This window comes from Phascolarctos cinereus, unplaced genomic scaffold, assembly GCF_003287225.1.
Source record: "Phascolarctos cinereus isolate Bilbo 61053 unplaced genomic scaffold, phaCin_HiC Scaffold_726;HRSCAF=1367, whole genome shotgun sequence".
Lineage (NCBI taxonomy): Eukaryota > Metazoa > Chordata > Mammalia > Diprotodontia > Phascolarctidae > Phascolarctos > Phascolarctos cinereus.
This window is the reverse complement of record NW_027556098.1, coordinates 387,969,438-388,113,616: the sequence shown is the minus strand read 5'-3', so window position 1 is coordinate 388,113,616 and position 144,179 is coordinate 387,969,438. Positions and strand designations below refer to the sequence as shown.

The 144,179-nt window shown below is 43.2% G+C and overlaps 1 protein-coding gene across 1 annotated transcript; it reads right to left on the bottom strand.

Annotated features, from left to right (window-relative positions):
• Positions 1 to 48,524: 48,524 nt before the first annotated feature.
• Positions 48,525 to 95,761, bottom strand: LRRC38 (leucine rich repeat containing 38). Its single transcript, XM_020971992.2, has 2 exons — positions 95,115 to 95,761; positions 48,525 to 50,398 (listed from the first exon to the last, which is right to left on the bottom strand). Exons 1-2 carry the CDS (start codon positions 95,755 to 95,757, stop codon positions 50,145 to 50,147), a joined length of 897 nt encoding a protein of 298 aa, XP_020827651.1. The 5' UTR covers positions 95,758 to 95,761; the 3' UTR covers positions 48,525 to 50,144.
• Between the last annotated feature and the right edge of the window lie 48,418 nt (positions 95,762 to 144,179).

Here is a 144,179-nt window from a genome sequence, read left to right as displayed (position 1 = left end):
GGGTTAGAAAGACCACGATATAAGGGGCAAGGCTGCAGGTCTTTCCTCTCTGAGGTCAACCTGTGGTCTCCTTTGCCTCATGTGTTTGGGGTTTTTTCCCTGTTTTAGCTGAAGAAGATTGAAAATGGCCAAATGAGCCTTGAAAGGTCATTAGAATGGTCCACCCATCCTGGGATTTCTCAGAATCCAGATAATGAAGAAGGAAGTCCTGAGTGACTTGCTTGACTTAATTAACCAGTAGCAAACATGCAGGCTGAGCTATCCAGTGGTCATGTCACTTTTGGAAGTGAACTTGGTGGACCTAATGCTATGTAGAAACCACATTAAATTGAGCCCACTCTCTCCATGGAGTGAGGTGGATTAGAGGGAAATATGTGTGGAACCCAAGTGTCAGGGAATGTTTAAGACTTTGTTCTTGCTATATCTTTGAAATAAACAAACCTTTGTAAAAGCTAGTCAATGTTAACTGATTGAATGAAACTGGAATGTTAATCACTGGTACTTGGGGCAGAAAGGGGGAAGTACACCAGAACAGGAGCTTGAGCTGATATGATTAGGAAAAACTCATGACCCCTAAGGGGTAACTCTAGAATCCTAAATGTAACCACATTTGCTCAGGAAAAATAAGTCCAGAGCATTGTTACAATGGGCTAGAGTATAAGGATCATAGGACCAAATTTTGAGGCTAGAAGGAAACTTAGAGATCATTTTGCTCACCATCTCATTCTACAGATGAAAAATAAGACTCAGAGAAACTTTTATTTCCTTCAAAGCTCAACTTCTGTGCCATTTTCTATAGAAAGCTTTTTTTGGATTTCCCTAGTAGCCTAAGTCCTCATATCATATACAGGGCATTCCCAAAATCTTAGTGCAGTTTTAAGCTTTAATATAACTATCAATGAAGTTTTAATAGTTTAAAACTGCACTAAGACTTTTGGGACAAACTGTTCATATGTTGTATCCCCATACCTACAATTCCATCCAATTACATTACCACCAACCTTTCCCCACCCCCGGAGAATGTAAGCACCTCAAGGGCATAAACTGCTCAATTTTCATCTCTTTCTCCAGTGCCTAGCACATAGTAAGTACTTATAAATGCTTGTTGGATTTGACTTTATTGGCTTTTATCCAAGGTCATAATGGTAGTAAATAGAAGAATTGGAACTCTCTGAGACCCTAACTCCTTGTCTCTTTTCACTATATCTAGAAAAGCAAGGAATCTGACACACTCTTGCCCAGGGATAGTGGTTTTTTTGTAATGCAGGGTTGATACCAACTTAGAGCAGAGATATAAAAGCAGTCTAGAATGAAACAAAAACCTGGAGGCAAATGAATTTGTAGGAATGTATCCCTAGTGCCTCATTTTATGCTTAGTAACTTTTTACTGAATTGAATGAGGATCTATGGAAAGAACTGGCCACATTCAGTCTTTCCAGATAAGGCAGAACATTATAGTTGTTTTAAGTATTTTAAGTCAGTCATATGAAGAATGGATTTGGCTCAATCTGCTTCGGCCTAGAGGGGAAGTACTAGGATTAATGCATTGAAGAGATAAATTGCAGTCCCTTGCAAAAAACAAAACAAAACAAAAAACTCAACTTCCTAAAAATAAGACCTATATAAAAGTGTAATACGTGGGTAGGCAGTGACAAGAAGTCTTTAGGTAAAGTTTGGTTGACTCCTTTTCAGTTACATTGCAAGAGTGGTTTCTTCTTCACATACAGGTTGGATTAAATGTTCTCTAAGGTCCCTTCCAATTCAATATTCTGTGATATTGCAAAATGATTTCTCAACCCATATTGGAAAAGAATACTGTACCGTGGATTAAACAAGTCTGACATCTAGTGGTACACTTGAAATTAGCAGACTGCCCCATCAGGTTTCAACGTACAGTCAAAGGATCACAGGGATTCCACCTGGAAGGGACCTTAGAGACCTAGTCTAGCCTTCATTCTGGGGATGAGGAAGCTGAGGTACAGATGATCCAAACAGAAGAAATGTAATGCTGTGGAATGAATCCTGTATTTGGAGTCAGCAGTTAGAACCATAGGTCTGCTACTTACTACTTATGTCAGTCAAGAAACATCTTATTTATAAAGTGCATACTATGTGCCAGGTATCAGACAACATGATTTCTAAGTACCCTTCCAACTCTAGATCCTATCTTGAAAAAAAATATTTATTTTGTTATGTAATGCATTTTAGAGCTTATGTGGGAATTTCAATTTCAATTAAATCTCACAATCTTCAACTCTTACTTTTCTCTCCCAAGAGAATGACAATTTGTTTGTTTGTTTGTTTGTTTGTTTTTTAAAGGAAAGCTCCAGACATGTTTCACTTTATTCTTCCCTGGACCAGTCATCCCATAACACTCTAGGCAACCTCTCTGGCCTCCTACAGCTTTACATTAGTTACTTCATCTCCCTCCCCTCCACCAACACCCTCACAGATACCCTCACCTATACACTGTTGCCTGATGCCCTTGGAGGACTCCACTCTGAAACCAGACCCTTAGGGATGTTGATAAACTTCAACTCATTACTCAATGATTCACTTACTCCTGCTCTATCATACCCTGGACACCCCAGGGACTAAATCCCATTCTTCATCACCCCATTCCCTTATATCCCTCTCCTCAAATGAACCCCTTTCCCATCCAGTGTCCCACTCTAAACCTTTCAACTTGTATCTTTTTTTTTTCATTCTTATTATCTTTTAGCCACTAAGATCTGACTGCCTAGTAAAGAAATAGTTTCCTTGGCTACCCATTCTAGCACTGACTATACTTTCATTCATATTCCTCAACCCACCTACTAGTTTTGGTGGGAGAGTTTCCTTACTCCCCATTGTTACATCTGGGCTCTCCTTCCACCATCTTTATTCACCAACATCTCCTCCCTTGAGGTTTATTCAATCCATATTTATCACTCAATTAAGTTTCTGGTGCCTATTATCTACTAAATCTTCAGGACACACTTCTTCCTTCCTCAATGAGTTAAGTGCTTGGTTCACAGTCTTCTCTGCTCCTTCCAACACCTTCCCTCACAGTAGGGGAATTAGCATACATACTGACACTCCCTCAAACATCCGAACCTCACAGTTCCTCAGCTTACTCGTTTCCCATGACTTACTCTTCCATCCCATGTCAGCTATACATGGACATGGTTCTAACTTTGATCTTGTTCGCTATCTATATTTATAAATTTCAGTATACCTTTATCTAAATGATGAGGTTTAGGGGTGCTGGGACCCCAATATCACAACATGCAGAACCTGCTCGAAAGATTTTGATCCAAGCCTTCTTTCAGCCTAAGACAAGGTTTATTAGAACATCTGTCATATTGGGCAGACTCTTAAGGAGTCTGAACGTTAGTGAGCTATTGGCTAGATTGTAAGAATCTGAGCCTATGGCTAGATTATGCGAACCTAAGCAGTGGCTAGATTATAAGAATCAGAGCATCTTAATGGAGATAAGATGGACTTTATATACAGAAAGACTATGGGAGGGATCTAGGAGTGGCCAAGTAGTCTATGAGGTAATAGAACTCCAGGGACCTGGACCAAGGGTGGGAAGTAGCCAGGGGCCATAGGGATGCAAAACAATGCAGAGCTAGGCTAGGTTAAGGGTAACAGAATTGGGAGATTGAGTGTAGCCACAATGAAAGGCCAGTTGTTGGGATTATAGCCTCAGGCAAACGCCAGAGATTTGGCCATGTGGGCTTTTTGGGGTCTAGATCCCATACTCATCATGATCATAACCTTTTATCATTCCATCTTTCCCTCTGCCTTATGACCCCTAACGCTGTTATTCATCCTATCTTCTCCATTCTCAAAAAAACCTCAAAAAATTTAAACCCCTGCTATTGTCCAATATCTTTTCTAACTTTCACAGCTAAACTCTTTGGGAAGGACATCTACAATTGACACTACCACTTCCTTTCATATCTCTCTCTCTCTCTCTCTCTCTCTCTCTCTCTCTCTCTCTCTCTCTCTCTCTCTCTCTCTCTTCTTTTTGATGAGGCAACTGGAGTTAAGTGACTTGCTCAGGGTCACGCAGCTAGTGTCAAGTGTCTGAGTCCAGATTTAACTCAGGTCCTCCTGCCTACAAAGCTGGAGCTCTATTCACTGCTCTATCCACCTAGCTGACCCTTTTCACTTTCTTCTTAACCTCTTTGCTGTCTGGCTTCCAACCTCATCATTCAACTGAAACTGCTCTTTCCAAAGTTGCCAATGATCTTTTAATTGCCAGGTCTAATGGTCATTTCTCAATCCTCATTATTCTTGACCTCTGAGCAGACTTTGGCACAATCACCCTCTTTTTATTTTTTCTTTTTTGGTGAGGCAATCGGGGTTAAGTGACTTGCCCAGGGTCACACTGCTAGTGTCATGTGTCTGAGACTGGATTTGAACTCATGTCCTCCTGACTCCAAGGCCGGAGCTCTATCCACTGCACCACCAGGTTGCCCCTACCCTCTTCTTTTTGATATTCTCTTCTGTAGGTTTTGTGACACTGCTCTCTCCAGGTTCTCTTCCTATCTGTCTGACTACTCCTCCCCTCTCTCCTTTGTTGGATCTTCATTCAGGTCCCCTATGGCCCCCCCAACTGTAAATGTCCCCTCTACCTCTCCCTCCTGGGCCCTTTTCTCTTCTCCTACAATACTGATTCATTTAATGATCTTACCAGCTTCTATGGGTTCAGTTATCATCCCTATGCAGATGATTCTCGGATTTGTTTAGCCAGTCCTGACCTCTGGTTTTGCACCTCCAACTACCTGTTGGACATCTTGGACTAGATGTCTTGTAGACATCTTTAGCTCAATATGTCTAAAGCTAAACTCATTATCTTTCTTACCCTCTTCCTAGCTTCCCTATTACTGTCGAGGGCACCACCATCCTGGTAAACCTAGGTGTCATCCTTAAGTACTCACTCCTTCTCACCCCCATATCCAATTATTTGCCCACTCCTTCGGCGTCTACCTTTGCAACATCTCTTACATATGCCTCCTCTCCTCTGACATTGCCACTACATTAGTGTGGGCCCTCATGACCTCATATCTAGCTTTTACAATATCTTGCCGGTTGATTTCCATTCCACAAGTCTATGCCCACTCCTGTCCATCCTCCACTCAACTGTCAGATTGGTCTTCCTAAAGTACAGACCTGGCTATGTCACCTCTTTATTCAATAAATTCTAAGGGCTCCATCAAATATACAGTTATCTGGCCTTCAAAGCCCTTCATAACCTGGTCCTTTCCAATCTTACCAGTCTTCTACCTCCAAAGGGTGGTAGAGTACTCCTCCCTCAACTCTATGATCTAGTGACACTGGCCTCCTTACTGTTCTATGAGCAAGACAATTTATCTCCCGGCTGGTCATTTTCTCTGCCTGTCTGCCATGCCTGGAATTCTGTCCCTCCTTATCTCTACCTCCTGGCTTCCCTGGCTTCTTTCAGGTCCCAACTAAAATCCTATCTTCTGCAAGAAGCCATTTTTGATACTCCTCCATGCTAGTGCTTTTCCCCTGTTGATTATCTCCAATTTATCCTGTATATATATTGATTGCATATAGTTATTTCCATGTTGTCTATGTCATTAAACTGTATAGCCATAAGCTCCTTGAGAGTAGGGACTGTTTTCTGTTCATCTGTTTATTCTCAGTGCTTAGCCCAGTGCCTGGCACACAGTAGTTACTTAATAAATGTTTTCTGACACATCCTGACTTGACTTCATTGCCTACCTAGAGTGGAGATACGCTAGTAATTTCTTAACAACAGACTCTCCAGGGAAAGTGAAGAATCTCTGAATACACTTTTCCATTTAATTATTTAAATTTTTCCTATCACTTTCTTAACGTTAAACAATCAACAAAATAATCAAACCCTGCAGTTAGGATTTGCTGATTTCCAAGATACAAACTGCCAACAATGAAATTTAACAACTCCTATTTTGTCGCCCTCCAGCTCTACCCACGACCTGGAGAAAATTCTTCCCTGGGGCCCCACTCTACCAATTGGTGGCTGCCCCTCCCAGAAGACAATTTAAGGAAAATCTAGTCTTAATTCAACTCCTCAAAGACATCTTCTCACTCCACTTGGTTGTTTCTTCTCTTCCCTTTTCCCCCCTCATCCTTTACTGGAGCCAGGATCAAGCCAACTCTACCATTGTTCCTGGCTGAGCATTGTCAATCACCCACAGGGCTCCATTCACCATCCCTGTAGCTTTCTGGTCCAAAGTTCCCTCCTGACCACCACTCCTCTATGAGTGTGATTAACCTCATTAGTGGACAGCAAGTGGCACCATAATGCATAGAGTGCTAGCCATGGAGTCAGGAAGACTCTCCTGAATTCAAATATAGCCTCAACACATACTAGCTGTGTGACACTGGGCAAGTCACTTAACCCTGTTTGCCTCAATTTCATCTGGAAATGGCAAACTCCTCCAGTATCCTTGCCAAGAAAACCTCAAATGGGGTCACAAAGAGTGAGACATGACTGAAAAATGACCGAACACTCTGACTACATAGCATTTTAAAAAAAAATATTTCCCCCCCCCCACTCATTCATCCATTCATATAGTATAATATAATTTATATAATACAGATAGAACAAGATTTCTGGGTCATATGACCAACAAGATGGAGAATTAAACATTTTCTCCAGATCTTATCTCTCAAAAACTCCCTTACACCCACCCCCCAAAAAAGAGAAATTAAGAGCCAGAGGAAAATCAATTAGTCTCACATCATCCAAAGGTCCGAATGAGAAACCAGCTATCCTAAGGGAAACTTTCAAGAGAAACCTGCTATTAAATGATTCAATTAGTGCAACTGATGGTGCTATGGATAGAGCACTGAGCCTGGAGTCAGGATGACCTGAGTTCAAATATAGCCTTAGACTCTTACTAGATGTGTGACCCTGGGCAAATCACTTAACCTCTGTTTGCCTCAACATCCTCAGATACAAAATAGGGATAACAATTACACCAACCTCTTAAGGTTGTTATGAGGATTAAACGAGATAATATTTGCAAAAATCACTTAGCCCAGTGCCTGGCACTTAGCAGATGCTATGTAAAGGCTTATTCCTTCCTTCTTATTTGGTCCCTATGTCCAGGTCAGATCATGATTTGCATGTCAGGACTTTTATGGCCCTCCACCAAAATTTCCTTTGAATTTTCCTTGTTAGAATAATTCGCCAACTTTAATGTTCTAACATGGACATTTATGATCCACCTCTCTGGCATGGCATCCAATAGTGTGCCCTTGGCAGATGAAAAAACAAACAAACATGATCTTGGCATTCTACCTTGGCCATTATCTATTGGCCTTTACCTCCATTGTACCATTAGTAGTTTTTATGAGTCCCTGATTCATCGGCATGTTAGGGATGGGGTTACATAGGGGGCTTCTCTCTGGACAGGGGGCAGTATGTCAAGCATTCCCTAAGCCCAGAGGTACAAGGTGGTCAGGGTACACAGGCTAATCCCTAACTTGCTCACACAGCATCCCCAGCCCCTACACTAAGGTAGTATCCACAACCAGATGCCATGGCTTGTGCTCTAGAATCCCTTCAGCAATTTCCCAGCTACTGCTACAGTCTCTGTTGGAATACCTAACCCTCCTCCTTAGCCCATTCTCTGTCCACCCCCATGCAGAAGAAGGGGAGGATAGGAAAGCAGAAGCACACTCTGAAGCAGCATAACACTCAAAAAACTAAAGACCAGAGGAAAATGGCAGTACACCAGTATCTATGGGTGTCTGCACCAAGCTTGAAAGAATGGAGACTGGTATTTAGCTAAGATTAGTCTTGTCCCTCACAAAAGACTGAGGACAGTGTAATTAATTCCCTTACGTGAGAGGAGGCTAAGACAGCTTTGAAGTCCAACCCCCAGAGACCTGGAATGAAGGTATAAAGAAGTCAGAAAATGAGCACAGGGGAATATAAGGTAAGAACCGTACGTAACACTACAAAAGATCTCAGGAGGGAGAATAGTTTATAACCCAGAGCACAAGCAGATAAATCACCAGGAAAGATACTAAAATAAAAGGAAGGTGGTCACTAAAACATCTAAAGGAGTACAAACATCTCTAAGTAAATATGGTAAGAAAAAATTGAAACAATACCTAATAAGACAGAAAACCCTATGGATTCCCAAGAAAGCATGGAATAGAAGATTTTCCTGAATCAGGAGAGAAGTTAAAAAGGAGCAAATGACAGAATTTATGCCCTGCACAGTAGACATAAGTAGTGAAATAGAAAAACTATGGTGGTTATTCTTCCTAAAAAAGCAAAAGAGACATCAAATGATTGGGAACAAAAATATATTGAAGAAAAGGAAAATCTAGAAGAAGAGAAGCAAAAAGCAATGAGATTAAAAGAACACATTAAAGCTATATAAGCAAAACACATTGATCTTGAAAACAAGATGTGTAGAGAGAATTTAAGGATCATGGGCCTTCTAGAAGAACACAGCAAGTCAAAACACCTAAACACCATAAGAAAAAAAAATACAAGAAAATTCACTAGAGTTTCCCTTTACATTTCAATGTGCGTCTTTTACCCCTTCCAACCTTAAGATCCAAATGAGACATTTCATATGTGTATAAAGAGCTTTGAAAACTTTAAAGTAAAAATGCAAGTATCAATTATTATTATCTTAGGCTAATAATTTAATAATAAGTTAACTTCCTTGTTTGGCAGTCTGGTTGCAAACCAGACTAAACTGAGAGTCAGCTTTTCTGATTAATTAAAAAAGCCTCCTCATACTCCTACAGTCATGTCTGACTCCTCATGACCCTATGTGGGGTTTTCTTGGCAAAGATACCAAAGTGGTTTGCCATTTCCTTCTCCAACTCATTTAACCGAGGAGGAAACTAAGGAAAACAGAGTTAATCGACTTGCCCAGGGTCACACAGGTAGTAAGTATCTGAGGCAATTTTAGAACTCAGGAAGGTTAGTCTTCCAGACTTCAGCACTCTGTCCACTGTGCCACCTAGCTGCAGTATTTCAAACATAAGTCATTGCTTCCAAACACCTTTCTTTCAATATGGTCAATGGCCCATTACATTCCCTTCTAGACTCTAGCTCCCTTGATTCTTCTGTCTTACTATGATACTACATTAACAATGGCAGAGACACAGAATAATGAAATGCAATGCAAAGAGTGATAGATTTAGAGATGGATCCAGAATCAGAGGACTTGGGTTCACATCCCAGACTCAGGCTCTTTCTATTTGTGTGACCTTAGGGAAGTCACTTTATGACTCTATACACAGTCACTCTGTATGCCTGAGTTTACTCGTTTGAAAAATGAGGGAGTTTTATTTGATGCCCTCCAAAATCCTTTTCAAATCTAAATCTGTGATCCTATGACTTCATCTACAAGAAGTCATGTATTTGATTAAGAGCCTTAGCTTCAAATCTGAAGTTCTGACAAGTTTTCTTCTGGGTTACCTTGGGCAAGTCATTTAACTATCATTTTCTTCATCTGTAAAATGAGGGAACTGGGCTAGATGGCCTCTGAGTTCCCTTTCAGAACTGGATCTATGATCCTATGTTCATGTTATCCTATGAATCAGGGATGTTTATCATGAAGAAGAGAAGACTGAGAGGAAACTTAATTCTCGTCTTCTCTTCAAACATATAAACATATAAAGGATCATCATATGATTCACTGATTGTCTGACTGAAGGTCATACGGTCCAACCTCCTCATTTTACCATGAGGCTCCAGAGGTCCAGAGAAGTTACATGATGTACCCAGGATCATACAGCTTGTAATTGTCTGAGGTGGGATTTGGAATCAGGTCTTCCTAATTGGGAGTTCAACATTCTATCCACTATACCACACTGCCTTCTTAACCTCCAAGAGATTAGACTTGTGCTACTCGGTCCTACAGGCAGTTAGGTGGTGTAGTGGGAAAAGAGCTGGGCCTGGAGTCAGGAAGACCTGAGTTCAAATCCAGCCTCAGACTTGTACTAGCTGGGTGACCCTGGGCAAGTCACTTCACCCAGTTTGCCTCAGTTCTTCATCTGTAAAATGAGCTGTAGAAGGAAATGGCAAACCACTCTAGCATCTTTGCCAAGGAAACCCCAGTTAGGGTCGCAAAGAGTAAGAAATGACTCAGACAACTCCACAATGACAGCAACTTGGCCCTACAGGGCAGAACTGAGAACTGAGCAGAAGTCGTAGAAAAGGTGATTTTGGCTTATGTGAGGAAAAACATCCTATTGATTTTTAAACTGCCCCAAAGGGGAAATGGGCTGTGTTAAGAACTTGTGGGCTCCCTCTTCAAGCATTTATCCATTTATCAAGGATCACAACCATGATATTTCAGAGTTAGGTTGTAATGGCTTCGTGGTAATGAACATGCAGTTCAACCTTTATCCTCAATATAAATTCCTACTACAACATACCCACTAAGGGGCCATTGGCCTTTGCCTGGAGACAACTAGAGAGGGGATCTCATTGCTATTTAGAAAAACCTATTCCACATTTTCAAGGCTGTGGATATTAGGAAATTTCCCCTGACATTGAACTATTCATTTATTCATTTATTTAGCAATTCCTTCCCCACCTGTTTGCTCCTATTTCTGCCTTCCAGGGCAAACTAGATCAAGCCTAACCCTTCTTTCACATAGCGGCCTTTTTAATATTTGAAAAGTTATTTTGTTCCCCTTGTGTTTTATCTTCTGTATAGAAAACATCCCAATTTCCTTGTATAGATCTTCAGACTTAAGACCCTTCATCTCCTATGGATGTCCTCCAGCTCCTCATAAAGTGTAGCACCCCCAAACAGAACACACTGCTTCAGAAGCGGTCTGCCGAGAGCAGAGCATCAAGCACCTTCTTATTCCTGGCAGCTAGGGCTCTCTTACCTGGAGCTTAAGAGGACATGAGCTTTTTCAGATACTCTATTGCACTGCTGACTCATGTTAAACTTATGGTCCATTAAAAGCCCCAAATAGTTTTAAGACAAACTGCTGCCTAACCACTCCTTCTTTGATTAGCTTGTGCCTAACCATCTTATATTTGTGAAGTCGATTTCTTGAGCCCAAATGTGAGACTTCACATCTAACAGTATTGAATTTCATTGTATTAAATTCAACCGAGTTTTTTAGCCCTTTGGAATCATAACTGTCATCCAGTGTGTTAGTACAAACCTTCTTCTCCTGTGTACAATCTGAAAATTTGACAAGCATTCCATCTATACCTTTATCCAAGTCATAGATGAAAAATTCAAATAGTACCAAGCCAAGTACAGACCCCTGGGGCTCTCCACTGCAGACTGCTTGCCAAGTTGATATTGAATCATTAATGGTTTCTCTCTTGGTATGCTCATTGAACTAATCCTGAATCTATTTAATTGTACTACCCTGTAGCCCATATTTCTCTATAATTTCCATAAGAACAGCAGGAGATACTTAATCATTGCTTTCTCCAAATCTAGGTAACCCAAATTTACAACATTCTCCCAATCTATGAGTGCAGTAACCTTGGTAATAAAGGAAATAAGGATGTCATTGACTATTCTTGATGAGGCCATGCTGGCTTATTGGGCTCACCATGTCAATTTCTAGATGTTCACAAATCTCTCTAAAAATCTAGTATAGAAATTTCTAGAAAAGTTACTTGTAATCTAAAAAATTCTGAAAGGTCTCTCTAGAATCTTTCCAGGAAACTGAGTCAAGGCCCATCCCCTCTGCCCTTATAACTTGTGGACTCCATTCTCTTCCCTTTTTTGATCATCATCACAGCCAGCATTTGTATAGAATTTTTAATGTTTGCAAAGTGCTTTCCCTATAATATTACATTTGATTCTCTCAATAACCCTTGGAGATACATACTATTATTATCTCTATTCTTTAAATGAGGACACTAAGGCTGAAAAAAAGTTGCCCAGGATCACCCAACTAAGTTAGCATCTGAGGCAGGATTTGAACCCAAGTCTCCCAGATTCCAAGTGTGGCACTCTACGCACACCGCAAATCAGAATATTTACCATTGGTCCTGTGGGACTTCTTCCCATCTCCATTATCTTTCACATATCATTGCCAGTAGTTTGGCCAGCACAGAGGCAAGTTCTTTCAGGACCAGAGGATATAGTTCACCAGGGCCAGGTGACTTGAATTCATTAAAGGCAGCTAAATGCTTCCACATCATCACCTTATTTATCTTTGAGATTAACTCCTTATCTGTCTTTTTTTGTTCTATCCTTTATGTATTTTAGAGGGGATATTTGTTCATTTTCAAATTGGACTAGATGAACTCTGAAGGCCTTTCCCAGCTCTGAGAAGTTGTGATTCTATGAAATTCACTAAAGGGGATTTCATAAAGGCATTTACAGAGTAGTGAGCAATGTCAGAGCTAATTGTTTCTTTGCTCAGGAACTCTTTAGAGGTGTAAATATTCATGGCATGGAAGAGGTTTTCTGAAAGTGAATTTGGCTGTCAAAACAGTGGTATTTTTCTTCCACTTAAAATGGTCTGATTCCACCTCCTCACCATTGTGGTACAACCCAGAAGCTCAGGAATAAGAAATTTTTTATTAACTTCAGTGTGGTGCTGGGCCAGGCGCCAGCTTTAAATTTGACAGTGAAATCTGTTAGGGCTGATCAGTGACCTACTTTGAAGTCCTTACTGAGAGACAGAGGGCTCAGCCTCCTTGAAAACTGAAATCCTCCAGTCCCCAGAGGGAGCAAGTTAGCCAAGCCCTCTCTGGTGATTTTAATGAGTGGCTTCAATCTACTCTACTTCTCTGAAGTTTTCAACCTTACACAAACCCACACCTCCAGGAAAAAAAAAAGAAAGAAAAAGGGAAGAAAAAGAGAAGTTTGAATGATTCACTGTTTATTTTGCCATTGTTCTTTCTTCAAGAAACCCCCCAGTTATTCTATAATCCTCCAAGCAGCACTAGCATAGCCTACAAATTCACCTGATTTGGCTCAATTCTAATTAAGTGTGGAGGTGTCTTCACCTTCAGACCAGAGATAAGGATGGAAAAGACCAGGATGTCTCCAATGCTAAGAAAGTATTAAAGGAAAGTATAGGAGGTTTTTGTCAGACAAGTTTGCTGAAGGGGGAGTGGGTTCAGAGAGGTCTAATAGCTTACCAGAGGTCACATAGCAAGAGGGAACATAGCATTTAAAGGCCGTCTAATCCAACCCTCTCATTTTACAGATGAGGAAACTGAGGTTCTGAGAGGGAGTGACTTAGCCAAGATCACAAAGGCAGTAGATGGCAGCTCAGGTAGAAGGTATTTCAGATGTTTAATTTTATGCCCTGTTTTTGAAATCAGGCTGTTCTGAGGCCATTCTGCCTAATTTGAATCCCACCTGAGAAAAATAAATTTACACCCTGGAGTACTCAAGGAATATTTAGGAATATTCTGAAGTTCCTGAAGAGCTAGAAGTAACTAGGAATATTTGAACTTGGAAGAAATTCTTCAAAAAGGGTATGGGAATGATGGAAGGACCTACAGTGGTGAGAGCAGGTCTGTGTATTGCAAATGCAGTTTGCAGGGGAAAGGGAGCCCTTCCTCCTCCAGAGAGAAAGGACCTCCCTCCTTTTAGAGATTGGAAGGGAAAGTAGCTTTATGAGGAGGGTAAAGATTTAGGATCCTGCTGGTGGTGCTGGGGTTATGGGACCTGAACCCCAAAAAAGAAAAGACCCTCAGTCATTGAACTTTCTCACACATTTCATCAACCCAGTCCCTGACATTTCCCTGAGGTGTCTGTTCCATCCCAGTATGTCCTTTCATTATGGCCCTACCACTTAACTCCTTCCTCCATTGCCCCTGAACCACCCCAGGCTACTTGCCATTCCTAGATTCCACCCAAATCTTCTCAGTCTTTTTCTGTATAAAAGTACAAATCTTAGCCCTATTAAATCCTGAAGATTCTTAGAATCTTGCCTGCCCAATCAGTGTATAATGAAACTTCACTACTCTGACTGAAAGAAGGCTTAAGTAGTCTAATTCTTTTGAGGCAGACCCACAATGTACCCTTACATTTCAGAATTCCCAAATCCCAACAGTGGCAGCTCCAGTGCCATTGTGTTAAAGCCAAGTGTAGACCAGAGAAGACAGTTATACAGAAGAAGTAGTAACTCCCCACCCAGCCCCACTTTGCTGTCACCTTGGGGTAGAGTCTCATCTGCTCTGTGTTCCTCTTCTTCTCTGAATAAACGAGATGTCCAACTGACTGGGGCCAGGTCCAATGCCCATAAAATGCTGCCACTTAGATTCACTAGTATAAAACTGTTCTGGTCAGTGTGATAAATATGTTAATTTTAGAGGGTTGGTTAAAACTTACATTTGGTTCAATCCATTCAGTTTCTCAAACAATAGCAAGTGAATTTGCTCCCAAAATAGGAATAGCTTGAGGCTGTTTCTGTTCAGTCAGAAAATATGCATTCAGGTTGGCTTGTCCAAATGCATTCCTGGTCTATTTAAGGTGACTTCTCTGTTTGTGATGTGGAAGGATGTCAGCAAGAGATAAATCAAAGAGCTGTCACCTGCTCCAGTCCTACATTTGAAAGGACATTAAGTGGCCTCTAGATGACACTTTCAATGGTGTTTTTTTCCACTAAGATAGAAGTTATTGGTGCCTAGAGCAGGATATTTTGGACTTTGGAGATTAGAGGGGGTAGGGATGAGGAGCAGATAAAGAGAGACAGAGACAAGAGACGGACAGAGAGATAGATAGAGGGGGTGGGGAGGCTTCCCCCTTTTCTCAACTCCACCTCTTAAAAGTCCTAATTTCCTCTATGACTCCCTCAAGTGCTCTCTTCTATGTGAAGTCTTTCCTAAACCCCAGGGTTGCTGGAGCTTCCCCCTAAGATGGCCTTGTATCTGCTCTGCATCTTCTCTGTACACACCATGTTGACCAATGTTGTCTCACCTCACTGGAGAGTAAATTCCTTGAGTACCCTTTTATCTTTATATCTCTAGTATCCAGCACAGTGGCTAACATATAGTAGGCACTTAATAAATGTTTATTGACAGATTGAATGGCCAAACCATCACCATCCTGACATGACTAAATGAGTGCTATTTTGAAAGGGCTTTGAGGTTTGTAAAGAGCTTTTATAATCTGGGTGTCCCAATGCAACATCAGCTCTATTGTGAACTTAAAACCACACAGCCTAAAATTGCACTTAAGACTTTTGGGACACCTAGTATTTATAAATTATCTTATTGAAGCTGACTATAGGTATTGTTATCCTCATCTTATACATGAGAAAGCTAAGACCCAGATAAGTAATTCACCCATGGTCACACAGCTAGTAGGAATCAGCTGTGGGAAATCAGGTCTTCCTAATTCCAAGTCCAGCACACTATTGATTATTCCTGATCCTCAATTTTCCTATCCATTTAGTGGAGATGGTAATCTATTATGGATGAAGTGCTTTATTAAGCTTAAAGTGCTTTAGAAATGTGGCAGGTTGAGGGAGGGGGGCAGAGCCAAGATGGTGGAGAAAAGGCAGCAATTCACCTTAGCTCTCCCCACCTCTCTGAACACCTTTAAATAATGCCATAAAACAATTCATGGAGCAGCAGAACCCACAAAAGAATGGGGTAAAATAATTTTTCCAGCCAAAGACAACTTAGAAGTTCAGCAGGAAAGGTCTGTAGAACCTAGGTGAGAGTGGAGTATGGTCCAGGCTGCACCAGCTCGGGCCGGCCCCAGCAAACCATGAGCAGGCCTTGGGAGCTACTGAATCAGCAGTGGCAGTGGCTACTTCTGGAGCTCTCAGCCCACAGATAGTAAGGGGGTCAAACAACTAGTCAGAAGGAGATTACAGGGGTCTCTTTGCTAACATTGAGGCAGAACTCTGGTACTTTGTCCATACTTGGGTCCAGGTTGTACTCTTGGGTGGCAGTCCCAGGGAGAGAAGGAGCAGTAGCACACCAGACCCTGTAGCTGCAGTGGAACAGGGACCCTCATCACAGTTCCAAGACAGAAAAGAGTGCTTGTGGTCACTCAGACCAGAGCACAGGCCAGAAGAATAGTAAACACACCTCTCCTAAGATCATGCCACCTTGGAAGAACTGAAAACTTACAGACCCCCAGAAATAGCTTTGAAAATAGTGGTAGGGCCAGCTAGATGGCACAGCAGATAGAGCTCTGGCCTTGCAGTCAGGAGGAATGTATTGGGAGAAAGGGAACAGGAAAGGCATAATGGGATAAATTATCTCATATAAAAGGCAGTAAAAAGCTTTTACAGTAGAGGGGAAGGGGGGGAGGTGAGGAGGTGTGAGTGAACCTTTCATCAAAATTGGCTCAAAGAGAGAATAACATACACACTAAATTGTGTATGGAAATCTATCTTGCCCTACAGGAAAGTAGTAGGAGGGGAAGGGGATAAGAAAAGGGAAGGGGTGATAGAAGGGAGGGAAGATTGGGACAGGGGCTAGTCAGAAGCAAAACCCTTTTGAGGAGGGATAGGATGAAAGTAGAGAAAGAATGGAATAAACAGGGAGGTGGGGAATAGGATGGAAGGAAATGCTGTTAGCAATTGCTCTGATAAAGGCCTCCTTTCTTAAACATATAGAGAACTGAGTCAAGTTTGTAAAAATAAGAGCCATTCATTGATAAATGATCAAAAAGATATGAACAGTTTTCAGATGAAGTAATCAAAGCTATCCACAGCCACATGAAAAAATACTCTAACTCACTATTGATTAGACAAATGCAAATTAAAACAATTCTGAGGTACTACCTCATACCTGTTAGATTGGCAAATAGGACAGAAAAGGAAAATGACAAATGTTGGAGGGGATATGGGAAAATTGGGGCACTAATATATTGTTGGTGGAATTGTGAACTGATTCTACCATTTTGTAAAGCAATTTGGAACTATGCCCAAAGGGCTATAAAACCATGCAGACCCTTTGAGCTAACAATGTCACTACTACATCTGTATACCAAAAGAAATGAAAAACAAAAAGGAAAAGGTCATATCTGCGTAAAAATATTTACAGCAGCTCTTTTCTGGTGGCAAAGAATTGAAATTTGAGGGGATGTCCATCAATTGGGAATGACTGAACAAATTGTGGTATGTGATTATGATGGAATATTATTGTACTATAGGAAATAATCGAGGGGGATGCTCTCAGAAAAACCTGGAAAAGACTTACCTGCACTGACACAAAGTGAAATGTACAAAGTAACCACATATTTTAAGATCATCAGCTGTGACTGACTTAGCTATTCTCAACAATACAGTGATCCAAGACAATTTTGAAGGTCTTATGATGAAAAAGGATACCCATCCCCAGAGAAAGAACTGACAGTATCTGAACACAGATTGAAGCATATTTTTTTACTTTATTTTTCTTGAGGACTTGGGGTTTTCTTCTATTTTGGTTTTTGCTCTATGCTTTCTTTCACAACATGATTAATATGGAAATGTTTTACATGACTACACATGTAAAACTTATATCTAATTGCTTGTCTTCTCAATAGGTGGGGGAAGGGGGAAGAAGAGAGAGAATTTGGAATTCAAAGTTTCAAAAACAAATGTTAAAAAATTGTTTTTACATGTAACTTGGGGAAAATAAAATACTAAATAAAAAAAATAAACTATTGTTACCTGCTTTAAAAAAAATAAATGTGGCAGGTTGGTGCTGCTCTTTACTTACCTATGTAAGTATTGAGTTTGTATCACTTCCCTCTGCCTCTGTTTCCCCATCTGTAAAATGGGAATAATGCCTCCAATGACTATACCATAGGATCCCTGTCAGGCTCAAATGATAAAGTACTTTGCAAACTTCAAAGCACTCTTGAAATGTCAGTTGTTGTTGTTATTATTATTATTATTATTTATTATTATTATTATTATTATTAACAAGCTCCACTCTCAAGAAAGGAGTTGATCAATTTGTCCACTCTAATTGTGGGGACAATGTCAGGGAGGGTTTGATTATGAACTCTTTAAAGCTTAAAGAGTATAGCTTTAAGGCAAAGAAAGGAATCAATTAGAAAAGGTATCTTTAGGATAATGGATGTCTTCTAGCCTCTGCACTCTTAGGGGGCCATCAACCCTACAATGCATAAGGTCAGTTGTGGGCATATGGAAGGACATCAAGTTGGAAAGCTAGAGAAGTGATGGAGGAGATTGGGTGAGTCTCTGGTGGGAGCAGTAAAAGATTAAGCTTTTGAGATGAAAGGGGAGCAGCTAAGAGGGAACTTTAAATTCTCCATCAGCTGGGAGGGAATTTGACAGAATTGGCAATAGTGAGCTGCTATGAATTCCTGAGTAGGGAAAGGCTAGAAGGCACACTCAAACTAAATACATTCAAAGTAAGAAGGAAAGCAGATGACTTGGAGTAAGGGAAGGAGCTTTGGAATAACACTGACGAGCTGGCAGAAGAGGTCATCTGGAGGATGGTATGCAGGAAGGTGAAGAGCCCTAAATCCATGCCACATGAGGACTGGAGTTAGGAACTGGGGGTTTTAGCATGGAGAAAAGAAGACTCGGGGGAGACTCACTAGATTATAGATTTAAAAACAGAAGGGACTTCTGAGATGTTAGCGCTTTATCCACTGCACTACCTGGCTGCCTATATCTTCTCTTGTCTATGCTAAATATCCCCAGTTCTTTTGATCCTCATACGGCATAGCTGGTTAGATATGGTGTTGAGAAGACTTGACCCTTACTTGCTGTGTGACCCTGGGCAAGTCATTTAACCTCTGACTGCCTCAGTTTCCTCAACTGTAAAATGGGGATAATAATAGTGCTTACTTCCCAGGGTTGTTGTAAGAGTGGTCCCTCTGCAGGCTTCATACTGGTCTGGAAGCTGGAACTGAGGCCCTGCTCTGCTCACGGGGTTGGGGTCACATAGCTGCTGTTTGCTTCTAAACTTATTCTTCTCAGCTTACGGACTATGGCCACTTGCCATTCCAGAATGCCACTCCCAGGCATAGGTTCCTTTCTTATTCTGTCTTGGGTCTGTGATCTTGAACCTGGGTAGTGGGCAACCAAGGGACTAGTTGACAGTTACTCCTGAGAGGTGCTCTAGTGTGGGTCTGGAATCTCCTCTGTTGGGGTATACAGCCTCTCTGTGTGCCAGAGTAAGGGCACCATGGGTTCTGCACTGAAGCCAAGCTCCCTAGGAAGGCTCTCTAGTGAAAAGGCCCAAAGGTGGAGGGGCCTGGACATAAACAGGGGTAGGGGAAGGTCAGTCGGGCTGGATGATGGCCTCTGGAGCTCTGGATTGGGCCCTGGGTCAAAGGTAGAGTTTAGGAGATCAGTGGGCTGGCATACAGCCCTGGGAGGCCCTGGATCTAAGACTGAGGCCAGCAGCATTCTCTATTTTTATCCCTATTTAATTTCACTTTATTAGATTTGGCCCATTGCATTGACAGAATGCCGATATGTCATGGGGGGTCATTAATGTGTTGTCCTTTACACATACTTCTTCAGAAATGAGTTATTCTACGTCCTAAGAAATGAAAGGCTTTATTGGTCGACCTTCTTGCAGCCTCAGGAACCACAGGAGAAGTGATGATCATAATAATAATTTCTTACCTTCGAAAACTGACTTTCCATTTATTAAAGGCGTCCACATCCATCATCTCATTTGATCCTTAGGACAGCCCTGGGAGGATGGTAGCACTGTTATTATTGGTTCCATTTTACAGATTTAAAAAAAGAAAAACACCTGAGACTCGAGAGAGGATAGATGACTTCCCCAAGGTCAAACGAATGCAATTAAAGAAACCAAGTTTCCTGACTCCTGTCCTGGGATCCTTATTATCTCAATTGGTGAATGCCTTATCTGGCTCACCAGGCCACCTGCCCTCGCCAGGGCTCACTCTTCCTGCTTCTTGGGAAGCCAATCTACTTCCTTATAGCTCCATTCACCAACCCCATGATTTTCTGAACCAAAATGTTCCTCCTCAGCTGCCACGCTGCTACATACCTGTTCTACCTCTATTAGAATGTGAGCTTCTGTTGTTGCTTTTATTCTTGTATCCCTAGGAAGTAACACAGTTCTTGGCACACAGTAAGTGCTTAATAAATGCTTTTTCATTCATTCACTCACTCATTCACTCAATCATTCAGCAAATCTGAACCCGCCCCATTTAAAGATGAAAAAAAATCATCTTATATCTTATGAGCCTGGATTTAGAGCTGGATTTAAATCCTGGACTAAAAGGGACCTCTGAGGCCTCCAGAATGTTGGGTTGACTGCCTATGACGAACTTGTGGGAAGACATGAACAAATATCACATAGGACAGGCAGGTAGGTCGAGCTGGATTGCAATATGCATTGTTGGCGGGAATGCCCACATCAATGAGAACACAGATCCTAGAGTATTTGAGTTTTAGTTACTATCAAAGCTCATGGTCCATGAAATCTCAACTCATATATATCACCCTCTCTTTAGGGAGCCAAATGAAACCTGAGCATTCATTCATAACAATAATTTTTTCTTCTACTTTTTGTTATTCAGTGGTGTCCAATTCTTCATGACCCCATTTGAGCTTTTCGTGGCAGAGATACTGGAGTGGTTTGCCATTTCCTTCTCCAGCTCATTTTCCAGATGAGGAAACTAAAGCAAACAGGGTGAAGTGACTTGCCCAGGGTCTCACAGCTACTAAGTGTCTGAGGCCATATTTGAACTCAAGTCTTCCTGACTCCATGCCTGGCTCTCTGTCCACTGTGCCACCCAACTGCCCCATAATAAGAATAGCATCTGACATCTTTATAGCACTGTGTTTTGTAAAGAACTTTGTACCCATCTAATTTGATCTTCACAAGAGCTCTGTGAGAGGTATGTGCTTATTATTATTATCTTCATTTTACAGAGAAGGAAACTGAGGCTTAGAGGGGTAAACTAGATGGCCTCTGGGTTTGCTTCCAGCTTTGAATCTATTACCATTTTATCTTAAGTGATTTGACCATAGTCACATAGCTAGAGAGTGTTTGAGACAGGACTTGAACCCAGGTCTCCCTGACTTGAAGGCTAGTACATTATTCAATCTCAGACTTTTAAGATGATGGTCAGAAGAAAGGAACACATCAGCAAGGAAGGTGACCAATGGCACGTGTGATCCAAGAAAATACTCTTGTTGCTCTGTATATCCATGTTAAAAATCTCTCATTAATGAAAAAGAAAAAATATTTCCCCCATTCCTCAGCTCACTAAAGACATTAAGACTTCCCTAGGGATGAATGATGTGGAGATGCTTTCCAGAGTTATCTGGGAACACCATGAATGCCTGCCTCTGCTCTCTTTAATCTTAGAAAATCCACCTATTACACAAGAGAAAATTACCCAAGCTCTGAATGTCAGAGAATTTGGAAGACGTCACTCGTCACTCACTGTGGGAAAGATTATGAAGTTGGGAAATTATTGACAGGACAGAACCAATCGTCCTGAACTTTGGGACATGTGCTCAGGAGCAAACCTTCTCCCTCCCCCAACCTCAGTATTAAAATGCTCATTTAGCCATGTTACTAACAGAGCAATCCTGTGCTTCCTCAGCCTTTGTTTGCTATGGATTGCATGATACTCTTGCAATATGAATTGAATTTCACAATAGCTTCTATAATTCAGTTAAAATTATGATCCTGTTCAACTGACGTGTGAACTGACCTAGAAGATCTAGGTTCATAGAAGCTCCAACTTAGAAGACACCTTGGAGTCCATCTAGTCCAATCTCCATTAATCTATCACACACATCAGACCAATCTTTCCCAAGAATCATTTTTATCATGTCACTGTTACACTCCAGAATCTTCAATGGCTCCCGATTGTCAATCACATCACACATAAACTCATCTTTTTGGCTGTCAACTGCCTACATCATCTGATCCCAGTCTACTTCTTTCACCTGATTTCCTGTTACAAAGCTATCACTCCAGGCAAGACTGCCTCCTAGAACCCAGTGAACTGGAAACATAAGATATACTTTAAAAGAGAAAAAAGAAAAGGAAGATAACTGGGCCATTTAATGATTCACCTGCTGATCTGAAGGTGCCACCTGTTCCTCTGACATTTCAGCCAGCTTGGCAGAGCAGATAGCTGGCTTAGACAAGGAATAATGAAACTCATTTGAAAATCTAGGATTTCAAATAGGGCAAGAACTGGCAAGAAATAAGGCTGATTGGATGTGAGGAATGTGTTTCAAAGTATTGAGATTCCAGGATTAAAACTATTTGGATCTGGAGCTCAAATCCCACATCCACATCTTATAACCTGGGTAAGGCCGGGGGTGAGGGTGGGGCGTGGGGAGACATACAGAGAGAGACACACAGCTCTTTGCGACCCCATTTGCAGTTTTCCTGGCAGAAATACTGGAGCGCTTTGCCATTTCCTTCTCCAGCTCATTCTACAGATGAAGAAACTGAAGCAGAGTTAAATGACTTGCCTAAGGTCATACAGCTGCTAAATATTTGAGGCCAGATTTGAACTCAGAAAGATGAGTTTTCCTGACTAGGTCTGGTACTCTATACATCACACCACCTAGCTGTCTCACAAGAGAGAAGGAGAGGGAAGGGGAAAAGGGGAAGGAAGAAGGGAAAGGGGGAGAGGGGAGGAGGAGGGAGAAGGAGAAGGAAAGGCTGAGAGAGCCCCAGAGGGAGGGAAAGAGACCGACAACCCTAAACAGAGATGAGACAGAGAGAACAAATCATTGAGGTAATGTGGGGTAGGTAGAAATCAGGAAAGGTCCTGTGAAGGAAATGGCTTGTGAGCTGTCCTTTAAAGGGAGCAGGGAGTTTTAGGTGGTTGAAGTGTCCAGGGTGGCAAAGGTGCAGAGCTGGGAAATGGAAGTTGCTGTTCTGGACGTGCCAGACTGGCCAGTTTGACTGGCACAGAGAGTACTTGAAGGTGAGTAATACAAAATAAGATGAGAAAGTTAATTGGAAACCAGATGTTGGAGTTTTCCATCCTACAATTGGGGATGGCTGCTGCTGCTGCTACTGTTCGTCCTTCATTCTTGAAGAGGTCCGTGACATCAGGAAGGTAACGTCATGACTTGCCAGTGAATTGGATTTAAGTGACGGTGGGCTATGCAAAGTCACCAGCCTAACTCTCTCCTCCCTAGGGGATGGCACTGTGGATTCGTCCTGCAATTTAACTGTGTCTGCTTCTGCCTGTGAAAAGGGCTAAGAGATACAACAAACCCAGGGCCTTGAAACTAGAAGCACAGGATCGTCCCTTTAAGAGCTGACCTCTTACTAGTCATCTGATCCAGCCTCCTCCCCACCCCACCCTGCCCCCAGCCCTCTTCCCCCTTCATTTTACAAATGAAGAAACTTAGCATCTTTCAGAGAAAGTCAAATTCCTAGAAGCCTTTCACGGGCATGAGCAAACACACATACACACACACCCCCTGCCATTCATGTGGGTACACACATACACACACACGCACACACGCACACACAAAGGCACTGCCCAAAAGTTTGTTTATTTCTGTTATGGTCAGCTGTAGGATACCTCCCTTAATGAAGAAAAGCAAGGGAATGGGTATCCCATCAGATAAGCCAGAAATCATCAAATTATATTGCACATTTCCTGCCCATTCAGCTTTACATCTCTAATGCCAGTTTCTGTCCACTGTGGAAATGTCTTCATTTATTCCTCTGCCATAGGGGATGGGGGGACTCAGGACAATGGCTGGACTGAGACTTTTAAATCATCAAGGGTATGTAAGAAATCGACTATTTGTAAATATCTTTTGACTTTCCCATACATTTGTGTGAAGGTGCCCCTTGTTAGTAGAAACTTGCCAGCCTGGTGAGCCACTAACTAAAGCCTTAGCTCACTGCCAGAACCGTTCTAGTTCTGAAGATGCAGGACCAAGGCTGGAGATTGCCTAGAGATGGGCAGCACCAGAAGCCAGAGGTGACAGAATGAGAACCAGATGAAGAGATTACATCATCAGTCATTGATTTAGAGCTGGAAAGGTATGTTGGAAGTCATCACTTCATTTTGCAGATGAGGAAACTGAAGCCCGGGGAGGTTAAGTAACTTGCCCAAGGTCACACAAGTGAGACCCATTGAGTGTGGAAAGATTAAGCCTGGGAGGAGACTCAGTAACAGATCCAATAAATTCAACCCAACTAACATTTAAACTTGAATAAGGCACAGTGCTGGGTGCTGGGAGTACAAAGACAAAAATGAAATGCCCTCAGGGAGCTTATGTTCTGTTGATGGGATTGAGGTTTAATAACCATGAGGGGCTCAGAGGGACAGGGGCAGGACAGGGAGGGTAGGGAGATGAGGAGCACCTGGCCTTGTTCATCAGATTCTGGAGAGCAGAATGAGGAGGCCACCCCTAGAAGTTTTAAAAAAGGTAAATTTTAGGAGCAATAAATGGATGTCTTTATGCATACAGTGGGAAAAATGTATATGGAATCTTTTACTTGGATACTCCAAAGTATCTGTAATTTTGTTGATTTTTGAAGTCCTTTCCAACAATGTAGATCACGGTTCATCATCCTCACCTATCCTACATAAATCTCATCCATGTTTTTAATAAATTCACCACAGGACATTGGCCCATCATGCTAGAAGCCTTCCCTGAGTTCTCTTGACATCACGTAGATACCAATGGAGTACTAAGGCTATTCACACATCATTCCTCATCTCAATACATGACTGGCCCCTCTTTCTTTTTTCCTCCACATATGCACTTATCTGGCAACATGTATTAAAACTTAGTAGGATCTTTGAGGTTATCTAGTCCAATCTCCCCATTGTACTGATGGAAGAACTGAGGCCAAAGTGAGGAGGTCACTTGCTTAAGTGTCACAGCTAATAAATGGCAAAACCAATATTTGAGCTCAGGTCATTGGCTCTATGAGATCATAGATACAGACATAGAGCTGAAAGATACCTTGCTGGCCAATCTAGTCATTTTACAGATGAGGAAACTGAAGCCAAGAGAGAAGGTGGGAGGGAGAAAGAGGGAGGGAGAGAGAGAGAGAGAGAGAGAGAGAGAGAGAGAGAGAGAGAGAGAGAGAGAGAGAGAGAGAGAGAGAGGTGATACAGAGATAGAGACAGAGAGAGATGAAAGGACATGTCCAAGGCCACTCAGGGAATAAATGTCTATTCAACTCTAGGTTGCCTGGTTCTGTATCTTTGCCCAGGTTACCTCCCTACCCCCATACCTCCATACCCCCATCCCTGGAATTCACTCCTTCCTCACTTCATCTAGGTCTGATCATGGGACCATACATCTAGAGCTGGAAAGGACCTCAGAGGTAATTTAATTCAACCCCTCTCATTTTACAGAAAAGAAAACTGAGGTCCAGTGTGGTTAAGTGACTTGGCCAAGGTCACAAAGTTAGTGTTAGAGTTGAGATTTGAACCCAGGACCTCTGACTCAAGAGCAAGTAGTCTTTCTACTTTTTGCTTCTTAGCATCTCTTGCTTTCTTCAAGGCTTAGATTCTAGCTGTGTGACCCTGGGCAAATCCTGTTTGCCTCAGTTTCCTCATCTGTAAAATGAGCTGGAGAAAGAAATGGCAAGCCACTCCAGTATCTTTGCCAGGAAAACCCCAAATGGGGTCAAGGATAGTTGGACATGACTAAAAGGACTGAACAACAGCACCTTCTATGGGAAATCTTTTCTGCTCCTCCCCTTGGCCTTAGGGCTCTTTGTTTTAACTCAAATCAGCTCACACTTATTTAGCTGTGTATGTGTCTTCTCCCAGGAGCCTGTAAGCTCCTAGAAGGCAGGAATTGTTCCATTTTATTTTTATATTTCCAGAGTTCTTACTAAATGTTTTCTGGATGAATGAAAGTACTATCCTGACCCTCTCTGACCTCTTTCAGTACTCCCTTCTCATCTCTGCCTTTTTTTTTTTTTGCACAAGGCAATGGGGTGAAGTGACTTGCCCAAGCTCACACAGCTAGTAAGTGACAAGTGTCAAGTGTCAGGTTTGAACTCAGGTCTTCCTGAATCCAGGGCTGGTCCTCTATCCACTGTGCCATCTAGCAGCCCCTCATCTCTGCCTCTTACTCGACCTTGTTTTCTTCAAGACGTAGATCAACCCAGGAAGATTTTCCTGATTCCTACCTGCTGGTGCTCTCCCTCCCTAAATTACTCTGTATTTATTTTGAATTGTGGAAAACCAAAGAGAAAGGACTTGCGTCTCCTTTATGCAGCAGCATGGAAGGAAGGAAGATGTGAGGGAAAGAAGGAGGAAAGGAAGAAAGGATGGGCACAGAAAGGAAGGTAGAAAGGAGGGAAATGAAAGAAGGGAAGGAGGGAGGGAAAGAAAGAAAGAAATGCATATATTAAGCTCCTACTAAGTGCTAAAGCACTGTGCTAAGTACTTTACAAATATCATCTCATTTGATCCTCAGAACAAGGGGGGGAGGAGAAGTAGTTACTATTATTATCCTCATTTTATATTTGAGGAAACTGAGGTAAACAGTGATTAAAATGGCTTGCCAATGATCACACAGCTAGCCTCTGAGGTGGGATTCCATAAGTACATTTGGAAGAGCACTGAACCAGGGTTCCAACCCTGTCTCTCCCACTGACTATCTTGGGATCTCTGAGCCTCAATTTCTTCATCTGCCAAATGAAGAGATTGGATTGTACGGCTTCTAAAGGGCATTGCAGTTGTAATCTACAATATGATTGTAAAGCAGGGAGCAGGTTCCATTAATTACTCTACTCCCACCTAAAAGTCATTATCTTTGTTCTAGAAGAATACTTCTTGAAGCAATTCATCAATCATTCTTAACTAGGTATGAATGAGGAACATGAATGAGGAACAGATAAACACCTACTGGAATCAATCAAAGGCATTGTAATTAAATTCAACAGGAAGTTTGCTTCAGTTAGATGAAGGGCTTCTTCATGCCTTTTGGAGTGGGGACAAAAGCAGAATTGAAGTTGGGGATTTTAAGGCTCTGGCAGAGGAGAGAAAGAAGGGAAGACTTAGAGTTTATGTCATGAATCAGGGGTAACCAGCAAGAGAATGAAGAGAAGGCAGTGTGGGGCTGGGGCATCTCCAAGCCACAGAGTTGGGCTAATGCCACCTGTTGCATCCCCCTCCTCAAGAACTGAGGGAAGTTCTAAGAAAAGGTCTACTCTGCCCAACCTCCTTTTCCAATGTCTGTCTATTATATAACAATCACAAAGAGGCCAGGAATGAACTAGAGAGAAATATCGATGGAAATGAAGGCAGAGAGCCAAACCTTTCCCTAATTGTTACACATTTTCCTAATTGGAAGCTTGGAATGATTGCAGTTGTACTCCTAACTTTTCATTTAATATAAGCTCCCTAAAGCAGCAGAGTTAGGTCAATACATAAGTAGTAAGTGCCAGGCATCCTGCTAAGCAATGGGGATACAAAGAAAGGTAAAAGACAGTGTCTGCCCTCAAGAAGCTTACAGCCTAATTAGGGAGGCAACACGCAAACAACTCCATCCAAACAAATTATATACAGGATAAATTGAAGATAATCCACATAGGAAAGACACCAGGATTAAGGGGAATCAGGACAGGCTTCTTGAAATTTGAAGGCGAGCATCCCGAGCATGGGAGCTTGCCAGGAGGAAACCACAATGGACCTGAGGGGTGATTATTGCAGCATATTTTGCAGAATTTGGCCTCATCTCACTCCACGCCTAAAACACCCCAAACCACCCACCTACCCCAAACGTTTTCCCTGCTCTGTTTGCAAGGCCAGCCTCGGATGAACACAAGCAGTCCTGCTCCTTTTTCAAGGCCACCTCGAGACAAAAACAAGTTGTTTTTCTTAAAGTGAACAAGTCTGCAGTCGTTGTTTGGGGAAGGGTGGGGCAAGAAATTTGGTTCTTCCTCCCGAATACCCTGTAGCTATGGGCTCCTGAGCAAAGCCTCTCTATCCTGAGCCTGAGTTGTGAGCTGTGTGCTCATCCTGTTCCCCGATAGGATTCCTTGAGTAAAGGGAACATGGCACTCTTTTTCTGTATCCCCAATGCTTGTCTTAACGTCTGGTACATTTGTTCTTGTTCAGTCATTTTCAGTCGTGTCCGACTCTTGGTGACCTCATTTGGGGTTTTCTTGGCAGAGATACTGGAGTGGTTCGCCATTTCCTTCTCTAGCTCATTTGATAGATGAGGAAACTGAGGCAAACAGGGGTAAGGGACTCGCCCAGGGTCACACAGTAAGTGTCTGAGGCTGTATTTGAGCTCATGAAGATGAGTCTCCCTGACTCCAGGCCCAGCATTCTATCCACTGCTCCACCTAGTGACCCATCTGGTACATAGCTAAGTATTTAACAAAGGTTTGTTGAATGATTGATTGCTGTATAATTTATACTTTGTGTATAATTCTCGGTGTTCATGTTGTATCTCTTGGTAGAATATGAGCTCTGTGAGCGAAAGGACTGTTTCATATTTTTTTCTGTGTCTCCAGTGCCTAGGACAGAACCTGGCACATCATAGGCACTAAATTGAAACAATTGTTGATTGACTGATTGATTGATAGATTCATTCTAGCTCTAAAGCTTAGTATCCAGGAAGCTCTATTTTCATATTTTATAGGACTGGATAGAGGCTGTTGGCTAAATGCTAAATGGCCCTGAACCTCTGCAACCCTGCATGCCTCTCCTCTCTGCCCTGCCCCACAACAGTTTCAATTAAGGAGACACTCCTTTTGCCAAGCTACATACTATGCTATTTGGAGAATGCTCCATTCTGGAGGGGAATCTGCATCCGAGCAGCTGGCTATTCCAATACCACAGTCAACCTGCATGAAATTCAGTTCTAATAGGAGGGGAAGCCATCTGTTGAGAGCAGAGGGGCTGTGGAGGAGAAAGAATATTCATTTGGGATTCAGGGATAGTCCTTTCCATGAAGACTTCCTATCCTGTCATGACCCCTGGCCTGAGTCCTTTACTCAGGGATTTCAAACCATGTTTTAAAAATCAGCCATTTCATAGAGATCAACATAGTAATCATAAGATCCATTGGTTCCCCTCCCCCCACTTTCTCCCAAAGGGATGTAGTTCCCTTGCATGGTGGGAATACTTAGCGTGCCACTCTTGAAGAGAGAGTAAAACAGAGCACTGGAAGCTACTTCAGATGTGCCTCAAGTGAATACTTCTCAAATGAGATATTTGATATAAGGGGGGAGAGGATCATGAGAGTCCCTGATCTCTTGTGGGACCATGGAGTCAAAGAGCATGAGCTGAACAGGGTCTTGGAGGGCTCTAGTCCAACCCCTTCAATTAACAGACAAAAAAATTCATTTATCAGGCAGATAGTGGGCATCATTCAAATCCAGCTGCTCTAACCCCAGAGCCAAGGCTCTTTCCCTATTAGGTATTTATTCCCTGTGTCCTATTATTGTCTCCAATCAATAGCCCACACATGGTAATCTCATCCAGTTGGTTGGGCACCTCCTCAAATTCATCAGAGACTCCCCAAATCTACCTAGCCTCCAGTTAATTATATACTATCTCAGGGCAGCTCGGTGGTACAGTGGATAGAGCACTAGGCTTAGATTTCAGAAGACTCATCTTCCTGAGTTCAAATCCGGCCTCAGACATTTACTAGTTGTGTGACCCTGGGCAAGTCACTTAACCCTGTCTGCTTCAGTTCCCTCATCTGTAAAATGATCTGGAGAAGGAAATGCCAACCACTCTCATATTTTTGCCAAGGAAACCCCAAATGGGGTCATGAGGAGTCAGATATGACTGAGAAATAACTCAGGAAATCAAACTGGGGTTTGATCCGCATTGATCCACAACCCTCTCTTTGCAAATCTGCAAGCTTTATGTAAATGTCAGCTACCATCATGATTTGAGAACAATGAATGTCCCTGGATAAGTTTTGGATTTTTCACTGCTAGGAGTGAATATTGTTGATTGCCTGAACTATTGAAAGAAACATTGCTGGAAGATGAGAAAATGAGGAAATGCATTCAATTCAATAGTACAAGCCTTTATTACGCACTCATGTCTCAAAAGGCATTGTGCTCAGGTGCTGGGGATACACATACAAAAGAAAAAGCAGCTCCTGTCCTCAGAAAGCTTGCATGGGGGTGGGGGGAGGGGAGGGGAACACAACATGAACAAATATACTTAAATGCTAAATACATACAAATTTAAATAGGGTACCTACCCATTTGTACAGTGGGTCATCCAGACAAGGCTGTTCCAGGCCCACGACACTTAATGGGTTGGCATCCATTTAAAAACCATAGTTCATGAGCTCCCACTAGTGTCTTTACCTTTATTACCCAGTCAAAGAAAACTAGTTAAAAGCAAAGACGTAGTAGAAAAAGTGGCAATGAAAGATTTCATTCATAAATCAAGGGCACATTGTCTATATACTTGCTATCAGTGAGAAGACTACCCACACATAGGGAACGTGTATGGACGGGGCACACAAGTGGAGGGAAACCAGCTCCTTGTACATAGCAGGTATTTAATGTTTGTTGAATTGAATTGCTTAGCCGTATACGTTAGAACTGGAAACTGGCAGCAAGCAGCACATTTCATGTGGATGTAAAGAAAAACTTCTCAACAAATAACATTCTTTCAAATGTGCTGCCTTGGAACATGAGAAAGACCTTACTGGAGCTCTTTAAGCTACTCCTGGATGACAATTTGTTGGAGATATTTTTGAGGGAATTTGCGGTCAGATACGGGTTTTTACAGTACAATTATGGGGCAGCTAGGTGGTGCCATAGCACATAAAGTGCCAGGTATGGAGTCAGGAAGACTCATCTTTCCGAGTTCAAATCTGGACTTAGACACTAGCTATGTGACCCTGGGCAAGTCACATAACCTTGTTTGCCTCAGTTTCCTCATCTGTAAAATGAGCTAGAGAAGGAAACAAAGCACTCCAATATCTTTGCCAAGAAAACCACGGATAGGGTCGCGAAGAATCAGGCATACAACTGAAAAATGACTTAACAATATGAGTTTTTATTAGAAGTCCTTTGATGTTCCTTCCAACTCTGCGCTTCTATGAGTTTATGACTCTATTATACACGTTGTATTTCTCTCCATTCAATCTTCACCCCCTCACATTTTAATGCTAGCTCCTTGAGGGCAGGGGTCGTCATTTTTTTCTTTGCACCCCGGAATCTAGCACAGTGCACGGCACATAGCAAAAAGGACAATAGATCTGTGATCACTATTGGTCCTCCCTCCAACAATGCAGATCAAAGCCATCTATACCTGCTACCGAATCATATGAAATTAAGGCCTCAAACAGCAAGCAAGTTTCACTTTAGGGTTTTTTCCCAATTACATGTAAATAGAGTTTTCAGCATTCATTTGTATATGCTAGAAGGGAGGGAAGAAGGTAATTGGTAAATAGTAACCCCAAATTCTTTGTTCTGAAAATGGAATGACAAGAACTAAAGTCACTTGGTTAGATCTTTGCACTTGATAAGATCCCACATAGAAGGTCCTTGAGATTATGTCCTGTGTCCTATCCCGTTAACAAACAAAGGGTTTTGAACGTCCTTGAGAAAACAATTTTATTCTGGTCTATAGCATTTTATATGTAAGTGTTAAACCAGAAATAACCACCTCGATTAATCCTTAGATTATGAAAGCTGGCATAGAAACGATTGGGTCCTGTTTGGGTCCTCAGAGTTTTTAGAAATTCATGGGAATACTACACTTGTTTGAGAACTCTCCTTGGACTGACATGAAGCATAACAAAACGTGACCTAGCTGATACAGATCCTAAATACAACCTGAGGTTCATTTCTTTGACAGTCCCTCTACCTGCGCCCCGTTTCTGTTTGACTCTTGCCCGGGAAGTAATTTCGGGAGTTGAGTACGTTGTGTTATAAAGATGACCCCAGATTCAGTTCCAAAGACTGGTGTCTCAAAGACTTCTTATTAAAGAGGTTGAAGTGCGTCATTTTGGTTCTCGCAAGAAGTGGGAGTACCTCCTTGGACAGAAAGAAATGTGAGTGGTAAAAGAAGCCAGGGCAAGCTTCATAGTTAGTAATTGCCTAACTCTTCCCTTCTGGATCAGGACTGGTCCTAATCCTTCTGGGTCACAATCTTCCTTATATGCCCCACCCCTAACATACATTATGTGCCTAGAATTGTGTTACCACTCTCCCCTCCCCCCACGAAGGAGTCAACCTGTCTGTGCTGATTTCTTATCTACTTACGAGGAAACTTAACTCTTTCATTTCCAACAGTTGGTTGGCTGTTTATGAGACTTGCCTTGATCTTTAAGCTCGTGCCTGCTCTGAGTTCTTCCAAAGTACCAGAACTCGAATTTACAAGTGAGGCAGGTCAGTGCAGTGGAAAGAGTGCTGAACTTAGAGTCACAGGAGCTGAGTTCAAGTCCTGACTCTGACACTATACTACCTATGTGGCCTTGGGTTAAGTCCTTTCCTCTTTCTCTGAACTAATGAAGGGAAAACAAAGCGGTTGAATCAGATGACTTCTAAACTTCCTTCCTTAGATCTAGATGTGCTTGATGGCCTCTCAAATGCTTTCCTCACAGCTACTCCATGAGATAGGAAGGGGGAGAAAATTTAAAACTCAAAACTATACTACACTATACTACCTCTCTTCTTTGCCCAGTCAAAAGTTGCTCATAGCTAGTTCAAGGGACAGGGCATTTCCCAGTTAAGGCAGGTCTGGAGGGCAGTCTCTGAATGCCAGTAGGTGTTGGGGTAAGCGAGATGCAGCGTGGGATAGGAAGGAGAGTGACGGGAGGAAAAAAAGGAAGGGAAAATACTATAAACTGGGAGTTTCATCCAACATGCAGTGGGTTCTATTTGATAAAATTATGTTCATTTCCATTCAATTCAATTCAACAAGTTCTTTATTTACCTTGTAAAAGTCACTATACTCATTGACAGGACCAAAAGGTCAAAAGAAAAGCAGTCCCTGACTTTGTAGTCTCTTGGCCAGGGTGGGGGCACAACATTTACATAGATAAAGAAATCCACCCAAAAGATTCATGATGGAAAATGTTATTCACATTCAGAGAAAGAATTATGAAGTCTGAACACAGATGGAAGCATAGTATTTGCTCTCTTTGGTTTTGTTTTGTTTTGTTTCTTCTTTTTTGTGGTTCCTCCCAATAGTTCTAATTCTTCTTTACATCATGGCTAATGTGAAAAAAAATGCTTAATATGAATGTGTAAGTAGAACTTACATGAGATTGCACACTGTCTTGGGGAGGGGGGAGGAGAGGAAGGGGGAGAAAATTTACAACTCAAAATCTTATGGAAGTGAATGTTGAAAACTAAAAATAAATAAATTTTAAAAAAAGAAACCCCAGATAATTTGAGGTAGGAGAAAATGCCAACAATGATAGCTACTCTTTATATAGTGCTTTTAGGTTTGTGAAGGGCTTTACAAATATTTGATCTTGCCTATTCACTATTATTATCCCCATTCTACAGATGAAGAAACTGAAATAGAGGTTAAGTGACTTGCCCAAGGTCACACAGCTGGTGTTTGATTTGGTGTTTGATTGAGGATCTGAATTCAGGTCTTCCCTGTCTCCATGTCCTGAGCTCTGTCCATTGTACCATCTAGCTAGAACAACTCACTAGGGGCCTGGGCAAGGCTTCTCATAGGAAGCTGCATTTGAGTTGAGCTTTGAAGGAAGGAGGGCCAGCACGGCAGAGTGGACAGAGAGCCATCCTTGGATCCAGCAAGACCTGGGTTCAGGTCTTGGTCTTGTCTCTTCCCTATACTGGTTGGGTGGCCCTAGTTAAATCATTTAATCTCTCCATGTCTTGGCAAATTTCTAAGGCTATAAATTATAGAAAAATGTGCATTGGTAGATGGAATTTTCTCACCTAGGATTTTCTTCTATTGCTGAAATAACAGGTCCGCTCATTATCTCAGATCTTATTCTTTGAAGAAAGCTAAGAATTTCAAAAGGCAAATGTACAAAAGGAGCACATCCCTTGCCTGGGGGACCATGCAAAGGCTGTGAGGTGAGGGATGGCAGTCTGAGTTCATGGGAGGTAAGTGGGCCAAGAGCTCTAGAAGGGGAGTAATGTTAACTAAGCCTGGAAGGTAGAGGAGAAACAGACCATGAAGGGTTTTAAATGCTAAATGAAGGAGCTTATCACTTTAGAAGATTTAGAAATGATGGGAGGATGAAAGCTCAGAGAAGACTGTCCTGTGCTCATAATCCTTGAGATAGCAGTTCTTTGATAAATTGCATCACTTGAAAATTCAACTCCTCTTCTCCCCCCCCCACCCCACCAGGGCACTACACCCCTCTTGTTGGAGGCAAGGACAGACTAGGAACAGCCAGTTCCTGCTGCTTCTTCGTGTAAAAGCAAACAAAAGCAAACTTCTTCCAGGGCATCCTGCCCAAGCAATTAACTGAAACACCTGGGGATCAGATGGTCCCAAATGGCAATGATTCCAGACTCTAGCACTGCGCAAACCAAGGTTGTCTGCACAAAGGAGATGGTGAGGGGGGTATGTGGAAGAAAGCCACCACTAGCTGGCTACCTAAACCTGCCTCCAAACTGAGCACTGTCTGAATCTTAGAGCTCTTCAGAAGAATAGCATGAAATGGATCCAGGCTACTTCAGTGAGTTATTCAATTCAATTCAGTTCAACAAACATTATTATTAGGCAACCAGGTAGTTGCAGGGGAGTCAGGAAGACCTGAGTTTAAATCTGGCTTCTGATATTTAGGCAAATCACGTAAATGCTATCTGCCTCTGTTTCCCCCACTGTAAAATGGAAATAATAATAGCACCTATCTCTCAGGCTTGCTGTGGGGGAACAAATAAGATAGCTGTATTTGCAAACCTTAAAATACGATGTAAATGCTAGTTGTTGCTATAATAGTAACAAATATCATTTTATTATTATGCAAACATCCATATACAAACAAGTTATAGGCGTTGTAAATGGAAGGTAATCTCAGAGAGGACATGCAGAAACCAAAATTAGTTCTGGTCCTCAGGGGGGCTTACATGGGACCGGTAACCATGATAAAGTGGGAGAACATTTTCTATCTTATGTTTTTGACAGCTGTCGCGGGTGGAAACACTCACAGGCTGTACTGTAACTGTAATCCCATTTACGTATGAGACAGCTGGCGTACACTGTAGGTCATCCCCTAAATCTATTCCGCCAGCAGGCTGCCTGTCAATCAAGGTTCACCACTAGCTGTAATGTGTACCAGTCAACAGCAGAGGGAACTCAGGGCAACTGCCAAGCTCTCAGAGTTTTGTTTTTTCTCTTCTAAATTTTAAAACATTTGTTTTTGTACTACCTTCATTTCCCAATAAGCACCTCTCAGACAGCCGTTACTCATAACAAAGGATATTTTTAAAAAGAGTTCAGCGAAACTAGCCAATGTCTGACTCTGTAGGCAAGGTTCTACACCCCTAGTCCCACCGTTTAGCAAAGATATCTCTGACTTTCATAGCATCCCACGATTCCAGATTTGGAGACTGAAGGGACCTTAGAGTTCATTTAATTCAACCCCCTTATTAGGAAACCGAGACCATTCTCTGCCTGCCTCTGAACTCTGAGTTCTTTCCGCTTTGTAATCTAAAGAAATTGTGTGTGGGATTGTCCAATCAGATTTCTTAGGGCTTTGGCCCCCATCCCACCAGGGAACATTCCTTCCTTTCCTATTCCCTCTGTTTGTTTCTTTTATTCACACATTGGAAAGAGTATGGCAGCCTTCCAATCCTGCCTCTGACACCGTCTGTGTGATGTTCAGTTTCCTCACCTGTACCACGGAGGAGTTGAACCAGATGGGCTCTGAGGGCCCAGCCGTCTCTAGCTCTAGGATCCTAAGGTGCCAAACCTCTCTGGGCCTCGGTTTCCTCATCTGTAAAATAAAGGGGTTGGACCAGATGGGCTCTGAGATCCTATTTCCTTTGCTGTATCTTCAATGATCCTTTGTCTTCTTCCTCCAGCTCTAAGCCACACTGCAATAAGCATCTAATTGACATCAAAGGGTTGATAAAGAGAACACATTCCTCAGTGTGGCCTCTCAGGTCCTGCCCAGCTGCAGAGCTCCAATCTTAGCATGGACATAAGCCGCACCTCCCATTACATCTCTGGAATCAGGCCATATCAAGGTGGGAATCCCCTTGGGCCTTATTGGTCTTTTCCTCTCTTGCTCTCCAGTATAGGAGCAAACCAGAAAGTTCAGTTCACTGCTGCTCCTCATTGGGAGCTGAGGAAAAAGGGGTTTTCTACTTGTACATTTGTAGCATGTGAAATTAGATTTTTGAATAATGAAACGGTGGAAATTCAGTGCTCCAAGAGAGCCTCTTCTAGAGACGCAATGAGAGGCATCTGGTGCCATAAAGAGAGGGATGGATTTGGAATCAGAGGACCTGGGGCTGCTACTTATACCTGTGTGACCTTGCACAAGTCACTTCCCCTCTGTTGGCTTTGGTTTCCTCATCTGTCAAACAAGAGGTTTGGGCTAGATGGGTTCTGAGAGCCTATTTCCAACTCTAGACCTGTGATATTACTGGTCTCTTCCACTAAAACGATGAACCAAATGAGGAACATGGCTGATACAGGGCACTTGAAGCCCCTCTGGGAGTTTCACTAGGCACTGGCCACAGAGAGTTTCAAATCCTTGGCTTTGCATCAGTCTTCTCCCAACATCTCTGTCCTATTAGGCCAAGAAAAAAAGTCTCTTGGGCTTCCTCAAAGGGAGAAGCAAGTATCACCTACCACCAGAGTTCATTCAAAAGTAAACTCTTCTAAGGTTACCTTGTGTCCCCTTCATATGTGTCTTGGGTGTACATACATACAGACACAGACAGACAGATAATCTCCTCCAATAGGATGTAAGCCCTTGGAGAACAGAGACTGTTTCAATTCAGTCTTTGTATTACTAGTCCCTAGCACAGTGCTTGGCACATAGCAGGCACTTAATAAATAATAGTTGATTGACTAATGGGGAAGCAATTGAACTGCTCCCAGGATACAACCATCTTTCATTCTCCTATTTCCTTGAAAATCTGAGCCAGTCGTAGCTGCTTAAATGACCAGCTATGTGGTGGAGTAAATAGAGTAGTGGGCCTGGTGTAAGAAGACATGAGTTCAAATGTGACCTCATACACTAACCAGCTATGTGACTTTGAGTAGGTCACTTAACCTCTGTCTGACTCAGTTTCCTTATCTGATAATAATAGTCCCTACCTCCCAGAGTTGTTGTGAGGATCCAATGAGGTATTATTTGTAAAGCACTTAGCCCAGAATCTGGCACAGAGTTGGTGATGAATACATGTTTCCTTCCTTCCTTCCTCCCTCTCCCTCCTTCCTTCCTTCCTTCCTTCCTTCCTTCCTTCCTTCCTTCCTTCCTTCCTTCCTTCCTTCCTTCCTTCCTTCCTTCCTTCCCCCCTTCCTTCCTTCCTTCCTTCCCCCCTTCCTTCCCCCCTTCCTTCCCCCCTTCCTTCCCCCCTTCCTTCCCCCTTCCTTCCTTCCTTCCCTCCTTCCTTCCCTCCTTCCTTCCCTCCTTCCTTCCCTCCTTCCTTCCCTCCTTCCTTCCCTCCTTCCTTCCTTCCTTCCTTCCTTCCTTCCTTCCTTCCTTCCTTCCTTCCTTCCTTCCTTCCTTCCTCAGGTGTGACCTGCCTAAGGCACAGTGGCTATCTCGGCAGATTCAAGTACCTTGAACTTTGTGCCCTGTGGACATTGAAGGAATTTTCCTTGTGCTGAAATCATTCCTTAAAGCAATTATAGACTCATAGATCATCAGAATCAAAAGGAACTCATTTTACAGATAAGGAAACTGAGACTGAGGGAAATTACATGACTTGGTTGAGACCGTACCTTTAGTAGGTAGGAGAGCTGGGCCTTGACGCCAGGTCTGCTGAGTGCCAGGCCAATATTCTTTTGGAATTTGGATTGCTAAGATCCCTCCCAGTTCTAAATCAATGGCCTCTATTGGATTCCAAAGCTAGAAAGTTCACCAGTTGGGCAGAGGTTGAAAAATACTCTGTTCTTCCCAACAGGCTGCCTGGTGACGAGCCATCCCAGCATCTCCCTCCCATATCATAGGACAAAATGAAGGTTTGCAGAACTGCTTCAGTGAATAGAAAGTGGTGGAAAAAATCCATAGCAGTGAGTTCTGGCCCAGGCATGGCCTGGACTGTGTCTTAACCTGTTGCCACTTTGCCAGAGGCGGCTCATAACGAGCCTGGACTTGGCGTCAGGAAGATCTGGATTTCAGTCCCACCTCAGCTACTTACTATGGATGAATCAATTAATCTCTCTGAATCTCAGTTTCTTCATTTGTAAATTGAGGATAATAATAGCACCTTCTTCACAGGGGTTGTTCTGAGAAGGAAATGAAATTTTTAAAAAAATGCCTTATAAACCTTAAAGCCTGAATAAGATAGGAGCTAACATTATTCCTCAGGTTGGAAGCTCTTTCAGGTTAGGGACCACATGTCAAAGCATGGTTTTTTTGGGTTTTTTTTGGCAAGGCAATGGGGTAAAGTGACTTGTTCAGGGTCACACAGCTAGTAAGCGTCAAGTGTCTGAGGCCAGATTTGAACTCAAGTCTTCCTGCATCCAGGGCCGGTGCTCTATCCACTGTACCATCTAGCTGCCCCCAATTAGGGACCATATCTCTCCCCCCCATTCAATGGGAAGCTTCTTTTCTTAGTGAAGTAGGGGGGAGGGGGGAAAAGGCAGAAGCACTTAGCAAGCACTTACTCTGGGCCAGGCACTATTTCCCAAGTGCTTTACAAATATCTCATTTGATCTTCACAACAACCCTGATAGGTAGGTGCTATTATTATTCCCATTTTGCAGTTGAGGAAACTGAGGCACAGAGAGGTTAAGTTGAGACTGGATTTGAACTCAGGTTTTCCTGACTCCAGGTCCAGTGCTCCAGCCACTGCGCTACCCGGCTGCCTCTAGGGGGCCCTGAATATAAGGGTGTTCCAGCTAGGATAATTTCTGCCAGAGAAGCACCCCCTTTCACTTTCTCTACCCTCCTCTCTACTCTATTGTGTACTTGGTTGGGGACAGCAAGAAGTGACAAGGGACATAGCAAGGGACAAAGCTCTAGGTCAGCAAAATGGATGGATGACAGCGTAGCAGGTTGGTGGGCCAAGGCTGGCTACTGAGTTGCGGTAAGAGCAAGTTCTTAACCTTCCCCCCTAGGCAAGTTAGGTGAGGTTTGTTTTTAACCTTAAAAGGCCTTGAGACTTTATGACTTGGCTGACTCAGGAGAGCTGGGATTGGGGAACCTCAGGCCATTGATGTCACTTCCTCGTCACTTGAGCACAGACACAAGGAGCCCCAGATGTGCTCCGGTGGTTGATTGATAGACCGCAATGGATAACTGAGGAAAGGAATCTTTGCTCAGCTGGATCCACTTGAGGCCTTTCTCTTCAGTGCCTGTTCCTGCTGAATATTCTCCTGCTATGGTCAACTCAATCCCTTCTGTTGTTAAACATTGAACGACTCACTAGTGTCTCATTTTGTTCCCATATCAAGCCTAAACTACCAGGAGACTGGCTTGAGTCAGGCCCAGCCCGGATCACGAGTCCACTCATTCCGCGATGGCCCAGCCAAGGCCAAAAGCTGTAAGAGGTCTTAGCCAGTAACTGGACAGTGGAGACCAGGGGAATCACAGACCTTCCTGAACTCTTGTTTTAACCTGATCCAGCATTACACATCCCAGGTTGAGCTGACTGTCGGAGTCCAATATTTCTATATCAATGAATGAATCTACCAACAAGAATTTATTTAGGGCCTATATCTACCAAGCCCTGTGTGAGGCCCTAGAGATACAGGTACAAAAAATGAGATAGTCCATGATTACATTCTACCAGAGTAATACAATATGTTCTTTGATGTTCAGTCATGTCCAACTCTCTGTCACCTCATTTGGGTGACAGAGACATTTCTTGGCAAAGATACCGGAGTGGTTTGCCATTTCCTTCTCCAGCTCATTTTACAGATGAGGAAACTGAGGCAAACAGGGTTCAGTGACTTGCCCAGGGTCACACAGCTAGTAAGTGGCTGAGGTCAAATTTGAACTCAGGTCCTCTTGACTCTAAGCCCAGCACTCTATCCACTGCGAAACCAGTTCCCTCCTCTAGAATGTTCTAATCCTCAACCAAAAGGTGAGGGGTAGAGCATTCTAGGAACTGAAGGGTGAGGGGCTAGACTACTCTATCCCTGACCTTTTAGTTCCCCTGGCTTCTTCTAGGCTCAGATCAATCCACCTTCTACAGGAAGCCTTTCCTGTTTCCCTTCTCTGTCACAGCTAGCGCTTCCCTTCTCAGATTATGTTCTGTCTTCTCTGTACGTATCTTGGTGTCCCTTATTATTTATGCATTATCTCCCATGTCAGAGGAGAGCTAGGTGGTACAATGCATAGAGTGCCAGGCCTGGAGCCAGGAAGACCTGAGTTCAAATCTAGCCTCAGATAGTAATTGTGTGGGCAAGTCACTTAACCCTGTTTGCCTCAGTTTCCTCATCTGTAAAATGAGCTGGAGAAGGAAATGGCAAACCACTCCAGTATCTCGGTGAAGAAAACCCAAATGGTGTCACAGAGAGTCAGACAGGACTGAAAACAATTTAATGGCAACACCCCCATTGGCATGTGCTCTTCTTGCGAGAAGGGGCTGTGTTTTGGCCTTTCTTTGTACTCTCAGCACTCAGCACTGTGCCAGGCACTTAATAAATGTTTAAGGGCTGACTGATGAGGTGTCCGCTGCTGCCTCAGTCTGCAGGTGGGGGACAGTGCTGTCTGGCCGTTCTTCTCGGCCTCCTCTTCCCCACCCCCAGCCTTGGTACGGCCAGCTAAACCACAAAATCTTCCCTTAAATATGCCAAGTACAAGTCCGTTACTTTCAGCACTGAACGGCTGGTCTCATCACTCCACGAAGTTCAGGTTGAGTCCAGGATGCCACAACAGCCTACGAATAGGGAGGTGAAGGACTACCCAGGCCGATTGTAGGAGGACATGTGCAAGGGAGAAAGAGGGGTGCTGGGAAGGCTGGGCACACATACAATATAGACTACAGGCTCTGTGAGGAAAGAGACTATACACTGCATCATTCCCAGGGCCTTGTCCTGGGTCCTGCATGCTGTACACACTGATACAACGTTTGTTAAGTGTTCTTACAGCTTTGTGCTTTTCCGAAGCCCAGGATCGAGGCCTCATATGGCGTGCCCCGTGCTTCCTTTCATTGGCCCCTGCCACGACTCTGTGGGATCTGCTCAGTCAAGTGAAAGAAATACACGCTGATGCTGCTAAGATTCTCCAAGTCACTCACTTCCCATGAGAGTGAGGAATTTCTCCTCCTGTAGATTGAAATGTTTCGAGAGATTTTGACATCCCAAATTGGGACCTGTTTGGGATAGTCCTGGGCCATGAAATAAGTGCACAATGAGACAGTGTAGAGCAGCAATTATTACCTAGAGTCCCAGGAATCATGGGATGTCAGAAATGAAGGGCCCCTAGAATCCAGAAGGTCAGAGCTGGGAGGGCCCTTAGAACACAGGATGGCAGAGCTGGGAGGGCCCTTAGAACACAATGTCAGAGCTGGGAGGGCCCTTAGAACACAATGTCAGGGCTGGGAGGGGCCTGAGAACACAGGATGTGAGAGCTTGGAGGGCCCTTAGGACACAGGACATAAGAGCTGGGAGGGCCCTTAGGACACAGGACGTCAGAGCTGGGAGGGCCCTTAGGACACAGGATGTCAGAACTGGGAGGGCCCTTAGAACACAGGACGTCAGAGCTGGGAGGGCCCTTAGGACACAGGATGTCAGAGCTGGGAGGGGCCTTAGAGCACAGAATGTCAGAGCTGGGAGGGCCCTTAGGACACAGGATGTCAGAGCTGGGAGGGGCCTTAGAGCACAGAATGTCAGAGCTGGGAGGGCCCTTAGAACATAGAATGTCAGAGCTGGGAAGGCCTCTAGGATCTAGAATGTCAGAGCTGGGAGGGGCCTTAGAGCACAGAATGTCAGAGCTGGGAGGGCCCTTATAACACAGGATGTCAGAACTGGGAGGGCCCTTAGAACACAGAATGGCAGAGCTGGGAGGGCCCTTAGAACACAGGATGTCGGAGCTGGCAGGGCCCTTAGAACACAGGACGTTAGAACTGGGAGGGCCCTTAGAACACAGAATGTCAGAGCTGGGAGGGGCCTTAGAATACAGGATGTTGGAGCTGGGAAGGGCCCTTAGGACACAGGATGTCGGAGCTGGGAGGGGCCTTAGGACACAGGATGTGAGAGCTGGGAGGGGCTGGCTTCTGAGCTGATTGCTAGGGACATCATTTCCCCAAATCAACCAGCCGCTCAACAAGCATTAATTCCGCCATTACGACGTGCCAGGCACTGCTCTAAGCACCGGGAATGTGAGATGGCCTCATCTGCAAGGAGTAGCAATCAGGCCAGCATAGCTGGAATGCTTGTGTGAAGGAGCAAGTGAAAGAAGACTGGAAATGGAGGAAGGGCCTGGTCCTGAAGGTGTCCCCTGAGCCCAGGGGATCAAGGCCACTCCAGTGGGGCCCCAGTGAGAGAGCTGAGATGCTAGGCTATTTTTCTCTATAAAATATTCAAATGAACTCATGCATTTTCCCTGAATATTGATTCCATGTGAATTTTTCAGAATAAAAACAGGCTTCTTTTCTCCTGTTTGGCTCTAGAGTTTCTTCAACTATGCCTTTATGCGGGATAAATCTTACCCCCAGACTGGTATTTATGGAACTGAATTGAACTGAAATTTCTGGGTCCTTAGTTTGCATTTGCCTGAGGGAACTTGTTGGTGATCTATGTGAGCTTTTGATTCAACTTAAGTTATTGGCTTCTCTCTCTATATCAGCTCTAGCTGGGTTGACAATAATATGGCAAAGTGGCCCCAAAGTGTCTATGATCTCCAGTAGGAGGCGCTGCCTCTGCCCACCTCCCTCAGCCTCAGCTGGAGCAGGAAGGGTCTCTCGCTTCCCACTCCTGACTCACTGTCACCCAGCCCTTAACCTGTGCCGCCAGCATGAACCAGGCAGCCGACATCAGCCACTGCTAGTTTTCTTCATGTAAAAGATAACTGCATGGTAGAAAGGAAAGGCTGCAATGCAAGGGGTATACAGTTCATGGAAACCCCCAGCCAGAGTTAGGCACCACTAGTAGCAACAGAAATCAGCTTTTCCTGTTTTAGACTATTGTCTCTGTCACAGTGATATCGGTGGGGGTGGGAGGAGGAAGAAGGAAGGAAGCAAACATTTATTAAACACCTACTGTGTGCCAGGCGCTGTACTAAACGCTTCATAAATATTTTCTGAATTAATCCTCATACCAACCATGTAGGCTGATGATGGTGATACTATTATCCCCATTTACAGTTGAGGAAACTGAGTCCAACAGAGGCAAAGCGACTTGCCCAGGGTAACACAACCAGTCTCTGAGGCAGAATTTGAACTCAGGTCTTTCTGATTCCAGGACCAGTGCTCTATCCATCGTACTACCCAGCTGCCTAGGTGGGGAGGAGGTTTACAAGTCAGACTCTGGAGGGGACAGGGCAGCTCATGGAAGTTATTCCTATCCCCACTGCAGGGCTGGGGCAATGAGAAAGGCTTCCCCAGGCATCGCCCGCATCATCCCAGCAGATTTTTCTTCCTAAGTCCTGCTTGTATTTACTCTATACAGCCTCATCATCAACAGCAATGCCTCATAACAATCTCTCAGCAGGGAAAAGGTGGGAAGCAAAATGCCAGACCCAGTTGGCACCTGCCCACATGGGCCCTAGTCCTAAAATGGAGGGCAAACTCAGAGCTCTCACTCCCAGCTCGATCAGACACCTCCTGGTAACTTTCTCCCATAAATATCCACACAAAAAAAATGCCAGGACGTCATTAATGGGTGAACCCTGGTGGTGACTCCATGGTAATCAATGAAGCATACACAGCCTTCATGGTACCTAGATCTGGGACCCAGAACATTTTGAGCCTTCCCCCCGATTTTCTTTTGGGACCAGATGTGTGGTTTCATCACATTTATTCCCTGGAAAGAAACTTTCTCTAGCAGTGTGTCTCTTTACATCTAATAATCTCATGGCATTTCCTGGAGGAATTGAAAAGTTAAGTGACTTGCCCAGGGTCACAGAACCAGCCTGAATAAAAGGGGGAAGATGGGCCCAGCCCTCCCTCACTCCAAGGCCAGCCCTCTGGCCACTATAGCACACTCCCTCTCTCCTTAATGGACTTTTGCCATGCTTTGTTGCTAGGACTTCATTAATGGGAATAAAAATATGATCTTTAATTATGTATGAACATTTAAAATAATTACAACTGAAAGCAAAAATAAACGTTTCTTCCAAAACTGCCCAGTGAGCATTTTAGAAATAGCTGATCATCAGTTTTAGTTTGCAAATATGTCACTAGCCAGTGGTGCCAGTGATGCCAGGCAGGCCCACAATGAGATTCCGCAGCCGCCATCTCAGCACCAACCTTGCAAAGTTCGAAAGGCCTACATACAAGCTGGTAGGAGGGTGATGCATTTTTCAGCTATAGCCAATCATGAAGATGACCTAGTAAGTCACGTAGAGACTAGTGTGGGATGGAGTGACATTGATATTAAGTGACGTCTAAAGTCCTTTAAAGACCTTTAAAGGATCTCAAAGTGTTTATGCACATTTCCCCCCTCAATTGATTCTCACAATTAATCAACTCTTTGAGATTACATTAGGTTTCTCAGCTGCCATATCACACTTTTGGCACATACTGAGCTTGAGGCCCACTCAAACCCCCAGATCTTCTTCCAGTGAACTGCTGCCTGGCCTCACCTCTCACACCGAGTCCCAATTCTGTCATTATTCATACGATATGAACTGGGACAACTCATTCTGACTCAATGAGCCTTAACTCCAAAGTGAGGATGTTGGCCCAGAGGTGATCAAGGGCCTTTCTATCTTTAAAATTATATGATTGTATCAGATAATTTCTGCTTAATTGATTTTCTTTGTCACAGGAAATAGTTCCACCTAGAAGAGGGAAGGGGTTGGAAATGACTGTGATGTCAAGATAAAAGGCATTAATAAAATATCTAAAATAAACTAAAAATTCCATAATTGTGATTAGAGAATCAAACAGAGAAGGATGTAGATGGAAGACAGAAAAAAGGACAGAGAACCAATGAAGAAAGAAAAATATAAGATGGAGCATGATAGAAAATTGGTCAATAATCCCTACATTCCTTGGTGGCTGATCTAACACCCGTCCCTTGTAACAGAACAACTTCACTGAAATAATTTTCATCCCCAATAAACCTAGGAAAAACTACTTTGGTTTTCACATCCTCTTTGAAAGGTAGAAATTGCATGCCATGAATGACAAAGTGCCACCATGGTTTCTACTTCTCCAAAGAACCTTCCATTCTTCCTGACACTCATAGGTGACATGGTTTTTGAAGAAAGTTCCAGTCCTGCACCACAAGAGGACATGATTTTGTGGAACATAAAGGTGTTAGGATATTGATCTCTGGAAAATGTTGTGAAGAGGTAAATGGTCAAGAATGATGGCAAACCTTGAAAATTCACACAATAGGCGGAGCCAAGATGGCAGAGTGAAAGCAGTGACTTGCTTGAGCTCTCCCCCAAACCCCTCCAAATACTCATAAAAAATGGCTCTAAACAAATTCTGAAGCAGCAGAACCCACAAAAAGACAGAGTGAAACAAATTTCCAGCCCAAGACAGCCTGGATGGTTGATCAGAAAGGTGTATTGTGCCAGGCTGGGAGTGCAGCATGGGCGCGCAGGCCGCAGCAAACCTGGAGCAGGCCTCAGAGGACTGAATCTCGGGCAGCTGTGGAGGTTTCCAGACTCCTCAATCCACAAATGACAAAGACGACTTAGAAGGTCAGTGGGAAAAGTCTGTTTCTGCGGTACTCAGAGAGGAAGGCGGGGTTTCAGCTCCATTCCCCAAGAACGTGGCCCCGGGGGGTGGGGGGCAGCTACTTCCCGAGCTTCCGGCCCACAGACTGAGGGGGAATCCAGTGGCTGATCAGAGAGGGATTGCAGGGATCTCTTTGACAGTGCTGAGGCAGGAATCTCTTGCTTTGCCGTTTTTGGATCTGGGTCACAGTTCTGGGCAGCGGTGCTGGGGGGAGGAGGAGTGCTGGCGTGTAGGAGCTTGTAGTGGCTGTAGAGAGGAGCCCCTCCTCACAGTTACAGGACAGAAAGGAGTACTTGTGGTTACAGGCCAGGAAAGGAGTAAACACCTCGCCCCTTATCATACCACCTTGTGAGAACTGAAAATTTACAGGTCCCTATGAGTATCTCTGAAAACAGCTACACAAACCCCTGAAAATTGGGACAGTACATTCTCCACACTGGAAGCAGACTCTCACCTTAACAAAGAGTTTAAAACTCAAGTAATTGGCCGGGATCATGAGCAAGCAGCACAAAAAGAGTCAGACTATATTATCTTACTTTGGTGAGAAAGATCAAAATATACAACCAGAAGAAGACAACAAAGTCAAAGCTCCTACATCCAAAGCCTCCAAGAAAAATATGAATCAGTCCCAGGCCTTGGAAGAGCTCAAAAGGGATTTTGAGAAGCAAGTAAGGGAAGTAGAGGAAAAACTGGGAGAGAAATGAGAGTGATGCAAGAAAATCATGAAAAACAAGTCAACAGCTTGCTAAAGGAGACCCAAAAAAATACTGAAGAAAATAACACCTTAAAAAATAGCCTAACCCAAATGGCAAAAGAGGTCCAAAAAGCCAATGAGGAGAAAATGCCCTAAAAAGAAAAATTGGCCAAATGGAAAAGGAAGTCCAAAAGATTACTGAAGAAAATACTTCCTTAAAAATTAGAATAGAGCAATTGGAAGCTAGTGACTTTATGAGAAATCAAGACACTGTAAAACAAATCCAAAAGAATGAAAAATTAGAAAACAATGTGAAATATCTCATTGGAAAAACAACTGACCTGGAAAATAGATCCAGGAGAGAGAATTTAAAAATTATTGGACTATCTGAAAGCCATGATCAAAAAAAGAGCCTAGACATCATCTTTCAAGAAATTATCAAGGAAAACTGCCCTGATATATTAGAACCAGAGGGCAAAATAGAAATTGAAAGAATCCACAGATCTCCTCCTGAAAGAGATCCCCAAAGGAAAACTCCTAGGAATATATAGCCAAATTCCAGAGTTCCCAGGTCAAGGAGAAAATATTACAAGCTGCCAGAAGGAAACATTCAAGTACTGAGGAAACACAATCAGGATAACACAAGATTTAGCAGCTTCTACATTAAAGGACCGCAGGGCATGGAATATAATATTCCAGAGGGCAAAGGAGATAGGATTACAACCAAGAATCACCTACCCAGCAAAACTGAGTATAATCCTTCAGGGGAAAAATGGTCATTCAGTGAAATAGAGGACTTTCAAGCATTCCTGATGAAAAGACCAGAGCTGAATAGAAAATTTGACTTTCAAATACAGGACTCAAGTGGAACATGAAGAGGTAAACAGGAAAGAGAAATCATAAGAGACTTATTAAGATTGAACTGTTTACATTCCTGCATGGAAAGATGATATTTATAACTCATGAGACCTTTGTCAGTATTAGGGTAGTTGAGGAAAAAAATTAATGTATGTATATATATATATAGATAGATAGATAGAGGGCACAGGGTGAGTTGAAGATTAAGGGGTCATATCTGGAGAATAAAATTAAGGGATGAGAGAGGATATACTCGGAGAAGAAGAAAGGGAGAGGTAGAATGGGGTAAATTATCTCACAAAAAAACAGAAAAGAAAAGTCTCTTACAGAGGGGAAACAGGGAAGGTGAGAGGGAATGAGGAATCTTATTCTCATAGGATTTGGCTTAAGGAGGGAATAACATACACATTCAATTGGGTATGGAAATCTGTCTTACCCTACAGGAAAATAGGGGGAGAAGGGGACAAGAGAGCGGGGGATGATAGAGAGGAGGGCAGATTGGGAAAGGGGTAATCAGAAGAAATACTTCTGAGGAGGGACAGGGTCAAAAGAAAGAATAGAATAAATGGAGGGCAGGATAGGATTAAGGGAAATAGAGTTAGTTTTTCACAACATGTCTACTATGGAATGTTTTGCATAACTGCACATGTAACCTATTGAGTTTTGCCTTTTCAATGAGGGTGGGGAGGGAGGAAGAGAAAATTTGAAACCTAAAGTTTTAAAAACATTTGTTTAAAAAAAATGTTTTCACATGCTACTGGGAAATAAGAAATACAGAAGATGGGGTATAAAAGTCTATCCTGCCCTACAGGAAAATAGAAGGGGAAGGGGATAAGAGAAAGGGGGAGAGATAGAAGAGAGGACAGACTAGGGAAGGGATATTCAGAATGCATGCCATCTTGGGGTGGAGGGAGGGGTGAGATGGGGCTAAAATTTGGAACTCAAAAACTTGTGGAAGTGAATGTTGAAAACTAAAAATAAATAAATTTATATTTGAAAAAAAAAAAGAAAATTGACACAATACAGGAAAACGGCTGTTTGGCATTTAAAGCCCTGCATAACCTGGCTCCCTCCTACTTTTCCAGTCTTGTGATATCTTATTCCTCTTTGATCCAGTGGCACTGGCTTCTTTGCTGTTCCTCCCATAAGACCCTCCACCTCTGGACTCTTTGCATCTGCACTGGCTGTCCCCCACGGCTGGAACGCTCCCTCCTCCTCCTGCCTCCTGGCTTCTTGGAAGTCCCAGCTGAAATCTTACCTCCTAGAAGAAGCCTTTCCCAATCCCCCTTAATGCTCACGCCATCCCCTTTGTGATCATCACCATTTCTGTACATTCTCATTTGCAGTTGTTTCTCCCACTAGACAGTGAGTTCCTTGAGACCAGGAACTGTCTTTTGCTTTTGATTTGTGCCCCTAATACCCAGCACCATGCCTGGCACACAACAGCCACTTAATAAATACTTATTTCCTGACTGATTGCATTTGGGGGGCATTCTTCTGGGGGGAATGACACAATTTAAATTGCCCTGCATTTCCTTGGTTCTACAAATTGATTTTGTAGATTAGGAGAGAATTTCACTGACTTCATCCAATCCCCTCTCATATCTTTTTTCCCCAGCCCCAAGCTATTAGCTGGTACTTCTGGTACTTAGCTACTTTCCCTGGGTGGGATCAGCAGCTCATTTGTTCCCCCCTTAAAATGCTAGGTTTCAGAATCTAACCCATTATCTCAAGTCATTAACTGGCTCTTGTGACTTATTTTTATATAAAAAATGTGTTTACTTCTTGCCTCTAATGAGAAATACAACAATAATAATTTCTTTGTGTGTGGGGGGGGGCATGGATCAGGCTTGTGATTTCATCACTATTGGAGCTCCTGGGAAATAACTTTCTCTTTCAGTGCAGATCACCACCTGGCCCAAGACTTACAGACCTGCCTGGGGCACTGCCAAGCTAAAGTCCCTTGGCAGTATGAGGCAGAGGCAGAGGCAAGGCTAGCACCTAGATCTTCTAAATTCTGAAGCAAGCTCTCTGCTAGTCAGCATTGGACAGTAATGATAACATCAAACATTTACAAAAGTGCCGTGGAGTTTACAAAGCACTTGACACGCAATATCTCATCTGACCCTCACAATAACCCTGTGAGGTAGGTGCTGTGATCATCCCCATTTTACAGATGAGGAAATCGAGGTTCAGGATGGTCCACTGACTTGCCTCAGGTCATGTGGTTAGTAAGTGTCTGAGGCAGGATTCAAACCCAGGTCTTCACGACTCCAAGTCACAGTTCTCTAGTCAGTCTGGCTCTGGGCTTGAACCCCAAGCTGTTACTTGGGAGATGGAGGATATTTGGGTCTGGCCCCACCCTGTGGCCAACACCCCAGTAAGGTCAGTGAGAAACAAATGGACTCAAATCATCATTCTAGTCAAAGGCGATGAGTCCTCTAATTTCCTGGCTGGGCCTCCTCACCCTCAGACAGGAAGCTTGCTTTGACCTTTGCTCTCCTTGCCAACCCAACCCAGGGCATGGCTTTTCTCAGAGGCTGGACAACAAAAGGATGGTTCCCCTGGACCCCTCTCTTTCTGCTGACTTCTAAGCCCTGAGAACAAAGGCCCCAAGCCACGCCAACAGGGTCTGAGACCTCCAGCTCTAGAAGAGGGAGAAAGGTCTTCTTGACCTTGCTCTGATGGCAAACAACACTTTCCAGTAGCCGCCATTTTCCCTTCTTTTCTCTGAGATGGGCTTCTGAGATGGGACACAGAGTACGAGGAATTCCCAGGTCAGTCATCCTCCTCTTCATCTTCATCCTCTGTATCTTTGTTGGGAGCACATCGCTGGAAGCACTGGACCACAGTGGCCAGGAAGAAGCTGGAGATGATGGCAGCTATGGACACGGCCACGCCCGAGAAGATGATGATGAAGAGGTCTGTCAGGGAGAGGCTGAATCTGCACTCGCTAAAACTGGCTTCGGACAGCTCGTGCAGAAAGATCCTTCTGTTTTCCATGGGCAGGGAGCACTGGATTTCACTGAGGCCTAAGGGGAAAAAAAAATACAGGCAGAGAAGAGAGCTTAGAACCCACTGGTTATTCAACCACAGGCTTTAGAACTCGAAAGATTATTTGGTAGAAAGTGTGCCGGGTTCCAATCCCAGCTATTCTATTTACAACCCATAAGACCTCGGGCAAATAGCTCATCCTCTCGCCTCAGTTTTCTCATTTATAAAATGGGAATAATTAGACCTGTAATACCAAGCTCATAGAGTTTTTGTGAGGACCAAATCAGGTAAATATGTGTAAAGCACTTTGCAAACCTTTAAAAAAATTTAGACAAGACTTGGTATTGCAAGGACATTGGTACTGCAAACCCTCACTATCAGTGCAAATTGGCAAAGACTCTGTAATACCGTCTTTGAGAGTTGCCTGGGACTCTGAGCCAATACAGATCAGAGGCAGGACAGAAATCCAGCCTTCTGCCTTGGAGGTCAGCTCTCAATTCACTATATTCTACTCTTGCAAACTTTAAACTACTATATACAAATGCCAGTTTTACTTACCTGAGTTGGGATGGCTAGGTGGCACAGTGCCAGGCCAGGAGTTAGGAAGACTCATTTTCCTGAGTTCAAATCTGGCTACAGATGCTTACTAGCTGTGTGACCCTGGGCAGGTCACTTTACCCTGTTTGCCTCAGTTTCCTCATCTATAAAATGAGCTGGAGAAGGAAATGGCAAACCATTCCAGTATCTTTGCCAAAAATACCCCAAACGGGGTCATGAAGAGTCAGACAGCCTGAAAAATGACTGAACAGATGACCTGAGTTACTCTGGGTAAGTCATTTAACTTCTCTGGGCCTCAGTTTGTAAAATAAGGGAGTTGGACCAGATAACTCTGAGATTCCTTTCAGTTCTAGGTCTATAATTCCAGAGTAAAATCAAGCCTAGAGAAAATAAGTGACTTACACAAGCTAACTCAGATAATAACTGACATTTATTTATACAGTGCCTTAAAGGCTGCAAGGAATTTCACATATATCATCTCATTTGATCCTCACAACAAGCCAATGAGGTGGGAGCCATAACTATCCCCATTTTACAGATGAAGAAACTGAGGCTGAAAAAAGTAGTTGTAATAGTGACAGCAACAGATATTTGTAGAGTACTTTGAGGTTTGCAAAGCATCACATACACCATCTCATTTGAACCTCACAACAATCTTATGAGGCAGCGGGAGCTACCATCACCCCTCTATTATTTTATTTTATTTTATTTGGCTAGGCAATGGGGTTAAGTGACTTGCCCAGGGTCACACAGCTAGTAAGTGTCAAGTGTCTCAGGCTGGGTTTGAACTCAGGTCCTCCTGACTCCAGGGCCAGTGCTCTATGCACTGTGACACCTAGCTGCCCCCCATCACCGCTATTTTACCAGGGCATACTAAGACTCAGATCAAGCAACTTGTTTCAAGACACACAGCTGGTAAGTATCTGAGGTGAGATTTGAATCCAAATAGAATGCTTTTTCAACTCCAACATAAGCCATAGAGGGTAAAGGACCCATAAGACGGCTGATGAAGATATTCTCCTATGCAATAACACAAAGGTTGTTAGGGGTCCATGCAGCCAGACCCAGACACTCTGAATTGCCACATTTCAGTCCCAGTATGATAGGAAGGATGAGAAGGGGAAGAGTCAAAAGAGACAGAAAAGCCTAGCTCTACGGAAAGTCAAGGTTACAAGTCACTAAGCGCTTATTAAGCACCTGCCATATGCCAGGCACGGTGCTAAGCATTGGCTAAGATTAATGACTAAATGAAAGATGGAGAAACACAGAAAATGGCTTCTTTTTTCCTTCCTAGATAGTAGGCACGCAATTCTCCACACAGTTCACAGACTCTCAGAGCTGGAAGGAACCCCAGAAGCCAATTCATCAAACCCATGGTTTAATATGAATGCCCTCTCCCCAATTCCATGAACAAGGGGACCGTTCGGCCAGGCAGCCCAGTCCACTGAGGAAGAGCTCAAATGATCAGGAAGTGTTTTCTGGTATCCAGCCTAAATCCATCTCTCTGCAGCTTCCACCCACTGCTGCTTCCCATCCTGTCTTTTGGGGCCAACTGGAACAAGCTAATCCCTCTTTCACATAGCGGCCCTTCCAGTGCTCCGAGACAGCAATCACATCCTCCCGAGTCACCTCCTTAATCAAAGCTCCGGCTTCAAATCGAGGAGCTTTACTGTAACTGCTTCTTATAATACACAATTTGGGAGACAGACTTTTTTTCTTTCCTTAAAGGGACCAAAGCTTTTCTCAGATCACTTGAAATGTTTTGAACAAATGCTGTACATGCATGTGTGTGTGTGTGTGTGTGTGTGTGTGTGTGTGTTTGTGGAAGGAGGCTACAAAGTATACAAAGAGCTGTCCAATAATGTCTTAAGGAATATCAATTTCTTTCTTTCTTTTTTTTTTTTGGCTAGGCAGTGGGGTTAAGTGACTTGCCCAGGGTCACACAGCTAGTAAGTGTTATGTGTCTGAGCCGGATTTGAATTCAGATCCTCCTGAATCCAGGGCCGGTGCTCTATCCACTGCGCCACCTAGCTGCCCCTGGAATATCAATTTCTTAATCTGAAAAGTGGGGACAAAAGTTCTTACCTCTTCTTTACTATGCCCTTGCCAGTTTTAATCTGTCTTCAGAATAAATAAGAGGAATACACTACCTGTTTTGAGCTGCTTAAAACTAAAACCCTTTCTAAAGCTATATCTTTTTTTCTGATCTACAAGTTTGGTACAATTATTTATCAGTCAAGAACCATTCTTTTTAAAAGCACTTTCTATGTGCCTATATACTACATACTATTCCAGAGAGTGGTGGGCCTACATTCAGGAAGACCCATCTTCCAGAGTTCAAATCTGACCTCAGGCACTTACTAGCTATGTGACCCTGGGCAAGTCACTTCACCCTGTTTGCCTCAGTTTCCTCATCTGTAAAATGACGTGGAGAAGGAAATGGTGAACCACTCTAGTATCTTTGCTAAGAAAACCCAAAATGGAGTCACAAAGAGTTGGACATGAATCTACAACAATTTTCAGGGCAGCTAAGTGGTGCAGTGGACATAGTACTGAGACTGGAGTCAGGAAGACTGGTCTTTCTGAATTCAAATCTGACCTCAGATACTTCCTAGCTACGTGATCCTGGGCAAGTCACTTAACCCTATTTGCCTCAGTTTCTTCAACTGTAAAATGAACTGGAGAAGGAAATGGCAAACCACTCCAGTGTCTTGTCCAAGAAACCCCCAAATGGGGTCACAAAGAGTTAGACACAATGTAAAAGACTGAACAACAAAAACGTATATACACTATAGTATATGCCCTGGAGATATTAAAAAAGGCAAAAACAGTCCCTGCCCCCAAGGAACTGACATTCTAAAGGAAAGACAACTATGTACACATAACATATATATGAATCAGATGAGAGGCAATCACAGAGGAAAGCCCTGGCAGCTGGGAGAGGCCAGGAAAGGCCTCCTACAGAAGGTAGGATTTCAGATGAGTCTTTTTTTTTTTTGCACAAGGCAATAGAAGTTAAGTGACTTGCCCAGGGTCACACAGCTAGTACGTATCATGTGTCTGAGGCCAAATTTGAACTCAGGTCCTCCTGACTCCAGGGCTGGTGCCCTATCGACTGTGCCACCTAGCTGCCCCTAGTTGAGTCTTGAAGGCAGCCAGGATACCCAAGTGAAGAAGGAAGGGATTCTAGGCATGGGAGATAGCCAGTGAAAAGGTATGGAGATGGGAGATTGAATGCTGTAGTATGTTAGAGGTGAAATCTTAGGACTTTGAATGCTAGAGCCAGCAGGGGCCTTAGAGGACATTTAGTTCAACCCCTTTGTGTTACCATTGAGGAAATTATGACCTAAAGAGAAGGGTCTTGTCTAAGGTCAGAATAGTGAGTAGCAGAGCTCAGATTCAAACCTGGGTCTTTGGAGTCCAAAGCTGTTAGGCTAGGAGTTCCGACGTACTACACAGTGAGTTGTACCTGTTTTCTAGCAGTTCCACCAACATTGAATTTTGTCACTTTTAATTATTTTTGCCAATTTGATTGGTCAGAGTGGTTTCTTCTTGGCAGTGTGGGGTAAAGAGCTTTGGATTTGAAATCAGTATTCAAATCTTGCCTCAGGCACCTTCTAGCTCTTATTGTTTCATTTTGTGTAGAGGAGGAGCCCACTGTAAGGTGACTATTTCCAATGCGTGTTTCATCTCTTATAAAATGATCCTAGCCTCGGATCGTTTTTTTCTATTAAGAGTTAGGCAGGAAAAGTCATCCCAAACCTTATCTCTAAACCATAACAATAATAGCTAGCATCTCTACAGGGCTTTAAATAATTACAAATAATATTCCATTTGATCCTTACGACAGCCCTGTGAGGTAGGTGGTATCATTGAGAAACTGAGGCTGAGAGATTCCAGTGTTTTCTCCCTGTTGATTATCTCCATTTAACCTGTACCTAGTTTGCATGTATGTAGTTGTTTGCACGTTGTCTCCCATCAGGCTGTGAGCTCAAGAGCAGGGCCTGCCTTTGGGCCCAGTGCCTGGCACACAGTAAGTGTTTAAATAAATGTTTCTTGACTATTAATTGACTTGCCCAGGGTCACACAGCTAGCCTCTGGGGTCACAGTTGAACACGGCTCCAACTGCCTCCATCACGCTTTCCCACTGCACCACTTAGCTGTCTATTCACATTAGCTTAAAAAATACAGCCAGCTAATTAAAGGCCTGTGAGCCTACTCTGGCCTGCCGCCTTCACAAGTTGACTTTTGTTTACGGCATCGGTCTTAGTACCAGATACTGAGGTGTGCCTCAGGACAGATTGGCTCTTTCCAAAAAACAGGTCTCACATTTCATCTATTGCTACAAGCAGGCTCATGAGAAAGCTGGGGAGGTGAGGGCCTCTAGGACAAAGGCGCAGAGAGGCAGAGAGACCATTCGGCCTGGGATAGAGGACAGAGCCCTGGATGCAGCAGCAGAGGAGCTGGGTTCAAATCCTGACTTTGCCCATTGACTGCCAGTCACATCGTAGGATTGTAGATTTAGAAATGGAAGAGGCAGGAGAGGAATCCAGATTCCAGATATGGCAGTTTCTAGATAAGGAAGCAGAGAATCCAGGTTAAGTGAGCCCAGGTCCTCCAAATCTAAACCCAAGGTTCCTTCTCTTATATCATGCTGTTCCTCTGTCCCCTCAACTCTCATGGCCTCAGTTTCTTCATCTGTAAAATGAGCTGGTTACTAACGGAATGAACAAGACCTCGGCTTGGATACCACTACCAACATGGGTGATCACAGGATAAGTGACTTTGCCTCACTGGGCCTCAGTTTCTTCATCTGTAAAATGGGACTGCATGACCTCTAGGGTCCCTCTCTTCTCTAGTTTGATGAGGCTATGATTTGACTGTTCCATAGGATTATAGGATTTAGAGTTGGGAAGGACGCAGGTGATCCTCCAAGATCCAATGCTCAGATTTTACAAAGAAAGAAACTGAAAATAAAGGTAAAATGGTTTGCCCCAGATCACCAGAATCTGAATCTAGGCCCTCTACCTCCAGATCCAGCCCTCATTCCATAGCTGTGTGTCATCCCAAGCAGAGCACAAAGGTTTAATCTCTGAAAGACGCAGGGATTAAGCTCAGGACAAAAGTTTTAGGAATGGCTGAAATAAGATCAGACCTCAGGGCTTTGGAGGTCACTGTCTAGCGGCTTCTAGTCAGACTCCGGCATACTGCGTAAATCTCCTGGATGCTTTGCTCCCAGGGACAAGCACGCATCTCTTCTCCTGCTCTATGGGACATATACTGGGCACAGTGCCTGGCACCTAGCCCTGGCAGAGACATGAGAGGAGCCTCCTGAATTAAGCTTCTGTCACTCAGCCCGTTGCTTCAAAGGTGACTTGAAAAACAGGCAGAGAAGTGGGAGAGCTGGCTGGGGTGGTGGGGATGAGAGGCTGGTCCGCTGAGAGGTTAGCTGAGGTCTCCACAGCAGCAACCCTGCCTCCTCAGAAGGTCCAGATGTGGCACATTCAATTGGCCCTCAAATACCTGTCCTGATGATACAGTAATAATAATCACTGACATACTGCTTTGAGGTCTGCATCATGCTGTCCCAAGCATTATCTGTATCTTTAGAAGGCAGTGTGGAGCACTGGACAGAGTGCTGGATTTGGCAGCTGAAGACCTCCATGCAAATCTGGCCTCTGACACTTACTCCTGGGGTGACTCAGGAAAAAAGCAGTCTCTTAATCTTGCCTCCATCCCTCTTGCCTCCTCCTCTGATAGCGGAGCCTCTGCCCAGGGCCATCCTGACTTCCTGGACTTTTCCACTTTGTCCCTTGACAGGATACCTTTCCTTTCCCCCTAGGCCCCTTTCCCACCATTCCCATTCCCCGTTATGTTCTGTCTTCCCTCATTAGAGTGTAAGCTCCTTGAGGGGACAGACAGTTCTCTTTTTGCTTGTATTTACATTCCCACCAATTAGCATGGTGCCTGGCACTTAGTAGGTGCTTAATAAATTTTGTCTGTCTGTCCAGCTATCTATCAATTGATGTATCTTTCTATTTCTATCTACCTAGCTGCCTACCTATTTATCTCTTTCTATCTACCAATTTATCTATATCCAAGTATCTACTTACCTATCTATATCTATTGTTTACCTGCCTATCAATTTATATATCTTTCTATTTCCATCTACCTACCTATCATCCTATCTATCTACCAATTTATATCTTTCTATTTGTCTACCTACCTACCTATTTATCTATATCCACCTATTTATCTACCTCTATCTGTCTATTTACCTATTTCTCCACCTCTATCTATTATCTATCTGTCTATTTACCTATATCTATTATTTACCTACCAATTTACACATCTTTCTATTTCTATATACCTATTTATCATCCATTCATATATCTACCTATCTACCTACCTAACAATTTATATATCTATTTCTACCTAACTACCTACCTATTTATCCATCTATCTCTATCTATTTACCTATCTACCTCTACCTATCCATCTATCTGTCTATCATCATCTCCTCTCTCTCCTCTTTCTCTCTCTCTCTCCCCTCTTTTGTCGCCTTATTTATAAAATGGGGCTAATAAGAGAACCAACCTCACAGGGATGTTATAAGGATCAAATGAGATAATATATTCTGCAAATCTTCAAATGAAAAGTAGAGCTGTTTCTTATCATTAGTAGTAGCTGTAGTTAGAAAAGGATTTTACACACATCTTATTTGACTCTCACAATAACCTTGCAAGTTTAGTCCTGAAGGTAAGATCGTCCCCATTTCTCATATAAACAAAATGAGCCCAGAGAGGTTAAGTGACTCCCCCATGGTCACACAGTATTGGAAGCACACTTCAAACCCAGGTTGAAGAAGGTGGAGGTGCTGCTACTCTTGGTTATGGAGTAAACTACAAATGGCTTTCCATTTGACTTTGACCTCAGTTATTTAGTCCTCATCTACTCAGCCCCCCAGGGCCAAGCAGGGCCAGGAAAGTCAAGCTCAGAGACATAACCAGCTCTTTCTGTTCCTGGGTCAAGTTCAGTTCAGGGAGGGAATCTGGGAGTACAAGGAGGCGGGGCCTTGAAGGATAAAGCTGTGAGAGGACACCAGGGCTGCTGAGCTAGAGGGCTAGGAACCCAAGTGAGGGGAGAAAGAGACTCCCACCACACTGGTGTCCTAGAGTGAAACCCTGCCTGCCCCGTGCCAGTCACAGCTCTAGTTACACTTGCCCCATCAGAATGCCCTGCCCTGGCTCTGGCCTGTTGCACAGTCCAAGCCCTGGGGACATTCCAGCCTCTCACCTGTTGCTGAAGCGGTCACACTGATCCAGCCTAGGTTTCCTGAGAAAGATGCTCCTCCCCAAAAAGGTTATTTCTAGAATCACTGGCTTTTTCACCGATATGGCTACCCGCCCAATCCCAGCCGGTTTGTTTGCCCTCTCTCTCTTGCAGCAACAGATTATATCTGGCTGAGCCAAATGTTTAGAGGCATTTGCCTTCCCTGAACACACATTAAGTATTGAGCAAGGAGGCCCAGAAGTGGGCTGAGCTGCAGCAGAAGCCAGCCTATATACAGGAGAGAATCTAAATTCAGATTGCCCTGGGCTGACTGTAAGGAAAGGCAGTCGCTTGCTTTCTGTTTCCCCTTCTGCTTACACATCAGTCGATCGATGAATCAATCAATCCACAAACAGCTATTGAACACCTCCTCTGATGCCAGGTAGTGTGCTAGGGGATGGGGATCTGAAGACAAAAGGGAAACAATGCCTGCCCTCAAGGAGACCATGTATGTATGCATGCATGTACATGCACGTGTGTGTAGTGTGTGCACACACATGCATATATGTATGTGTGCTATATACACACATGTATATGTACTATATACAGATATATAGTATATGCATATGTGTATGTGTATGCATGCGTGTATGTATGCCTATGTGTCTATGTATACATGTATATATGCTATATACATGTATACAGTATGTGCATGCATGTATGTATGTATGTACTATATAGACACATTGTATATGTGTCTATATACTATATGCAGATATACAGTATATACTGCATGTGTGCGTGTGCATATGTGTATGCATGTATATGTATGTATATATGTATATGTGTGTTACTATACACATATATAATTTATGCGTGTATGTGTATATATGTATGTATTGTGTATGTATATGTATACATGTCTTTGAGTATACTATAATGCATATGTGTATATATGTATGTATATACTATATATGCATGTGTGTATACTATATGCAGATATATAGCATATATATGCATACGCACATGTTTATGCATATGTGCATGCATGTACCTATGTATGTACTATGCACATATATACAGTATATACATATGCGTGTATGTGTATGTGTGTATGTCCAGATATATGAATATATATGTATATGTGTGTATACTATATATATGTATCTATATAGTATATACTTGTGTGTATATGTATGTATGTATATATAAAATTTTTCAAAATAAATTCAAGGACATGAAACTGGGCCCAGAACTAGTAGTCCAGGTCACACTAACTCAAATATAGTGAGTGACAATGAGACCCAAATCATGGGTAGGATCACAGGCTGATACATTTAGAGCTGGAAGAAACTGGAGCCTAGAAGTAACTCGCTCAAGGTCAGAAGGTCCCAAGCGGCAAAGTCAGGATTGGAACGCAGGTCCTCTGACTCCCTTGTCCAGCTCCATTTCTGCTGTGTTGTACCTGTGGCAAACCCAAGCAGGGAAACCCTTCAAAGGTTTATATCGGTAGATCGAGTCAAAAAAGCCTTTATTAAGTACTTGGTCTGTGCCAGACACTGTGCTAAGCACTGGAAATATAAACAGAAGCAAAAGACAGATTCTGCCCTCAAGGAGCTTACATTCTAACGAGAGAGGACAATATACAAAATGAAGCTAAAAGGGGGTGGGTGGGAGGAGATCGTGGTGGAGAAAAAAGTCCAGAGCGTCAGAAGTGAAGCCCAGAGAGGAATGAAGGAGTAAATATGGCTGACCTGGGCAGCCATCTCAAAATGGACATTATGGGAGGAACCGAGCATCAGAAAACTGCAGGGGTGGAAAGGTATTGGGAGAGATGGCTGCTGGGGAAGATGGAACTTCCAGAGTGAGGAAGCTATTGGATTGTGGAGGAGAAAGAAGTGCAGAGTGTCGGGGGGCGGAGCCCAGAGAGCAATGAAGGAGAGAACATGGCTGGCTTGAGCACTTTCCTTAACATGGAGGTTTTGAGAATTGACCAATCAGAAAAAGGGGATGGAGTGATCTTCCGGGGGAACAATGTTAGCAAAGAAGAAAGAAGGTGGACTTCAAAGCTCTTTGTAAACCTCAGGACATTATATAGACATGAGTTATTATTAACATTTCACTTTGGTTCAAAGCCTTTATTGAGTCTCTGGCTACTAAACACAGTGATTCATTTACTATGCGGTGTTTTAATACATTATGTCATTTGACCCTCACAACCACCCTATGAAGTAGGGAGGGGAAGTTCTAATATTTCCCATTTGACACTTCCCAGTCATTTCTAAGCTCTGATGCTTACACTCTGGCCTTTCTTTCCCCCCACCAGAATGTGGACTCTGTTTCTAGTACGTTGGGCTCTGACAGTTGAGTTTTCTGCTGATTTTGCCCAGAATTTGGCAATAACACCACTTTCTGGCTAGCTTCAAACCATACCCCCTATACTCCTCTGACCACTGGGACTTGGGTTCCCAATTCTATGACCTTGGGCTCTGACAGATAAGTTGTGGAGCAGAGGTGGGGCCTGGAGTCAGGAAGTCCTGAGTTTAAATTCAGCCTCAGACACTTACCAGCTGTGTGACCGTGGACAAGTCACTTCACCTTGTTTGCCTCAGTTTCCTCATCTGTCAAATGAGCTGGAGAAGGAAATGGCAAACCACTCCAGTATCTTTGCCAAGAAAACCCCAAATAGGGTCATGAGTAGTCGGACATGACTGAAAAATGACTGAACAACAAATTAGTATTATTGTTATCATCTTGCTAGGAATCAGGCTGCCATGTTTTTCATGGCTATTCTACCACATGTGTACTGTCCTCCTCTGACTTTCCATCTCTAGCTCTTCTTTATGTGTTATCTTCCCCATTAGCATGTAAGCTTTTTGAGGGCAGGGACTGCCTTGCTTTCTAGTTTTCAAATCCTTAGTGCTTGGCAGGGATAGTCTTGCTTGCTAGTTTTTGAATCCTTAGTGCTTAGCATACTTTTGGCCATAGTAAATAGTAAATTCCTTTTCATTCATTCATTCATTCATTCTTTCAGTCAGTCACAGATATGAAAATTGAGCAGATTAGAAATAAGATCACAGAGGTAGAAAGCTTTAGAATCTAGGCTTGATAGCAGGAGCCTTCTGACTGTAGACAAGTTCAATGTTCTTTGTTGTAGAATACAGCATCTTAACCTTTCTTGAGGCTTGGACCCCTTTGGCAGTCTGGTGAACACAATAGACCTCTTTTTCGTTTGTTACCCACGTTCATAACTGAAGGAGCTGTGAAATTTTAGTTTTCAGTTCATTCATTTTTTCAGTCATGTCTGACTCTTCATGACCCTATTTGGAGTTTTCTTGGCAGAAATACTAGAGTGGTTTGCTACTTCCTTCTTCAGCTCACTTTACAGATGAGGAAACTGAGGCAAACAGGGTTAAGTAACTTGCCCTAGGTCACATAACTACTAAGTATCTAAGGCCGGATTTAAACTCAGGTCTTCCCAACTCTAGGCCTGGAGATCTATCTGTTGAGCCACTGAAGATACAATTTCTTTCCCCATCCAAGTTCACAGAAATGATGAAATTAAGGTTAAGGACTCTTGCTCTAGATAGCATTTTTTAAACTGTGGGTTGTGACCCTATACAGGGTCGCAAAAAATTTGGCTATAGTAAAAGGTTTCTGAATGCCCAATGACCAAAAATTAATTAAAACTCGAACATCTAATGAATCCAAAGTGTTTCTGGCAGTGCTTACCCATGTTGCATCACCCAACTGCATTGCATCTCAGTCTACAGAGCTCAAGGGTGGTCCTTCCAAACATACCCCTCCCCTCCTCTTTCTTCCATTATAACTGTTCATCTTGTTCTAGGATCAGAAGAGCCAGAGAACAGCTATCTTCCTTCTTAGCCTAGCTCCACATTTAATGTGGTGGAGGGAGGGACGGCACAACTATCCGGAAAGGACCTGCTAGCCACCGTGGCATGATAAGGCTCGGCTTCCCATCTAAGGCTTTCTCAAAACTCTGCCTGTTCTCTCCGAGTCCCATCTCCCCTTGACTAACGATTTCACTGAAGCAGCGGACACCCAAGCCTGAGAGGACTGAATATTTGCCATTCTCCTGAAATAGATGGTGACACAGAGGATGGTAGATTAAGATGAATTTCCATTTCGTCTGCTCCTTGCCAGTAAGGAGTCCTGTGGGGACAAATGTCCCTTCACCTTGTAGTAAAAGAGGCTCTCTCTGGGCTGTCTCTACTGGTTTGGGGGTCCCTAGAACAGACTGCCCTTTCACCAAAGCTCAAGTGGCTTGGTAAACACTGGCTAAGATTCCCATTGGTATTTCAGAGACTAGGAATTTGAGCTGGAAGGCATCTAAGGTGGCCACATAATCCAACCCTCATTCTACATGTGAGGAAACTGAGTCTCAGAGAGTTTAAATGAGTTGCCTAAGGTTTTGTTAGGAAAAATTAGAAAAAAAAATTCCTTTGTTAGGAAATTTTTTTCCAGACATTAAACCTAAATCTACCTCTTTATACTTGCTACCCATTGCTATAATTTTGTACTCTGGGGCCAAGGGAAAGTCTTGTCTCTTCCATGATAGCCTGTCAAATGCCTGATGGCAGCTATCATGTTCCCCCTGAGCATCCAATAAGCATTATATATATATCCAATAAGACTTATACTATGTATAAGTCATGAGATTAGTACTGCAAATACAAAGACAAAGGAAAAATAGTCCCTTCCCTCAAGGAGTTTACATTTTATTAGGGGTATACAACCCACATGCATGCTAATTTGAGGAGGTGAGATGGAGCCCTGATAATTAGGAAAGGTTTCCTGTAAAAGTTGATATATGAGCTCAACCTTGAAGGAAGCTAGGAATTCTAAGAGGGGAGGTAAGGAAGGAGTGCATTCCAGGCAGAGGGCATAGAGACTGGAGGCAGGGAGGTGGGGCAGAGCGTCCAGGGCTCACACTCGTCTGCCTTCCTTCTAGCCCAGAAGGCCTAATAGGGCAGACTGCCCTCCATGGCCCCTGGTATGGGCCTCACTGCCCCAAAGGAGCCTAACTCTGCTTACAATCTCTCCTTTGCTTTTGAACTCAGGTGATGCAGCAAACACCCTGCATCATTCTTCCTGGCGAACATCTCACCCAAAAGGAAAAAGGAAAAACAAAACAAAACAAAAAACCCGAACTGTCAATGTGATGTCTTTTCAGTCTGCAATCTAACTGTCATGTACCCTATCCTGATTTCATTCATTGAAAGGATCACAGATGCTTCGGGGAAGGAACTTAGAGGTGATTTACTTTGTTTTTTAAAGGAGAAAATTGATGCCCAGTGAGATTAACTCACTTCCTCAAGGTCAGAGAGAGAGAGAGAATGTAGCTGAGGAAGGATTTGAGTCTAGGTTCTTTGGCATGAAATTTAGCAGACTTTCCTTAGACCCTACCTTTTCATATACAGAACATAGAATGTCTGAGAGCAGCTGGGTGGGACAGTGGATACAGCTCCAGGCTAAGGATCAAGAAGACTCACCTTTATGAGTTCAAATCCCACCTCAAACACTTACTAGCTGTGTGACCCTGGGCAAGTCACTTCACCCTGTTTGCCTCAGTTTCCTCATCTGTAAAATGAGCTGGAGAAGGAAATGGCAAGCCGCTCCAGTATCTTGGCCAAGAAAACCCCAAATGGGGACATGACTGAAACAACTGAACAACACAAAATTAATAGGAGGCATAGAAGAAATGAGGGCCTTTACAGGGGGAGCCCTGAAGAGGCTATAGTGGGAATTGGTAAGGGGATGAGAGCAAGAGGGGGAAAAAGGATACTCAGGCCAAGAAGCCGGAGACACTGAGAAAGGAGCTGAGCCTGGGTGGAAGGAGAAGTGGAAGCTCTGAGGAGGGGAACTCCAAAGTAGGGGAAATAAGGAAGAATGAGATCAAGAGAACCGAAGGAAGGAAGGACAAAGCCTTACCCTTTCTGAGCCTCAGTTTCCTCATTTGCAAAATGAGGAGATTGAACTGGATGGTCTTCATGACCTCTTCCAACTCTGACATTCTCATCACTTTTTTTTTCAGTCATGTCTGACTCCTTGTGACCCCATTTGGGTCACCCTTCATCATCTTCATCCTTATCATTGCTAGCATTTATGTACTATTTTAACACAATAATAATATTTAATCATTTATGTAATATTTACATATTACAAATACATATTATTTCATCTGATACTCACAACAACCTTGGGAAGTAGTGCTATTATTGTGCCCATTTTACCAATGAGAAAACTGAGGTTGAGAGGTTAGTTCAAACTCAGGTCTTCCTGACTCCAGGTCCGGCACTCTATCCACTCCGCCCCCAATATTCTATCTCTGCTTGGGTGCCTTGGCATGGAGTACTCTCCCTCTTCAGTCCTCCCTTTTAGAATCTTTTAGCAGCATCCTTCAAGGCTCAGCTCAGATGCCATCCCTACCCCTCACATTCCTGAGTCCCTCTATTGTTAGTGACTCTCCCAATCTACAATTCCCTTGGTTCTGACTTACTGATGTAATAATAATAGCTAGAATTTTTTTAGCACTTCAAGATTTGGAAAATACATAGACTCACTCACTCAATTCTCACAAGAACCCTGTGAGGTAGTTGCTGTTACCATCCCCATTTTACAGATGACAAAACTGAGGTTAAGGGAGGTGAAATGATTTGCCTAAGGCTTACAGAGCTACTAAATGTCTGAGATAGGATTTGAACTCAGGTCTTCCAGGCTTCATGTTTAACACTGGCACTCACTGCACCATCTAGCATTGGGATATGTGTATAAGTTACATCCCCTTCACTACAATGGAAGCTTTTCCAAGGCAAGGACTATTTATTTTAGGAGGACCTCCCTAGCATAGTGACTGGGCCATAGTAGGCTTTTTATAAAGGCTTGATTTGAATTGCTTAATTTACCTTCTATATCATCAAAAACATCCCTTCAGCATCTGCTGTGAGGCATCAGAGTAGTAGAAAGCTCTGGGCTTGGAGTCAGCCAGTCCTGGGTTCAAATCCTACCCTTGACACTTACTGGTTTAGGACCCCAGGGTAAGTCATTTTCCTTCCTCGTGCCTCTAGCAACCCACTAGAATTTAGCTACTAAGTCATGGAAGGGTTGCAATCTGCATTTGTGGAGAGAGATTCCACACTCAGTGGTTTTTATGGTCATGAAGTCACAGATCCTTCTTGTATTTGTGTAAGAATTAGCAAAAACTGAGAACAGCAAAGAGACATGGGAGGAACCATAGAGTGATAAAAATACAATCAGAACAGTGATATACATTGCGGCTTAACAAAGAGTTCTTGAGAGCATGGGGCAAATTCATTTGGCAGTGGGGTGGGATTCTATTTTGTCCCAAGCCTCCCCATCCCTGCTTGTGGCTGAACATCCTTCCAATCTCCCAGCCTCACAAACTTGGAACAATCCTTGACTCTTTTCTCTCTACCTCCTCTAATCAATTGCCCAAGTCTTGTCAATCTCACTTCCACAACATCTGTGACATGTTTTTTCTTCTCTCCACTCTCATAGCTTTTACCAGAGTTCAGCCCATCACCACCTCTTACCCGGATTATGACAAATAGTCTCTTAATTGGTATCTTTGCCTCCAGTCTCTCCCTCTCCAATTCATCCTCTGCACAGCTTCCAAAGAGATTTTTCCTAAAAATAAATCCAATCATTTCTCTCTCATCATCATCATCATCATCACCATCATCAATGGCTCCCTATTGCCTTTATGATAAAAATACAAAATCTCTAGCATAGCACTTAAAGCCCTCCACAGTTTGACTCCCACCTACCTTTCCAGTCTCATTTCATATCATTTCACATACCCTCTATACCAGTCAGACTGTTCTGCTGGGTGTTTTCTGTACACCTCATCTCATCTCCCACCTCCATGACTTTGCACAAGTGGTCCCCATGTCTCAAATGTTCTCTCTTCTTCCCTCTGCCTTGCAGACTCCTGGTCTTCTTTCAAAGCACAGCTCAGATACATCAGGCCTTTTCTGATCCTCCTCATTTTTAGCACTCTTTTCCTTTTGAAATTACTTTTATTACTTACTGTTATATTCAATGTATTCCCTTCCTGGAGGAAAGAGGCTGTTTCATTTCTGTCTTTACAGTCCTAGTCACCAGCCCAGTGCCTTGAACATTCTGGGCACTTAATAAATGTTTGCTGACTTGAATTTACAAACCAAACACCAGCTGGCAGTGACTTTATAATGGATCCAAGTAGCAAAGTATGGTAGTAGAATAGAACAGGACAGGACAGGACAGGATAGGAAATAGGATAAGACAGGTTAGGATAGAATAAAATGGAATAGGTTAGGACAGCACAGGTCAGGTCAGGGTAGGATAAGATAGGACAGGACAGGTTAGAATAGTACAGGATAGGGTAGGATAGGGTGGGATAGGGTGGGATAGGGTAGGTTAGGGTGGGATGGGACAGGGTAGGATAATGGATAGTATTTAGTATAGTAAATACATCATAGCATAGCAAGGCATAGTAAGGTATAGTGTGGTATGACATAGCATAGCATAGCATAACCAACATAGGGGAAAACATTATTGTTGATAACCGAGCTACCTATACAACCTCTAGAGAATGGGAAACCCAAGTACCAACCCAAAACCAAGTAAAATAAATGCACTTGGACTTACCAGGGGAGGCTGTCTTGGATTATCTGCCTCAACCGAACAGGCACAGGAGTCTAGAGGTGGGGAGAGTAGGGTTCTAGGTCTAGGGGAAGGAGGAGGGGCACTCATGTCATGTAGTCTGAGGCTAGAAGAGGGCCATGAGGCACAGGGATGGTAGACTGAAGGGCTACCAAGGGAAACAATTGTTTTCCTCTCCAAAATATTGGCTTGGGACAAAGTCCCATTCATCCCACCCTAGTTACATCTCTACATTGTCTCTGACTCAATACCTTCAGGGACTTGTGATTTTCCAATGGAGGTACTTTCTCTACCATTGTGGATCACAGACAGCTCTATAACTCAGTGGACAGTCTTTAGGAGGTGCTTTGGCTAAAATGCTCATCACCCTGAGGCCAGTCTGATAAGGAGCCTTTCCCAACTTAGCTAGGCTGCTTCTTGTGGAACAGATAAACATCCAGCTGACTATAGGGTCTGCACTCAAGACTGGGACTGTTAGAGGCAGAGCTTGTCTAGCCTCTAAGGTCTTAACATAGATTCTGTCTATATTTCAGAGAATGATAACTGCTCATTAAGGGAAGTGCCTTAGAGATCTCTTGTGGTATATGAATGTATATGTGGTTACTGTTCTGTAAGAAATGATAAATACAGAGAAGCATGAGAAGACTTGTATGAACTGATGCAGAGTAAAGTGATAAGTATATAGTAAGTGATAGTATATAGCTATTGTTCTGTAAGAGATGATAAATATAGAGAAGCATGAGAAGACTTGTATGAACTGATGCAGAGTGAAGGAGGAAGAACCAGGGAAATCATATACCCAGTGACTATAACACTGTCAATGGAAAGAACAGCAACATAACAATCCAAACTAAAGGCTGTGAAATTATACTGAACAAGCTTATATGAGAAGACACTTCCCTCTTTTCTTTGTAAACTCAGGGATTGTGAGTGTGGAACACTGCATATAAAGTCAGATTTGGTTGCTGGGTTGATGGGTTTTTCAGAGCCTTTTTTTTCTTTGTTATAAGGGATGGCTCTCTGGGAGAAGGAGGGAGAAAAGTAATATAAAAACCAGAAATATCAATACATCTTAAAAAATGACAGAAACAAAATTCTATAACTTATACAGGAGAGGCAGTATGATGTAGTCAAGAGTTGGCCTTGACGTCAAGAAGATCTGGGTTCAAGTCCTGTCTCTGATGGGTACAGGCTATGTGATCACAGATAAGTTACTTGGCTAATCATTGTCCCGGGGCAACTCTCTAGGGCTATAAATTATAGAGCAGTTGGAGTTGAAGTCCATCTTGATTTATAATAATAATAATGATGTTTACATAGCACTTACTATGTGTCAGGCACCATGCTAAGTGCTTTACAATAATTATTTCATTTGATCCTCACAACAACCCTGGGTGGTAGGTGCTATTATTAACACCATTTTTTCAACAAATGAGGAAACTGAGGCAGAAAGCAGCTAAGTGACTTGCCCATGATCCTACTAGTAAGTATCTGAGGTTGGATTTGAACTCAGGTCTTCCTGACTCCAGGAAACATTATATTTGTTAAAGTTAATGATTCCTTTTTTTTTTTTTTTGGTCTTTCAAGCCACAGTTTGGTGATCATAGTTTTATCTCTTATTTTTCCCTTTTTATACGAATGTTACTGTTTATGGTTATTGACTTCCTCCTAAATTTTCTCCTATTATTAAATCCATCCTGCTAGCCCATTCCCAGTAACTCTTCCTCCCTCCAGAATTCACTGATTCCATCTCTGTTTCCTTAGTCTGGGATTGTTCAGCAGGCGTTGGTTATGAAAATCATCCCAGAATAGAATAGCTAAGGGCTCACTGGACTCTCCTTACCAGCTCATTACTAGGGGTGAATGCTTTTGCCTTGCATTGAAACTCTCAGAGCAATTTACTCACCAAAAAATAAATGTTTCTTAGATTAAAAAAAAAATGATCCTAATTTCCCCGGGATGTGAGGAGCTAGTTTTAAATGAGTCTATGATCTTGTCAGAGCCAGAGTGATGTTATGGGGGCTGCTGAGACCTGAGCAGCCCTGGGCAGAGGTTTCTTCTAGCCCAGCACTGCAGACACACCCTTGCTGTGGACATGGGCCAGAGGGAAGGCCTTCCCTTTTTAGGGAGCCCTACTTCATTCCCCCTTCAGGGACCATTGCTTAGGCAGAGGTGGAGAACCTATGGCCTCGTGGCCACATGATGTGGCCCTGTAGGTCCTCAAAAAGGACCCTTTGACTGAATTCATATGGGCCACATTTGAGGACCTAGAGGGCCACATGTAGCCTTGAGGCCACCTCTTCCTCATCCCTGGCATAGAGCCTAGAAACTCCTATCTAGGTCTGGAAAAAAAATAGGAAACTGTAGACAAAAACAGCAAACTTTTGAAGATAGAAAGTTGAAGCTGGGAGGGACCTTAGAAGAGGATAATCGAGAAGCTAAGGCAGAGATTAACATTTATGTAGCACTTACTATTTGCTAAGCACTTTACAGCTATTATCTCATTTGATCCTCACAACAACCTGGGAGGAGGTGCTGTTATTTTCCCTATTTTTATGTTGAGCAGACTGAAATCGAGTGACTTGCCCAAGGTCACACAGCTAGTAAGTGTCTGTGGTTAGATTTGAACTCAGGTCCTCCCAACTCTAGGCCCTGGCACTCTATCCACTGTGCCACTTTGCTGCCACCAAGATAGGTCAGAGTTGGAAGATCCCTTAGGCCAGAGAATATCAGAGCTTGGAAGGTCCTTAGAACGTAGGTCAGAATTGGCCCCTTAGGACACAGAAGGTCAGCGTTGGGAAGGATATTAGGGGTCCTTTAGTCCCCTCATTTTACAGGTGCAGAAAATAAGGACCAGACAAGTGATGTGACCTGCATGCAGAGGTTTACCAAGTGTACTCCCCATGACGGCTCTGTGAGTTAGGCAATAAAAGTATTATCATCCCATTTTATGGACGGGAAAACTGAATTTTAGAAAAGCAAGATGACTTGTCTAGGGTCACCAAGCTCCCACGAGGCAGATCTACTGATTCCAAGTCCGGGAAGCTTCCTACCAGACTGCCCCCACCTCTGACCTCCTGGACTGGGCCCTTGAAGGCTGTCACCAGCTGCACTTTCTAAAGAAGAAAGAAGAGGTTGGAAGGCCCGTGACATTACAATTCTGCCATTATGGACTTGAAGGGCTTTCCTAGTTTAACTTTCTGTGTTCCAAGTCCAGCCCAGCTCTGACTTTTTCTACTTTAACTTCTCTTCCAGCTTTGACATTCTGGGTTCTAAGGGCCCTCCCAGCTCTCACATCCTGTGTTCTAAGGGCCCTTCCAGCTCTCACATCTCATGTTCTAAGGGCCCTCCCAGCTCTGACACTCTGTGTCCTAAGACCTTTTTCAGTTCTGACTCACAGTGTTCTAAGGCCCTCTCAGCTCTGGTGCTCTATGCTTCGCTGAGGCTGGAAGCAGATGTGTACAAGCTCACAAGTCACACAGTGGGCACAAAGGCATCTGGAAAGCCCCAGTGGTGTGGGCTCTCTGAAGAGGGCCATGGAAGGTCAGCCGTCTTGGAGGATGGTGGACTGGAAATGAACTTGATGTGCACAGTATATATAGAAACAGACTCTGCCTGCCAGCAGGGGATCCAGTCATTGGCAGGGGCTTGGGCCTGAGCAGAACGAGCCCTGGGACATGCAAAGAGCTTTCCAGGCTTCCACTTCTTTCTTCATCTGCTTACTCTCACATCATGTCTGCTTAGGTTTAGATCATGACAAGGGGAGGTGGAGAGAAAAGACATGGGGATAGTTGTCCCAGGAGTAGGGGACGGACTGAGAGTTCAGGGACAACAATCTACATCTCTTCTACCAAGCTGTCCACCAAAGGTGAGATGACGCGTGACTGGTGAAGTCACTGCCTGCCTGTTTGGAAATCCAGTCTGCCCTTGTCCCTTTCCTTCCTTCTTTTTTTCCTTCCTTCCCTCCCTCCTTCCTTCCCTCCCTCCTTCCTTTCTTCCTTCCTCCTTCCTTCCTTCTTCCTTCCTTCCTTCCTTCTTCCTTCTTCCTTCCTTCCTTCCTTCCTTCCATCCTTCTTTCCTTCCTTCTTTCTTTCCTTCTTTCCCTGCCTCCTTCCTCCCTCCCCCCTTCCTTCCTTCCATCCGTTCTTCCTTCTTTATTCCTTCTTTCCCTCCCTCCTTCCTTTCTCCCTTCTTACTCCCTCCCTCCTTCCTTCCCCTCCCCCCCTCCTTCCTTCCTTCCTGCGTGCCTGTGTTTACATTCTCAGATGGAGCCCTGGTGGGTGACACATCAGACAAAACACTAACTCCGGCATCAGAAACCCTAGGTTCAAATCCCACCTCTGACACTTCCTGTGTGACAAGTCACTTAACATCTCTGAAACTCAGTTTTACACCTCTGTGAAATGAGAAGCCTGGACTAGAGGCTCCTGAGGTCCCTTTAGCCCCTGGATCAATGATCCTGAGATCTGATTTGCTTGAGCAAGTCCCCTAGCTCCCCTCTGGGCTTCAGTTTATCTTAAGGAGAGGCCTGGACTTCTTGCCTTTCAAGGTCTCCATCAGGTCTACACTTGCTTCTCCGTGTCCTAAAGCAGCCCGTCTCCCTATGGGGAAGAGAGGCCTTGTTTTTGCTTTCAACAGCTCCTAGTCTTATTTCGGTGTCTCTTGGGAAAGGTGAAGTTCATTCCAGTTCAGGGCAGGGACCATTTCCTGTCTGTCTCTGCATCTCCAGAGCCCAGCACAGCATGTACTGAATAAACTCACAAAAGCACCTACTATGTCTAAGACCCTGTGCTCAAAGCTAGGAACATAATAAAAAAAATGACATGGTCCCTGTCCTCAGGAAGCTTACATCCTCCTGCAGGGCCACACCAGGGCTTACAACACGGGTAAGTATAAGAAAAAAACCAAGGGTATTTTTGGTCTAAGCCCAAAAGGCCAGGTATTAAAGTTTCAGGAATTGCTCTTTCGCTCTGGCATTCGCTAGGGTATGCAGGGAGGAGGAAATCGAATCTGAGATTGAGCACACTAGCTGAGACATAGCTCCTATCACGTAGCCAGCGATATGATCCAGAGAAATCATATGATTTAGGCTCGACTGGCAGAGACCTTAGAGGTTGACTCATCTAAACCCCCTATTTCATAGAACAGGAAAACTGGGACTGGAAGAGGTCACACAGGTCGTGAGGTACAGGGCCACAGAATGAGTCAGTGATCTTTAGAAAAGTAAGAACAGAAGATCCCAGCCTTGGAGTGCAAAGGGACTGAGTGCAATGCTTTCATTTCACAGATGAGGAAACCGTGGCACATGAAAGGGTCACGACTGGCCCAAGGTCACACAGACAGCAGGATGAATGGCAGGGCTAGGTTGTGAACCCAAGAGAACCTATCACTCTTTCCACTGTATCAACTGTGAGAATGGAGCCACTTACAAAGACATCCCAAAGAACTCTTCTTGATGGCCCTGAAATCATACCTCATTAGTCTACTTACTAGCTATAAGAACTTACCCAAGTCATTAAACCTCTATCAGCCTCAGTTTCCTCATCTGTAAAATGGAGATAATAATAGGACCTCCCTCCCAGAGTTTTTATGAGGATCAGATGAGGCAATATATGTAAAGTGCTTGCAAACCTGAAAGTGCTACATAAATACTAGATACCATTATGACATAGCCATCTTTCCTGCCCCATTGATCTGTGGAATATAGTACTGTGTAGCTTCTACCACCATCATTATGGAAGGGAACTACCTGGGTACTATCATTGTTTGCTCTCTCACCTCTGCTAGGCCCTTGCCACTGGAACAGTCATCCTTCCGTTCTTTCCTTTTTGATTCTGCCCCACTCCCCTCCATGGAAGTTCTCTCCTCAAGTCCCCAACTCTACTCCTTCCCCAGTCATCTTCAGATGGCCATAGCTCCTCCTCTACTGAGAAGATGGATGCTATCTCCCATGATTCCCTCAACACTCCTCCTCTGGACCCTCGGGGTCTTTACGTGTCTTCTCAGTCCACTGATGGGAGAGGAAGTGTGGTCTACCAGAAAGACAGGCTGAATACAAAGTCAGCTGATCTGGGCTTGACTTCTGGCTCTGCTCCTTACTATCTCCATGACCTTGGGCAAGGTTCTCCCTCTCCTCAGGGCCTCAGTTTCCCCATCTGTAAAACAAGAAGGTTGGACTAGCTGATCCCTAAGCTCTCTTCTGGTCCTAATTCCAATGCTCTTCCTCTTATTCCCTTCCATCTCAGAGGATGAGGAGCCCCTCCTTTTTGCCAAATAGAACCCTTTCCCCTATGGCCTCAGTCCCATTTCTTCCTCTCCTCCAAGGCCCAACTCCCCTCTCATGCATCTTCAATCTCTCCCCCTCTACTGGCTCTTTTCACTCAACCTACAAACAGGTCCCAGACCTGTCCTAAAAAAAATCCTTCCTTTGATCCTCCCTTAGCCAATGTCCTCAGTTAAGCAATCATTAAGCTTTTACTATTATACCAGGTAATAGATGCAGAGACAAAAATGAAGTGGTCCTTGTCTTCGAGAAGCTTCCCTTCTATTATTAGAAGGTAGGGTGGAAAGTGTTTTTACTTTTTCACATAGTAAGCACTCTACAAACACTTTTTTGACTAACTGGTTGAATCTGAGAGATGTGTGTGAATAAGTATGTGTAAATATCTGCACAAAATAATATAGTTAAATTAGGAAGAAGATACATGGGAATGGGATTGAGTGGAGAGGGAGATTAGGAAAGACTCTCGCCCTAGATCTCTCCTCCTCTTCACTGCTAAAGTTGGAATGAGAGGCGTCTACACCTGCTGCTTCCTCTTTCTCATCACCCCCTCATTCCTCAAACCCTTTCAATCTGGCTTCTGTTACCACAGCACTCTACTAAAATGCTCTCTCCAGGAGCTAATTGTTTTATTGCTAGATACAATGGCCAGTTTCTTGTCTCTATGTTCCAGGACGTGTCTGCAGCTCTTGGCAATCCCTTCTTCTGGATACCCCCTCCTTTCTTGGTTTTTATGGTATCATACTCTCAGGTCTAAATCTGTGGTCCCCCTAGCTCTCTGATGGATCCTTCTATGTCTCTTTGGCTATATCCCAATCCTTTTCCTATCCCTTAAACACAGATGTTCTCTTAGCCCTCTTCTCTGCCTTTTTGGTATTCTCTCCCTTGGTAATCTCATCTCCCATGGGTTCAACGATCACTTCCATACATATGGTTCCCAAGTCTATAATCCAACCCTAAACTCTCCACTGAGCTCCATTACTTTATCTCTATATACTCCTAACATTTGCTTGAAGACCTCCAATGAGAGGCAACCTACCCAGTTCACTGGTCTCATCACTTCCTGGCAAATAGAGGGAGAAGAAATGGAATACTCCTACCTGGACAGTCTGTTAGCACCTTGAACTCAACATATCCCAAAATCAATTCACCATCTTCCCCCCAAAATCTTCCTTTAACTTATCTGTTCCAATTGAGAGCACCACCATTGTCTCTGAATTGCTTGGGTGTGTATAAGCTGGGAATCATCTTGACTTCTTACGTTAGCTCACCCTACCTACACCAGCATTTGCCAAATCTTGTCAATTCTACCTTTGAAATGTTTCTCACATCTGGACCCTCCCTTCCAATTCCACTTCACCTGCCCTTGTTCAGGACCTTACCCCTTTTTACCTGGGCCACAGAATTAGCCTTCTATCTGTTCTTCCCACCATCAATCTGCTCCTTCTTCCAACCTAGCCTTCATTCTGTTTCCCAGTTCATCTTTCTAATGCACTGCTCTAATAATGTCATTCCTCTATTAAAAACAAAACAAAACAAAACAAAATGTAAAATCTTCTGTGTTTCCTCATTGACACCTTTCATTACTTCCCTCTACATTCCACCAACCAGAGGTACTACTGGTTCCAGTTCTGGTCCTCTCTTCCATCGCCATACCACTGTTTCACTGTCTCTTATTCCTGAAATGGTGATGGGTTTTTGCCACCTCCCTCCAAACCCTTCTCCATCTGTTGAGGTCCTTCCCATCTTTCAGGGTCCAATTCAAGTGCCACCTTTATGTGAAGTCTTCCCTAACTATCCCATCTCCTAGGTGAAACATCTCTCCTTTGTTAAATTTCTCAACTTTGCCTGGACCTCTGCTTTATGCTTATCCCAACCTCCCATGCATCATTGTTAACTGAATACATATCTTTCCCTTTTACGAGATTGTAAGCTCACTGAAAGCAAGATATGATCATATATACTTTTGTACCCCAAGTGCCCAGTTAAGAAGAGGCATTCTTAACCTTTTTTTTTGCCATGGGCTCCTCTGGCAGTCTGTGGACCTCTTCTTAGAATCACGTTTTTAAAGAAATGAAGGAAATGCTCAATTTCAATGAGAGATTAGTAAAAATTGAAGTAATTTCCCCCCATCCAAGTTCTGAAACTGCTCCCCCCACCAAACTCTATCTATATAGATCAGGTGTGTGGACCCCAATCTCCCATATGGTCTTGTACACAGTAGGTACTTAATAAATGCCTGTTGAATGTCTGCTGAATACATAAGAGCTTAAGTATAAAGACCTTTTCCAAGGGGGAAAGTCAGGGAAGGCTTCCTAGAAGATGTGGCACAGAGCAGTGCTTTTAAAAATGGGTAGGAATTCAACAGCCATTGGGAACAGAAGAAGCCAAGGCACAGAAAATGGTGGGCATGTTAAAGAATCAGAGTAAGTAGCCCAGTTTGGCAGCAGCATGCAGTATAAGATGGAATAAGGCTGGAAAAATACAAAGTTGCCAGACTAGGGCAAGCTTGAATGCCAGGAAAGGAGTTTGAACTTTCTTCAGTAGGCAATAAAGTAGGCCCCCCCCAATTTTTGAAGACGATGACATGCACAATTCTTTGCATAAGAGTGGGAAGTGAGGAAGACCTGGGTTCAAATCTTACTAAATCTATTTATTAGCTATATGACCCTGGACAAGTCACTTAACCCCTGTTTACCTCAGTTTCCTCATCTGTAAAATAAGGATAATAATAGGACCTACCTCCCACAGTTGTTGGGAGGATAAAATGAGATAAGGGATGTAAAATGAAAACCTTTAAGAGCTTCACAAGTGTGAAATGCTGTTGTTGTTATTATTACAATGAAAAAATCACTCTTATCTTGTTCAGTGGAGGGCAGATAGAAAAGATCCTGGGGCAAGTCTATCCCACTATTTTTGTTGTTCAGTTATTTCAGTTGTGTCGGACTCTTTGTGACCCCATTTGGGGTTTCCTTGCAAAGGTACTGGAGCGGTTTGTTATTTCCTTTGAGGAACTGAGGCAAATAGGGTTAAGTGACTTGTCCAGAGTCATATAGCTACGAAGTGTCTGAGGTTGGATTTGAACTCATGAAGATGAGTCTTCCTGATTCTAAGCCCAGAGCTCTATCCACTGAGCCACCTCTATCCCACTATAATTCTTTAATATTTAACAATCTGTGGACTATCTCATAAGTAGATAAAATACCTACTTTATGTAGTTGAAAAAGGTATTTGAACAAAAGCTCATCTTTTGTAGGTTTACATTATCATTGTTACTATTTAACAAATTTTCATTAAGCACTTCCCAAAATCATAATTAAGGACTTTTGTACCTCTACACAGAGCCACAAACCATGCCTGAAGCAAAGGCCCTTAGTTGAATGGGTTGTGAGAGGACAACATCCCATGGTAGGGAAGAAAGAGTTCCAAGACAGTTGTTTGAGGCTAATGAGGAGAGGTAGCTATGTGGGTGGAGAAGAGAGGGAGCATCACTTAGAGGAAAGAAAGAGCCAGGCAGGGGAAGCCTTCACCCTAGCCCTCCATCTTGCAGAAATCCTGGTTTCAACCAAGATGGCCCTCCCAGGATAAACCGATCACTTCTAATCTCATCATCACGCTCCTAATTAGAGTCCTGGATACCAGGGGAGGAGAAATGTCTCAAAATGCATGGATCAGTGTTACAGAATATCATCATGGAGTATGGATTCTTTTTCCCTCTGAGATTGGGGGGAAAAGATTATTGGTAAATTCAATTCAACATGCATTTATTAATCACCTTTTATATGCATGGTACTGTGCTAGGTGCTAAGGATACAAAGAGAAGATGAGAATCATGAGTAGAAGCTGCAGTAAGACAAATGTCAGGAAAGACTTACTAACAATGCTGCTGTTCATTCGTTCAGTCATTTCCAACTCTTCGTGACCTCATGGACCATTGCACACCAGGCTCTTCTATCCCCCACTGTCTCCTGAAGTCTGCCTAAGCTCATGTTTGTTGTTTCCATGATGCCATCTCTCCATCTCATCCTCTACCATCCCCTTTTCCTTTTGCCTTCAATCTTTCCAAACATCAGGGTCTTTTCCAATGAATCCCGTCTTCTCACTATGTGGCCAAAGTCTTTAAGCTTCAGCTTCAATATTTGACCTTCCAGTGAACAGCCTGAATTAATTCCTTTAAATATTGACTGACTTGACCTCCTTGTTGTTCAAGGGACTTTCAAAAGTCTTCTCTAGAGCCACAATTTGAAAGCATCATAGCACTCACCTTTCCTTACAATCCAAATCTCACAGCCATACTTTGCTACTGGAAAAATTGTAGCTTTGGCAGTATGGACATTTGTTGGCAAGGTGATGTCTCTGCTTTTCGGTATGCTGTCCAGATTAGATGACCACCTGTCAGCTACTATATAGTAATGGTTTTTTTCTCAGGTAGGAGTTGGCCTCAATAGTCAGTCACCTAAGCATTTATTAAGGGATCACCATATGCCAGGCATTGTGCTAAGCACTGAGAATACAAAAACAGGCAAAAAAAGACCCTCCCCCCCAAAAAGTAGTTTCTGTTTTCAAGGAACTCATATTCTAATAAAGGAGAGAACATGTAAAGAACTATGTACACACAAGACATATACAAGATAAACTGGGATGATCTAAGAGGGAAGGCACCAAGATTAAGGGGAACTGGGAAAGACTTTTTGTACAAAGTGGGATTTAGACTTGAAAGAAGCAAGGAAAGTCAAGAGGTGGAGATGAGGGAGGAGAGAATTCCAGGCATGGGGGAGACTTGGAGAAAATGTCCAGAGTTAAGAGATGCAGTGTCTCGTTGGAGGAAGAGCAAGGAAGCCAGCATCACTGGATTACAGCATTCATGGCAGGGAGTAAGCTGTGATAAGACTGGAAAGGTAGAAGGTGCCAAGTATGAAGGGCTTTGAAGCCAAACAGAGAATTTTACATTTTATCCTGGAGTAATAGGAGCCATTAGAGTTTATTGAATGGGGATGGGGGAAGGGCGAGACAAAGATGTAATACAGTTAGGACTGTGTTTTAGGAAGATCAATTAGACAGCTGAGTGGAGGATGGATGGCAGTCAGGAGAGACTTGTGGCAAGGTGACCATGCATCAGGCTATCTTATAATAGTATAGGAATGAGGTGATAAGAGCCTATACCAAGGTGGTGGCAGTGTCAGAAGAGAGAAGGGGACATACACTAAAGATGCTATTAAAAAAAACAGGACTTGACAACTAATTAGAAATGGGGGAGGGTGAGAGTAAGGAATCAAGGATGACACGTAGGTTGTGAGCCTGAGAAGATAGTGGTACCCATGAGAATAATAGGGAAGTTCTGTTTTGGAACTGGTAAATTTAAGATGTCAATATCCATTAAAGGTCCTTCTAAGTCTGAAAGTCTGTAATTCTGTGATAATAAACCAATGGTACTTTTTATCTCTAAAAGAGAGGAAATATAAGCGGACCCAGTGGCAGGTCCATAACTGGTTATCAAGGGTTGTGAGGGATATCTGTGTCAAAAGCCATTGCCATGGAGAAGGCATAGCCTTAGACCTAGAGTCTACTGTCATCCCCTAACTTTGGAAAATAGTCCTGGAGAGATCTGCTGTTGCATGGCAATGGCTGTCACACACCAAGTACAACGGTAGCCAATGCTGGCTCTGTTGTTGCTGTTCAGTCATTTTGCAGTTGTGTCTAACCCTTCATGACCCCATTTGGGGTTTTCTTGGCAAAAATAATGGAGTGGCTTGTCATTTCCTTCTCCAATTCATTTGACAGATGAGGAAACTGAGGCAAATAGGATTAAGCGGCTTTCCCGTGGTCACACAATTAGTGTCTGAGGCGGGATTTGAACTCAGGAAGATTAGTCTTCCTGACTCTAGGCTTGGCACTCAAACCACTGTGCCACATAGCTGCCCTAGCTACAATGTAGCAGCCCATTGGGATACTGCTGTTTAAAGACAGAAGAGAAGCTCAATTTGTCACATCTGGTTTTGCAACAAGAATAAATGGGGCTGGGGGTGGTGGTTAGGCATTTGAATTCATCAATGCATGAACTTTCCATGTGGAAACACACTCTTCTGATGCAAATTAGCCTCTCATCTGTCACTTTTAGTTGAGACAGTGGTCTTGAACCATTGAGAGGCTGTGACTTGCCTACAGTATGTTTCAGAGGCAGAACTTGAACCCAGGTCTTCCTGATTCTGAGACTGACCTTCTGTCTATTAAACCATGAGTCCTTTCTTTTAACAACATGTTACCATTTATTTTCAAGGGGAGAGAATTGACCTGTAAGAGCATATGCATATAAAAATGTACAGGGTAAGCAGGCATGTTATAATGCAGGTATTATTATGTCAAGGCCAGCTAGGTGGCGCCATAGTTCATAGAGAACCTGGCCTGAAGTCAGGAAGATTTATCTTCCTGAGTTCAAATCTGACCTCAGACACTTACTAGCTGTGTGACCCTGGGCAAGTCACTTCACCCTGTTTGCCTTGGTTTCCTCATCTGCAAAATGAGCTGGAGAAGGGAATGGCAAACCACTCCAGTATCCCTGCCAAGAAAACCCCAAATGGGGTCAAGAAGAATCAGACACAATTGATTGAATGACAGAAATGTCTGAACAACAATCTATTATTTCGCTAAAACTAAATTCCTGGTCTAACCAAAAAGAATTTAAGGCTGACTCAACATTCGCCAATATTTAAAAAGAACAATGATCCAGGGCAATGTCAGAAGTTGGCTCATCACCTGGGATTAGGTGAAACAAATTAAGTTACATCTTTTCCCTTGGTGTCAGCAAAAAGGCAAAGCAAAATGACAAGCATTCATTAAGCATTTAGCACATTCCAGGCACTTAGACTCAGTACTGAGGACACAAATAAAAGCAAAAGGACAGTTCCTGCCTTCAAAGAGTTTATGTTCTAATTGGAGAAAAGTGGTGGGTATGGAGTAGGAAGACCTAATGTTCAAATCTTCACTCTACTATTAATATGTAACCTTGGCCAAGACTCTGGGTTTCAGTTTCCTCATCTGTAAAATGAGGAGTTTAGATAATCTCTAAGATCTCTTCTAACTCTAGATCTATGAACATAGATTTCTTTTTTCAAATGAAGGTTTAATTTTATTTTTAATGAAAATTTCATTTTCTCTCTGCCTTTCCCTATCCCCAAACTGAGAAAGAAAAAAACCCAAAACCTGTGTTATAGATATCTATAGTCAAGCAAAACAAATTCCCACATTGGCCATTTCTTTTCTTTTCTTTTCTTTTTTTGGCAATTGGGGTTAAGTGACTTGCCCAAGGTCACACAGCTAATATCAAGGCCAGATTTGAACTCAAGTCCTCTTGACTCCATGGCCACTGCACCACCTAGCTGTCCCCCACATTGACAATTTCCAAATAAATAAATAACTAAAAGAAGTCTCATCTGCTCTCTGACTCTATCACTTCTCTATTAGGAGGTGGCCAGCATGCTTCAACTTGAATCCTCTGGAATTGTGGTGGGTAATTTTTCTGATCAGAGTTCCTATGTCTTTCAAAGCTATTTGACTTTACAATATTGTTGTCTTGTATGAACTGTTCTCTTGAGTCTGCTTACTTCGCCCTGTATCAGTTCACACAAGTCTTCACAGTTTTCTCTGAAACTATCCCCTTCATCATCTTATAGCACAATAGAATGTCATCAAAGACATATAATATAACTTGGATGGACCAAAGTTTCATAAGCTTCTTGGACTTCTGTTCCTTCATCTGTAAAATGAGGGGGTTAGACTAGATCAGTGGTATCAAACTCAAATAGAAAGAGACCCTTAGATTCACTTAGAAAACTACAAATTAACATTATCTATTTTGTACTGTATTTTTATTTTATTTTGTTAAACATTTCCCAGTTACATTCTAACTTGTTTTGGGCAGTACGAGGGAGTTTTGGGTGGCCTGCAAGCAGCTAGTTTGACATTTCAAGATCACTTCTAAAGTTTCTTCCACTTCTAGCTCTGAAATCATTGATGACCTCTATGATCACTGCAGAAATGAGTAACATCTACAGTTGTCCCCACCTAGGGACAGGACAAATCCCAAGACAGGATCCCTGAGATAATGCAGGTGAGACTATTATAAACAGACCTAAGGAAGAACCGGGAAGGGAAAAGGAACACTACAAGGCTTTCCTCTGTGATTACCTCTCATCTGATCCAAATATATCTTATATGTACATAGTTATTTCCATGCTGTGTTTCCTTTAGAATGTCAGCTCCTTGGGGGCAGGGACTGTTTTTGCCTTTTTTAATATCTCCAGGGCATATACTACAGTGTATATATGTTTTTGTTGTTCAGTCTTTTACATTGTGTCTAACTCTTTGTAACCCCATTTGGGGGTTTCTTGGCCAAGATACTGGAGTGGTTTGCCATTTCTTTCTCCAGCTCATTTTACAGATGGGGAAACGGAGGCAAACAGATGAAGTGACTTGCCCAGGGTCACATAGCTGAGGGCAGGTTTGAACTGAGGTCTTCCTGACTCCAAGCCCTGTGCTCTATCCACTGTACCAATAAGCTCCCACTAAGCCCAGGCATTTTACTAAATCCTGGGGTCACAAAGACAAAAATGAAATAGTCCCTGCCCTCACAGAGTCTGCATTCTATTAGGGAAGACAATATATACATATGGTGGAAAGATATGGGTTGGTCTATATCAGGGGGCCTTAAATTCTTTTGGTACCATGGGCCCCCTGGGCAGTATGAGGAAGCCCATGGGTTTCTTCTCAGAATATTTTTAAATAATTGAAAGAAATGCTAAATTGAGGGCAGCTAAGTGGCACAAGGAACAGAGCTCTGGCCTTGGAGTCAGGAGAACCTGAGTTCAAATCAGGCCTGAGACACTTGACACTTATTAGCTGTGTGACCCTGGGCAAGTCACTTAACCCCAAATGCCTCATCAAAAAAAAAAAGAAAGAAAGAAATGCTAAATTGAAGTTAGAAGTTGGTGAAAACAAAGACAGAATATTTTTTTTGTTGTTGGGTTATTTTTTTTTGGGGGGGTGAGGCAATTGGGGTTAAGTAACTTGCCCAGAGTCACACTGCTAGTGAGTATTATGTGTCTGAGGCCAGATTTGAACTCAGGTCCTCCTGACTCCAGGGCCAGTGCTCTATCCACTGTGCCACCTAGCTGCCCCAAAGACAGAATTTTTTTTTCCTCATCCAAGTTTATGGACTCCCCTGAAAGAGCACTAATGACATAGGTGAGGGAGCAGGAAGGATTTTCCATAGAGGGTGGGGCAGGAGCTAAGTCTGGAAGAAAGCAAGGGACGCTTAAAGGCAGAAGTGGAAAGAAGTGGAAAAAGGACCTGGGTTCACACCTCAACTCTAACACTATCTCTGTGACCTTGGACAAGTCACTTAACCTCCATGGCCCTCAGTTTTCTTCTCTGTAAAATGAAGGAGGCTGAATTAAATGGCTTCTGAAGACTGTTGCAGCTCTAGATGCATGGTCCCGTGAACAGGTCTATATGAAACGAGGAAGGAGTTCATTCTAGGCATGGGGACCTTTGGGGTACAGAGTCACTGGTCCTTGAACCCCTTCTAGCTCTGAAATCACTGATGACCTCTATGGTCACTGCAGAAATGAGTAACATCTACAGTTGTCCCTACCAAGGGACAGGAGAAATCCCAAGACTATTACAAACAGACCTAAGGAAAAACCAGGGAGGGAAAGGGAACACCACAGCAACCAGCTGTAATTAAGAGGTCCATTAAAAATGCATTAGCTGTTAGAATACAAGCAGATGCTCTGAGAGCCACAAAGAAGGTCTAAGTGAGATTGAAAATAGCAACAGAGACCTCACCCAACCTCTGTGGCTATCCTGGAGACAGCCCTCTGACAGAAAGGAACTCCGGGAGCTCCCCGTGGTGCTGCTGGCTCCTTCCTCCATGACTCCAGGTAAGCAAGAATGGGCCAAAGGAAGGGCCAGAATATGCTTGGCTTTGCTAATAGAAACACAATCCTTGTTTCTAACACTTCCCAATCTGCCTTCTGAGAGCCTTTGCCTCGGCAAAAGGATTTGTGGGAATTTAAGAGAAGGGGGATTCCTTCAGGGGCTTCTGGGGCCAATGCTTTGGTAAGTGTTCTACCCGGGGTCCCTTTCCTCAGAGGGAAGCAAATAGCAGCAGCCCAAGCCTCTGGCTTCTCTGGCATGTGGGGCATTTGCCCAGGCTCCTTTGAAGAAACTGAAGGACATAAGGTCTTTTCTGACTCCCCTTGACCCTTAGCTGCTAGTTCCCCCCACTCTAAAATTACCTCGTCTGTATTTTATATATACCTATTTTTGAACATAACTGTAAGGCACCTGGGTGATACTGTGAATAGAATCCTGTGCTTGGGGTTAGAAAGACCTGAGTTCCAATTCTGCCTAGATACTTGCAAGCTGTGTGACTTTAGGCAAGTCACTTAACCACTCTCAGCTTCAATTACCTCATCTATAAAATGGGAATAATAATAGCCCCTACATCTCAGGCTTGTCTATAGAATTAAATGAGACAATAGGTGTTTTATTACTATCACTATAATTTGTAGAAAAGCATTGTTACTATAGATTCAAGACTGGTATTGTTAAAGGAAGCACTTTGCTAAGAATTTCCTGCAGTGAAAAAAATCATAGATCTGGCCTAAAAACAAAGAATTAAATGAAATAATATACATAAAGCACTTTGCAAACCTTAAAATGTTACATAAAAGTTGTTATAATAATAAATTCTATCATCATCATCATTAGCATCATCATGGCAATATACATGTTGCCTGTTCTAATAGAATGCAAGTTTCTTGATGGTAGGAATGTTTCATTTTTTTGTCTTTGTATCCCCAAAGCCCAGCATTGTGTCTGGTACACAGTAAGAGCTTAATAAATGCTTATAGATTTATTGAAGGTATAGGATCTTAGGACTTAGAATTGGAAGGAACTTTTAGAGATTGTCATTTTATTTTACTTATATTTTAAAATATAAAATTTTAAAGTTTTACTGATATCTCCAGGTAAAGAAAGATCCTTTTGTCCTAGCCTTCAGAGGCAGTGGGGAAAGTTATCCAAACCCAAGCTCTCTGCATAGGGGAGAGGGAATTCCTGGACAATGATGAGTCCCTGGAGACCTTTAGGACCCAGCTTTCTAGACAGAAGAGGGGTGCGTTCTGATCAATAGTGAGTTTCTAGAGAGTGGGGACCTAGCTTTTTAAAGAGAGAAGGGCAAGTTCTCAGGTTCCATCTGCCTCATAGGGAGGCTGCTGCCCCCATGCCCACCAAGAGTCAAAGGACTGAAGCAGGACATGGAAGAGTAAAAGGTCTGGACTTTGCCGTCTGCTACTCTCATGAGTTAGATAGCGTGGGTTCAACAGGAAGGGGGTTGTCTCTGTAGCAACACCAAGTTCGTTCTTCTTTCTGGGGTCAGTCCAAACCTTTATGAACATGCTCTAAGACTTGAGGCCTGTATGTATCCCTAAAGTGAACGTCAGGGGGTTGTCTCTTTAGTTCAAATCACACAGTAGGTGGTGAGTTTAGGGTTTTGCATAACATTCTTTATGGATCTATGTGGAAAATGGGACTTACCAAAGAGGAAGAATGATGTCATTGCTCATGAGTTTATCCAAGTCCTTTATGCATTTTTGTCTCTCTGCAGAGGAAAATAAAGACTGTCCTGTACCCCATATCCAGGGCTATGTTGCAGCCAGCTCCAAGTGACTCCCAAGAGCCAATTGGTACATTTTCAGCGTGAGCATTTGCACTTCAGAAATCAGCAAATGCTACAAGCTGAGCTTGATTTGTGGCTTTGTTGATTTTCTAGACTTGATAAAGTGATGGAGAAAATGTTAATACTGAAGATTAAACATGAAAGTGTGGTTTGCAAATACCTTTTCCGAGAGCTGGTATTAAACATTTACCAACGTACATGTCACTATCACTATGGGTTGTTAGCTCAAGTGCTGAGAACCCTACATCAGTAGAGATTCAGACATACTTTTATTTTGAAATTTCCCAGAGGCAATTATCAGGGAGTGGGGGGAGGGGCAAAACAAGACAAAGAGATAGGAATTGGGGGATGTCCCTAAAATGGAACCTGATCAATGGGAGCACAGATCTTAAGGTGGTGTCCAATGGCTTACAAACAATTATAATCCATTACATATATATATATATATGTCATATTTTGTTCATCCACCCCTCAATTGAGGCACACCCATCAGCCATTAGATCATAGATTTAGAGATGGAAGGCACCTTAAAGGCCAACAAGTCCAACATTTCCATTTTATAGATAAGGAAACTGAGGCCCAGAGAGGGTGAGTGTCTTGTCCAGGGTCACACAGTTGGTAAGTAGCTGTGCTAAGATCCAAACCCAAGTCTTCCTGTCTTCTAGTCTACCACCATATTGCCTCTGTCCACTTTGTTTCTGGTTCTTTGTGTTCTCTCTCCCTCCCTCTCTCTCTGTCTCTCTCCCTCTCTCCCTCTCTCTCTCTCCCTCCCTCCCTCTCTCTCTCCCTCCCTCCCTCTCTCTCTCTCTCTCTCTCTCTCTCTCTCTCTCTCTCTCTCTCTCTCTCTCTCTCTCTCTCTCTCTCTCTCTCTCTCTCTCTCTCTCTCTCTCTCTCTCTCTCTCTCTCCCTCTCTTCTCTCTCTCTCTCACACACACACACACACACACACACACACACACACATACACAAATGTTGCTGTGACTATTTTGGCATATATGAGATCTGCCTTCATTTCTGTCTACCTGTCTCATCTTCCTGGGCCATTTTACTAATGAGGACATGACACCCTGAAGAGGCTAGGCATCTTGTCTAACATCACACTACTAATAAGTAGCTAAGCTGGGATTCAAATCCAAATTCAGCACTCTTTTCATGATAGTATATCAGTGTGACTTTGGAGTCTGAGGACCTGAATTCTAATCCTAATTCTTCTTCTTCCCTTGGGTAAGCTACCTAGGCTCTCTTTGCCTCAGTTTCCTCTCCTGTAAAATGAGAACTCAAACTAGATGACCTTGGAGGTCCCTTCCAGATCTCCATCTCTGAGCCAGTGGCCTCTTCGGGATCACCATTGCAAAGAGTCCCACCCATGGGAATAAGTTGCCAGCCCCTGCCCATTCCTCCCAACCCTCCAACCAAATCATATCGACCTTACCCAAGGCTGTCCTGTTTCACAATTCTGCCTATTATTATGCACTGTGATCTCTCGACACTGAAGTTGCCAGTGAGCTGAAGAAGGGTGTCTCCGACCCTAAGACCTGCACACTGCTTTCCTTTTATACATGTGCTTTCTGGGCCCAATGTAAACTGCATTAATTGGGTAGGTTTGCTGACATCATCAAAACACGAGTCGGCTCCAAAGCAACAAACCAGTATCCCTACATGTAAAGGTTTTCCTTTCTGCTCAGAGGTGGAGAAAAATGGGAAGAAAGAATATAAAAGCAGTGCTAGCCGCAACCGTCTTTGGACGCCCTGATTCCAGAGGCAGCTGGGGACCCTCGAAGCTCCTCCTTCAAGTCAGCAAAGTCCAGTTTCAAGAATCTACAGCTAGAAGGAGACCCCAGCCTCTTCACTGTACGGCTGAGGAAGCTGAGGCCTCGGGATGTGAATCCACCTGCCCTGAGAGGCACAGTGGACAGAGTGGCAGACGCAGAATCGGAGAACCTCAGTTCAAATGCCACTTCTGCCTATTACGTGGGTGACCTTGAACAAGTTGCTTATCTTCCCGAGACCTCGGTTTCCTCATCTGTAAAATGGGAGAGTTGGATGAATTGGCCCTTCTAGCTCAGGTTCTATGATCCCTGTGACCAGACAGAGTCTATGTTTCCTTTAAGGCCCCGATCAATAAAGCCTCTAGCCTAATCACATGGCCAGTTGGCAGTAGAGGCAGAATCTGAATTCAAATCCTACGAATTCAGGTCAATACTGTTTCCACTGTACTATACCTGGACACAGGGTTCAAGCTCGAAGGGACCTCAGAAATGTTTGCAAGTGAGGAAAGTGAGGCCCAGATGAGGAAGGAGGCCATGCAAAGAGTAAGAGGCATGTGCAAGAATCGAACCCAGGCCCTCAGATCGTGAATGCCATGTTCTCTTCAGCATACCATTTTATAGGCAAGAGAAAGGTCCAGAGAAAGGGCCATGATTTTCTTTCATAGGTAGCAAATATCCTTTTCAGTTCTGGTTCTGCCAATACAATGCTGAATATGTTTGGATAAGTTTTGGAATAGAAACACCAGGAGGGTAGGGACCACATCAGTGGAATTCTTTCTAAATACAATGAGGTCAAGGAGGAATTTTTTTTTAAGGTAGTCTAGGTTAAGTGACTTGCCCAGGGTCACACAGCTAGTAAATACCTGAGGCTGAATTTGAACTCAGGTCCTCCCGACTCCAGAGCTGTTGCTCTATCCACTTCACCACTTAGCTGTCCCAATGAGGGATTTTTTAAAATAAATGTTTCGTGTGTATGTGTGTGTATTGTATCTCAAGAGGAGGAGTTCTCTGGAGGAAACAGTTCAGAGGAAGATGAAGCTTGTGAAAGGACATTTTTAACAAGGAGAGGGATAGGACAGAGTTAGTCACAGATGCTTAGGGACAACTCCTCCCCATTGAATGTGAGGGAGGGGAAAGGGGGGACTAGATGACATTTCTCTTTTGTCTGTAAAGGCAAAGGCTGTTGGGGATCCACACCAGCAAGAGAGAAGCGGTACATGTGTCCAGCAGAAGTAGGCACCCATGATGCCTATTTTCAGCTGAGCTAGCAACTACGATGAGCCCTGGCCCCAGGGCAGAAGGGGCGGTCTGAGATGGGGGTGGAATAGGCACATTCAATTACAAAGTAATGATGGGTGGGAGAGAGGGAAGGGGACTCAGAAATGGCACTTTCCACTAGGCTTAGCAAATCTAATGAAATTGCTGTTAGGTGCCATCTTAGCTATTAAGATAATAAGTTTTGAGCTGGAAGGGACCTCAGAGGTCATCTGGTCTCTACCATTCTCATTTCAGAGATGAAAAGACCAAGACTTGGTCCTTAATAAAAGGATTTGTTCTGTGAGGTTTGGATTCAGTCAAAGGACTGCACTTGAGGACCTATAGGGCCTCATGTGGCCTGGAGGCCGAAGGTTCCCCACCCCTGGACCAAGTCCTGGAGAGTTTAAGTGTTTTATTCAAGGTCCCACAGGTATTAATAATCACTCACCAATATTTCACTTTTTTTCAACCAGGACTGATGATTTCTTGGGTGCAGGGAACTTCTGATGAGGAAACTCCCTTCATCAGTAATAAGCATCTTCTCTGAGACTTAGTCTTAGAGAGTTGCTTGAGGCATTGAGAAGGAAATGACTCATCCAGGGTCATACAGTATATGTCAGAAGTGGGCCTTTGCAGCCAGAATGAAACAATGCAAGTATTGTGGAAACACAATCAGGATAACACAGGATTTAGCAGCTACTACATTAATGCACCGCAGGGCTTAGAATATGATATTCCAGAGGGCAAAGGAGATAGGATTACAGCCAAGAATCACCTACCCAGAAAAATTGAGTATAATCCTTCAGGGGAAAAATGGACATTAAGTGAAACAGAAGACTTTCATGTATTCTTGATGAAAAGACCAGAGCTGAATAGAAAATTTGACTTTCAAACACAAGACTCAAGTGGAACATGAAGAGGTAAACAGGAAAGAGAAATCATAAAAGACTTATTAAGGTTGAACTGTTTACATTCCTGCTTGGAAAGATGATATTTGTAACTCGTGACACCTTTGTCAGTATTAGGATAGTTGGAAGGAAAAAAATTATATGTATAGATAGATTGATAGATAGAGGACACAGGGTGAGTTGAAGACGAATGGGTGATATCTGGAGAATAAAATTGAGGGGTGAGAGGATTATACTGGGAGAAGGAGAAAGGGAGAGGTACAACGGGGTAAATTATCTCACATAAAACAGACAGAAAAAGGCTTTTACAGTGGGAGAAGGTGAGAGAGAATGAGTGAATCTTATTCTCATTGGATTTGGCTTAAGGAGAGAAGAACACACTCAATTAGGTATGGAAAGCTATTTTACTCTGCAGGAAAATGGGGGGAAGGAGATAAGAGAGAAGGGGAGGGCAGATTGGGGGAGAGGGTAATGAGAAGCAAACACTTCTGAGAAGGGACAGGGTCAAAAGAGAGAATAGAATAAAAGGGGGAAAGGACAGGATTAAGGGAAATACACTTAGTTTTTCACAACATAACTACTATGGAAGTGTTTTGCATGACTACACATATATAAGCTATATCAAGCTGCTTGCCTTCTCAGTGAGAGTGGGTGGGGAGGGAAGAAGGAAGAAAATGTAGAACCCAAAGTTTTAAAAACAAATGTTAAAAAACTGTTTTCACACGCAACTGGGAAATAAGGTATACAGGCAATGGGGCACAGAAATCTATCCTGCCCTACTGGAAAATAGAAGAGGAAGGGGATAAGAGAAGGGGGGGGGAGATAGAAGGGAGGGCAGATTAGAGGAAAGTGTATTCAGAATGCACATTGTCTTGGGGTTGGGGGAGGGACAAGATGGGGAGAAAATTTGGGACTCAAAATCTTGTGGAAGCGAATGTTGAAAACTAAAAATAAATAAATTAATGAATAAAGATAAATAGATAGATAGATAGATAGATAGATAGATAGATAGATAGATAGATAGATAGATAAGTAAGTAAGTAAGTTAAAAAAAAAAAAGAAGTGGCCCTTCCTGCCTCCAAGACTGGCTTTCAAATTTCTATAACACTCTAAAGCAGAAAACTCGAGTTTTCTTCTATATTTTTTGCGGGCCACCTAAAATCCTTTGGCATGCCGAAAGCGGCCCTCGGGCCACAGGTTGTGCAGGCCTGCTCTAAAGTCTGAAAGTGCTTTACATAAATGATCTCATTTCAGTGGATAGAGCACTGGCCCTGAAGTCAGGCAGACCTGAGTTCAAATCTGGCCTCAGACCAAACACTTAACACTTACTAGCTGTGTGACCTTGGGCAAGTCACTAAACCCCAATTGCCTTAAAAAAATGATCTTATTTGATCTTCACAGTAACCTTGTGAGGTAAGTGCTATTATTATCCCATTTTACAGATGAGGAAACTGAGGCTAAGAGAGGGTTAGTGACTTATGTAGTGTCACAAGCTGCTAAGTGTGAGGCTGGATTTGAACTATTCATTAAACCATGAGGACTGAGTTCAGGTCCTTGGGTGCCAAATCTGGCACCTTTTTTCACTGACCTGCATGGCTTCCCAGAATGGTATAGAATAAAGTGCAATACTAGATAAGAGAGAGATGGGGCAAGGAGCTCATGGGGGTGTCTGCAGCCCCCTCCCCTGAGCTGCCCAGACTATGGTCAGGAGTCTTAGCTCCCTGGGCCCGATTCTCCAATCTATCATTACGGGCCTAGAAGAAACCTTAGAAATCAATTGCTAAGTCACCTCCCTCTTTACCAAGGTGGAAGCTAACGCCTAAAGGAGGTCCCAAAGTTAATGGCAGAGACCAAGACTGGCACCCAGGCCCCTCTGCTCCCTAGGCCAGGAAGGGGGCCGATGAGGCAAGAACCTCCTTAGATTCTCTGGCACAGGCCCCAAGGCCTCTGATCAAGACCCTGCCATTCTCCAGGCCAGGAATTGGACAGGAAATGGTCGGCTTTGATTTCCCCCTCTTTCCCTTGTCTCCTCTGTTCATTCTCCTTGGCTAGGAGCGCCTTATCAGATGGGTGACTGCACGGGGACTCTAACCTGGCAGGCAAGATAAACACATTTTACAAGCCAAGGGGAGCTATCAAGGTCACAGGGAGAGAACTGTCTCGATCTCCTCTCTGGCCCCATTTTAACAGCTAAGATGGCACCTTTCCCCATTTACTTAGACTTACTTCTAGGAAGAACACATATGCAGCCTGGATCCCCCAGGAGTCCTGAAATGGTTTCCTCCTTTGCAATGGGTTCCCCCAGTATTACAGAGCACCTGCTTAGGAGGCCCTGCTCCTCTGGCAGCCAGGATCTCTCCCTGTGGAATGGGGCTCCAGGCCACTGAACTTGATGCTGGATGATTCAAGTGGGAATTCGAGGAGATAGGGATTGGAGAGAGAGACTGGTTATTTACTGGTATAGGGCTCTCCCAGATGAGGAAATTCCCTCTACCAGTGAAGAGTGGCATCTTCTTGGAAACTTCTGCTCCTACAGACTTTCCGGGAGCCCTCAGAAGCTTGTACAGGGCCACATGCTGATGTGACACTCTACATCACAGAGGCAGGTCCTCATCCCAGATTTTCCTGGCTTCCAGGACAGATCTCTATTTCATCATGCTGTCTTGACTATGAGAATGAGAGTAGCTTAGAACATTAGGGACAGGGACGGCCTGGTCCAAACCGCAGAGAAGGCTATGTGTCTGGACATCTGGGTCTGCTGCTGGCTCGCTGTGTGACTTTGGCTAAGTCATTAACATCTCTGGGCTTCACCTTTCACTCCTCCAAAATGGTTGTTCCAAAATGACCCCCAAGGCCAATAAATAGATAAACAGGTAGTCAATAAATGAACATAAGCAAAAACATTATGAGTTAACTGGGGGAGATAAACACATACAGATATGTTGTTCAATTGTGTCTGACTCTTCGTGACCCTATTTGAGGTTTTCTCGGCAAAGATACTAGAGTGGCTTGCCATTTCCTTCTCCAGCTCATTTGACAGATGAGGAAACTGAGGCAAACAGGGTGAAGTGACTTGCCCAGGGTCACATAGCTTAGTCAGTGTCTGAGGCTAGATTTGAAGTCAGGTCTTCCTGACCAGGCTTGGCACTCTATCCACTGTGCCACCTAGGTTTACACAAAATAGATGCCAGGCAAGGGAGGGCACTGGTAGCTGAGGTGGAAGTGGGGGGAATCAGGAAAAGTCTTATGTACAAGGTGACACCTGATTGAATCTCAAAGGAAACCAGGGATTCTTAGAGGTAGGAGGAGAGGGCAGGCAGAAGGGAGATGATTATAGCCTGTGCCCAGGGATAGGAGCCCGAATGTCATTCATGAGGAAGAGCAATATGGGAGGATTTTGTGAAGGAGAGTAACATGGAATAGGTCTGGAAGCAAGTGGGGGGGTCAGGTTGTGAGGAGCTTCGAATGTCAAGTCTAATTTGTGGATAACTCAATGTATGATCTGTGAAATATACATGGCACAATGTTTGAGAAGTCTATAGCAGTGAACTTATAAAGTAAAGACAAAGGCTTACACGATTGGGGGAGAAATGTTCTTTCATGTCAGAGTTGTTTGACATATGTTATCTTGCTGCCCTGTTGCAACCAGAGAAGGAGAAAGGGTAATACTTGGGAGTAGAAGAACAGATGGAGAAGGGCATGAAAGCTTGGAGAAGAGTCAGGATGTTACATCAGTTCTAACTTAGCTCTCTCTGACCACTGAACCATGTTCCCCTAGTCCATGCTGCAGCCTATGTTATTATTTATTGTACTGGAAATCAGTGGACAGCTAGGTGGTGCAGTAGATAGAATTCTGGGCCTGGAGTCAGGAAGACTCATTTAGAGTTCAAATCCAGCCTCAGACACTTACTAGCTGTGTGACCCTGGGCAAGTCACTTAACCCTGTTGGCCTCAGTTTCCTCATCTGCAAAATGAGCTGGAGAAGGAAATGCAAACCGCTCCAATATCTTTGCCAAGAAAACCCCAAATGGGGCCACAGAGAGTCGGACATGACAAAAGCTACGGACCAGCGACAAGGGGAAATCAGTGAATGCTGATTCATCTGTCTAGAACAGAACTTTCCATCCATCTGTCTAGTCTTCAAGGAAAGACCCTAATGCCATCCAATGCCATCTGTTCCCCAATCACTGCGCTGCCCCCCCCCCCCAGCCAGGAAAATCTTAAAGGGCCCTTTGAATTTGAATAATTATTATCAGACCGCTCCAGGCTCTGCACTCAGTACAATATACTAATATGTGGCAGATATAAGTTTACCTGTTTGGGACAGTTAGTTTATGATTTAGTTAAGTCTTAAGGTTGCCTGAGGCTCAAAAGTTAAGCAATGTACCCACTGTCACACAGCTAAGAGTCAGAGGCGGGATCTGAACCCAGGTCTTCCTGATCCTACCTCTAGTGCCCTCTCCACTGAGCTTCACTGCCTCAGCACCTGCTTCGTATCTTTGCATTCTTTCCTGTAGTGTAGCTGCTTCTACCCACGGCCTAGCTTCCCCAATAGACTGTACATTTCATCAGGGAAGGGACTACCTGATTTTCTTTGTATCACCCTTGTCCATATGGCAAGGAGCTGTGATTTTATCCAAGTAGGAACTCTCTCCACTTCTGGAAAGCACAGCTGGTCTACAAGAGATGGTCTTAGAGACTTGCTTGAAGCTCAGACAGGTGAAACAACTTGTTTGTGATATGAGAGGCAGGATTTGAACTCAGGTCTTCCTGACTCATGGGCCAGCACTTCATCCCCTATCCAGGGGTGGGGAACCTGCAGCCTCGAGGCCACATGTGGCCCTCTAGTTCCTCAAGTGAGGCCGTTTGACTGAATACAAACGTCACAGAAGAAATCCCCTTAATAAAAGGATTTGTTTTGTAAAACTTGGACTCAGTCAAAAGGCTGCACTCTTTGAAGGTAAGATGTGGCCTCGAGGCCAAAGGTTCCCCATCCCTGTGTGCTGCCTTTTGGTAGGAGAGAAGGAAGGTGGGAAAGAAAGAAAGAAAAACCACTGATGGAGCGCCTGCTGGGTATACCGTCCTCACTAGGCAGTAGTAGGAAGAACACAAAGGGAAAACCAGAGCTTCCTATGCTGTGGGTACACCTCACTGGGGGTCTGGCTTAGATTCATATCATCACAGGATTCAGAACTGGACCTTAGAGATCATTTAAACATGAGCAAGAGCTCTAAAGCACACAGGGCCTTGGGGATCATTTAGGGGCAGCTAGGTGGCACAGTGCCCAGCCTGTAGTCAGAAAGACTCATCTCCCCAAGTTCAAAGCTGGCTTCAGACACTTACAATGTGACCCTGGGTAAGTCACTTCACCAAAGTTTCCTCCTTTGTATAACAAGCTGGACAAGAAAATGGCAAACCACTCCAGCATTTTTGCCAAGAAAATCCCAGATGGAGTCCTAAAGAGTCAGACATGATTGAAGAACAACTGGGATTGTTTGACAGGTGAGGAAACTGAGGCCCAGAGAGGAGAAATTTTTTGCCCAAGGTCACACAGCTTGAATCCTGAGACTCAAACCCAGTGTTCTTTCTCTGGCACCCTGTTCCTACTCCCAGTAGAGCATCTTCCTAACCAAACTTCCTCATCAGCTGACAGATGTTGTCTGGCTCCCTTACAAAGGAAATCTGCTCCTCGCCAATCTTAGAGTTAGTCCCATGGGAATATAGGGTTAGGGATGCAGCAATGGCAGGTACAGTGCCTGATGCACAGTAAGTACTCAGTCAACAGCCACGTATGAAGATCCTACTATGTGCCAGGCATTGGGTTAAGCACGATGACACAAGGAAAGACAAATGCCAGCCTCTGCTCTCTAGGAGTTCACCAGTGGGCCCGACAACATGCTAACAACAGCTATGCACAAACAAGCTGTCTATGCAGGAGAAATGGGAAACGGTGTTGGAGAGAAAGCTTGAAGATAAAGGGGGACTGTAGGAAGCGGGAGATTTTAGCTGAGACTTGAAGGAAGCCAGGACGCAGAGATGAGGAAGGAGAGAGTGCCAGTGAAAATGCCCAGAGTCGGGCTGGAGGGTTTCTGGTGAGGAGCAGCCAGGAGGCCGGGGTCACTTCCTAAAAGCCGGCTGACTTGGCGTGACTTGGATCTCCCACCGCAGATCTCAAGAGCCCTCAGCTCCGCAGCCCCACCGCAGCTAGCAGCCCTGGTTCCCTCTCCGCTGAGCTCCCCTCTCCCTTTCCCCCACCCGCCCGGACCGTCCCAGCCCCTCGCTCACCCTTGGGCAGCTTGGACGCATTGTCCTGGAGCCAGGAGAAGAGCTGAGCAAACTCGCAGTCACATAGCCACGGGTTGCCGTCCAGGCGCAGGGTCCGCAGGGAGGGCAGGGCGGCTAGGGCGGCCACGTTGAGGCTCCGGAGGTCATTATCGTTGAGCTCCAGCACCTGGAGCGACTCCAGGCTCTCGAAGGCGGCCTCGTCCACGCCAGCCAGGCGGTTGTTGGCCAAGCTGAGCTTGAGCAGCTTCCCGGCCGAGCGAAAGGTGCCGGCGCCCAGCTCGGTCAGGTTGTTGTAGCTGAGGTCCAGGAAGATGAGCTTGGCGGAGCCGCTGAAGGCGCCCTCCTGCAGCGAGCTCAGAGAGTTGTTCCTGAAGTCCAGGTACACCAGGTCCCCGTAGAAGATGAAGAAGTCAGCCGGGATGGCCTCGATGCGGTTGTCGGCCACCAGCAGCTTCCGCACGTCCAGGGGGAAGGCGCTCGGCACGCTGGGCAGCCCTCGGGCCCGGCAGTCCACAGTATGGGAGTCCGCGCACACACAGCCCGCGGGGCACGCGTGGCTCCGAGGCGCAGACAGGAGGCAGGAAAGGAGGCAGAGGGCTGCGGCGGGCAGCAAGGACGGCGGGGAGCCCGGCGGCGGCCCCATCCTGAGCCAGGGTTCCTGGAGGGGCTTCGGGAGATCCGGACCGGCACCAAGGCCGGGGCGGCTATCTCTAGGTTAGGAGAGAAACATCTGGCCTCCGCCGAGGGAGCGCACTGGCTCTGTGCGCGCCTCTATGTGTGCGTGCGCCCCTGTGTGCGCGGCGCGTGGGCTATGTGGCTGTGTGTGCGCGTGTGTGCTTCCGTGTGTGCGTCCGTCTATGTGCCAGCGCGCCCGCTTGGTATCCAGAGATCACATATCCTTGAAGCTCAAATAGCCGGCGGCTGGGGAAGGAGGAGCGGGTGGAAGGGGGGTGGGGAACGGAGGGAGGATGGAGAGCAGCCGAGGAGAAAAGGAGGGAGGGAACTGCGAGAGGAGAATTCATCCTGCTGGGGGGGAAATCGAGTGGAGGAGAAACAGGAGGGGTAAGGGGACTGCATCATATCAGTGGATTTCAGGAGCTGCTCAGAGCACCCCAGGGCTTTCATCCAGCCCTTGCTGATTTCGGGGAGGGTGAAATTAAACCTGCCCCTGTGATTTGCCTCTCGGCTCTCTGGGAACAAGTGGGGGGTTTGAATATTGAACCCGCGGTAACATCTAGGACACGGTAATAGTTTCGCTGGGCTCCTTGCTCACCGTGCCGGGCCACCCCCTCCCCCCAAAGTTCTGGGTATGTAGTACCACTCAGATGTGGCCGGATCATAGAGGACAAAGAGGCTGGAGGGTTCAGCTGGTGGCGGCAGATGGCATTTTTATCGATTTGTCTGAATGGAGTCCAGCAACCTGGACTTGAATCCTGGCTCTGCCATCTATTACCTGTTTGACCTTGGGCGAATAATGTCATCTCTCTGACCCTCAGTTTCCTTCTCTGTAAAATGAGGTCTTTGAGATCTCTTCCAGCCCTGGGGCAGAAGACTGACTGGGCCATACACATTCAGAATTCTAGATTCCTTCTGTGAATATATTCCTCATTTTCAGGTGACTGACCTGAAAATGAATCAGGATCCTAGATCAAGAGTTTGAAGGGCCCTTAGGGTTTATTTAGTTCATTAAGTAGCAGAATCGGATTTGAACCCAGGTCTTCTGATTTGGGATTGGAATCCATTTTTTTTGTTTTGATGCTCCTGACTCTCTAAACTTTACTACCATGCTTCAGGTACCTTCTCACCTTGGAAGATCCTTCTATGACCCTGAGGGCTCCCTCCTTCCATTGGTGAGATTCCCCCCAGAACCTCCATTTCCAGGCTTGCCACTTCCTCTCTCTCTTTTTAGGCTCCTCCCGTTGGAATGTAAACTCCTTGAGGGAAGGAACTGTTTTTTTCTTCAATTCGATCAACACTTATTGAGTGCCATCTCTGTGTCAGGCACTCTGCTAAGCTCTGGGGATGCCAAAAAAGGCAAAAGACAGAGGTCTTCAGGTAAAGTACTTGGAGCTGGAAGGGCCCTTAGAAGCCATCTGGTCCAATTCCCTGATTTTACTAAAGAGGAAACTGAGCTCAAGAGCCAGGAAAACAGCTCGTTCAAAAATCACACAGGGAACTAAGTAGCAGCAGTGGGATTTGAACCCAGGACTTGAAAACTCCAAATCCGAATTTACTTGTCCTGCTCTGAGCTTCAGAGGATCCAAAGCCAATGAATGAAGTCATTCACTGCAATCAGGTAGTCCTCCACTGAGAGCAGCTGCCCTAGCCTTGATTTTACTTATTAGGAAGCAGCTAGATGGCATCAGAGTGAACAGAGCACTCTGCTTGGAGTCAAGCTCTTCTGAGCTGAAATCCAGCCTCTGACATTGACTAGCTGTGTGACCCTGGGCAAGTCACTTCACCCTGCTTGCCTCAATTTCCTCATCTGTAAAATGAGCTGCAGAAGGAAATGGCCGACCACGCAGATATCTCTGCTAAGACAACTCCATAGACCATGTGGTCCTTGAAGTCATGAAAACCAGAGGTGATTAAACAACAATTCAGAAAGCTTTGGGAAATGAGGGTGGGGAGATGGGGGTAGGATGAGAGTGTGTGCATTTTCCATGTAGAGTCTTTGTGCACTCTTGGAATCATGGGAACTTTCTTCAAACAATTCAATAATGTCGAGATTGAGAAACATTGAGATTAAAGGGAAAACAATCCTTGGCTGGGAGTCAGGACACCTGGGTTCTAGCTCCCATTCTCACACTAACTAGATGTATGATTTGGAGCAAATAGAGACAACACAGTATGTCGGGAAAAGCACCGGCTGCTGATTCTGAAGACCAGAATTCAAATCCTTCCTCTGATATTTATAACCTTGGGCAAGTCGATTGACAGCCACAGGCCTCCCCTCCTTTTAAAAAAGATTTGTTTTTTTTCTAGTTACATGTAAAATTTTTAACACTCATTTTTTAAGATTTTGAATTCCAAATTCTCTCCCTCCTTCCTTCCCTTCCCTCCCACTTCATTAAGAAGGCAAGGAATTTGATATAGGTTATGTATGTGCAGTCATGCAAAACATATTTCCATATTAGTCATGTTGTGAAAGAAAACATAGGCCAAAAAAAAAACCCCATGAAAAAATAAGAACAGTATGCTTCAATCTCCATTCAGATTCTGGAGTCCTTTTAACTCCAAATCTATGACTTCTCCAGTCTTACGGTACTTTAGCTTGGCTCATCTGAGCCTCAGTTTTCCCCATCTGTAAAATGGGAGAGAAACTGGGTTCAAATTTTGTGTGACTTTGAGCAAGTCACTTTACCCTGAGTGTCAGTTTACTTGTCTATAAAATGAGGGTGCTAGGCTAGATAGCTTTTAAAATCTGTTTTAGTTTTATGATCCTTGGCTTATCTGGGCCTAGGTTTTTTTTTCATCTGTGAAATGAGAGAGGATCTGGATTAAAATTCTACCCTAATGCGTAGTCCCTGTGTGACCTTGGGCAAGTCAATTCACTTCCTCGGACCTCAGTTTCCCCTTCTCTAAAATGATGGGTTTTGGCTAGATGTCCTCTGATTCCCTGGTTTTCTGGGCTTGTGAGGAAGGACTGGTATTACAGCTGCAAAGGACTCTAAGAACAAGCGTCCTCTTCTCTCCTGGACTTCCCTCCCCCTCTCCCAGCCTCTGTCTCACCCACACCAACTGCTCCTCCCCCTCCTCCCAACAGCAACCCATCAATAAAGTCTGTACTCTGCTTAGTGATAAAACGGAGACTGTTCAGGGGCTGCAATCCCAAGTAACTGATGTAAGCACTCATCTCAGCGAGATGTTCTCCCCCCACCCCTGCCCCTCCATCCCAATCTACTGAGACCACAGGCCCACAACAGTCTGAAGGTGTGGGCTGCTGTGGATAAAATGCCCTCAGTTGATGGGTTTCCACTGGACAGAAATAATCCAGAGGAGGGCTCTCTGACTGAAGGCCTCTGAATCCTGAGTCTCAATGTCTACTCAGGGAATTAAGCCCCTGGGTCTTTTCTTCCCACCAAGGTACAGAGTGTCCTGATGCTCAACACTGAGCTGCCACTGAGCTGCCCAGGCCATGATCTTAGGTCATCTTTGGCACCAAGTCAGAAGGAAGACATGAGGGGAATATCTGCCTCAGACCCCTGCAAGGTCCACGTGGGATAAACTTTCCCCAGATAGCTGAGAAAAAATACCCAGGATTCTGGACCATGGGCCGGGTCATTTGTGAAATGAGGACACATAGACTCATAATATCATGGCTTGAGAGTTAGAAGGAACCTGAGAGGCCATCTAATCCAATCCCCTTATTTTATAGATGAGGAAACTGAGGCACAGAGTTGAAATGACTCACCCAAGGTCTCACAGGGGAGGGGAGAGGAAACAAGCATTTATTAGCCCTGTGCTAAGCACTTGATCACACAGGCAGTAGGCAGCAGTGGTAGAATTTGGATTCTGTTATCTCTGACTCCAAATCCCAAATTCTTCCTTCTGTGCTGAATGGCTTTTCTCATACCTCAGGACACCAGGCTCTTTTCTGGGGGGCTGGCCACCCCATGCTGCTAGTCTCCTAGAATCCTTCTTTGATTTGACCTCTGCAGATCTGGGACAATGATGTTGGGTTCCAGGCCCAGCCCCTCTGTCTTGTTTTGTTCTTCTGAAGAGTCTAATAGCAGGAAAATCTTGTATGACAGTAGGTGGATGCACCTGAAAAGAGAATGGAGTGATCTTAAAAATTCCCCGGATAAATGGTGGATTAATTAAGAGTCAGACAAAGTGCAAGCAGGTGGCACTTTGAACAGATCCTGCTGCACCCCCACAGCTCTGCTGAACGACCTTGGCCTCACCTGTGACCCTCTCCCCTATTCCAGGAAGAGCCCAACACCCATAGCTCTAGCTCAGGTCTCTCTTATCCTTTACGGTTTTCAAAGCATTCTACATATGGGGTGTCTCATTTGCCCCTCACAGCAGCCTGGTGAGGTAGGTCCTACTGTTCAGTCATTTCAGTCATGTCTGACTCTTTGTGACCTCCTTTGTTTTTGTTTGTTTGGTTTTTTTTTTGGCAAAGATACTAGAATGGTTTGCCATTTCCTTCTCCAAGAAGCCCATTTTACAGATGAGGAAACTGAAGCAAACAGGGTGAAGTGACTTGCCCAGGGTCACACAGCTAGTAAGTGTCTGAGGCCAGATTTGAACTCAGAAAGATGAGTCTTCCTGACTCCAGGACTCTGTGCACTACGGTTTCCCCTAGCTTTCTCCTAGGTGCTATTAGTAGCCCCATTTTACATATGAGAAAACAGAGACACAGAGAGATTAAGCCACATGTCCAGTGTCTGTTAGCAGTTGTTTGAGGCTGCATTAGAATTCAGGTCTTCCTGACTTCAGGGTCAATGCTTTAGGGATCTTTCCCCACTGCCTAGGCTCTATCCTGAATACCCATCTGCCCCTGGTTTAAGTCCCTGGCTTTACTGCCTCAGAGCTCCCCAATTTTGATTTTGCTGTCTTCCTGTCTTTGTAGTCAGTGTGTGTCAGGGTGTGTGTGTGTGCATATGCGTCTGTGTGTATACATGCACATGCATGCCTGTGCACCTGCCTTCCTTTTCAGCTGGTCTGGAAGAAATTAGGAGTAGACGTCCTCAGGATACATGGCTTCCACAACTGACTAGCTGGTATGCCCTTGGGCAAATTCATGGGCTCTTAGATCCAGAGGTGAAAAAGACTTCAGAGGCTGCCTTATCCAACCCTCTTCTTCTCTTTTTTACCTTTTTCTTTCTTTCTTCCTTCCTTTCTTTCTTTGGCAATTGGGATTAAGTGACTTGGCCAGGGTCACACATCTAGTAAGTGTGGGAGGCTAGATTTGAACTCAGGTCCTCCTGACTCCAGGACTGGTTGCTTTATCTACTGTGCCACCCAGCTGCCCCCCAACCACTTTATTTTAAAAATAAGAAATCAAGACCACCGGGGAGGTGAGAGGACATACCCAAGGTCACAGAAGTCCTAAGTGGAAGAGACAGAATTTGAAACTAGGCCTTCTGACTCCGAATCTTGTACCACATATCTGATCCTCTAAGCCTCAGTTTCCTCATTTGTATAATAGAGGCAATATCAGCTCCATTCACCTCAATGTGTGTGAGGGTCACGTGAGAGAAGATATATGAAGATTCTTTGAAAATTATGAAGTCCTAGAAAGGATTAATTTGGTTGTTGTCCTTTGGACAAATTCTCTGTGACGCACAGCATGTCTCTCCTGGAGTCCCTTGGGGCTAAACATAAGCACACTGTCCATAAAGGTCACTTGAATCAAACTAGAGAGGCAGCTTGGAATAGTGGAAAGAGTACTAGACTAGGTTCGAATCCTACCTGACATACTTACTTAGCTGTGAGACCCCTGGCAAATCACTTCAGCTTTCTGTGCCTCAGTTTCCTCATCTGTAAGAAGAGGGGGTTGAATCAATGGCCTCCAAGGTCCCTTTCAGTCCTAAATCTGTGCTCCTATGAGACTCAGTTGAGGACTGTTCTCTTTTCAGATGAGGTTCCCCAGACCCTTAGGCAAATGTGAGCTTCACCACCTCTGTTTTCTCCTTGGCAAGAAAAATACAGGGCAAGTGACCTAGTGAAGGTCACATCATGAGTCAGTGGCGGGAGCTGGAAATAGAACTCAAGAATCCTAACTCCCCAGCAGATGCTGTCGGCCCTACTCACCCCTCTCTCCTAAGAAATGAACTTGTTGGGATTTGAGGAAAAACATTTCACCATGAAATGAAATAGGAAATCGAGGGCAGTGGGCCCCACCCTCCCTGCCTATCTAGCTACATGGAGATGGTATCTACCATGGGATCATAGATTTAGAGCTGAAAGGGACCTTAGAGGACATTGAGTCTAACTCCCTTATTTTACAGATGAGGAAACTGAGGCAAAGTTACGTGATTTGCCTGAGGTCACAAAGGCAGTATATGGGGGTGACAGGATTTGAGTCGAGGTTCTCCTGATTCCAAGAACAAAACCCTCCATTCTTCAGAACATCCATGTACAGGGTCATAGAATTCCAAACCAGAAGAAACTCTGGAGCTGGTCTAGTTTCTCGGCTTCACTTGATAGGTGCCAAAACTAAGGTGTAGGGAATTTAAGGGACCTGCCTAGTGTTATACAGGGAGTAAGTAGTCTAGCCAGGACACCCATCTAGAACTTCTGACTCCACATTCAGTGTTATTTCTCTCACAGCCCTCCCTCTCTCCAGCTCAGTGAAAGGGTAGCGATGGGAGTGGGGCAAACACTCAAGGCATTTCTCCTGGGATTATTCCGACTTCTTTCATCCTTGATATAAAGAGGTGGCATCCACGGGTGAACACTGGGCATTTCTGTCTCCCGGGATTTGACAGCTTGGCTGCTCACTTTAACCACTCTCCTTTTCTCATTCAAACCACACACACACACCACACACACACACACACCCCTAGTATCACATCAATCCCTTGCTTTGACTATGTAGATAGGGTAACAAAAACTATGTCAATCCTACTGCTAGAAAGGAGGATGAGGAAGGTGGAAGGGGAGGAAGAAGAGAAGGGGGGAGGAGGTAAGAGGAAGGGGAGGAGCAGGGAGAAGGAGAGGAGGAAGACTAAACCTGTGATTTCACTGGTGAAGGAAGCTCCCAGGTGAGGAAAATCCATCCACCAGTGCACTTTTCAGTCTTAGAAAGTTGCCTAGAGCACTGAGAGGTTAGGGAGCTAGCCTAGGGTCACACAGCCAGTGTGGGTCAGAGATGAGGCTTGGACTCAGGGCTTGCTGTCTCTGAGGCTGGCTCTTTCTTTGGTATGCCATGCATGCCATCTCTTACATAATAACAAGAACTACTACTACTACTACTAAGTTAATATTTATATAACACTTTCAAGCTTACAAAGCACTTTACAAACCTTAACTCATTTGATCTCACAACAACCTTGTGGGGTAGGTACTATTTATTACAGAAGTTATATGATTTGTTACTGGTCACACAGATGTTACGTGTCTGAGGTAGCATATGAACCTAGATCTTCCTTGCTTCAAGCTGGTTTCAGCATGGGATTATTGAGAAACTCATAGTCACAGAGCTGGTAGGAACCTTAGAACTTACTATGTCAGAGCAGAAATAGCCCTTAGGATATAGAATATCACACCCTGGAGGGTCCTTTGGATGCAGGATATTTAAAACTGCCTGGGATGTTAGAGATGGCATAGGCCAGCCCTATTATTTTACAGTTGCAGAAACAGTAGCGAGGCTCACAGACGGTAAATTGCAGACGTAGAACTGGTCCCAGGTAGTCATACCCCTCAGTAACATACTCCTGCTTTTTTTTTTCTCTGGATTTCCCATTGCCACCATCTCCCAGGCTGTCTTTCCCATCCTGCTTTGCCTGGGATGATTGGCTTGCTACAACAACAAGAAAAAATCCGACCAACTTTTTCCATGGTCAGAAATAGTCCTCCTAATCCTGGCCAGCTGTCTGGTGAATTATGCCCCGGGTCAGTGTGGGGAGGGGGTAAGAACTCAGGTTCTGCATAGCCCCTTCACATTCAGCAAACACTCTTTAGGTTCCCAATATGTTCAAAGCCCTGGTCTAGGTTTTAGAGATACAAATACAAAAATGAGGCATCCCTTCCCCTCAAAGAGCTTACATTCTCCTGGGAGGATACAATGTGTGCATAAAGGAAACTGTAAAGTATATACAAAGTAACACAATAAAATGAACCAGACTCCGCTTCTGCCCTTCTGGATTTTATTTTCTGCGGGCAACTAGACATCAGCAAGGATTTACCACGTGCCAGGCAGGATGCTGAGCTCCATGGGGATAAAAAGAAAGGCAAACAGCAGTGCCTGCCCTCAGGGAGCTCACATTCTAATGAAGAGGGAAAGAAGCAAACAAGTATGTGTAAAGAAGAAATTGTCTGGATGAATTAGCTCTCTCTGATGGAAGATGCTAGCAGTGGCGGGGGACTAGGAAAGACGGTGATTTCTGAGCTGAGTCTCTGTCTTTTTTAAGTTGTTTTTTGGTTGTGTCTGACTCAGTTTTCTTGGCAGAGATACAGGGGTGGTTTGCCATTTCCTCCTCCAGCTAATTTTACAGATGAGGAAACTGAGGCAAGCAGGGTGAAGTGACTTGCTCAGGGTCACACAGATAGTAAGTGTCTGAAGGAAGCCAAAAGGTAGAGAGGAAGACGGAGAACATTCCAATCATGGAAGACATCCAGTGGGAAGTCATAGAGTAAGGAGGGTCATTTTAGAGGAACAGCAAAGAGCCTCGTATAACTGGATCGCAGATGGGATGGGGTGGGGTGATGAGGTATAAGAAGACTGGAAAGGTGGGGTTATGGAGGGCTCTGAACATCAAACAGAATTTTATATCTGATTCTGGATGTAATAGGGAGCTGGGAGGGGAGTTTGATGGGGTCAGCAATAACTATAATACCAAATTGAACATGATCAATAGAAAATGCTATTCTAGATCTGGATAGGGAAAGAAAATTCCCAAATTAGGAAAATGATTCAAAAGCACCAATCTTATTAAACATAAGCCAAGACTGTATACCAAAAAGATCATACAAATGGGAAAAAGGACCCACATGTACAAAAATATTTGTAGCAGCTCTTTTTGTGGCGGCCAAGAATTGGAAATTGAGGGGATGCCCACCAATTGGGCAATGGCTGAATAGGCTGTGGTATACAAAAGTAATGCAATATTATTGTGCTATAAGAAATGATGGACTTCAGAAAAAACTGGAAAGACTTGTATGGACTGATGCTTAGTGAAGTGAGTAGAACCAGGAGAATGTGTACACAATAACAGCCATGTTATGAGATGAATGACTTTGATAGACTTAGCCGTTCTCTGCAATGCAAGGATCTAAGATATCTCCAAAAGTCTCATGATGGAAAATGCTATCCATATCCAAAGAAATAACTATGGAGTTTGAATGCAAATCAAAGCATACTATTCACAATTTTTTTCTTCTGTTTTGTTTTCTCTTTCTTGTGGTTCCTCCTATTGGTTCTAATTCTTCTTTACAACATCACTAATGCGAAAATATGTTTAATTGGAATGTATATGTATAGTCTGTATCAGATTGCACGCTGTCTTGGGAAGGGAGGGAGAGAAAAATTTAAGACTCAAAAGCTTATGAAAGTGATTATTGATAAATAAAAATTAATTAATTTTAAAAAATAGGCCAAGAGCATCCTCCTCATCTAAGGAAAATTACACACAATGATAAGTGTTGCTTCTCAGCCAGCCCACAGGGTTAGCCTTTCATTTTCTAATGATTTCTTATGGTATTCCAAATGGGTCCTCATTAGAGTGCTCATTCAGTGCCTCTTTGGGGTGAACAGGTGACCCTGAGTTCTGGTTCCTGCACACGACTTTCTATCTCCTTCCTATGAGCTTTTGCACAAGCTGAGCCCTGGAATAGACTTTAACCTCTTAAAATACAAGCACAAGTGCCCCCTCCTATATGGGTCCTTTCTTGATTTCCCTGTGGTTAATGCTCTCTCTCTCTCTCTCCTGAAATCACTTGGTATATATTTGTGTTCTATTTATGTCTTCTACCCCCTCCTTTGCCACAGTAGGATGTAAACTCCTTGAAGGCAGGACTGTCCATTTTTGGTCTCTCTTCCAGTGCCTGGCACTTAGCAGATGCTTAATAAAATGCTTATTGAATTGAATCAAATTCTTGAAGGCTAACATAAGCTTTGGCAGGCTCCACCAAGCCAGAATGCCTTCAAGAAGAAATTGTGCTGGTAAATGTTTAACAACCAGGCTCTTAGAAGAAGAAAAGTTGTATGCACACATACTTTTAAGCTTAATCTCCAATATTAACACTTTCGTAAGTCTTAGATAATCAATAAAACAGCAAATCAAGTCTGGTTTGTAGTTATTAATGATTTCTGAGGCATAAATGTTTACACTGGAAATTTTCAGCTCTTGCAAGCTGATTAGAGCTGGCTCCAGCACACACTTCTAAGGATGGGCCTGGTGTGAGGCCTTTATATCTGTCACCTGCATGTCAACCTAGCTAAGTTCAAAGAGGCTAATCGGTAGGTTTGTAGGATTATATATTTAGAGCTGGAAAGGACCTTAGAGATCATTTGGTGAAACCCCCTCCATTTTTATAGAGGAGAAGAATGAGGTGCAAAGATAGGCGAGTAACCCACCTGAGGTCACACAGGTAATAAATGACAGAGGTAGGGCTCAAACCCAGATTCTTAGACTTCAAATCCAGTTTTCTTTTGCCTATACCACACTGCCTGCAGGGGATGCATTTTTTTTCCCATCACTCTAGATAGTGAAGACTAAGGCATAGGGAGGCTGGGAAGTACAGGAGGGAGTGACTAGACTGAAGAAATCCTCCAGCTTTTGAAGTGAGTGTCCCAAGGTGCTTTGACTCTCAGTGTGCTAAATAAAATCTCAGTCCTCCGCAAGTCTCTGAGAGTATCAGATCTTAAGTCACAGAATGATAGCCCACACAGGCCATCTAGACCAACTCCTTCATTTTACAGATGGGAAAACTGAGGCCAGACTCACACAGCTAAAAATGGCTGAGGCAGAATTTAAACACAGGTCCTCTGACTCCAGCTCCTTTGTTCTTTCCACCATACCATGGTGCCTCTCTACTTTTAATAAGGCCAAAGTGTGATTACTGAGTAGCATACAAACATACTTGCCATACCTCTCCACACTCCTTCCCCCAATACAGGAATGAACAGGTGGGTGATTGAGCATAGGCACACATGCATACACACACACACACACACACACACACACACACACACACACACACACACAAAGAGTCCACACCGCCTCCATCACCCAGGTGTGAGACTCTGAAAGTGTTGATGGTAACCCTGGTATAATTAGAAAATTCAATAGTATAGAGCAGCCCTATTTGTTTTCCATGAATTCTGAGCCTTCAATTTGCATGCTTTTTCACATAGGTTTGGGTGCTGGTGTGCATACATTTGCATGAATTTCCAAGCTCTCATGCTGAGTACATAAAATAAATAAATTAGTCAGTGGAGCCTTTCCTGGCCTCCTGAGGACGTGATGTCACATATACAGCGTGACCAGAGTAGCCTGTGCAGCATTTTGGCGCTCAGAGGCAGAAAGGGCCCCAAAAGACCAAACTAGAAAGTCAGGCTATCAGGGTATTTATTTACTTGCTAATTTAACAAGAGGTAATTACAGAGTGCTTATAAGAGATCTCTTGGGTTCCATAAAAAACATTTGTTCATCTGTTAATCAAACACATGTTTATGTAGCCTATGGTGCTCTCCATAAAGCTACTTCAGGTTCAAAGGCCAACATTTACTCAAAACTACAGCTCACAAGCCCCCATCAGTGTTTCTTATTCCAGTCTGAGTCTATAGTAGTTGGAAGCAAAGAACATTTAATTAACAGTGTACCAAAATAAATGAAACCTTTCCACAGATTTCCATACTACTGATAGGAGATATGATATGTATGACAAGAAACGTGAAAAAGACTAGGATTACACGTACGGAACACATGTAGCCAGGGCTTCATCCCTGCTGAAAACCCTCTCAGCCTCTGACTCTGCTACTTCCTCCTTCCCCCATGAAGCTGGAGACATCAACTGCTGAACTGATGATATTACAGGATGCAATCCTGGCATATCCACTTGTGTATTGTCTCCACTTCTGGGTGCCATGTTTTGAAATGGTCTTTGATAAGTTGGAAAGTATCTAGAGAAGGATAACTTGGATTGTGAAGAATCTTGAGATCTTGCCACACAAAAGTTTTGAAAATACGGGTGATATTTCACCTGGAAAAGACAAGACTTAGGAGAGGTCACAATCTCTGTCTGCGAGTGTCTGGAAATGTCACATGGAAGGAAGGAAATAAGCCTTTATTAAACACCTGCTGTGTGCCAGGCACTGTATACTTTACAAATATTATCTCATTTGATCTTCACAACAACCGTGGGAGGTGGGTGCTGCTATTATCCCCATTTTACAGTTGAGTAAACTGAGATTGAAAGAGGTTAAGTGACTTGCCAGGGTCACACAGACAGTTAAGTGTCTGAGGCTAGATTTGAACTCAAGTCTTCCTGAGTCCAGGCCCAATGCTCTATCCACTGTTGCCACCCACCTGCCTCTAAGAGGCAGGATTGCAATTGTGCTGCTTAGCTCCAAGGGCAGGACCATCAGCAGTGGATGCAAAGAGGCATGTAGGCTTCATGTGAAGAAGAACTTCTACCAATTAAAACTCTCCAAAATTGGAATGGGCTGCCTTGGGATGGAGAGTTCTCCCCCTTGTTGGAAGTCTTAAAGAAGAGCAATTAGATGACTTCTTGTTGGATATGTAGAGGATACATATTTAGGTATGGGTTGGGTCAGATGGCCCTTGAGATCCCTTCTAACTCTAAAAACATGAGATTTTGGAATTCCTTCATCTTGCAGTGCTCAAAGTAGGTTCTATTGAATATTACTTCTCTTCATTAGTCATTGTCACTTCCCATGATCCGCCTTCAATCAACTCAACTTTACAAAATGGGGGTTTATGGAGAGCTTCCCCTTACCCCCTGAAATTCCTTGGCATTTACTCCTCTAGACTTTGAATTTAATTACCTGAGTGCATGTTGTCTTCTTCCATCCCCCTTCCTCCCTCCCCATATAGCTCAAATATTGTTGTCGCTGTTCAGTCATTACAGTCGTGGCCGACTGTTTGTGATCCCATTTTAGGTTTTCTTGGCAAAGATTCTGGAATGCTTTGTCATTTCCTTCTCCAGCTCATTTTACAGATGAGGAACTGAGGCAGACAGGGTTAAGTGACTTGCCCAGGGTGACATAGCTAGCAAATTTCTGAAGCCAGATTTGAACTCGGGTCTTCCTGACTCCAGGCCTGGCACTCTATCCACTCTGCCACCTAGCTGCCCAGCTTAAATATGTCGTGCTTTAAGGTTTAAAAATCACTTTAAAGAATAGAATATAAACTCCCTGAAGGCATGGACTATTTCATCTTTGTATTCCTAGAAACTAGCAGTGTGGATGGTACATAGTAGGCACTTAGTAAATGTACATATGATTGAGTTGAACTCAATAAGCAATTATTAAGCACCTCCTTCTGCAGTCACTATGCTACGAGATGGGGATATGAACACTAAATTGAAACCATTCCTAGCCTGGAAGAGCTTACATTGTAAATCAATTTGGAAATTGCTGTGGATTTTCCCATAATAAAAAATGTTAGACATTGCTGTTAGAGTATTAAATGCTTACTTCATACAGGTGTGGTGCTAGGCAATGGGGATAAAAATGCGATCATCTCTGACTTCTAGGAGCTCACATTCTATTGGGGAGACAACATATACACAAGTATATACAAAATACGTCTAAGTTAATGGGAGGGGGACCTGGGCATGCACAGCCTATTGAATCATAGAGGTCAAGGTAAATATGAGAGGCAGTGATTGTGAAATGGGGCTTGGGTGCCAGCCCCAACCAGGCTGTAGGTTGGTACGTAGTTGAGAAGTACTCTTGGATTTAGAGTCAGGAATACCTAAGTTTAATACCTGGTTCTGCCACCACTCTGCCATGTGACCTTGGAGAAACTCATAAGCCCCCAGATTTTGCTCCCTGGACTTTTGTTTCCTCATCTGTCAAATGAGGGGGCTAGATATTATCCAAAGCTTCTTTGCCCATAAGAGCGATTTGGCAAGAAAGTGCGAGTAGATCATTGGGAGAAACCATCCAGGTTCATGGAGGAGCGATTCCAGGTACATGGGTACCAAGCATTGTCTTTATATACTAAGGACAGTGTGTTATTACCTCCATACTAGAAAAGATACATGTTTTCATCCATCTGGGCATCTCTTCCATCACTACAGACCGTGACAACCCACCATGGTTTTAGTAGCTTGTTTCATGAGTTGCTGTGGCCAAAAAACCCTCATTATTTGGCGGCTAATAACCTTCTGCTAACGAGCTCCTAGTTCAGTTAGAATTTTGCTCAATTCTGCTCAATTGATTTGGATTCAGTTTCATTCAACAAACGTTTCTGAGGGTCCTGTTATTGTTGTTCATTCTTCATTTGCGAAGAGAACATCACAGGGGATATCTTGACTTGAGCATGAATTGGATTTAAGTGAGGCCGACTTGTACAGTCATTAGCCTCACCCTCTCTTCTTCAGTCATTGAAGTCCTGTGGTCAGACAAAAGTCAAGACGACTGGTGATGGCCAGGGATGCAGTGGATGACCTTGGTTGACCAAGCTTTAAGCAGCTCCATGTTACCTGCTTCAACCTCCTTCATGGTTGTTGGAACAAATTGTTCTCATCCACCTGTTCTGCCAGGAGAAGTCTTAAACATGTTTGAGGTAGATATCTCCTCACTATGTACATGGCACTAGGAATCAGGATGCCTTGAATTCAAATCCTGCCTCAGAATAGCTGTGTGATCCTGGGCAACTCACTTAACCACTACCTGCCTCAGTTTCCATAAGTGTAAAATGGGGAGAGTAACAGTACTTACTTTTCAGGATTGTTGTGAGTTTCAAATGACGTAATAGTTGTAATGTGTTTAGCATGGTGCCCAGCACATAGTAGGTGCTATATACATGTTAGCTATTATTATTACTCAAATACTCCAATAAAATATGTGATCCTATTGATGTCAAGATTCACTCTAGCCATGCAGATTGCAACTCAGCCCTATTTACCCAGCCTGTGCCACAGGAAATCCAAAGGGCTGGGAGCTTTCCTGGCCTTCTCTTGACCTTGCTCTTCCGAGCATCCCAGTGGAGCACACAAACTGTCCATTTTTCCATTACTCTTGTGATGGTGATAAACCCACCTTTTTTTTTTTCAGTTACACATTTCTTTGATGTCATCCTTTCTGCCTTTCTACAAATCCTTATTTCTTATGTGTGTCAGCTTGCTCCCACCCACCTAGCACCTCTCCCTTCTCCCGTTGTGATGCTCATTTTAAATGCTCTGGGAACAGTTGTGTTCTCTGACTCATAGCCATACAACACACTGATAGAATACTGGTATTTAATAAAATAGGCTTTTGTTTCAGGGAGAAGTTGCAGGTTCTTAAAGGAGTTTTTTAATTTCTCAAAGGCAGCTCTGCCCTCTCTTTTCCTCCTATTTAACTCAAATTCATTGCTCAGGATAGAAAAATTAACTCTTTCTATATAGAAATATTATAAGCTTCTAAAGTATATAAATATGTACATAAAATAAATATATACTATATTGTTGTTCATTCATTCAGTCATGTCCAACTCTTTGTGATTCTATGGACCATAGCACTCCAGGCCCTTCTATCCTCCTCTATCTCCTGAAGTCGGTCCAAGCTCCCGCTCACATTCATTGCTTCTATGACACTATCTATCCCTCCATCCATCCTCTGCCATCCCCTTCTCCTTTTACCTTCAATCTTTCCCAACATCAGGCTCTTTTCCAATGAGTCCCATCCTCTCATCATGTGGCCAAAGTATTTAAGCTTCAGCATTTGTTCTTCCAAGAAATAATCTGAATTAATCTCTTTAACTATTGATTGATTTGATCTCCTTGCTGTCCAAAAGACTCTCAAAAGTTTTCTCCAGTGCCATGATTGAAAAGTGTCAGTTCTGCTGTGCTCAGCCTTATTTATAGTTCAACTGTCACAAGCATACATTACCACTCGAAAAACCATAGCATTGACTAGAACTTTGTCAGTAAGGTGATTTCTCTGCTTTTTAGTATGCTGTCCAGATTTGCCACAGCCTTCCTTCCAAGGAACAAGCATCTTTTAATTTCATGGCTCCAGTCACCATCTGCAGTGATCGCTGAGCCCAAGAATCTAAAATCTGACACTGTTCCCATTTTTTCTCCCTCTGTTTGCCATAAAGTGATGGGATCAGTTGCCAGGATCTTAGGTTTTGGTTTTTTGTTTGTTTTTTATGTGAAGCTTCAAGCTAGCTTTTACATGCTCCTATTTCACTCTCATCAAGAAACTTCTTAATTCTTCTTCACTTTCTGCCATCAGAGTGGTATCATCTGCATATCTAAGATTGTTGATATTTCTCCCATAAACCTTTTTTCCTGCTTTTGAGTCATCCAGCCTGGCATTTTGTGTGATATGCTCTGTACGTAAGTTAAAAAAAATAACAGCCTTTTCATACTCCTTTCACAATCTTGAACCAATCAGTTGTTCAATGTTTGGTTCTAACTGTTGCTCTTGACTTGCATACTGATTCCTCAGGAGATAAGTAGGATGATCTGGCACACTTATCTCTTCGAGGACTTAACATATTTTATGTGAACCACACAGTCAAAGACTTAAGTCAATGAAGTCAATGAGGCAGAAGTAGATGTTTTTTCTAGAACTCCCTTGAATTCTCCATAATCAAGCAAATGTTGCCAATTTGATCTCTAGTCCCCCTGCCCCTTCAAACACCAACCTGCTCTTCTGGTAATTCTTGGTTCACGTATTGCTGAGACCTAGCTTGCAGGATCTTAAGCACAGACTTGCTGGCATGTGAAATGAGTGCAATTGCTTGGTAATTGGAACCTTCTTTGGCATTGCCTTTCTTTAGGACTGCGATATAAACTGATCTTTTCCAATCCAGTGGCCAATGTTGAGTTTCCCAAATTTACTGGCATGTTGAGAGCAAGACTTTGACAGCGTCATTACGTAGGGTTTTAAATAGCTCAGCTGGAATTCCATCACCTCCAGTAGCCTTATTGTTAGCAATGCTTCCTAAGGTCCACTTGACTTTATTCTCCAGGATGTCTAGCTTTGTCTTTCTTTGTATAGTTCATCTGTGCATTCTTGCCACCTCTTAATCTCATCTGCTTCTGTTAAGTCCCTACGATTTTTATCTTTTATCATACATATTTTTTCCGTGAAGCATTCCCTTGATATGTATAATTTTCTTGAAGAGACAATGCCTTTCCCATTCTGTTGTTTTCTTCTATTTCTTTGCATTGCTCATTTAAGAAAATCTTTTTTTATTTTTAAAATTTTATCAATTTATGGAATAAAACAAGCATTTCTATAACAATACAATAAAAAATGATGATTGCATATGAAATTGCAAATCTGCTATGCACAACTTGTTATTCCTTTCAAATATACAACAAAATTATCATGTATATTTCTTTTTTTTCTCCATCCCCCCCTGCCCTAGAGAGAGCTACCATTAGGTATAAATAGGTGTGCATACATATGCAAAATTAATCTGTATATACTTCTATTTATCAGTTCTTTCTCTGGATGCTGATAGTGCCTTCTTCATATATCCTTTATAGTTAACATGGGTATTTGCTATAGACGTAGTAACTTATTAGCTCAAAGTCATTCTTAAAATAACATTGTTGTTATTCTATACAATATTCTCTTGGTTCTGCTCATTTCACTTTTCATTATTTCACGCCAGTCTTTCCATGTATTTCTAAAATCATTGAACCCATCATTTCTTATAGCACAGTAGTATTCCATCACAATCATATACCACAACTTGTTCAGCCATTCCCCAACTGATGGGCATGTATCCCTGCAATTTCTAGTTCTTTTCCACCACAAAGAGAGCTGCTATCAACATTTTAGAACATAGAGGTTCTTTTCCTCTTTCCGTAATCATCTTTGGAAATAGACCAAGTAATGGTATTCCTGGGTCAAAATATATAGGCAGTTTAATAACTCTTTGGGTATTATTCCAGATTGCTCTCCAGAATGGTTAGATCAGTTCACGATTCCACCAACAATGAATTAGTGTACTGATTTTTCCACATCTTCTCTAGCATTTGTCACTTTCCCCTTTTATCATTTTAACCAATCTGATAAATGTAAAATGATATCTCAAGGTCATTTTAATCTGTATTTCTCTAACAAATAATGATTTAGAGTTCTTTTTGTATGACTACAAATTGTTTTGATTTCTTCATTGTTAAATTGCCTGTTCATATCCTTTGACCATTTATTAATTGGGGAATGACCAATATTCTTATAAATTGGACACAGTTCTTCATATATTTTAGATATGAGACCTTTATCTGATAAATGGTTTATAAAATTCTCCCCCCGCCAATTTTCTGCTTTCCTTCTGATCTGGGATACATTTGTTTTATTTGTACAAAAGCTTTTTAACTTCATGTAATCAAAATTAATTGTTTTATACATAACTTTGCTTTTGTTTATTCATAAAATTGTTCAACTATCCATGAATCTGATAAGAAATATGTTCCATGTTTTTTAAATTTCATTGTAACCTCTCTCTTTTTATTTAGGTCATGTAACTATTTTGAAATCTACTTTATTTTCATTTTTAATTTAATTAATCCACTTTATTTTATTAAATATCTTTTTTCTCCTGAAGGATTATATTCAGTTTTGCTGGGTAGGTGATTCTTGGTTGTGATCCTAGCTCCTTTGTCTTCTGGAATATCATTTTCCAAACCCTCTGATCCTTTAATGTAGAAGCTGCTAAATCCTGTGTAATCCTGACTGTGGCTCCACAGTATTTGAATTTTTCCTTTCTGGCTACTTGCAGTATTTTCTCATTGGCCTGGGAGTTAATCTGGCTATAATATCCCAGTGAGTTTTCATTTTGGGCTGTCTTTCAAGAGGTGAGATTAGTGGATTCTTCAAATTTCTATTTTACTGTTCTGGTTCTAGAACATCAGGGCAGTTTTATTTTTTTGATAATTTCTTGAAATATAATGTCCAGGATGTTTTTTTGATCATGGCTTTCAGGTAGTCCAGTAATTCTTGTATTATCTTTCCTCCATCTATTTTCCAGGTTGGTTGATTTTCTGATGAGAAATTTTATATTTTCTTCTATTGTTTCATTCTTTTGATTTGATATTATTGTTTCTTGATGGCTCATGGAGTAATTAGCTTCCACTTACCCAATTCTATTTTTAAAGGAATTATTTTCTTCAGTGAGCTTTTGTACCTTCCTTTCCATTTGGCTAATTCTACCTTTTTAAAAAACTTATTTATTTATTTTTAGTTTTCAACATTCACTTCTACAAGCTTTTGAGTTATAAATTTTCTCCCCTTCCCTTCCTTCCCCTTCCCCCAAGATGGCATGCAATTTGATATAGGCTCTACATGTACATTATATTAAACATATTTTCACATTAGTCATGTTGTAAAGAAGAATTAGAACCAATGGGAGGAACCACAAGAAAGAAAAAACAAAACAAAAAAGAGAGAGAATAGTATTCTTCTACCTGTATTCAGACTCCATAGTTCTTTCTCTGGATGTCCATAGCATTTTATATCATGAGTCTTTTGGAGTTGTCTTAGATCCTTGCATTGCTGAGAAGAGCCAAGTTTATGAAAGTTAGTCATTGCACAATGTTGCTGTTACTGCATACAATGTTCTCCTGGTTCTACTCACTTCACTCAGTATCAGTTCACATAAGTCTTTCCAGGTTTTTCTGAAATCCACCTGCTCACCATTTCTTATAGCAAAACAGTATTCCATCACATTCATATATACCACAACTTGCTCAGCCATTCCCCAATTGGTGGGCATCTCCTCAATTTCCAATTTTTAGCTACCACATAAAGAACTTATATATATATTTTTGTACATGTGGATCCTTTTCCCATTTTTATGATTTCCTTGAGATACCGACCTAGAATTGGTATTGCTGGGTTGAGGAGTATGCACAATTTAATAGGCCTTTGGGCAAAGTTCCAAATTGCTCTCCAGAATGGTTGGATCAGTTCAAAACTCCATCAATAATGCTTTAGTGTTCTAATTTTCCCACATCTTCTCCAACATTTATAATTTTCCTCTTTTGGTATGTTAGCCAATCTTATAGGTGTGATGTGGTACCTCAGAATTGTTTTGATTTGCATTTCTCTAATCAATCGTGATTTACAGCATTTTTTCATATGACTATGGATAGCTTTAATTTCTTCCTCTGAAAACTGCCTGTTCATATCCTTTCACCATTTATCAATTGGGGAATGACCTGTATGTCTTATAAATTTGACTCAGATAGCTATACATTTTAGAAATGGGGCCTTTATCAGAGACACTGGTTGTAAAAATTATTTCCCAGCTTTCTACTTCCCTTCTAATCTTGGTTGCATTGGCTTTGTTTCTACAAAAACTTCAAGTTAATGTAATCAAAACCATCCATTTTGCATTTCATAATGTTCTCTATCTCTTGTTTGGTCATACTAATTCTACTTTTTACAAATTGTTTTCCTTGATAAATTTTTTATATCTTTTTTCCGTATTTTGTACTTCCTTTACCAAGCTGTTGCTTCTTTTTTCATTAATCTCTTGCATTATTCTCATTTGTCTTTTCAATTTTTCTTCCCCTTATTTGCTTTTAAAAATCCTTTCTGAGCTCTTCCAGCAGTTCTTTTTGGACCCAAGACCAATTCATGTTTTCCTTTGAGGTTTCACTTGTAGACATGTTGACATTGCTGTCCTTTTCTCCTCTCTGTCACCATAGTAACTTTCCACGATCAGGTTCATTTTTTGTTTTTGTTTTTGTTCTTTGCTCATTTTCCTGCCTATTTTATGACTTTTTAGTTTTTGTAAAAGTTGGGCCTTGCTCCTGGAGCAGAGAGAGCAGCATCCCAAACTTATTGGCTTGGGGTGGGGAGTTTGCTTCCGGGACTTGCTGCTGGCTTGTAGTGGAGGGGAAGCCTTGCTGCTGGCTTGCAATGGGGAAGGGGGGGGTCTTGCTGCTGGCTAACACTGGGTCTTGGGCCTCATTGCTGCTGGCTTGCACCATAGCCTCACTCCCGTTCTGCACTGACTGCTGGCTTTCCCTGGGGTTTAGAGCCTTACTACTGGTTTGCACTAGGGGCAGGTCTTTGCTGCTGGCCACCTGGTTTGTGGCTTGCCCCTGCTGCTGCCCAATTGTGCTCCCCTTTGACCCCAGTGCAACACACCTTTTATGCTTACCCTACAAACTATCTTAGGCTGGAAAACTGCTTCACTACTCTAAAATTTGTTCTGAGACATAAAATTTGCAAGGTTGTTTGGAAGGGAATCTGGGAGAACTCAGGCAAGTTCTTGCCTTACTCCTCTATCTTTGTTCCAGAAGTCTCACAGATCACTTGAGTAACTTGGCTCAGAAGAACTGGAATGAACCTGAGGGGGAATTCTAGCCTCCAGGGCAGCCCCTTTGCAAAGAAGTCCCTTGGTGCAATCAATAGGTGTGTGTGCTGGGAGGTTCTTCTGAAGAGCTGTCTTATAGGTCAGAGTCTCTTATTTGGGCACCATGTTGAGAACCAATGAGAGAAATTCAAAGAGGAAATTTCCTGAAGTCTCTTGTGTAACAAGCTGGGAGTAGAGACCACATGGTGACTACCAGAGTCCTTTATGTCTTCCCAGTCTTTTCCTTCAGCAGTGGGAAGTGGGGTTGGCCTCTGGAAGAGTCTGTAATAAGACTACCTTAAGAAAACCTTCTTATATCTCTTTGCTATTCTCTACAATTCTGCATTCAGTTTTATGTCTTTCCCTTTCTCTTTCACTTTTTGCTTTCCTTCTTTCCTCAGCTATTTGTAAAGCTTCATCATACAGTCATTTTGTTTTCTTGCTCTTTTTTTTCTTTGAGATGTTTTTGTTGCTGCTGCTGCCTGCTATACAACATTGTGAACTTCTGTCCATAGTTCTTCAGGCACTCTATCGATCAGATCTAATCCCTCAAATCTATTTGTCACATTTACTTCATATGCATAGGGGATGTTATTTTGACCATACCTAGATGGTCTGAGGGTTTTCCCTACTTTCTTCAATATAAGTCTGAATTTTGCAATACAAAGCTCATCATCTGAGACATAGTCAGCTCTAAGTCTTGTTGTAAACGACTGTATAGAGCTTCTCCACCCTTGATTGCAAATTATATAATGAATTTGATTTCGATATTGACCATCTGGTGATGTCCATGCATAAAGTTACTTTTTGAGTTCTTGGAAAAGCATATTTGCTATGACCAGAGAGTTGTCTTGACAAAACTCTATTAGTGTCTGCCCTACTTCATTTTGTGCTCCAAGGCCAAACTTGCCTGTTATTCCAATTGTCCTTTGATTTCTTACTTTAGCATTCCAATCCACTCTGGTGAATGTGACGTCTTCTTTTATCATTTCTAGAAGATGTAGGTCTTCACAGAGCTGATCAACTTTGGTCTCTTTGGCCTCAGTGGTTGAAGCATAGACTTGCATCATCCTCATGTGCAGTGGTTTGCCTTGGGTTCAAACAGATAGCATTTGGTCATTTTTGAGATTGTACCCCTGTACTGCTTTTATTGGCTAGGATGGCTACTTCATTTCTTCTAAGGGATTCTTGCCCACAGTAGTATATTTCATGATCACCTGAATTAAATTCACCCATTTGCATCCATTTAAATTCACGGACCCCCAAGATGTCAGTGTTTAATCTTTTTATCTCTTGTTTGACCACATCCAGTTTACCTTGGTTCATAGATCTTACAATCCACATTCTTATGCAATATTGATCTTTTCAGCATCAGACTACCTTTTCATCACCAGACACATTTACAGCTCAACTTCCTTTTGGCTTTGGTTCAGCCATTTCATTCTTTCTGGAACTACTTGTGGTTGTCTTCCACTCTTCCCCAGTAGTGTTGGACATCTTCCAACCTGAGGGGCTCGTCTTCCAGTGTCATTTATTTTATCATTTTAATACTGTCCATGGGGTTTTCTTGGCAAAGATGCCAGAATGGTTTTCCGTTTCCCTCTTCAGTGGATCACCTTTTCTCATAACTCTCTACTATGACCTGGCCATCTTGGGTAACTCTGCATGGTGTGGCTCAGAGTTTCACTGAGCTATGCAAGGCCCTCCGCCATGACAATGCTGTGACCCAGCAAGGGAATTATATGTTATATTATATTTAATTATATAGTATATTATAAAAATAATTATATGTGTACATATGCACATACATGCACACACATGCACATACCTACATACCCATATGTACATATGTGTGTATGTATGTGTGCAGATATGTACACATATAATTATTTTTATAACATACTATATAATTAAATATAATATATAAATATAAAATATAATATATATGCGTGTGTGTATATATGTATATGTGTGTACATGTATGTGTGTGTGTGTGTATATTTATTTATTTGTTTGTTTGTTTATTTGTTTGTTTATAGTCCTGGGGTAGAGTGGGGTTCTGGCTACATGTCCTCAAATACTTGTAATAAGCTTCCCTATTTCTTTTGAGGGCCACCATCCTGACAGCATCTCAGGTTCCAGTTCTGAGCATTAGCCTTGACTCTACATTTTCTCTTATGCCACATATCCAAACAAGTGCCCAATCTTACCATTTCTCCCTTCACAACAGCTTTCCCATTTGAGCTCTCCTCTCCACTCACACAGCTACATTTTAGTTCAACCCTCATTGCCTCTCCTGGATTATTGTGACAAACAGATTATTGAAGCACATTGGTCTCCCTGCCTAAGTCTCTCACAGCTCCAGCCCGTCCTATGCACTGATGCCAAAGCAATTTTTGTTAAACACAGATCTGACCATGATGTGCTGCCAGCTTAGGCAACTCCATTGGCTGTGAAGATGGCTTCTAAGATTGATATTTTCTCTATTTAGCTTTTAGAGCCCTACTCAACCTGGCCCCAACCTATCTTTCCAGCCCACTAAACGTTACTCTCCCTCTAGCACTCCAGGGTCCAGCCAAACTGGTTTTCTCTCTATTTTTCCCACTCCATTTCCTACCTTCAGGCCTTTGTCCTAGTCATCTTCCATCCCTGTCATGTACTTCCTCCTTAAATCTGCCTCACAGTATCTCTCTTCCTTCAAGGTGCAGCTTAGGAATCTTCTCCTTCCTGAAACCCTTCATCCCCTATTTTGCTGGTATCCTCCCTTTCAAACTGCCTTGTATTGAACTACTTTGCATATATTTTCTTTTTGAATTTTGCATTTATTCAGTGCTATGTTTTTATGTGTAATTGTTTCCACCATTAAAATATAAGCTCTTCTGTGAGTAGGTATTGTTTCATTCTTTGTATTTATATCCCAGCAAGGTGCCTGGCAAATGGTAGGTGCTCAACAGTCTTGCTATTATAGCTAATTAATTATAGTAGCATAACAATAATCATTGTTAACATACATGAATATAATATGTAATAACACAATACAATGATATATAACAATAATATTTATTAATGCTTTGTACATTTTACATTTCTAAATTTCTCATTTTATTATCACAATAACCCCGGGAGGTAGGTACCCCCATTTTACAGAAGAAGAAACAGAGGCAGACAGAGGTAAAGTGACTTCCCCAGGGTCACACAGCTAGTAAGTGTGCCCAAGTCTTCTCCTTCTTTGGCTAAGCAATGGGGTTAAGTGACTTGCCTAGGATCACACAACTAGTAAGTGACAAATGTCTGAGGCCAGATTTGAATTCAGGGCTTCCTGACTCCAGGGCTGGTGCTCCATCCATTGTACCACCCAGCTGCTTCCTAATACTTGTTGACTGACTGACTGGTTAATAGATAATAGGAAACACTGGGGCCAAAGAGGACTGTAGACCAAGTGCTCTAAGAAAATGTGAAGAGGGAAGTAAGCTTTTTCAAGCATGAAAAGATCAGAGAAGGCTGCACAGAAGAGCTGAGCCTTGAAGAAGGATCTGAAAGGTAGTCTAATCCTCTGGTGATTGTCCTCTGCTGGACCTGTATGTACTCAAGCCTTATCCAGCTTGACAGGACCTGCCAAGACCTATGCTTCACTGGCAGAGCCTTTGAGAGCCCGAGGTCACTCAAGCATGTGCCCTGAGAGGACACCAAAGGAAGACTTCAGTGGAGAAGCATATCATCATCATTATTATCATCAAAGTCATTGTCTCCATCCACCACCACCAGCACCACCACCCAACTGACTCATAAGTGTTACCTGAGAACAAGATAAAGGGAAAGAAAAATAATTCATTAAGCCCGTTCCCCTGCCCCCAAGAGGCAGCCATGGCATAGTGGATGTGGCACTGCATTTAGAGTCAAGAAATTCTGGGTTCAAATTCTGCCTCAGACTCTTACTAGCTTTGTGACTTCATTTCTCAATCTGTAAAATAAGAGGGGGGAGAGTGACAAGGTTGGACCTGTGCTTTAGGAAAATCACATTAGTGACTGAATGGATAGATTGGAGCGAGAGGAGACTTGAGACAGGCAGACCCACCAGCAGGCTATTACAATAGACCTGATGAAGGGCTGGCGTAGGGGTGATAATGAGTGATGAAGGCCTGCACCAGGGTGGGGGCATATTCAAGAGATGTTACAAAGGTGAACTCAATAAGCCTTGACAACAGATTAGATATGGATGGGAGGGTGTACGTGAGAGAGTGAGGAGTCCAGGCTGACTCCTAGGTTATGAACCTGAGGGACTGGAAAGATGGTATCGTCCTCTACAATAACAGGGAGGGTAGAACTGGATGGTGGAGAGTTTAGAGGGAAAGCTAATGAGTTTAGCTTGGGACATGTTGAGTTTAAGATGTCTACTGAACATTCAGTTTGAGATTTTGAGAGACAGCTGGAGATTCAAGATTGGGGGTCAGCAGGAAGATTGTAACAAGAAACTTAGATTTAAGAGTCACTAGCATGGAATTAATAATTAAATCTATGGAAGGTGATGAGGTCACCGAGGGGAATAGTTTAGAGAGAGAAGAGAAAAGGGCCCAGGAAAGAAGTCTATCATTAGAGCACAAGATCTGGAAGAGAGTCCAGCAAAGGAGACAGAAAAGGTGCGGTCAGCTAGATGGGAGGAGAACCAGGAGAGAGTGGTGTCCCAAAAACCTGGAGAGAAAAGAGTATTATGGAGAAGAGAATGATCAGTGGTGTCAAAGGCTGCTGAGAGGTCAAGGAGAATGAGGTCTGAGAAAAGGCCATTGGATTTGGCAACTAAGAGATCATGAGTAACTTTGGAAAGAGCAGTTTCAGTGCAGTGCTACGGTCTGAAGCCAGATTGTAAGGGATTAAGAAGAAAGTGAGGGGAGAGAAAGTGGAGGCCATGGTGGACGGTCTTTTTGAGGAGTTTAGCTATAAAGGGCAGAAGACACATAGAGTGTTGATGAATAGAGACGGAAGAATTACGTAGTTTTTTTTCAGGGTGGAGGGATGTGGGCATATTTGAAGATAGAAAGGAATGAACTAGAAGACGTCAAAAGAGTGAAAATAAGTGAAAGAGTAGAGATGACAGAGGGGGCAATTTGTTAGAGGAGATGGGATGGAGTGGGATCACTTTAACAAATAGAACAAGTATCTTCGGTAAGGAGTAAGCCACTTGATCCCGTGAGACAGGGTGAAGGGCAGAAGGCAGCTGAGTGATAGATCATTCATTGTTGTCCTTTGTACTCGAAGAGGAGCAAAATAACATCCAGTGTGTCCGACAGTGGCTGATCAACCAATGTAAGCTGCCCACAGGTTGGGCATAAATAGTTCATATGAACTTTCGGGATGAAGATGGCTCTAAATTTGTGCATCTCTATAGGAAATGAGGAGGAGGAAAGAAGAGGGAGCTCATGGCAAATGGCCTCAATTTTTTCAGTAAAATATGAGGCAAGGTTCTCAGCTGAGAGGGTGGGGGAAGGGGGAGCCATGTGAAATTGGAGAAGTGACAGCCAGGGGCAGAGGCTGCACAGGCATGGACTGGAACTTCCTAACCTGTTATCCTTTCTTGGTATTGCTCTTTCCAGCTTCCCTGTCGATACACCGTCCCAGTCCATTTTAGCAGCCTGAGAATTTTTTTTTTAGGCAAGTGGGGTTAAGTGACTTGCCCAGGGTCACACAGTTAGTAAGTGTCAAGTGTTTGGTCTGAGGCTGGATTTGAATTCAGGTCCTCTGGGCTTCAGGGCCAGTGTTCTATTACTGCACCACCTAACTGCCCCTAGCAGTCCGAGAATTTAAAGAATGTATCCCCCCAAAAGATCCAGCTTGGGCCAGTAGATGATTAAATAACTAGGCTTTGTGGCCCTTTGACACCCTCAGTCCAAGGAGGATCATTGCCACTACCTCAGAGTCAAGCAAGGGATGCCTCCAGAACACTCAGAATTACAGATTCACAGCATCTGAGTGCTGGAAGAGACCTTGCAGCCATGGAGTCCACCCTGGGCAGGAGAGGAGTCCCCATGCTAACACCCAGTAAGTGATTGTCCAGCCACCCCTTCAAGACCTCCAAGGAGGGGAAACCTGCCACCTCTCTAGCTGGCCCACTCTACTCTGGGGTAGTTGTGATTATTAAGGACTTTCCTGACCTTGAGCCTAAGTAACTTCCTTGCATCGCCCCTACTTCTGACCTCGAAAGGAACAAGTCTGGACTAGAGCCTCTGACACATGAGAAGCCTTTTGTAGGGTGGGGGCTCTCTCTCTCATCCTCACTTGGGGGTCCCACCATCTTCTTGGGGGTACATGTGATTCCCAGATCTCCATATCCAGCCATAGTCTCTGTCCTCTGCTGTCGTCCTGCATTGCCAACTGCCTAGTTATCTCAAACTCAACATTTCTAACATGGAACCCCTTACCATTTTTTAGATAGTAGCCTAAAATGATCTTTCTTCTTTGGTATCCTATTACTGTCAAGGACATCAGTATCCTCCCAGCCACCCAGGTTCTCAACCTCTTTGCCATCTTCAGTTTTTCACTCTCTCTCATCCCACAGTCTACCTCCACATCTGTTCCTCCCTTGCCACTTACCTAGGCACTACTCTAGTTCAGGCCTCCATCACCTTTGGCCTGGACTATTACAACAACCTCCTAATTGATATCCCTGTCCCTCCTCACTCCAATGCATCCTCCACATTGTAATCACTTAATTAATGTTGGTTGTTGAATTGATTAATTGATCCCTGTTTGGTATGTCTAATTGGTTTCCCATTTCTGATATCATAGCCAGAGAGGTGCTGGGGAATGGCCAGTGAGGCCCTTGTTGTACAGACATGAGGCCCCGACATGGAACAGTGACATTGGTAGCCTGGAAATTCCAGGAATGGAAGATACCAGAAAGGAGCAGAAGGAGGGAAAGACAATGTCCAGAGCAGAGACAGCTTTCTGTTAAAAAAGCCAAGCCTGGAAAAACCAGAGAAGATTATTTTTGAAACTGTCATGTGCATTTCTACAAGAGGCCTTGCTGGGCCTCCTCCTCCCAAATCTTTTCTCCATACCCCCCTCCCAACATAGGACCTTCCTTCTGAAACTATCTCCACCCACTTATCCCATATATATCTTTTATGTATATAGTTGTATATGTTGTTCTCCCCCCCCCACCGAGGAAATTAAAATTATTCTATATCATTTAACAATTGATTCTGTTCTGTAATTGACCCCATTCCCTATTTCAGCAAGCTCCGTTTCTCAAATCTGGAGTTAAGCTTAAGAATGCAGGTGTCCTTCCAAGCCATAGGTGGGGTTGAAAAGGAATGTTGTTATCACTCCTGCAGTTAGCCCCTGAGACATCTGCTTGTTGTCTGTAAGTCCCAACCAGCTTAACCTGGTGCCATCCCACAAAGACAAGTCACCGGTCCTTGCCTGTCCTTGTACAATGAAGGGAAATCTGATCTCCCCCAAGGGAACAACTAGCTGGGTAGTTCTGGTCCCCTAACAAAGATTACAAGAGGCAGATACATCTCATAAAACAATAAACATTCCTCAATGGTCAGAGACGGGCATGATTAGCCATTATGCCAACCCACTTTTCTCAATGTAACCAATTATAATGGTCTCCAACTACCCAGACCCTCCCTCCCCCATTCATGTAGGTCAATAAAAGGATTCTCCTCTTCTCATTGTGGCCTTGTTGATGTGGCTAGTCTGACACACTTTGTTAACAGTTACATGTGGGGCAGCGAAGTGGCACAGTAGATAGAGCCCTGAGCCTGGAGTCCAGAGGACCTGAGTTCAAATTTCAGCCTCAGACCAGACACTTCACACTTACTAGCTGTGTGACTCTATCACTTAACCCCAATTGCCTCACCAAAACAGAAACAAAACAGTTATATGCATCACTGTTAATAAACTGATTATGCATGGAGTGTGTACCTCAGTTTGCCTTCATTGCATTTACTCACCCCCACAACTCATTAGCAAGTGAGCTCCTTGAGGGCAGGTCTTTTGCCTTTCTTTGTATCTCCTTTGCTTAGCGCAGTTCCTAGTACACAACAGGCACCTAATAAATGCTCATTATGATAGCAATGACATTCTTGCTTTTTCTTGGCTTGCAGTGGTCAGGTGACCTCATAGGAATACCAGAAAAAATCTTGTTGACTTCCCCTTTTGCCATGAGATAAATGAAAAGCCCAAGAGGGAGAGTTTCTGGATAATTAACAATCAATTTATTAATTAGGCTAGCTGATAATTAATTGACGGTCAGTGGTTTCTCTTGGTAACCAAAGACAAAACCATGGAGATCACTGAATGCTTAAATACCTTTGGAAAAAGGAGGTTCCCCTGACAGGTGAAAATCAACGTTGATTGGTGAACAATTAATGAGGGGTAGATATATTAATGGAGGTGGGCTAAAAATCTTCCACTCCTCTTGTTGAGAATGTGGCTTGGTCATGAGACTGACTTAGCTGCCCCAACAATCTGGAGAGGGGAACCCATCTCTACCCAGACCAATCTGGTTGGTTTTCTCCTAGAGGAGCTGGGTTACCCTAAACTCCAATGGAGGGATACAATGACATAGGCTTATTTCCTAAGGGCAAGAATCTTCCTAGATCAGATTCTGTTTACACTCTAAAGAGAAGTAAGGTCTTCTGGTTGGTGGAGAGAGGCTCCTGTCCAAGATCTAGGAACGTGTATCCAGAGGATTTTGGCAATCTCATTTATCAGCAATGTCCTTCAGAGACCGATTGACTGACCTACAGGTGCTAGTTCCTGAATGAGAACATAAAAGGAAAATACCTTAATCATAATTTAATAATTGGTTATTAATACAACAGAAAATAATAATTTCCCTCAGCCACAATCCCCGCTCCACCTTAATCAGATTGGAGAATGGTGATTTGCGGTTCAGTCTATAGAGGTGATAGAGCCATGGGGCAGTTGATTTATGTATCAACGGACTGGTTGGGAGGTAGTGTTGGCTTGATTACTAATATTCATAGATGATTTTTAAAAATCTTTGCTGAATTGGATTAAATTAACTTTTAATTTATGGATTAAATTTCTTCTGGCTTTTGTTGCTTTTGTTATTTGTCTGTTTAGGTATAAATCTCCAATCTCTTCCCCACCCTAGAACTAAGCAGGAAGCAGCAGCAGGGAGAGGGGATTGGGAAAGGGCACCTAGCCAGTCCAAAATCACTGGGGGAAAAAAGTATAGTGTGAGTGAGACAAGCTAGTTTCTGTGCCTTAGATGTTTGCTTAAAAACCCAGCCAGCAAATGTGTGCTTACTGATGCTTCCCATGGGCAGAGACCTGACTGGCTTCTGTGGCAAAGTGTAGGTGGGAGCCCAGCCCCATAGGCACCAGCAAATTTGATTTTGTGCTATTCTTAATCTCTCTAATCTTGACCTAGCAAGTTCATCACCGAAATGCTTTTAATCTTTGGGCTTAAAGAGAAAGCACTCAAATCAGATTTGGAGAATCTGAATCTGGAAAGGGGCCAATCACTAATTGGAGACAGTTGTCCTGCTCTTTAGGGGCAGCTGACCTCAACAGATTTCCGAAGCTGAGAGGCTAGGGAAGAGAGCAGGGAAGGAGGCGGGGTACCCTCCCTCCTTGCAAAGCTTTCCCTGAGCTCCACATTGTTAGTGCTGTCTTCTTCCTTAAAAGACCTCATTCATTTAAGTATGTACACGTTATGGCTCCCAGAAAGACGGAAGCTCTGTGAGGGCAGGGACTCTTCCACGTTAATCTGCATATCCTTCGTATCTAACACATCTGAGAATAACAATAATATTTATCATAGGATTTATCACATAAAAATATATCTACTATACTAATATATAATTTATCATATTAATGATATTAATATAATGTGCTTTGTAAACCTTAAAGTGCTATGTAAATGCTAATCATAATGCTATTCTATTCTATGTTATAACATTGTAGTATATGACATTATATTGTAATATGTTATATAATATTATATTATGTTATGTTATATGGTATTGCATTATGTTATGTTATATCATATTATGTTATGTTACATTGTTCTGTTCTGTCCTGCTATATTATATTATATTATGTTATGTTATGTTACATTAAATATAATGTAACATAACATAATATAACATAACATAATATACTGTGATATATAATGTTATAACATACTGTATATTATATAATATTATACTATATAACATTATATATACTAACACTGTATTATATCCTTAGCATTTATATAGCACTTTGAGGTTTGTAAAACACTTTACATATGTAAAATTAATAATAAAACAGAGGTTGCAGTGGGCCCAGTGGAAGGATTTGGAAGACTGGGGTAGGGACACAGAAGGGATGGGTCTGACATGGATGGGTGTGAGGGAACAGGGAGTGTTGGTTAGAAAAGGGGACTCTGGCCCAGGCAGTTTAAGACTCAGAATCACAAAGATTTTGTTGGAGTGGAACCACATGGCAACAGATTTTTCTGCCTTTCATAGCAGATCTCCTTTGATCTTCACAACAGCTCTGGGAGGCAGGTGCTGTAATGATCCTGCTTTTATCAATGGGGAAACAGGCAGGCAGAGGTTAAGTGACTTGCCCAGGGTCACACAGCTAGAAAGCAGCTGAGGCCAGATTTGAAACTCAGATTTTTGTTGACTCAAGTCCAGCAGGCTGCTTGGGGAAACCTCAGTCCTGTGTTTTATCATTTTCTATTTCATGCAGTATCTATATCCTAAACTAGATAGTTCACCAGGCCTGGAGTCAGGAAGCCCTGAGTTCAAATCTAGTCTCAGACACTTACTAGCTAGGTGACCCTGGGCAAGGCACTTCACCCTGTTTGTGTCAGTTTCCTCACCTGTAAAATGAGCTGGAGAAGAAAATGGCAAACCACTCCAGTATCTCTGCCAAGAAAACTCTAAATGGGGTCACGGAGAGTTGGACACAACTGAAACAATTAAACAACAGCAATAATGTGAGTGTGTTCATGGTTCACATGGACTAGAGGAGCTGAGAATGTTGATAGAAAACGAGACATAACTTATACCTGCTATATTTGGAAACTCTCTAAGCAGGGGCAAAATGCAAACCAAATTTGTAAGTTTGTGAAGCAGTCGATGCAAATGATTCTTCTCTATTTAAAAGAAACCCTAGTTTAAGTCCAGAAGAGCTCAGGCCAGGGTAGGAGAGCAGGTGTCTGCTGTATGTAGGGCAAATGACCTAAGCTCTCTGCAGTCCCAATGTCAGCCCTTACCTGAGGGGACTAGGCCACCATCTGGGGTACCCCATTACCTGGAGGTGGGGTGTATTGCTATCAAACCTACTTGCCTTTACAGATGGAGGAAAACCCATTTTCTCTCATATAAATAAACGAGTTTCCTTGTTCTTCTGAAACTCGGCTCCCCTAAGAATTGAAACTGAGCTGGCCAGGGGGTGTTTCTTTCCCTCGGCTCATTTGTTATTCTGGGGTTGTTGCTGATTGACATTTGCCTTTGAGGTGCTGTAATTCTGAATATCCTGCAGGGGGCTTCTGGAGGAGGGAGGGGGGCCCTGGCGCAGCCTTCTGCAGGGAATGACAAGGCATATTTTCTAAGCCCACTTGAGGCTTTGAGAGCCAGCCTTGTACCCCTGGTGGGATAGAGGCTGCCAGATCTTGCACTCTCTGCCCCAAAGGGTTTTGGAGAATCTTTCTTTCCCCAGAAAACTCATATCAGGCAGGTGGCAGGTAGCAGTTTTGGCAAAAATCACATAAGAAAATCAAAGTCAGGGACAATGCTTCAAGAGTTATATAGTGCTTCAACAATTCAACCACTTATTTATCAAGCATTTACTATGTATTGTTCAAGGGCCACAATGTGGCACAGTGGATAGAGTGCTGAGCCTGGAGTCAGGAAGACTCATCTCCCTGAGTTCAAATCCAGCCTCAGGCACTTACTATCTGTGTGACCCTGCACAAGTCACTTCACCCTGTTTGCCTCAGTTTCCTCTGCAAAATGAGCTGGAGAAGGAAATGACAAACCACTGTAGTATCTCTGCCAAGAAAACCCCAAACAGAGTCGGGAAGAGATGGATGTGACTGAAATGACTGAATGACAACAGGTCTAACATGAGGGGCAGTTTTTTAACAATAAAATGGAGATTGCAGGGGGCTCAAGGGGGGATCTAGCAGAATGGGATGGGAATGCTGAAGGGATGAGTCTGACACGGATGGGTACGAGGGAACAGGGAGTGATGGTTAGAAAAGGGGGCTTCCAGCCAAGCAGCTTGCCTCTGAATCGCAAGGATTTTGTTGGAGTGGAGCCACATGGCAGTAGATTTTTCTGCTTTTCATAGTAGCAAAGGTAATATTGATTTGATTATCAGCCCTGGAGAAAAAGTTGAAAAGATGAGGGGACAGCAGGTGGTTTGAGGCAGGTCTGATGCGCAGTGTCTGGTCCTCCCTGACAGTCAGGGAAGGTGTTGGTGGAGTCCCAGGGCTGGCCTGGATAGAGAGGGGTGAGGTCTATTTGAGGTGCTCATGCTCAACAGATCAGCTGTGCCCTAGGACTCACTGTCAGGTAGATTACTGGGCTGGGGTAGCATCACGGGATGGAGAGTCTTTGTTCTTGAACTGCAACGGTGTATTAGACTGAGAATAGAAGAAAAACACAGGTCAGTCCTTGCCTTCTGGGAGCTCACATTCAGTCAGGGGAGACAAGCTATACACAATTAAGTTTAATAAGAAGGAAAATGTCAGTGAGAGAAAATGAGAGTGAAAGAGACAGAGAGAGACATATGAGGAGAGAGAGATAGAGACAGAGAAGGGGGGGAGGGAGAGAGACAGAGAGACAGAGAGTGAGAGAGACAGAGAGAAAGAGAGACAGAGAATGAGAGACAGAGACAGAGACAGACAGACAGAGAGCAACAGAGACAGAGGGACACAGAGAGACAGAGACAGAGACAAACAGAGATAGAGAGACAGAGGGGACAGAAAGACAAAGAGACAGAGAGAGACACAGAGAGAAAGGAGAGAGAGAAGGAGAGAGACAGAGACAGAGATGGAAAGAGAAACAGAGAGAAAGGACAAGAGAAGGCCAGAGGGGGGAGGGGGGCAGGGAATATCGGGGAAGACTGCTCCCCAAATGGGTGTCACCTAAGCTGAGCCTGATGGGAAGATTAGTATTCTGTGAAATGGAGCTTAAGAGAGAGGTCATTTCCATGTATAGGGAATGGCTTGTGTGAATTCCCAGAAGTGGGAGTTCTGAGTTTAGGAAATAGCTCATAATATAGATCAGAAGGAAGACAGAATTTATGAAGTGGGATAAAGTATAAAAAAGGCTAGAAAGGTAGGCTGAGGCCAGACAGTGCAGGGCCTTAAGGGAGGTTACATCTGCCGAACATCCATCCAAAGACCCCAGAGGCTGGGTCACAGAGGAGAGATCATCACCAGGTCCCCATTCCTCCCTCCTCAGGAAAAGACCAATACACAGACTCCTGTGACACCTACTTTCCATTTAGCCCCAGGCTCTGTGCCCCCTAAGGCTTTCCTAGGGCTGCTCTTACTCATGTGAGGACAGTTCCTTTCTGTAATTTATCAGGTCTCATGGGATTTAGAGGTAGACAGGCAGGACCTTAGAGATCATGCAGTCCAGTCCATGGAGGAGAAATGACTTGTTCAAAGGCACCCAGGCATTAAGTCCCACAGCAAAAATTCCAAACTAGTTCCCCCGAGAGGCAGCTCTGACCTTAGAATTTAGAAGATTGATTTGAACTCTTCTGTAGACACTCTCTGTGCAAGCCTGGGAAATCCCCTTCATCTCTCTGGGATCATTGTCCTCTCCTGCCAAAAGAAGAGGTTGGCCTCTCTGGCCTCTGAATCCCTTCTCCCTCTGCATCTCAGATCCTCTGATTTCATAGCCAATAGTCTGTCCATTAACCCATTCAGGACAGACCATCAATAAGGTGGGAGAAAACAAACCAGCCAATACATTTTGAACCACACGACCAGGAGGGGTGAAGGGCCTTGAGTTCATGCCACATGAAAGTTGATTGAAAGAACTGGGAATGCTTAGCCTAGAGAGGAGAAGACTCAGGGTGGGGCATGGGAGCTGTCTTCAAGTATTTGAAAGGCTCTGCTTTGTCCAAGAAGGAAGAACGAGGGCGCTGATGGTGGTGGTGGGGAGTTTCAAAGGCCTCATATCAGAAAACTTCCCAGCAAAGCAGAATGAGCCGTCTTAGAGTTGGGGGGCAGTGGTGGGGGCTCCCTCACTTAAAAGGACTACAGATTTACAGGCTACCACCATGGCGAAACATTTTCCACACTACAACAGGGCCACAGGGCCCTAACTTTTGTATTTTGGTGTCTCTTGAAAAGCTAGTAGTGCATAGGAATTGGAAAATTTCAAAAGAAAAAACAAACCAACCCCATGTTCATTTCTCAAAGTGCTAACTCGGTGGAACAGCTGTACTGTCCTTGTTTGTGCCCTTGAGTTGCTGTGTTGCAAGATAATTCTAACTTGCATATATAAATAAAAACATTTGCTTGATAACTTAAGCCTGACTACACTTGCTTAGAGCAGTTGAGCACCCAAGACTATAAAAATGTTCCAGAATGGACAGCCAGCCCCTCCCTCTATCTCTGAAATGGAGCGTATACCCATTCACTCAATAGGAGAGAAATTCCCAGTATGCTCAGTCTTCATGCTTCAGGGCACAAAGCTGATTACCAGCTAAAGTCAGGAAGTTACTTCTCCCTCTAACCCCTCCCAAAACTCTCTCTCTCTGTCTCTCTCTGTCCCTGTTTCTGTCTCTCTCTGTCTCTGTCTCTCTCTCTCTCTCTCTCTCTCTCTCTCTCTCTTTCACACACACACACACACACACACACACACACACACACACACACACACACTTAGACATTTTTTTACCATATTTTTAAAATAACAGAATCATAGACTTCTGTAGCTCAATGAGACTTCGAGATCATCTAAGGGCCAGGGAGGGTACGCATCAACCTTCTTAAACATGGTGGCTGTCTTCACATATTTGATGGGTTGTCATACAGAGGATGGAATATCCATGTTCTGCTTGGCTCCAGAGGGGAGAATCAGGGGCAGAGAGTGGAAATTGCAAAGAGGCTTTAGTGCCTATAAGTTTATAGTTTTAGAGGTGGAAGAGTCCTTAGGGGTTATCTGGGCCACTGGTGTCAAGCTCAAAAAAGAAATGGGGCCAATAAGCCCACTATACTATAATAAGGTCCTTGGTAGCACATGGACATTATGAATGTTCTGCTGGGTTTTTATTTATTTTGTTAGATATTTTCTTATTATATTTTAATCTGGTTGGGTGGTACTTGGGAGTGTTGAGCTGCAATGCAGTCCATGTTTGACATCTGTGATCTGGCCTAATCCTCTTCTTTAACAGAGGAGGAAACTGAGGCCTAGAGAAGGGAAGGGACTTCTCCAAGGTTACACAGGCAGTAAGTCAGAAGAGTATTCCCTTGGGTCTGTGGCAAAACCCTTGTACTTTGTTCTGGCTATAGTTCTAAAGAAAATATCTCTTTGTAAAAGTTATTAGGATTAAAATTATTTTATTTTTTTATTTTTTTTAGACAAGTGACTTGCCCAAGGTCACATAGCTAATAAGTGTCAAGTGTTCGGTCTGAGGCGGATTTAAACTCAGATCCTCCTGACTTCAGGGCCGGTGCTTTATCTGCTCTGCCACCTAGCTGCCCCAGGATTAAAATTATTAAAAATATTAAGTGGAAGGAAAGAAATAAGCATGAGTACCTTAATAAGGCTAAATATTTTACAAATAATATCTCATTTAATCTTTACAAGAACCCTGGGAAATAAGTGCTATTATTATCCCCAGTTTACTGATAAGGAAACTGAGGCAGGGATGAAGTGACTTGCCTAGGGTCACACAGCTAGTAAGTGTTTGAGGCCAGATTTGAACTCAGGTCCTTCCTGACAGTGGACAGAGTAGTGGGCTGGAGTCAGGAAGGCCTGAGTTCAAATCTAGCCTCAGACACTTACTAGCTGTGTGACCCTGGGCAAATCATTTCACCTTGTTTGCTAGAGAAGGAAATTGCAAACCACTCCAGTATCTTTGTCAAGAAAACCTCACGGACAGTATAGGCTGTGGGGTCACTAAATGACTAAACGAACTACTCCAACACCTTCGACTCATCCCTGGAAACCCAAGGTGGCTCTGGGAGAGAGGAAGCCAGAGCAAGCATGCTACAGGACCACTGAGCTCTAGTGGGAAGGCACAGAGCTCTCAGAGGCTGTCTAGTCTGCCCCCTTCCATTTACAGAGGGGTGGCCCAGGGCAGAGCGGGCCTGCCCAGGCTCTCATGGGTAGACAGCATGAGAGTCACAATGTAAGCCCTGTTCTCTAACTCTGAATGCCACCTGCTTTCCCTATGTTTGTAAGGGGTTAATACCCAATCATGTCTTTTCTAAGTCAGTGAGTATTTATAGCATAATTACTGTCGCTTGACAGAGATTTTCCAACATCTAAAAGTGGGTCTTGGATTCCAATTAGATCCATTGACATAGACCAGCTGTATATATGAAGAAACTGAGGCCCAGTGAGGTTAAGAATATTGTCCAAGGTCACAGAAGTAGTAAGAGGTAGCAGAGAGAAGCCTTGAACCCAAGGCCTCTGACTCCAAATCCACTGCTTTTTCTACTATGGCCATTGGCTCCCAACTCCAGGTAAATTCCTGCTTAATGTAAGAAGACTCTTCTTGTCCATCAGAGCTGCTTCTGACTGGAATGGGGGAGGTCAGAGGCTCCCACTCATTGCTTTCCCCTTCCTCCTCAAAAGATCGCAGATGTGCTTACCCTCCCCTCCCCCTCCAATAAGCCTCCTGAGGACAGGTACTACATTTTGTTTTGTCATTATATCCCCAGTGCCTTGCACAGAGCCTCGAATGCAGCAGGTGCTTAATTAGTGCTTGTTGGATAGAATGCATTGTTGTTGTTGTTCAGTAGTTTCAATCATGTCTGAGTCTTCCTGACCTCATTTGAGGTTTTCTTGGCAGAGATCCTGGAGTGGTTTGTCATTTCCTTCTCCAGCTCATTTGACAGATGAGGAAACTGAGGCAAAGAGGGTGAAATGACTTGCCTAGGGTCACACAGCTACTAAGTGTCTGAGGCTGGATTCAAACTCAGGAAGATGAGTGTTCCTGATTCCAAGACTGGTGCTCTAGCCACTGCACCACCTAGCTACCCCTAGATTGCATTGGAAGTCCTCAAATAAAGGGTGAGAGAGGACTTGGGAGTATTATGGGTGCAGGGGGGTGGTTCCTCTTTATGTTAGACTAGATGACACTGAGGGCTCTTCCAGCTCTGGAATTATGGGAGTCTGGGATTCCATCAACAGGAAGCACTTGATAACGTTCTATTCAATTCTTTATTGTCTAAGACTGGCTGTCCTATTTTGTTTAAACAATTAAATAAAACACAGTCAAGGTCAGAGATGTCAAACATATTGTGTGTGTGGGGGGGGACAGCATGTCCGGAACCAGATTAAAATATAATTGGGAAATATCTAACAAAATAAATAAAAATCCAATAGAACAAAGATAATGTTAGTAATAGTGTACTCTATCCATAAGGAATCCTTATGGAAGGGGGTAATGACCCCTCTTTTCTGTTTGGATTTGACCCCACAACTCTGTATGATCTTATCAGAGGGTAGTAGTACCAATAGTCTAAAGTTATTCCATAATCAACAGCATTTATTAACTTCCTACTATGTGCTAGACATTGGGGATTCAAATATAAAATAATCAATCCTTACTCCAAAGAGCTTCCATTTTGATGGGAAGACGCTTACAAATATGTGCATAGATAACGCAAATGTAAAGTGAATAGTTACAAATAGACACAAAGTAGTTAAAGACAAAGTAGCCTGGGAGGAAGTGTACTGGAAAGAGAACTGGATTTGGTTTTCAGAGGCTCTGTGTTCTAATCCTGCTACTACTAGATGCCTCTTGTTAACGGATTTTGCAAGAGGGATTTTTAGTCAGGTATGAGTGGTCTCTGAGGCCTCTCCCACCCCTTAGAATGTGTGATTCTTTGACTTCTGCTTAGTGGTAGGAGAAATAGCTAAATCCTTTAGTACTCCCTACTCCTACTCACACCCCAAAAAGCTACTTTTTTTCTTAAAAGATATTAAAAGGGGCAGCTAGGTGGCACAGCGGATAGAACACTGGCCCTGGAGTCAGGAGGACCTGAGTTCAAATCTAGCCTTGGACACATTACATTCACTATCTGTGTGACTCTGGGCAAGCTGCTTAACCCCAATTGCTACACACACACACACACACACACACACATACACACAGAGATATTGAAGTTCTCCTTGAGATTTGATTAGCTCAGGAGACTAAGGAATGGACCATCGGTATAGTTTTCCAGCCCATAAGTACAAAACAGCCAGGATAAGAGGGCTCCCCAGACCTCAGACCACAGACCTTTGGCACAAACAAGACTAGGAAACTGTGCTCAACTGTGTCATTGTCTTATCCTGAATGAGCACCTGATTTTGCCTCTTTTTTTGTATCCCCAGTGCTTACCACAGTGCCTGGCACATAGTAGGCACTTAATAAATGTTTGTTAGCTGACTGACTGACTAAAATGTCCTTTTCTGCTATGATTAAGTAAAGATCCTTTTGTTAAATGTTAGATGGCTTACAAATGTCTTATTCCATTCCCATTTTGGACCTAAACTGCCAGGAGATCAGCCTGAGTCAGGCCCAGCCCATTACAGATCTAGAAGGTAGAGCTTGGGATAATGACAGACTTAAGCTTTGCAGAGAGGCAGACTTCAACTTAATATGAAGAAGAACTTGCCAATAATTAGCACCACCCCAAAGTGGCATGGGCTGCCTACTGCGTCAGGGGGATGGGTGCTCTGGGGAAGGGGGAGTGGGTTCCTATTCACTAGGGGTTTGGAAATGAAGACTGGATGACTCCTTATTAGGTCATCCAGCCTTCATTTCCATACCTCTAGTGAATGGAGCAGCTAAGTGGTACAGTGGATAGAGCACAACTTTTTTGAGTTCAAATCCAGCCTTAGACCAAACACTTAACACTTACTAGCTGTGTGACCCTGGGCAAGTCACTTAACCCCAATTGCCTAAAAAATAAATAAATAAACAAACCTTTAGTGAATAGGAGCCTACTTATTAGGGATGTAGAGGAGATCCCTGTTCAGGTGTGGGTTGAACTACATGGCCTCTGGGGGCTCTTGCAATACATCTCCCATCTCTGTAATAACAATGGATGATATTTATATAGTGCCTACTATGGGCCAGGTACTTAAATATTATCTCATTGCATTCTTACAACAACCTTGGGAGGAAAGTATTTTTTATTATCCCCATTTACAAATGAGGAAATTGAGGCAGACAAAGGTAAAGTGATTTGTCCACAGTCACATAGCTAAGAAGTATCGAAGGCTAGATTTGAACTCAGGCCTACTGCCCTCTTCACTGTGCTACCTAGGATGGATTAGAATGAAGAAAGATGTGTGGCAAGGGGACTCACCAACACATTATTGTAAAGTTCTGGACATGAAGATGTAGGCTTGGACCAAGATGGCGGCAATGTCGGAGGAGAGAGCAGACTCTTGACTGACTGGTCAGTTTTCCCCTGTCTTCCCTGAGTTTTGACTTTGAGTCTCCTGCTGTCTCTTCTCTTCTCTTCCCTCATCCCTTCCCTTCCCTTCCTTTCTCTTCCTTTCTTTTCCATTTTACTAACTAAAGAGTTAGAATTTAGGAATTCTTGACCTAGGGTCCAGAAACTTCTTTGAAAAAAAAAGGTTTAATAACTGTATTTCAATGTAATTGGTTTCTTTCATTTTTTGCATGTAAAAACCTGTATTCTGAGAAGGGGTCGGCAGGCTTCATCAGACTGCCAAAGGGTCCCATAACACAAAAAAGGTTAAGAACTTTTGGTATTAGAAGGACTATAGTAAGAAAGCAGGTGATTCATTCTCAGCAACCAGGACTTTTTCTTCTCATCAAAAAAAAAATATTTTTCCAAAAAAAAAAAACTCGAAAAGAAAAGAAATTGGCACCCAAGGATGTGACATCAGAATTGCAGCCTTCAGGCTCTGTTGACAGTACATTTGTCTTGTCACCCAGCATCATTCCAGGGGCAGGAAGGAAGCAGGCAAACCATGCCTGTCTTATTGCTATCCTGTTTTCATTTGTCTGACTTGCAGAGAAGAATCTATTGACCTGTGGCGTCCTCTAGTGACTACAGCTGGGAGTGCCGCATTCGTTCAGGTGTGAGTTGGTACTAAGGCAGAGTCCTTCCTACAGCCCAGCAGGATTAAAAAGCCTGGTAAGAGGGATGGGAAAATAGGAAGCCTGTGGGTACCTCTGCCAAAGATTCAATTTGTGTAGGACCTCACCGGCTGGGGGTCTCTGCACTTTCTGGTGCAGCCTCAAAAAGTCCTAATGGGACACCTCCCCACCCCCCAGTTCAGCAGCCCAGCTCTGCAGCCTTCCCCTGACAAGGAAACACTGAGTCTTTGGTTGGCTTTTTTAAAAAAATTCTATCCTTTGGTAGTTTTCTTTACCTGCCTTGGAGATGAGTCGAAGCTCAGGCTAAGAAAAACCCAGACCCAACATATAATTTAGGGCTAAGTACATGATGAATGGCCAGATACTTAAAATTAGCAAGGAAACCCAATCCTGGGGCATTATGCTGGCGGCTAAGCGCCTGGATGTCTGCTAGGGCAGCAGGACTTGGGGGGAGGCACTGGATGGAATAACCAGGCTCTATCCACCCTAAAAAAAAAAGGATGAACACTCTGGGAGGGGTGTCAGAGATCCTAGATGTTCTCCGGCCTCAGTGGTGAGCCTTGCTGGGCAGCCTTTTTGTGCAGGATGTTTGGGAGAGTCATTACAAATTACTGGGAGGTTTGGGGACTATATCCAAAAGGCAAATATTTATTTGATTGCTATAAATATGCACCATTAGGCATTCTCCTGCAGCCCTCAGCGTCTATAATCTGTAATACTTAAGTGGAAGGGGTATGCAAAATACTGGGCATAGTGGAAAGCAGCTGGATTGCCAGTGCCTGGCAATTAGTAAGTCAATAAAAGTATATTACGTGCCTACTGTGTGTCTGGTACTAGACTAAGTGTTGGGGTATGAAAAAGAAGCAAAAGACTGTCCCTGCCCCCAAGGAGTTCACAATCTAATGGGGAAACAGCATGAAAACAAATGTGTACAAACAAGTAATATGGGGCGGGGGGAGGAAATAATTACGGGGAGGAAGGCACTTGAATAAAGAAGAGTTAGGGAAGGCCTGAAGAAGATCAGATTTTAGCTGGGACTTAAAGGAAGCCAGGCAAGCCTACTGTAGGCAGAAATGAGGAGGAAGAGCATTCTAGGCATGGGGGGAAAGGCAGAGAAAATGCCCAGAGCTAAGAGATGCAGGGTCTTGTTCATGGAACAGCTGGGAGGCCAGTGTCATGGGACTGAAGAGTATGTACCGGGGAGTAACTGGAAAGGTAGGAGGGAGCTTGGTTATAAAGGGCTTTGAATGCATTTGATCCCAGAGGCTACAGGAAACTACTGCAGTATTTTGAATTTTTGGATAGCAAGGTGACCAGGTCAGTCACCAATAAACATTTATTAAGTGCCTACTATGTGCTGGGCACTATATATACAAATGCAAAAAAGAGAAACAATCCCTTCCCTCAAAAAGCTTACAATCTAATTGGGGGAAAACAACACATGAAAAGAAGTTGAAAAGGGTGGGGGGAGGAAGGGGAAAATACCCAATGCAGAGGTATTTGTTGAGCCCCTACTATGTGCCAAACACCTTAGTGATAGAGATACAAAGACAAAAATGAAATAGTCCCCGATTTCTCCTCTCTATGCAAAACAAAACAAAACAAAACAAAAAAATCTGGTATTTACTTTGCATACACATATTTCATTGAAAAAATTGAGGCTATTTGCCAAGAGTCTTCTTGGCTCCAAGACTGACACTGCTCACTATGCTTCATTGCCTCTTCCCTTCATTTTACAGAAAAAGAAACTGAGGCTCACAGAGAGGGAGTTCCATGTTTGACGTGCTACTTCAAACTCCAACTAGTTGTGTCGACTAGGAAAAGTATCGCATTGCTCAGTGCCTCAGTTTCCTCCTTTATAAATTGAGGACAATAATACTTCTACTATCTTTCAAAGAGGTCTTCAGTGAAGGAAATCCCTTGGTTAACCTTCAAGTGCTTTAGAAATGTGACTAATATTGGTATCAGTAATGAGTGTTACCAACGCTCATACTCAGGTTGCATGGCTAGATCTTAGCTGATGTGGGGGACTTCAACCCAGGATTCATTTTTCAGTTCAGGACCTTTTCCATAACTCCTTGCTTCTGAAGATCCAGTTCATCCCTATCATCAAAATAAATTGGACTTATAATAGTAATAGTGTTATTGTTGTTATCTTTCATATTAGAAAAGGACCAAAATGGCATTACAATGTCAGGGGCAAAGTATAGTGTCCCTGATTGTGGCTGATCAGTCCAAGATGAGCTCAGAAGACTCCACTGCAGATCAGGCGCAAATAGTCCACGTGAACATTTGGGATGGACATAGCTCTAAATTTGTGCATCTCACATTTCTTTTGAGCTACTTCAATTCTGCTTTGCTCATAGAGCACAGCGCCATCTTTGATGTGGGCATGCCATGCTGGGTGGTCCTGTGCCAGTGTCTCCCATGTCTCACAATCAATATCACATTCTACAGAGAGACCTTGAGAGTGTCCTTGTGTCATTTCTTCTGACCTCCTTGTGAGCGCTTGCATTGTGTGAGTTTTCTGTAAAATAATCTTTTAGGGGAATCTACATCTGCCATTCGAAAAAAGTAGTCAGCCCATTGGAGTTCTCTCTTGCAGTAGAGTTTGAATGCCTGACAGTTTATCTTGAGAAAGGACCTCAGTGTCCAGTACCTTATTCTGCCAGATGATCTTCAGAATCTTCTTAAGACAAGTCAAATGTAAGTGATACAATTTCCTGGCCTGGTACTGATATATTGTTCCAGTTTCACATGCATAGAACAATGAGGTCAGCACAGTGACTCTGTAGACCTTCAGTTTGGTGGGCAGCCTAATGCCTCTTCTCTCCCACAATTTCTTTTGAAGCTTCCCAAATACTGAGCTAGCTCAGTCAATGCATGCATCAACCTCATGATCAATATGTAAATCCCTGGAAAATATACTGCCAATGTAAGTGAACTTATCCACAGCATTCAAATTTCTAACCTCTTTTCTTAGTGTTAATTGTTAGGCCAAAATGAAAGCAAGTGGTAGTGAATTGATCTCTGTTCTAACGCATTTTAACCTCAGAGGCTGCATTGAGTGCACAATCATCTGAGAACAAAAGTCATTCAACAAATATCCTTCCACTTTAGTCTCGGCTTGTAGCCTTTTCAAGTCAAATAATTTACCATCAGTGTGAGAGCTGAACTTGATGCAGTTTCCATCCTCTTTGAGGGTATCTGACAACAGCACAGAAAATATCATGCCAAAAAACATAGCAGCAAGCACACAACCCTGCTTCACTCCGTTGGTGACTGAGAACATCTCCATTATCCAGAACCCATGCAAGCATGCTGTCATGAAACTGAGGTATGATACTGATGAACAACTCTGGGCAACCAAATTTTGCCATGATCATAAGCCCTCATCACTGACAGTATCAAAGGTCTTGGTCAGATCAATGAATGTTGTGAATATTCCTTTGTTCTGCTCCTGCATTTCTCCTGGAGTTGTTAGGCAGCAAACACCATATGAACCATCCTCGGCCCTTTCTGAGGCTACACTAGCTCTCAGTCAGATGACCATCTTCCGGGTGAGGGATCAGCCTGTTAAGGAGGACTCTGGGAAGAATCTTGCTTGCACAGTGGAATAGGTTAGGCATAAGACACAATAGTCAATGACTGTAGTAATCTACTGTTTGATAAATCCAAAGACTCCAGCTTCTGGGACAAAAACTTGCTTTTTAACAAAAACTGCTTGGAAAACTGGAAAAGTTTATGGCAGAAACTAGGCTTAGACCAACATCTTACACCCTATACCAAAATAAAGTCAAAATGGGTACATGATTTAGGTATAAAGGCTGATACTACAAGCAAACTAGGAGAGCAAGGAATAATTTATCTGTCAGATCTATACAGAAGGGAAGAATTTATGACAAAACAAGAGATAGAGAACATTATGAAATGTAAAAGTAATGATTTTGACTATGTTAAATTGAAAAGATTTTGCGCAAAGTCAATGCAACCAAGATTAGAAGGGAAGCAGAAAGGTGGGAAACAATTTTTACAACCAGTGTCTCTGATAAAGGCTTCATTTTTAAAATGTATGGATAACTGAGTCAAATTTATAAGAATACAAGTCATTCCCCAACTGATAAATGGTGAAAGGATATGAATGGGCAATTCTCAGATAAAGAAATTAAAGCCATCTATAGTCACATGAAAAAATACTCTAAATCACTGTTGATTAGAGAAGTGCAAATCAAAACAACTCTGAGGTACCACATCACACCTATCAGATTGGCTAACATGACAAAACAAGAAAATGATAAATGTTGGAGAAGATGTGGGAAAATTGGAACACTAATGCATTGTTGGTGGAATTGTGAACTGATCCAACCATTCTGGAGAGGATTTTGGAATTTTGCCCAAAGGGCTATGAAACTGTACATACCCTTTGATCCAGCAATAGTACTTCTAGACCTGTATCCCAAAGGGATCATAAAAAAGGGGAAAGGACCCACATGTACAAAAATACTTATGGCAGCTCTTTCTGTGGAGGCCAAGAATTAGAAATTGAGGGGATGCCCCTCAATTGGAAAATGACTGAACAAGTTATGACATATAAGTGTAATGGAATACTATTGTGCTATAAGAAATGATGAGCAGGCAGACTTCAGAAAAACCTGGAAAAACGTATATGAACTGATGCTGAGCAAAGTGAGCAGAACCAGAAAAACATTGTACACAGTAACAGCAACATTGTGCAATGACTAACTTTGATAGACTTGTTTCTTCTCAGCAATGCAAGGATCAAAGATGTCTCCAAAAGTCTCATGATGGAAAATGCTATCCACCTCCAAAGAAAGAACTATGGAGTTTGAATGCAGATTAAAACATACTATTTGATCTTTTTTCTTTTGATGTTTTGTTTTGTTTCTTCTTTCTCATGGTTCCTCCCATTGCTTCTAACACTTTTTTACAACATGCCTAATGTGAAAATGTTTATTATGAATGTATGTGTAGAGCCTGTATCATATTGCATGCTGTCTTGAGGAGGGGGGAGGGGAAGGAAAGGGAGAAAATTGAAAACTCAAAAGCTTATGGAAGTGAATGTTCAAAACTAAAAATAGGGGCAGCTAGGTGGCACAGTGGATAAAACAGCGGACCTGGAGTCAGGAGGACCTGAGTTCAAGTCCAGCCTCAGACACATAATATTCACCAGCAGTGTGACCCTGGGCAAGTCACTTAATCCCATTGCCTAAAAATAAATAAAAAAATTAAAAAAATAAAAGTATCAGTCTGGGAGGGAAAGACTCTCAGAGTCTAGTAAAGCAAAAAAAAAGCCCACTAAAAATAAATAAATTAATTAAATTTTTAAAGAAATAATCTTGCTTGCAATGACTAAAAGAGAGACCCCCCCCCCGTGATTGTCACAGGACAACCAATTTCCTTTTCCTTTATGGAGATGGACAATGAAGGCATCCTTGATCTCCCAGGGGATAACTTCCTATTGCCATATAACCTGGAAGATGTCTACCAGCTTTTGTATGAGCAATGGACCTCCCCCCACCTGTCTTGTAGATCTGTACTGGAATGGAATCAGCACCCGGAGCATTGTCACGTGAATGGAACCTAATGACATTCAAAACTTCTTTTTCATTTGGAAGTTTGGCTAGAGAGGGATTGACTTCAATGTGAGGTATAAGGTCAATGGCTTCCACATTGACTGATGATGGTCTGTTGAGAATGCTATGGAAGTGTTCAACTCATCTCTCCAATATCATATCCTTATCACTGTGATCAGTGCGGCTCCATCAATGCTGAGTAGTTGAGATGCACAAAGGGTCTTTGGTTCACAAATAGCCTTCAGGATATCATAGAAGTGCTTTGGACTGTTACTATCAGTGTAAAACTGAATTTCATCTGCCTTCTTACTGAGCCAAGAATCTCTCTAAGCTTTGCTTGCACATTACTTTTCATAGAGTTGAATGCTGCCTTCTTAGAGATGGATGAACTGTCCTGCTGGTAAGCCCTGTACGAGGAGTTTTTGTTTTTCATTTAGTAATTTCTGAATTTCCCCATCATTTTCATCAAATCAATACTGATATTTGCTAGTGTACTGGCCCAGATAAGCAAATGCAATATTTCACACCAAATCTCTGAAAGCTGCCCACTCCTTTTCTGCTTCTCTGTTGCCAACTATGTGTTGGCTCAGCTCTCCCTCCAGGTCAGCAACAATATGTTCACACACGAAGAAGTATTCTAATCTGTTGACATCGAGTCTTATGATAATCATCTGGCCTTGGGTCCCCCACTTCTGTTAAATGCTAACATTTAGCTTGAAGAGAATAAGTCTATAATTGGTCCAGCACTCTACACCATATATTGTCACTCTCACATCCTGTCTGTCTCTTCTCCTTACAATGATGTAGCCTAAGAAATTCCAGTAGTTGCTGTGAGGGTGCATCCATGAAATTTTATTGCATTTAAGTAAATGGAAGACAGTGTTGGTGATGAGAAGGTCATGAGATGCACAAGACTTCAGTAGTAAGTGACCATTGCTGTTTCTGACTCCATTCCTCCCAAGGATTCCCTACTGTGTCTGATAGTCTGTGCCTACTCTGGCATTAAAGTC

Excerpts from the sequence above, each read along its gene's own strand:
- LRRC38 (XM_020971992.2), bottom strand. The coding sequence starts at position 95,757 with ATGGGGCCGCCGCCGGGCTCCCCGCCGTCCTTGCTGCCCGCCGCAGCC. Across the intron at positions 50,399-95,114 it reads TGCGTCCAAGCTGCCCAAGG|GCCTCAGTGAAATCCAGTGC; the intron begins GTGAGCGAGGGG and ends TTTTCCCCTTAG.